Raw genomic sequence first — 141195 nt, forward strand, 5'->3', positions numbered from 1 at the left:
ACTTTTTTATGTTTTCTGTCACACGTCATTTTGAGTGTTTGGCCTACATTAACATCCGTGTACTATAATGGCTATCTTTTATACGTTTCTTAAAGCAATTTTTTCCTTCTGTAATCAGCCTTAAAAATGAGTATTTAACCTTCCAAGGGAAAGAATACTACAAAATCCATTTCAGCTGAGGTCGACGGACCCGAAGTGCTTCTCCATAAAGCTGGAAGTGCGAAAAAACCATCAAAAAGGTTGCTTTATTGTTTTGGCCACGACAAATACAATTTTAATGATAACGCTATCAATTTTAATGATAACGCTATCATTCGTTTGGAACAAAAGCTATGCTAGTCTTGACGAAATTTTCCAAATAATATTGCTATCATTCCTCATTTTTGGCTGGAAAGCCCATTTCTTTAATGCATATTCGATTTGGAAAAATCAGATACTTTACTTTTTTTTCAATTCTTTCGAACTTTTATCGTGAGAACGTAGCGTCGTGGAATTCCATGTCAGGTGTTCGAATCGTTTTCAGGCGATCCCCACATCGTGATATCAACTGGAGCAAAGCCAAACCCGCTGCAGCAGCAGCAGCCGCTGGTCTCATCAGCCACAAATCATGGCACACGGGAGGCAAAAGTACCGTTCCGAGGTACAAAAGCGTCTTAGAAAAGGCACAGAACAAAAGGTCCCGAGGAGTCGAAGTTCCGACATGTTCTTATGAACGACAACATATTGTCGAACAGGGAAGTATCGATCTTGCTTGCCAATGTCTTGTCCTTGTGTCCCCGGTGATCTTGTTTACATATGAGGATTTGTGGAGAGCGGTGGTTGTACCACGAGCGACAGGGGGAATATTTCGATCGCAATGAAATGACAATCACGGCACAAAAGTCGCAAACGGATGGCAGTGGCCGCCCGTAAAACACGTTACATCATTTACCCCTTCGATGGCGTTCGATGCAAATCGTGATCAATAAATAAAATCAAAGCTCACAATTTTTCCAGCCCGACGATCTATGGGCTCGAACGCCATCGGCATGCTAGAAACTTCTCGGATGATACCGCCAGAACACACACTCCGGCGATCTACGGGCATCGACCGACCGGGCCTGATGTCTCATGTCTCCAGTGCGCGATCGCCGGGGCCAAAGCGGTAACATCAACCGGGCCAGCCGGAGCCGGAGTACAAACTTTCTTCGTTTCGTGTAGATAAATCAATCACGGCAGGAAAGCATAGCATTACCGGGCCGAAACGGAAAGAACTCTGCGGCAACACACAGCTTGATGCCCGGCCCGTAATAATCCCAGCCATTTTCCGATGCCCTTGAGGAAAGCTGGCGCGTTGCGGTTCGTTGGTAATTTCCGTCATTTTTTAAACTCGCCCGCACGCTTATCAAAACTAGCTCATCGTGGCTCGTTGGCACCTTTGGGTTTGGGCGATCTCTCCCTCACTCTGGATGTCCCTCTCTCTAGGCGTCGTCAGGCTTCCTAGCGATCGCAAATTGCCGTTTTCCAATTCATCCACGCCAGCCACAGCTCAACATGTCCTTTGGGCACGTGGTGAACTTTGATATGGACGAAAATGTTGCAGGAGCATAAAACTACTCTGGCCTAGGCCAAAATAATCCACTTCGAACTCTGCCATTACCCGCGGGCCATGAGCATCCATTCCCGGCCAGTCTCGGCTCTTAGGCGGCCACACTTAGGCGCCATAAATTTTCGGATTATTTATTGACCGGTAGATGTTTGTCTATCGAGCGGCCCGGGTTAGGATTCGGTTGTGCATTTGCATTCGCTTCGTGGCCGTTTTGCTCGTTTTTTTTTCGGAAACTTCACCCAGCAGCAGGGGGTTGCATCGTGCCGGGAAAAGCAACCGCCCTATGGCACGAGCATAAAAGATGCCACCACAGAGAGTGTGGAGATTGCGTCCTTTCTGCTTTCTGTGCATGACAACTTCGTGGTGTTTTTCCCGACCCTCTCCGTTCCGTCTCCGAAACTAAACCGCCCCCGGGCTGGCAGACTCGAGGAGGTAGGCTTATTTATTTCATATTTCACATGTAAATATCATGTTTAAAATGTACTTAGAAGGTGTTACAAACTATAAAAATTACTCGCGATCATCCGATCGCCTATTTCTTCCTAGCCTGCACGGTTTCTCCTCCCTCGAGTCTTGAACGGGGTTCGCTAATAAGCGTTCCTAGCTCTGGAAAACGGACCGCGTTGTAAGGTAGAAACATCAAATAAAAAAGGGTACTCCCAAAACCACCGCGGGGCTGTGCTGTCTCAAGCAGCGACCGGGAGATGGTGTGGTTCAGATAGCGAATCCCACCCCTCATTACAAACCCGGTGAGCCGCCTCTCCGCTGCATCCGCAGAACGTTATCCTGGAGGATTCCACGTTGGCGCACCGTTTGAGAGGCTAAACCCATTCGCCCATAGACACCCCCGGGAATGGACTCGTTCGGTCGGTCGGTCGTCGAGTAAACGAGCCATAATTTTGATGATAACTGCGGTGCAGAACAAGAAATTTCACTTCGCCCGTTGGCGACACTCTCCGGTTGGTGCTCTCACTTCTCGCTCCTTCATCCTAGATGAAGGCACGCGTGGAGGGTTCGAAAAAAAAAACCCCCGCCGCTCCACGGTACTTTAAAGCGCCACTTAGGCTGCAAATTTCGAGCAGCCAGAAATAATGTACGCCCGGTCCACCCAGTCGGGGTTCGCTGTTGCACCTTTGTGTGCCCATTTTGTGCGGTAATTTACCCTTTTTTTTAGTTTTGTTTCAATGCAACCCAATAATTGATATTTATTACAGCACAGACTGCATGCGTTGCCCTGAAAAAAAACCGAACCGGGCTGGCCGATATGGTTGGAAGCGATACCCAATAACAGGAAAAGTACATACAGAAACTAGCCATTCGAATAATTTTGCCGGCGGGTTGGGATGCTTTGGCCAGAGTCGTGCCAAAACTTCGACGGGGAAAGATTACACCGAGAAGATTTATTTTCAAACGATGGACGATTGCACGAGAACGGGGACTCTTGCTCGGTGGAGGAAGCCTAAGTCGAAGTATTGCTTACTTATTTTTGTTCATCAGCTTATCGCATGTTTGTGAAAATTGTGAAACCGTTGTTTAAAAATTAACTACTAAATTCATTTGATAAAAAAGTTGTTTACTTTTCCCAACCTTCATTAAGTAAGAATTTCGCTAACATAGACTCATCTTGGCAACAAACAACTTGTTTTTAGAGATAAAACGAATTCGTTTTATAGCTTACGGTATTTTTCCGTGTATAGCGACCCCGTTTATAAAATATACAATGTTTATGGGAAAAATGTGTTTTTTTTATTTCAACAATTTTAAAAAAATTATTCCTGTTTTAATCTCCACTCTATGATCGTAGATTTGCTTGAAGCTGATCAAAATTTCTTCTTTGCCGCATGACTTTCATTCACTTTTGCGTATTTAATCACTTATAACTTGGAGGCATGTTGCTTAAATTACGCGGTTTTGAAGACGACTTAAAAACATTCTATAAAATAAATCAATCATTTGTCAACAAATATGTCATACTCCAAGTTCTCTAAATCGTCTTCCAACATGCAAGTTTAAATCGACGAGGATTTCCAAAAAGCTTGAATTGAAAAGTTACTACCCTTGTATAACGACTCCCTTGATTTGACTTTGGTCATTTTTGAAAAAAAGTCTCGTTATACACGGAAAAATACGGTATTAGTTCTCATTATCGAGTTGAGAATCACTTTGTTCGACAAATCCGACAACCATCACAGCGCTGTCGTGGATTAAAGCGACTATGATATGTCTGTAAAATCTGTAAAATCTATGATCGCATATAATTTTATTGGACGCGGTTGAAATTTAAAATGATCCACTTTTTAACACAAGAAAAATACAAAAGAACTTAAATGGTGTTCACATTCAAACATACTAAAATCCCATGATTACTCAAACAAAAATAGGTTATTCGTAATAAGTAACAAGTTTTGCTTCGAATCACTCACATATATAATTTACGATGTTGTTGCGTACCGAGTAAAAACCGACGGAAACAAAACAAACACATCCCTGTTTTAATTCCACCCCCGATCATTCATCCGAAACGGATCGTCCATAACCAACCTCAACGCAAAAGAACAAAAACAACCAACCGGTCACCCAATGATTCTAACTCATTAAAGGAACGACCCGGCCCAGTCTTTAGCAAAAACCGCTACCGCCAACAACTTGCCAGCTCGTCGATCGGGCGAACCTGCATCATACCCGGTTACCGCCTATTTTTTTCCTTTTCCTTTTCCGCAAGAACGAGAACACCTCGTGATAAAAAATAAAATGGTTTCGAAAGATTACACCCCGTTCGGATTACACTTCCTTCTACTCCCTGCCCGCCTCGCGATGCGTTCTGCACCACCGCTCCGAGAATGCACTACACGAAACGGACACGAAGCCGACGGACGGCCGCAGACGGAATACCCGTTTCCAGCGACAAACCACCCCTCCTCGCCACAGTTCATCATGTTTCCCCGAGCTGCCCTTGCGTTGCAACATACACCGAGTTCGTGTCCGACCGAGCTGGACTCCTTCACTTCTCTTTCTTCGAGTGGCACAAGACAACAAGGCGGGCGGGGAAAAGGTGGCACGGGTTGCAGCACTGAGGGATCCCGCTAGCAGGGTGTGGTCGTGGTCGTCGTCGTCGTCGAAGTTCGCCCGTCCGCCCGCCCGAGAGGTTGCGCTGCTCTTGTTTGCCGTGATGCCGTTTTTATTTCGCCTCATAACGGGATCCAAGGTTGTTCCAATCTTGCTCTATCTCCACCGAGGCCCTTTCCGTCACCCGTCCACAGCCCGTCCACCCTTTCTTCTCCACCGTCCTCACCCGGTGGAAGGCGGCAGACCTCAAGTGCGCAGTTCAAGTCGCGAGCGAACGTGCTCGGGCGCAATGCAAATGGAAATCGAACCGTAACGCGAGCGACGCGCGCGCGCGCGCTAAGACCAAGTGCAAACGTCCGCCCGGGTTCTATGTAGAGGTTTATCGTTAGTGCCGGCCCCTATTCGAGAGCGGCCGTTGTTTGAGGGGAAGCGAAAAATGCAACCGAAACATACATGATAGTGCACGGGTCGATGTGGATACGGGCCAGGCGCTCAAGTGGCCCGTCCTCTGGACCGTTTGACCGGCGGCCAGCAGGCGAGCTTGATGTGTGCGACCGGAGACAGGAAGGTGAAGTCATAACATTCAACACGTTATGTTGCGGCTTCGGTGCAGCAACAAAAACCACTGCGCCACTTATTCGACGGCTCGAGCGGGCGCTCAAGAAAGGAAAACGAAACACTACGCCAGATAAAAGTGGAGTAGGTGATACAGTTTCGCAACGGACTTGCGGTTATTTTGAGTGTACCCAATTATTTTTTGACCTGACATAGAATTTGCACAGATTGAAGAAAAAAACGAAACGCGTAAACGTGACGTTACCTAACCGAAATGAGAAAAAAAGATGCCATGATTAAAATGGTGTACTTAAGCACCCCGAAGACGCAACAAGCAGTTTCGTTAGCACTCATATACTTCCGCTTTTTATGACCTTTAACCAGCAAAGAGCTAGCGTTTTCAGGGCTTCAACTCGGTGCCTTTTTTTGTTGTCACAACGCACCGATAGCGCCAATGATGTTCCTTATGGTCCCGATAGTATGCCCCCCATACCGCACCGCACGGCCACCTCTCGCTCTTTATGTCGCTCATAAACTGGCCGACTTTATGCTGATTTCACGGAATGGCCACCCGGAGCATGGCCGTTACGCACCGCATTGTTGTAATGGTGCACACGCAAATCCCGACCGATGACGACCCAATCGACCCGGTCAGACCTTAATTGAGTTTGATGATCCACCGAAGCTAGCCCGAATGGAGCACCGCCGATGGAGAGGTCATCTTAATTGTCCCGCCATATTTAGGCACCAGCGCTGGAGCAGAGAGAGAAAAAACAGGCTCATTGCGAGGCCCTGAGGGAGGAAAAGTAAAAATAACCCAAGTGTGAGGGAACGCAACGCCACCGCAACAACTGATTAACATGATCTCGTTCGCCGCATTTTTGCCATCTTAATGTTGTTTGTTTATGTGCATGTAGCGCGTTGCGCCAGGCGACCATCCCACCCCTGCCAAAGGATCCATCCCCCAAGCACTATCAGCTCCAATTATGCACTTTCACTACCAATGCATCGTGTACCGCCGTGCCGAAAAACAGAAACAATCCGAAAAGGTTCGTCGCTTGACGCCACCGCACCGTGCACTAAGTCTTTCGTTAAGACTTTGATATAGGGAAGAATTTGCGCCAATCGCACAAAAACCGATAATTTGTGAGCCTATCGAGAGGTTTTGAGATGCAGTTAGTTAGTATTTTTTTAGCTTTTGACTGCATGTTGCTCTTGGGTTTTGATTTTGCTGTGAATCTTCGACGGCAAAAGTTTCTTTCGATTTCATCGACATTGGCGTCCCGTTGGATGAAATGTTGTCCCGAAATGTTGCAAATGATGCGTTCCGAAACTATGAGCGAGTAAGTGGGAAAACAAAAGGATAAAAATGAAAATAAACTGTTCAAGCGTGTTTGATAAAACAAGCGAAAATAAATGTCTTGAATGAAGATAATGTACGATCTGACACTATCTGGCGCGCACCAAACGAAACGGAAAGCCACTCGGTGAAAAGGGGCGACCGGCCGGACGGGAAGTCGGTCGCCAGAGAGCTTTAGAGCTGACAATCGCCTTAATCCCTTCGGTGCGACTTCCGGACGGACCGGCTTTGTACGCACATTGGCGCGGCACCTCTTTGACTTACGTAAGTTGGCACACGGACGTACCGGACGTCGAGCGATAGACGTTACGGCCCGCTCTGAAAAGTCCCCTTTGCACCGCTTACCTCTACCACTCGCCGGGGATGTTGCAGCCATCGATCAGTGAAGGAAAGGAGAGCGTCTAATGATCGTGTTCGATCGGGCCGAGATGAGAGCGGTCCGATACGGAGATCTACGGCCGCCCTGACCGGAACGCACCGCATGCGTCTCCCGTACGCAATTCATCTGCCTCACGAGCCGTCCAGCCGTCCAGACTCCTCGCACCGTTGCGCGGACATTCTTTCAATTTGGCGAATCGATAAATTATAATCTTCCTCCTCCATGTTCGACCCGACCCGACGCTGGCGCTGGAACGGCGAACGGGTCACGAGGACGCACTCCTCAATCAACCGATCCTCGATGGCTGATAGTCTGAAAGCTTCCTGGTCGACCCGGGGGAGAGAATTAGTAGCACCAGCTCTGCTCACGTGCGGCCTCCGCAAAGTCCAAGGTAAACAAATATCCGACTGTTCCACAGCCTTACACCGGGCGAATGTGTGGTCCCGGGCTAGCGACTCCCCCTTGGCGCGGAAAGTGGGCTGCGGCGATCATTATAAATCACTCAACGGATCACTCTCACTTTGCTTCCTCACTTTCCGACCCGGTGCAAGGCGTCCATGGCTGGCATCCCGAAACCACCGAAGATCATCCGGTTCTTAGAAAACGAGCCTGAGCTGGAAACGGTGGCTCGTGTGGTTCCGCAAATACGACGATGACGCAGTGCAGGTGAGGAATTCACCTAAAACGTAGCACCATGTGTGTGTGTGTGAGATGATTATGCGCTCCTCTGTTCCGAGCAGTCATCACCGAACTTTCGAACGCGTAATTGCCCCGAGAGCCATTAACTAAATTATCGCACCCCGGAGTAAATCCTTTCACTTTTCGATTCCCTTATCATTTCGCTTCCTCTGAAGCTTCCCTGCACTGCTCCGGTTTTCTGCTCCATGGTCGCTAAAGTGGTGCAGATTTGCAAGCATCAGAGGATCAAGGCCTGCTGCATTTGGCAAAAGAATGTTATTCCATCTCATGAAAAACGATATGTGTGTAGGTGAATTAAAGTTTTAAATTGATTCCTTAGATGTAAAAACATGTTGTTTATTTGGACGAAAGAAATAAATCATTCGCTAAAGAAAGTACTATTGGTTTTAACAATTTGAAACAATTTTATCTTTCACATACCAATCAAGGATACATTGAACACTAGTTTCAAGAAGCTTAACTGTTGTACAAAATGATAACCTGCAGATTTTCAATCGACCCTTCTTGTTTAACATTCATGTGAGGTCCTAGTCAATGTCATTTAGTTTTTCTGAACTGAAACTTCTTCGCTCCGAACGACCGAAGCATGTAATCTAGATGTATATGTTTATTCTCCAACAAACAAGCCACAATTATCCGACATAAAAAAAAACACGCTGCCCCATAGATGCCAACGGCTTCGAGGTCACTGGGTGTGATTTTAACACCATCTCCGGCTTAAGATTACTCGCCTCGCCCCCTCAACGATTTCTTTACAGCATCCAACCATTCCTTCGTGCCAGCTGCAGCGGCTCAAGTGGTGCTGATGCCCGTTGACGGAGCTGGCCAGTTAATCCATCGTGCGCGCGCACCTTCACAGCTCGCCTGACATTGATGAAGTGTCGGAGTGCGCGCCTAGCAAAAGCTCATCAAACTGTGCACGAGGGGAAGAAATGCAGCGACAAAAAATAAACAAACATTTCCAACCCGAGGGAGAAAATTGCACAACTGTCCAGGCGAAGGACTCGAGGAACTTGACCGCCCGGTTCCGTTGCACTCGTTGGTTTGGGTCCCTTTTTGTCGTGCTCATTGTTCCACGTCATGTTGATAAACTTCAAGGTGACCGGTCGAGGTCGAGTGAGTGTTGCGTACGGTCGGGAGAAAGAATTCTCCCTCTGCCACTTCCTGTAACGAACCCTTGCCTCGGGAATCCGTTTCGCGTCGTTGAAGCTGTCCATCGGTGAGGCTTGGCCTTGTTTTTTTATTTTGTGCTGCCGGAAAACTGGCGGAATCAACCGTCAACCAACTGCCATATTCAAATCACCCGGAGGTTCCGGGAGCCGGGAGTGGCACGGCGTTAAATCAACTTGCGAACGGCGTGCAAGCGAAATTCTCATTTCATATCTTCCCCGCCGGCGGGTTACACATCGCTCGCTCGGCCGAGTCGGACGCCGGAGCTATTTATTTTTCCATCTTTCCGCTGTCCGGGAAGCTGATACGCGGGTCGGGATGACTGGATGACAGCCACCACACGACATGACACGCGCACAATGGCCTCGACGGTGGAAAGTTTTGAGCGATATTCAAAATAGCTGCCTGCGCGCGACTGCAAGCGACCAATTTTTCCCGTCGCGTACACCAGTTGTTGACGCCGGGTTATGGAAATATCTTCCAAATGAGCCCATGCCATGGCCATGGCCCCGGCTGGAAATGTGATGGATGCACTTGCCCGTCTGTCAGCGTTATGAGGCGGAGACAGTAGAAAAGGAATGTGCTGCCCGGAACAGGTGATGATATAAATAAAAATGCTGCTGAAAGCCAGCACAGCACTCACCGAATTGAGAAGTACGCTAGTTTGCTTAAACAAAATTCGGGCGTGAATAATTTTTAACAAGTAATAGACAGAAAAAAGCTGTTGGGATTAGAATTAGTTATAATTATAATAATTAGACGAATTGGCGAAAAGGAAGGAGGATTGATAAAATCGATTCGATGCAACGAAATGTCGAATTCGAACGTATTTTAAAAAACTTTTAATCATTCGCAAGTTAGTTAGCAATTAAATTTGGACGAGCTATGGCCTACTAGAACTGAAATAATTCTGGCGTAAAGAAAAGATCCGGAAAATTAGATATATTGAAGTGAGAACGATGGAATGAGACAGTCTTGTGATTGATCTCAACCAGAGTGTATGGCGACAAGATGAAGAAAACGAAGCAAATTGAGGAAAAATAATACTTTTAATTTGGAAGTTGAGATAAACAAAGAAAAACTTCGTGGAGATTGAGGCACAAAATAAATAATAAAGTTAAACAATTGTAATGATCTTATCTATTTTAAATATGCTGCAATAAATTGTTTGTCAAAGTTTTCTTTTGACATTTTTGTTTCACTTATTTCTATGCCTTGCAATTTTGTGTGCGAGAAAATTTTTAAAATATATTTCCCTTTTTGATATGTTATGATATGTCTGAATATTTACAATCACGTCTTTCTTTACCAAATATTCTTTTAATTGAATCAAACGATGCAAAACATTCACAATGATCGTATCGTTGCTAATCTGGACCATTTTGAATCGACAGTCAGGAAGCTTAGCGAGATGAATTGACAAGCTTAAAATAATTTGCTTGTGCCGTGTGTGGCCCCCCGGAAAGCCTTGGCTCTCGTGCTCGGAACAGTTTTCGTTTCGCTGTACTTTCTTCAAATCCCGATCATGTCCTCTCTTCCGCGCGCGTCCCCGTCACCGGCGTGCGCCAACATGTTAGGCGGATTTATTTATTCCCCGCGCGCCGGCGTCGAGACGGCCGAATGTAAAAATCCACCAACGCCAAAACATGGCCACTTACCCAGGGCCCCGGCCCCGGCCCGGCCCAGGCACAACAGACAACCGGGGGCCGCTCGTCAAACGTCATCGTCTCCCGTCGATGAAACGTTGTAAATCAAAAAGCCTAACATCGAAAATATTTTAATCGTTTTTTGTTTCACCCACCTGTATGCGTTTGTGTGTGTCTCTATGTCTGTTCGGCCATTAAATCGTCCGTCGACGTGAAACCGTTTTGCAAAGAAAAAAAGAGGCGAAAAAGGCGAAAACACAATGCCACACGGCAGACCTTTCGACCGTCGAGGACTTCACGCGCGGACCGCCAACATCGAACACATTCGGGCTCCATATTTCACCCGCACCTGGCCCGGGTTGAATTCCTGCGTTAACTCGCCAAACCGTCGCCCCTCGACCCGTGACGCTCGCGGTTGGCGAACTTCCCGCCCGCGGCCTCGAGGTGGCCAAACTAAGGGAACGACCACGAACCACCTTCACCGAAAGGCGGGAAAGCCTTTTAAGCTTCGGCCTGTGATGGAAAGCGAAATGCAAAACTTGGCCGTCCGTCGTCGGCGTCTAATAATCTCTCCCTCGCCACCGGACCCACCTGAAACCGTAACACATTATCCGCCCGGGGGTGACGATCGATCGGCGCAAGATGCCGAAAAAAATAATAAGACAAACAATTTTCGAATTAAACATCGCTAATTCTAACGATAAATTATCCTTTCGCTCCTCCCACCCTGCATGCGGTGGATCTAGGAATTCGCTCGCCTTTAAGGACGTGATGAGGAGGGGTGTGGTGTTGGAGAGGGGGAGGGGGTAAAAAAGGGGAGCACGATTTTTCTATCAAACATTCAGACAGCCACGTTGACAGCAAGGCGGCGCTCGGGCGCCCCATTTGCTCGGGCGCAGGGTCATGGACAGGAAGCATGACACAGCACTGCACTACATGGAATCGGTTTGGTCGCCTTACCCCGCCGCTCCTACCCCACGCACCAAGCGATCCGATGGGCGAAGGCCGAGGGCGACTAATGGAAGTCGTGCAAAAACATAAACAGCCAAACGGAACGATATTGAACTGTGGTCGGTGGATTAATATCTGATTTTAAAGATCGTCAGCGAAGGGCATCTTGGAGGCTGCAGCTGTAATGACTCAAATATGCCCAAAGATATGTAAGCTTTGGCGAGCGGAATCATAATTTAAATATAAACAATAAAACATTGTTTGATTATTCAAATGATTGAAAGAAAACTTCTGATCATTTATCTTTTCTATTTAAAGGTTTAGTTTTTCGAGTTAAAAAATCTGTAAATTATTAAGTATAAATGGTGTTGGGATCCATTACACAAAATTTCACCTATACACCCCACGTCAGTGACCTCATTACACGATCATGATACAATCACTCTCAAGCCACGAACGGATTTATTTAAAATGCACCTCCGAACGAAGTCTTAAGAGTGGATAAAAACGAAACCAAAATCGCAACACCACCTCGTCCCTTCGCGGTACAAGAAAAAACCGCGTACAGATTGCACTAACGAGCGATCCTCGCAGCGAGAACATCCTCGAAAAGCCGCCCAGTTCCCACAATCGCCGGCGAGCCAAGGAGAAAAGTAAAAGTGAACCGGCACCGGCCGTCGACAGGATGATGCCAAGATCGGCAAGATCGTCCGCCCGGGAAGACACTACCCCGCTCCGATGCAAACTGAAAGTAAAATCCCCCAAAATGGGTAGTGCTCGATTGCTTACTTTTATTATTTCTGTTTTCCCGCGTCCCATGTCCCAGCGCTTGACATCGTCCGATTGACTGCACCGGACAGGATGTTTTCAGGTAGCTCTGCCTTTTTTGTTTTACTTTTCATGTTTTTATTTTATGGAATCTGAAGAGAATGCCCACACCCAATGCGAGCGATGGAAGCTGAAGGGGAGCTGAAGAAAAAAAATACAGATTTAATGAGGAGGGCATAACCCCCTCGCCCAAAATCTGGCCCAGACCTCCGAAGGCCCCACGAAACCATGTGAACCGTAACACGTACAGCAAATATTGAGCCACGCAGGCTACAATCACAACGGTTGGATAAAATAAATACGATAAGGTTTAAAAAAATCACTTTTTGCCGTACTCCTTGCGTCGCTGCGAACAAGATGGTCGCGAGGCTGCAAGCTCACATTCCGTTAATTTAATTAAAAAAAGGTGGTGTACACTTTTTATTTCGTCTTGTCCCATAACGGCGTACGTGCAGACGAACCATTCGTCGTAATTAAAACGATCCTCGGCCAAATACGCGAAACGAAACGATCGGCTGTAAAGAATACCTGACTACCGGCGCGACGATATGCTGATGTTGCAGCGTGCTGGTTTCGCTTCGAACACCCGGCAACACCATCCGAGCATCATCGCTTTATTATGCGAAGCTTGTATGGGTTTTAACAGATTCCAAAGGCATCCACGCATGCATGCTGTCGCTCACCAAATTCCTCTTTTCACTTGTAGCACGCATTGATAAGAAAGACGAATTTAAAAAATATCAGTAGTGTGTCTTATGGCACTACGGTTCGATTTTGAAGAATTTCTTTCCACATCTGCGCCGTTGGAAACCAGTATGTAACGTTTTCCAAAAGGAGATTCCTTATCGAACGATCGTTTTGATGATTTTTTCGCCTTGATTTGATTGATACTCGTTTTTGCTCGATAACTACACGGAACGGGGGACAGTAAAACTTTCTGCCAGGCCAATTAGGACGTTTTGGTCACTCCAATTTACAGCCGATCGTCCCCAGTTCGAAGCCAATTAGGGTACACAATAAAAAAGACACGAATTCTTTCGGTTGTTGTTATAATATGAAAAAGACAAGTTTTTCACAATTTTTATCACAATCCCTGCCCATGAATGCATGTAACATTTACAATTTTTTTAATTTTTATCATTTTAGAAACAAGAAGCATTTTTGAACGATTAGCCAATTCTACAGTTTATGCAATTTTAGAATGAGCTCTATAAATCCAAACACAAAATTGCAACAACCTTTCTTATATGTGCATATTTCTGCTCTTTTTTTCTTTATTTTTCAGCATTTCATGCAACAATGAATATATCCAACTGAACTCAGGTATGTTTCATGATAACATTGCATTAGCTATGAGTCAAACTGCATACCTTTTATACCATTCGTGTTTCTTTACGCCTTTTATCTTCACCTGACAGCTTTTCTTTTGGTGAAGTGCAAATTGCCCATCACTTGCCCTCGAAAAGTGCGACAGGAAATTATAGCTCAACAACAACACGGAAACTACGATCGCGCGAAACAAAACAAAACCGTTCAGATTCCACTGCAGCGAGGTGAAGAACAGTGTCAGGTACTCATCTCTTCCCCGTCGTAGACGTATCACACCTCAACCAGCGACTTTTGCGCACCTGATGATGAGGAAATCCAATACTCTCGTATCGCTCCAGAATCGCAATTCTTCACCAAACCTCGTGCCACCTCTGGCAGGGAAACCCAGCCGTCGCATGACAGTTATGTTGCTTTTGGGTCGTAAATTTTAATGAACACATACTGCGTCGGACCGCGCACCCTGCCGTGATCTTCTGCCACCCTTGCTCGCGAGGTGAAAACATTCGGCCAAGGGATGAACGGTAACCGTACCACTGGGTGTCAAGGAACTGAAGCGACGAACGCGATAATTCAGAGCGGAGCAAACCACGCGGTGACATCGGTCGGGATCGGGGCGATCTAACGGATGAAGATGTTAGGGTTTAATGTTTGCATTCATTTACGGGTTCCCTTATCTTCTGCGGGCAGCATTCCCCAACTGTTCTCTCTGAAAACATTTCACATGCTTTGATAAATGCTTGACAAACAAGTCTGAAGATGGTCAATTCCACGAAAGCTGATACTTTCCGATTGTTTATGTGATGGCAACATTGAGCGACGATTGCACTGAAGTGCGATTCCACGAATTCGTTATTTATAAATTGCTTTCCGTTTTTTAACCAATGATTTGAAATAAAATCTATCCAAAATATGAACAAAATTAAATGATTAAAGAAATATGTTTTTTTCTTGAATAAGGTTGCATCCAATAATCCAACACACTAAAGTTTAGGCTTTTTTTTGGAGTCTCATCTGAATCTCCTTGTGACAGTAAAAAGCTTTTTATTCTACTCAGTGAACCACACTGTACCAGCTGTTGCATATCGTCCGGTGGATCATTCATCTTCTTGTGTTATTGCATGTATTGTGTGCATGTTTTGCTTAACGAGATGGACAAGATGCGGCTCGCTTACAATTGCCAGATTGTGCATCTTGACAAATCCGAACGAAGATTGTCCCAAAAGTGAGCTCCAGCGCCGCTAAATTGAATTCGGATCAAGTTCATCCCCTTTCGGGGTCGAAAGAAGCAATGTATCTTTTCCGCAGCGCTTCACTGAACCAGTGGGTGTGAAACCGGAGGCGAGTAAATCGGTGTACGAGGAGGTGTGTGTTTTCAGCCAGTGAAGAGAGTAAGTAAAATCAAAACCTACCAACGATCCGCAGATTGAGGAACACATCAAAACTTTAATTGATTCTGACAGCTGAAGGTAATTGTATCGCTGGCATGGGAGTTTCGATGGCTGACCTTTGCGGGGAAGATTTTTATTTTGTCGTTTGGATCACCGCCGAACTGGCTCGGATTGACGTGCGACGCAATTACGAAATTTACGAAGTTGATTCAAGGTTTATGCTTTTATGCAGCGGCTCAAGAAGTACTTGGGTGTGTAACGAAGGATTATGATGATGTTCAATCGAAATAAGCAGAAGATTGCATCCCAAGCCTTACGGTAAGTCGGTACGCATGGAAAAAATATTAATTTTAGAAGGTAAACAATTTTGGAGACATTTTATTTCTTAGCACTAGGTCGATTATATTTTTAGAATTAAGTTGAATTAATTAAAAAAAACATCTAACCATAAGAAAACTCCCACATAAACTCAAAGTTCGGCCTGGTATAGGCAAATGGTAATTATTGAGATATCAACCGTAGCGGTTAATTTACTGATGCACTTCCCAGCTAACAACAACTTCGAAGAAAGCTTTTACTAGCGCTGAAAGTTATACCATTCCTTCGCGTATCGCACCACTTGAAGCAAGGTATGATTCACCTTCCAAGCCCTTTTGCTCTGCGCCTGAAAGCAGCCATTAAATGTTGACCCGCGCGGTCGAAGGCCACTCTTAAATTAGCATAAATATTCCCTGACTTTCGCCGCCCCAGCCCGGGGTGAGCCGTTTGTGTGAAGCGTAGTAAATCGGTTGCATTCCGCGGCCGTATTGCGGTTAAAACATCGTGGTCTTTAAAAATGAACCGACCCAACACCGAACCGATTCGATCTTTATTGATTGCAATTAAAGCTGAACTTGACTCCCGAAACGTAGACACGCACTCGTCATCGTGCACTCGCTCACTTGAGCGTGCGAAACGGTGCATCGGAGCCACGGTGGATCCTCCCAAAATAAATCGCACGGCAAGAACTGCGGGACCGTTCGTTTTGCGGCCGGTGGTCATTTGAAGTTAAGTACCGCAATCGATCAGACAGCGCTACGGTTTTTCGATCGGACATGTTTATGGCGCTCGGGATCGTAATCGGTCGCTCGATTGAAGGACCCTTTGCTTCACTGACAAGGATTGAGCGCTGCACGGTAGCATTTTAGTGGATTGCACCGAAAGGAGACACCTTAATGGCACCGGTAAGGATCTCTTTCGACTTGAGTGTTTAAAGGATCGGGACGAACAAAAGAACACACGTAGCATTAAGAAACGAGCAGTAACTTGCTTATCGGTGCTTCACAAGATTGATTGCACGGTGGCCGTCTTATTTTCGCTAATTATTTGGAGAAAGACTTCAACAGCGAAAAAAGCGACGAACGTTCTGCTCGGTTTTGGACGAACTTTCGACACTAAAATAATATCGCTTACACACTCCACCCTCCGGTAGGCGGTGCATTCGGGCGACGATATCGTTAATCTTATCGGGAAGTGAAAGAACGAATTGCCAAATAAGAGGCGGCCCGGTTGCCGATCGATCAATCGATCGGTGCAGCGAACGAGCGCACGTAGGAAGACGACTCTCTAACGGGATCGCCTAAAAGCTTTGACATTTCGCAACCATTCCGTCCGGTCGGGTCGGTTGCGGCTAGTTGTCGGTGTTGCAGCGAAAGCAAATAAAGTCCACCCGAGCCCCGCACGGCCCCGATTGCCCGCTCCATTTAGTGTCGGGGGGTTCATTTTTGCCTAAACCGATGCTGTGTCTAACTGATTGTTTATTTTCGTTCCCCACTTTTATTTGCCCCGTCTGATGCGATCTTTTATTTGCGCAGCCGACGCGAGTCGAGTTTTGCTGCATTTCATAGGCACTTTTGGGGGGGTTTTAGTTGTTGATTGCACTATCATAAACGGATGAAGTATTGGCCGATTGGGAAGGATTTAAGCACGACTTTGGACGTCCGTCAAACTGGGTCACCTTCTCGATGGAGGGCTGTTCTGCGCCTTGGTCTGAGAACGAAATTCAAATTGCCCCATGCACTAGAGCCAGAGAAGATTAGCATGGTCGGGCACGGAGGGTAGGCTGCGTCCTGACACGACAACGCTTTCGAGCGTGCCCGTCCGATTGTGGCAAGTTTTGGGCAAGATTGTTAATCCTCCGCGCCCCAGACGCTCCTCTTTTGGCGAATGACGAATTTGCAATCGCGAGTGAGCTCTTTTCTGGTAAGCGAACTGAAGATGATGCCGATGACGTTCTGATTGCCACCAGCAACGACACAGCGTTCGACGCTGTTTGGATGCAATCCCGCGATCGCATTAGCATAGTATAAACTTTACGATGGCCACTTTAGCCTACGCGGAACCGTGCGGATCTTTTTTGTTGCCACGCCGACCGAGAGATGGATGTTTCTGCATCGCAATCCATATCAGCCGATCGGTTTGATAGATTTGCCTTCATTTTTTTTTTGCTGCACCGAATGCAAACTGCAGCAATATAAATTTACGATACGCCATACAAATCCAAACAAACAACACAGCACCACGAAACAAAACGGTCGAGCCCCGAAGTGGATGCAGGATTGTTGCCCAGTTTATTTGTTTGATTTTTATAGCTTTCGTTCGACTTGTGATTTTAACTTTCCGTCCATGCTACTCCCGGTTTCGGTGCTGGTAGCATCCAAATCGGCCACAAACTGTTGCTATCCGACTGTTTTTATTCATTCGTGGTAGATATTTGGATCGATTTTAGTACGGCGAAATGCACCTAATCCTACCGATCTTTTCCGACGCGAAACCGCAGACAATCTCTAACTCGAGCAACTACCTTGCTGGTGCAGCAAGGTGCAGCCTACTGGCCGCCGGTCGGCCAATTTCATTTACATTTTTTATGCTTGCGCCGGGGTGGGCCCGAGGTCACCGCTAGCTGGCCGTGAACTCGCACGGTGTCATAAAGCGGCCACGGAACTGCACCGGAAAGGCTCATATGGCAAGCCGTTCCACTAATAGGATCGATTTAGCATATTTTAGGAATCGGCCAGCTCAGCTCGTCGATCAATAAAATGGAATCAAGCGCACGGGATTTGCGCAAATTTGGGAGACAAGATGAGCTAAACTTAGAATTTTGAATGTTGGTGCGTTCTATAACACAAGGTTCATTTTACAACATTCTGCTTCTTCTCGATACCAAAACGGAAGGTATTTCCAATGTTCAATATCAGAAGGCGTTTCAAATCCGACACTATGAGGGACATTTTTGCTGCTTACTAAACAATCGCCATCTCTACAAAAGCTACTTGAAACACCAAACAATATTTTGAAAATCTCACTTTTTGTTTTGGTAAATAATTAACGTTTACATTAAAACAAAAAAGACAAATTTTCATCGGCGATAAGAAAAAAGTTAACAAAGCTAATAGGATGAGGTAAATATTATTCTAAAGTGACATCTTTTTAATACTTTTATAAAATATTTCGAAGTCCCAGGCCGAAACTTTAGCCATAGCCGACAAAACCAGTCATGGAGGGATATTTTTCAGTTTTATTGAGGCGTTCAGAAATGCAACTCTGTTTGGGCTTTAAAATGTTGGAATAGGTCCTACTCCTTCCGGCTCAACTCCTTCGATGATCTTTGACCAAGATTTATTCTAAAGAGAGATCTTTATGATGTTTTTTTTGATAAAGTGGCTTAATTGGGGAAGGCACTGCACACTTCTAAATTAAGGGGAATTAAGGGATCTCAACGTATTTTAAATATACTGTTTGAAAATATAATTTAACGTAACTGGTTTAATGTTTTAGAAACGATGGATTCAATGTAAATGATACAGTTGTCAAACTTATTCTAAATTTGAACGAAATGCTTCTCTTTATTTTGCTTTCAACTGAAAGATGCTAGCGGTTTCGGTTTGCAAAGTCGTTAAAATTTGTCTATTTTTTTTTTAATGCAAACGTTATAACATCGAGATGTTTTTCAGAAGAATCTACAGTTTGACGGAAACCGATGCACCGTAGGTAAGAATCACTTTGTAATACTTCCCTGCTCACCTTTTCGGTTTCGTTTCGTAGGATGAAGGTCGGCTAGCAACAGACACCTCGTACATTCCAAGACCCTCACGAACAACGCCTCAACGCTAGAGCCTAAAGTTCGCTCGCGGATCATCGCCATTCGCCATCGAGGGTGCGAGCATGCGAGCAGTGGAATGAGTTCAGAGGGTAAACATAGTTATTTGGAGCGAATGACCATTGATGATAGGTATTCAAATGAACTGCTGCTCGGGCGACCCGGATCGGTAGCCGGATTGATGGTGAGGCTGCACAGTGGGGTTGTTTTTAGCAATCGCATGACCGCATGGCCACCTTCTTACGTGTGGATTGTTTCACGGGGTTCGGGATAGTGGAAAATGGTCACTTCGTCTACGTTTCCAGATCTCAGCCTCGTTGGATCCGACTCGAATTCGAAACACCGGACACAAAACTGCCATTCCTCGTGCGCTTCTCCAAGGTTCGCCACGATAAAGGATAGTGAAAACGGTCGTGCAGGTCGTTTGTCGCTGCAGAAGTCAATTCGCGACATGACCGACGACGTTCGTAACGCGCGTACTTTCACCTGGCAGAAACTGGAACGCGAGCTGATGAAAAGGGGAGGGGGGAAATAACAATTCTTCTGTTTTAAATTCGTCCAACACTGGACCGGTGTGGCGTAAGATGGACATGAAATTTCCGATCGGGCGGGATTATTTTACTAGCCGAAAGAAATTAGCTTTTTATTGAAACCTGTAAACCTAGTTAACGCTAAAATAGTTTATTATACTCTTAGGTAAAACATTAATCAATCAGCTTCATTCAACAAATAGTTTACGCTATATACCACCGTTTTCATGAAACAAACCGGCAGGTATGGAAAAAATACAAACAGCAAAATCCGATCTGCTTCTCGAGCCAGCTTTCCTGCCACCCAGCAAGCGCTGCTCGGGACGCGATCATTATCGAGCCTCCCACCCGCGGTGACAATATTAAATCGTTTTCAAGTGGGCTAAACCGGCGAACCAAACTGCCGAACCCAATTACGATAAAATCAATCCCGGAATCAAGGAAACGCGGCTGTAAGAAGAAAAAAATCTGCCAAGTGGGCTTCTTTTTCGGCAAATTTTCGTTTTCCTAATGGAAATAGTATCGTTCGAGGCAAAGGCATACAACAAAAGTAAGAGAAAAAGAAAGAAGGTTTATTTTTTTTTCACTTGTTTTCTCTTTTTCTCACTTTGTTATCTGTGGTGCAAGCAGGATGCTTGATTTGAAAGGAAATAAAATCCACCAAACACACCAAACAAACAAACATCAACAGTGATCGACATTAAAAGCAGCGCCATTTGCCATTCCATCGCAAACCCATCTTAAAGTTCGTGCCATCGGAAAGATGACCGGATCGGTGCCAAAATTGAGACACTTCGCATGATTCGCCAGCCGAGGTTAAGCCGAAAATCCTTACCGCTTTAGCCGCCTGCCCACGCCAGGCGGAGGAGATTTTATTCGCGTAAAGCCATCAAGCAGAAAGACAAAAAGGAATCACCATCCCTTCTATCGGCAGGTCATTCGCGTGGTGTGGCCCACCGAGCGAGCTCACCGCGTGGTATCGCTGCCCGGTTCGCGCTCATTTGGGGCGAAATTGAAGCATAAATGTCTCGCAATAGAGATAACACAATACGGTTGGACGCAGAATGAATCTGCCACAGTTCGCCCAAGGCGCCGCCCCGATACGAGGGAGTGCCCGAACGCACATTTTAAAAGTGGAGAGTTCATCCGAACCCCTAGGTCTAGGCGACCGTCCACAGGATTAAGTTACTTCCCCTAGCGCGCCGGTCACGGAACTAAGTCGATGGCACAAAACGCACCCCTAAAACTACCCTCCACATCGGTAGTTAGAGGGTGGTTGGAGCGGGATGGGGACAAGGCTTGCTAGATTTATGCGCACGGTGAAGGTTAATTACCTTACTTTAACAAATTTATTCACCACCGAAAAGAGTGACGCCGGGGTGGTAAACGTAAAACGAGGAAAAAAAACAACGAGCAAACACTCCGTTGCGTACGGCGTGTCGCACGAGCCAAAACGACTCCAGCTCGTGTGTGACACTCCGACGTCGGTGGTAAAACTGTTGGGTGCGGTAATCTTTCGCAATATCCACCTGACCAACGAACGAGCGCCTTAGATTTGTCTCCGACTCCAGTTGTATCGCTTTTTTTTTTCTTTCCTTCTTCCTCCTACAGGAAGGTAAATCTAAAGATTGTTTTTTTGTTTCCAACTCAATCTTATATGTTTAGATCATCCCTTGATTTTTGCATTAGCTCACCCCGCGGAACCATCATCTTTGGGATTAGCTTCGGACAGATTGGAGGCAGGGGAGAAAAAAAGCACTACCTCGCCTAAAACCTAGCCTCGTTCAACGAGCGTGCCATTTTGATAGAGTTATTATGAACCCGTAGCGTCGGTGTGTATGTGTGTATGGTTTTTTTAAACTCTCTATTCGGTTTAATGGGCTTTCAGAGCAGCCGCACTCGCCACGAAGGGACGAAACAAGAAGCTGGAATGGAAACGGGGTCGAATCGGTTGAAGAAGCTAAATAGACGAGCGCCGGTAAATATTGTCGAATGGCATGTTTTTGTCGCTCTATTACCGTGCACACAATCTCCTCGTTGGCGTATTGAGTGGCTCTTAAAGAAGATTTACTAGTCGCGGACGGGGGTGTTCGTTTACCTTTTTTTCGCTGCTTAACTTTACGGCAAACGACTGCCGGGCGAAATGGCATTCCAGGCGGTGCGGCTAAGTGTCGCATCTTTGCTCGGCGGTGGGTAAACTCCCCACCCATTTGCGATCCACCATAAGGGAAACCGTTTTGTCAAGGTGCTCCGTTAAACTGGGCCGTCAGCGTTTTACGTTAACGGTGACGGGAGACGTTTTGATTCGGAGCGCAAACTCGATCCACGCGCCCGAGTCGAACCAGGAGGGATGGGGGGCCTGGTTTGGTTAAGGGTGATTTGAATTTCGCTTAACCATGTTTGAAAGTATATTGGTCAGTTACGCTCGTATAATTTACTACAATAACCTCATCAGCTAAGGCTAATGGGGACGATTTAATTTTAGAGCCCCGTTTCCACGAGCTGCCCATGATGTAATAATCCTTCGACACCTGCGATCGCGATCGCTCGGCGTTCAGACGATCGGTTTCACGCCATCAGGACACGTGTACGTTTGTGGGTGTGTGCGTGGGTGCGTGACCGTACCTCTAGAACCCCGCGGTGGACATTTTGAGTTCGTTTAGGGCAACCGTAATGGGGAGGAAAAACCAAAAACGTAACGAGAAAAAAAGAAGGTTGGCTCCAAATCGACACGCCATCGATCGATCGAGAACGTAAAATATGCCACTTTAGCACGCTTCTGCTGTTCGTCTTCGACGCGACTGGTTCTGGCGCACGAAATGTCCTCCGCAGTTTCCCTTCCTCCCCCACCCCTAACCCCGCACACATATCATCACCGGGCAGGTACTAAACGAAATCAATGAGTTCGCCGGTCGTGTTGCGTGCCAACCTGCGACTCGATCGCGTCGTCATCGGATAGGTTCTGCTGCACGACCTGACGCTAACGATACCACCTCCACGTCCATCTCCCGCACCTCGCCGACGCACAGGCTCACCTTTGGCCACGAGGAAAACTTTACAACTGTACGTCGTCGACAAAAGGGGGGGATTCGATTTAATTAATTTCGACTCTAATTCAATCGGAATCAATTTTCCCTTCGATCGCTTTTTGCGGACCTGATTTATGGCGTCAAGTGTTTGATTGATGTCTTAATGGAATCTTGATCTTGATCGGGGCCGGTTGCTTCGCGCGCTCGTTTGTCCGCTCCGATCCCCGGCTCCACAGCAGAGTAGTTCGTAGGTCACATTTGGGTACGGTGAAGCTGGTTTAAATTACGCACGAGAAAATTCTTCTGCGTGCGTACTGGGAAGTCTGGAAGCTACAAAGGGTATCACTGTCAAGTGGGCGATCGAACATCGAGGGGTTCGTCGCTTGTTTTTGGGCAACGAATTCGATTGAGTCTTTTGATCGAGCTATCCTTGAAATGCAATGTTTCCGTATTTCCATCCATCGTGTGTAGAACATTATTGTTTAATCTACATTCGCTTATTCGTCGGGTATTAATAGCAATGGGGAAACCTTCGATCATCATCACGTCAATAATATCGTTTCCTTGAACTTTACCTAGACCCTCCATGCATAGGCTCTGAGCCGTGGAACCGGAGCCTTCGCTGGTCAGCTAATGAGTAAGTTTTACTGTACGCATCGATGTTTGAAGTTAACATTCCAGCCTGCTTGAAAGCGTCACAAACGATCGTGCACGCATTTTACCGCCGATAATCTGGAAATAACGAGCCGATAAGCCTCCAATAAAAAATAATCAACATTTATTGCACCTTGAGCGAAAGTTTATATGCGTGTGTGTGTGTGTGTGTGAGTGTGTGTATATGTGTCCTTTACGCAACGCCGCATTGTGGAGTGTGATTTGAATCACGTTTTGTGCTGGTAAAAGCAAAACAAAATCGATACGAAAAATATTCACTCGCGACCGGGCGAGCGGAAACCGGTGCACGATTTTCGATTATGAAGAACGAGCAAAGCTCCCCCCAAAGAGCCTGTACCGATCTATTGGCCGGTGATGGTTACTATTTCAAATTTTCTTAGCTTTCTCGCCGTCTTTTTCTGTCAAAACTACTTAAGAGCTCGTCGTCGGCACGGCACTGTCATAGTCACACGTTAACCCACGCGAAAACTGAACGCGTCAAGCGGCTTTCGATGCTTCATTCCACCGGCACCGTTTTCGGCTATTTTTCACCGTAGTTTTGCACCATTTTAGGAGACTCGTGCTTATCGTGATAGCACGTGCCAAAAACGAGTAAAACAAATGATTCCACCCAACCGCCGGACGACCGATCCGAAGTGAGTGGTGAACTTGTTTATTGCCTTTATATTTCGAAAAACCTTTCCAAACGATTTGTGACGCTCTGAGGACGAAGTATTTTGAGAGGTAGTGTGCGCGGGGAGACGCACGACTTCTTCTTCTGCTGAGGTTGATTTTTTCGTGACGCATTGATATATTTTCAAACGGACCCGGGTGATATTGCCATGGCACCTTTCCGGAACGAAGGCGTATAGACAGTTTAATGATCTGTTTTATTGAGAACTGGTCTCTGCACACCTTTCGCAGCCTAGAGATTCCTTAACTTTCAACGGAATCTATTTCAAGCGGCAGTTTTTAATGCCGTCGAGATGTTACTTTGAAAGTAAAAACTGAAGAAGACGAATTTATTACCCATCGTTCAGGTAAATAGACTTTTTGTGTTAAAAAAACATTTAAAAGATTCATCTTTCTTTCATTAGTTTTTTGTTGGAGTTCGTTGTTTTTTTTCTGTTTGAAATTTGACAATTGATTTTTGATGTTTTATTACATACTTAGTATTTTTTATAGTTCTTTTGATACTTTACAATACTGTATTGTATGTTTTAAATTTTTAAGAAAAAAAGGTTTCAGGACCTGTATAACTAAAACTAAAATCGCTAATAGTTTCTTTGCAAGTTTCAACCATACTGCTTAACGTAAACATCGAGGTCAATATTGAATTTTAGTGGCGTTACCTTTATCAAAGACGTCTTAACCTGGATCTAAAATTTCGATGAGAAAAGCTTATCAGATTAATTAGTTGTTTTTTTACTTTTAATTCTCTTTTCTTGTCATAAAAAAACTAATTGTCACACTTTACCAACCAAGCAATGTTACTGTATTTTACCGAATTTTTACTATTGGCAAAGATTATAATCTACTTTCCCATGCCACCTTTTGCGAGCGGGATTGGTTATCCTCCATCGGCCGTCACGTATCTCGTCCGGATCGCTTTCGCCATAAATCATGATAGCGGTGCGATTTCTCGATTGCCCATCATAATACATGCACGCACTACATTTCAAGCCTCTCCTCCGCCTTCACGTTGTGCGGATCATCAATATCATCATCGGTTCGGACCGTTGTCTTCGCTGTCATCGTCGTCGTCGTCGTCGTTGTTTCGATCGTCCTTGCCACGAAATATTACTGCCTCTGATTGCCTATCTCGCGCGTCGAATCCACATACTCATTACTCAAAATAAATATTTGCATAAACATTTATGGCCGTAATTCTTGCTCTCATTTCCTCTCCGCTTATGACACGGTGAAACGCAATCACCATCTAACTTTACGTTACTGCGTCCACCGTCGTCGTCCTCATCGTCGTCGCATCGGTACCAGAGGGGGATGCATTTTCCTAGGGTGTTATGAAACCTTTTGCGGGTACAGTGAGGAAATGTAGTAAAATTGAATGGACAAAAGTTGTTTTTTTCTCTTTAGACATCTTTTCCTATAGAAACTAACAAATTCTAAACCTGGTCTTCATAAAAAGTAGCTTTGTGGCTTAATTTATCCAAAAAAATTAAAAACATAAGGATTGTACGTCCTTGTATAAAAATCATTCATCATCAGCAATAATTTTCTAACATGGTCCTGGGCCAAAACTCCTTTAAAAACCAGGCTATATTGAGAAAAAAGAAAGAAGCATCTTTTTCACCTCTGTCTTTTAACCTTAGGGGTGTTTGCTTGCCCCGATTTCGATTCATGTCATGCGAATCGTGAAGTCTTTTTAATTCGAATATTTTTCCGTCCATTTCCAGTCAAGCCGAAGGGTCAAAACCCCGGGAAAATTTAACTGCTCGTGAATGGTAAATCACTCCCTCTGTTTGTTCATCTTCTGGGACGTAAAACATACCGAAAGTGGAGAACAGAAATCACTTGTTAAGATCCTGTACGGCTTCCAGCCATGCTTCCGGAGGATCACATTAAAATCGAATCGAACCGAAGAATCTTATCGGGTGCAACAGCTGCCCTCCACTGTCGGTAAATATCGTATGGCCACAGGGAACCATTAAACTGGACGAAGAAAGCACGTGATCGTTTGAGAAGTAATAAAAAGGATCAATTAAAAATCCTACCTGAACGTCTTCGCTCGGTCAAATGCAAACTCGTCCCTGGAGCATCCACTTTGGGTGTCTTAATTATCTTGTAACAACCCGTACTGAAATGGCCACACGTTCATTCCTACAGCTGGTACAGCGCACTCCGCGGGATAACTTAGCCAATACCAGCTCCGGAGAAAGCCCTCCGGTCAATTATTGCGTCAATAAATCACACATTTATTTACCAGCCACATTCATTTATCGCTGTAACAACCACAATATGCTTGATCTTTTTTTAAGATGACGTTCGTGCATTTACGGCCCGACCTGTGTCCGGTTCGTCACAGCAAGGGTCGCCAAAAGCTTCCTTTCAACTTCATCCATATGACTTCTTATTTCAGTCATGCCGAAGAATATCTTTGCAACATTGTCGTGATACGAAACATGACGCTCGAGAAAGAATTCCCATCATGGACCGATGATGATATATCTTAGTTCTGGCCCATTTTTTAGAATGTTTCAAGGGGGGTAAATCCTACTCCAACTTTATTGGCACATCCCTTTCTCTAGTAGAAACATCAACATCGACAAATGTAATGATCATTGACGACGATCGTTGACGTCCTGCGGCGATGTAATGAATACATGCACACATGGCATCGATTGCGAGATCCTAAACCTTGCGCGTCCGCGAACTCACGATGGGTGCCAATTAATCTCATATCGGTGTCCACCGTCACAGGCAATAAACTTGTCAGCTTGGAGCTAGCGATAGCGGTTGGCAAAACTCTGTCGCTTGCAGACTGATCGGCACGAGGGAAACCGCCAATGGAAAGCCGACGACGCGGTGTCTACGATCGATGCCGGGAGGAAAGCTCGGCAGGATTGAAACAATTAATATTCATCGGAATATAACCGTATCGAAACGGATGCGATGACCATTCAATTTTTTTTTGTCGTCAGTTCCAAAACGAGCATCGGGAGCGAACCGATGGGATCGTACAACCGAGCAGCATTCCAGCTTCGCTCGCAGGTTGAAGTATCCCACAGTCACACATTTGTCACCTTTTAATTACGACGAATCCGGTCGTAACTTACGCCGTTATTGTGGCGTCATTTTTGCTCCAGTTTTCTACCTTTCATTTGCAACAGCTAAAGTTGAAGCCGGTGGTGGTAATAGAAGAGCTTGGCCCGTTGTTTTCTTCACTTTGTTCAGCCTGTTTTTATCTCTCGCCGTATCGACGGTTCGATATTCTCGGGAACTGTTTAGTAGATCGACATTTTCCATGTTTTACGATCGAGGATGATTACTAGGTCTCTCGGTCGGGGTTGGCTTGTCCTCTCACTCTCTACCGTTCGATGTTTTCAATCCCTTTTTTTATTTATTCTCCCGCCTCTTCATCCGGTGTTATATTTTTCCGTGTTATATCACTTTTTTGTGTTTCACCAGTTTATTCTTGTCTGCGCCAGGAAACGGTGAAAGCTTATCAATGAAATCGTTCACCTGGAGCAACGCGACCATGTGGCGCGTAGATTTCGCACAGGCGACTTCAACGGCCGGGCGGGCGACGAAACCCGAAAGGCAGGACGACCGTTTTTCGATCGATCGCAGTAAGCCCTCGAGGTGCTGCTTACGAGACCAATTTGGTCAGCTATCATAACAATAATAATAAATTATTTCAACTTACCCTCCGCACCATTACCAAGAGGCCACTCTCCCCGCTTTCCCCGCTCGCCGTTGGACGTATGGAAGCTGAACGGCTCGTTCTTTTTCGCTGCTCGGATGGCCCTTCCCGACTGCCTGCTAACTTTGGACCATATTTTTAACCCCAAACGAAGCACGAAACCAAAGATGGGCAGGGATGAGTTTATCGTTTGCGGTCGCGACGCGTTTTCTGGGGGTTGACTTGCGACTTGCGGTGTGTGACTTCCACACGCGAGCGGCCTTTCTCTGGTCAGCCTGCGGGCACTCGGGCCCCGTTGGTTCCCATAACGGATGCGCAGCTTCGTAAATTATTTTAAGATGGACCGTTTTTTTTTTTTTTGGTTTCTCACTCCGGGCACTCCACTCCGTTCGCTGCATAGCACGTTTCATCATATTCGGGCGCTGTCATCGTCACCGTCGTCGCCGTTGTCGTCCGCCGTGGTCACATTACCATCATCGGGCCCATCATGAGCGAAAAACGATGACTGTCACCGTCACCGGCTGAACCGCTCAAAAATCGATCGAACCGAACCGTTTGGTGGCCCGAGCTAAACGTGCCCAAAATATGGCATCCGATAAGATCGAGATCAACAAACGGATGCTGCGTGAAGCACGCTGACTCCTGATGGGCCAACAAAACGGTCGAAAAAAGATGCTCGTCCGGTGGCAAGGCTTTGGTGGTGAGCGAAGCTCCATACTTGTCCTAGGGAAGAAATTTCGATCAGCGTGTTCACATTCGCGGGTCTTATTTTTTCCGACCGAATCCGAGGCGTCGCAGCCCGGTGACAGAGCGCGAAGCGCCCTGCGGCTCCACACGGCGGAAGGTTTTCGATATCAACCAGTAATTTGGCACAATTTATGATTATTAAAAATATATTCAATGGCCGTGTATTCATCTCAAGGCACCAAATGGACTTTGGAGGGCTTTTCTCTGGGGTTTTGGCCGAGAAGCAACAATGGCAGGGATGCGCCATCAGCGGGCCAAGGTCTTGCTGGACTTGTCCTACCGCAATAGTAGAGAGAACCGGGTGGACGTAGTCACCGGAACGGATATTTCCAATGACTATCGAACCAGCAGAAGCATAACAATCATCCGCCGGACACGATTTCTTCACCGCTCCGAAAAGGTACCGAAAACTAAAATGACGAACGAAATGATCATACTTTAAGCGTGTCTGATTATAATGTTTAATGTGCTGAAATTGGTAAACGATGCCATTTTGCGTCTTGTAAAATCAATTGTTACTTCATAATCTGTGCTTCATATGATCGTTGTTTTTCCATGAATGCTTTGTACTCTTGTCAACACTTTCTTAAATAATGTTGTTTGTTTAATTTTTAAAATCAGTTATTGAACCCAAAATACTGTAAGCTCAATTGTGACAGTTTTCTTAAATAAAACTCATACGTCGTATTCATATCATAAAGAAATCTACGTTCGCTCTATAGATTTCAAAATTTTCTCCAACTGACACATGCTGATAAGAAAGCGGCACATCTCAGGATAGCACTTTTCGCCAGCTTCATAGCAATTTCCCTATGCCAACGAAATTATCGGCACTCAACTGCTCATAAACAGATATCACACGATTTTTCAATTTGCATCATTGCGGGCCCGATCTCGCCTTGATAAGATGGAGGTCCAGAAGACCATGCAAACGCCTTATCGTGTCGCAAGCATAATAATGATGTTTCTGTATAATTTTCGAATTAAGTAAGCCATTGCCTCGGTCGCCACCGATCGATTACGATGTACATGGGTTGTGGTGTTCTTCCCTCAGGAGGTCGAGGAGGGAAGCAAGAGATTACCAATTCTTCCCTGTATATGGGGAGGCTTGCGGGCCCCACGAAGATACACGCCGAGTCAGAAAATAAAATTGAAACTTTATCGATTGAGTGTTCTGCCAAAAATAACGAGCCCAACCATTTCTCACTGTCTGTGGTTGCGAGGACGAAATTGATTTTTCCACCAGAAAATTGAAAGTAACTAAACATAACGACCTCTGCAATCCACTGGAACACGGAGGATATAAATGCACGGTTCCTTGCGAAAGCAGGAATACAAACAGTATATGCAGCTGTATCATGTGCAAAATATCCCCACCACGGTATCAGCATTCGCCACCGGACAGCGAAAGGGCGGACGTTGGCTAATGGCAGGCGGATTCGGGGTTGGAAAACGAAGCAGAAAGGAACGGTAAACGCACAGTTTTTCTTTCACCTCAAAAGCAGCCGCGACGGACAAGAATGAATTGTGGAACAAATTGTAGCTCCTGGGCATTGTTTTCAGTGATTTCCTCCTTCGTTCTTGGCCATATTTCCGAAACGAAAAGGCATCATACTTGCGGCAAACGCTTAAGGAACGGGTGATTGCTGATTGAAATAAAATAAATTTGATAAATTTATTTTGAACAACCGTTAAATTGATATGTTATTTTTTCCCATTTTTGAAGAACCTGTTTGGTGGCCGGCATGGCACGATGTAACGATAATGCTTGTGCAGGATACATTTCTAGTAATGTTTCACATGTTCAGCTTTTTGACAGCCCTTTTTACCTAATGGGGCTGAAACAGAGGATGCAAAACCCCGCGGATCGCCTGAAGGCAAGAGCGTAGCTAAAATGTAAAAATAATCTACATAATTCAGCTGTCCTGTCATCGTGTAAACATCTACATTAAAGAAAGCAAATGAAATTCGGCGCATCTGATCCACCATGAGCATATTCAGTTTGATGGAAGACATACAGATACACAGCTTGCTGGACAGCACGTTTCATTCGTGATGAGACCATCAACATAGCAAATATTAATTATACAACATCCGAATTTATTACATGTGTGATGAGTTCCATAAAAGAATATTGAATCCATGAAATTGAAATCACGACCCTTTCTTTAGGAAAACCAAAAAGAGCCATCGTCACTCGTAAACGGAGTGCCCAAAAATGGTCCCTTGGTTGACAATTTTGGAAAGACGTACCTCACGCAAAGCTGGCTGTAAACAGCATAACAGGATCGAAAAAATGAAAACTTCAATATAATCCCCCCGAGAGAAAAACGGTCCCTGGTGAATGCAACCGTGTTTGCACAAAATTACCCGGCGACGCGTATCTGGAGCGATTTATCAACCTTTATGTGCCGAATTAATCAACTCCTTGATTCACCTTCCCGGGCGACGCCTCGGTAGGGCAGATGGCAGGGCCTCCCTGGCCAACGGAATACTTTAATGGAGGCCCCGTTCATTCGGGGCCGTACGTTTTGTTCGATTTTTGGAAATTCTCCCCATGATGACCCTCGCCAATGGTGAATGTGCCCAGTGCAGCTCCAGGTTCGATCAATTCAAAAATGTGAAAATTATCATGTTTCCCAGGCGCCTCCCGAAAGCTCCGTCCGTTGTGTCTTCGTGCGGATTAATTGAATTTAATTTCTCAGAGAGATCCCTCTAATTAATTATGCTTCGCTTATCACCGCGTGCATTCCGCGCCCGGGTCCAGATGGTCGTCCCACAGTGCCGCAGTGACCCGAGGAAGATACCTTACGTGAGAGAAAAAGGCTGTAGTTCGGTCGAAAAATAAATCTCCATTTTCACATACCGTTTTTCGTACGCTACCAAAACCACCGCACTAATTAATATCCTGCAATGGGCAATGGGGAAAAACCGGGTGACACATCGACGGGTGGGCGGGCGGGGATCGTACACGCCGGGCAGTCGATGCCATCTTCAGCAAAACCGCTGGGAGTGTCGCCAATTTACGCCCTTGGAAGATTAATTACACCATCAAAACGGTTAACTGGAAACCTGCGACCGAACGAAGAACTCGAACTCGGTTACGCACGAAGGTTAATTAAAAAACGCACCGAAAGTAACTGAAAAAGAAAATGATAACGCCAAAAGTAGCGGGAAACTGGGACAAGCTCGTTAAAGAAAGAGCGAGCCGGCCCGAATCGCCTACCAAAAACCCGAAAATACACCCGGGTGCGCCCATTTTAATTCCTCCGCGCAAAAACTAATATCAATTACAATTAAAGCGTCGAAGGTACATCCCTTCCGAAGCGGGATCGCTCGGTAGCCCGTGGTGAGGTGAATGTGAGTGAGCCGGGTGAGAAATGGTAATTTCGAATTTATTTTTATAAAGTCTGCCTTCAGACCAGTTTACCACACGAATGTCCTCGTAGTAGAAACTTACCCCCATTCTGTTGTAAGATTGCCATTAATTTCGCCTCAAGGATACTGGCGTTTGATTCATTACGCTCCAATTGCAAGCTTGGGAATTTAATTTAGCTTGAACACAAAATGCTATTCGTCACAAGACTTTTAACAGCTGGTTTTGAAAACATCATCTACATAGCAAAAGTGTGACAATTTATTATAGCCTTATAAAACAAAGCAGGCTTCTCTTCAACGTATGCTTCTCTGTTGGTGATCGAAATTAAAGTAAAATTTCAGTCAAAATTATTATTAGCTATGCATAACCAACCTCCTTCCTCATTTCCACCCATGCAGCACCTGAATGCATCGCTCTGTGGTCCTTTCTTGGTTCCGAAAGTATCCTCCAATCAGAAGCCTCGGGCCCTCTCAGCCACAATGGCCAACCATTATGGCAGGCAATCAAATTAACAGCTTTCATCAATCAGCAAACGACTGTAAAACCACTTTTTGAGGTAACACTATTACAGCGGTGTGTGAAAAAAACAACCCTCCAGAAATGCCAATTTAAACGAGAAAAAAGATACGCCTTGTGAGGATGAGGACTACCGAAAGATAAAATAAAAACAGACACACACACACACACAAGGGTCGTTTGATGTGTCACCCAATTTGTCGCTGCAACCGAAAAATACCCGCTAGCAAAACCGTTCCTATCGAATCCGTTGTGATAAAGCGCTGATAAGAAAAGCAGCCCGACCGGACCGATCTCCAGCTGGGCTCCTTCCGAAAGCCGGCATTGGGTCGATTTTTAGTGTGTGGCAAAAATAAGGTTTCACAGCCGAGCCGAAAAGAAAAAATAAAAAGGGACGAAAATCGTCGCTTCCAGTGAAAACCCGTCACCCGCCTTGTTTTACACCCCGGAGACGTCATGGAGCGTGCGGGTTTTCGATATGCGGGTCTCCTAAGCTCTCGAAGCGGAGACGCCGAGGCAACAACAACCAAAGACAGCAACAACAAAAAAAATACACAAAAATCCCATCGCGACAACAAGGCCGCCCCAAAGCTGGACCATCCCATACCATCCGGAATGGGGCGGCCGAGATCGAGATGGTGGTTTGATGCAAAATTAATTGTTACTAATTAGCGGTTCCGCGCTTCGGTAGCATTAATGTTTGTGTCAGTTTTCCCCCCCTTTTTTTCTCCGGACGGATTTTATCTCGCTTTCTGGAGCAAAAGCGCCGGCCGATGGTAGCAAATTGAAATCGTTGGGACCCTGCTGGGACTTCAATCAGCTCGCTACTGCCTATGACATCCCGAACGAAAAAGTAGGGTTGGGGCAAGTAAAATCGAAGGTGAGAGTAATGCCATTATAATTCAATCAAATTTGGTAGCAAAAATTTAATTAATGTTCCTATACAAACAACACTTACAATAATATTTCTGTTTCGCAAAACTTTTCTTTGTTGTTTTGTTTTGATTGTAGAAATTAAATTGAAGTCTTAAAACACTTTCACTTAATTTGTATACAATCATTACATCCACAGGTAATTTTGAAAGCATTCCAGTTTAACGGAATCGTTTGATTATTTACCGTTATTTACCGTATTAACTCATTTAACGTAATTTTTTCGACTTTCCGTTGCATTTATCACCATATTTGCCTAATTCAATATCGGCTCCAATCGCTAAATCAGTCACCCCGGGGGATGCAATCGGCCTCCCGTGCACCCGACCGACATCTGATGCAAACTAGTTTTTGGGTTAGTTTTTTATCGAAAGGCACACCATTTTCGCAAAAAAGCGGTACCGTTTCAGAAAAAGAAAACTCACGTCAGCCATCGTTCATCGGGATCCCGATAATCACTGTCGAACGCTGGCGATCGCGAAGCGACGATAGCAGCCACCGGGTGTCCTTAAACTCGTCCGTTTTATGGATATTTTCACAAATTCGAACACCGATCGTAGCGATTCGATAAGTGCCTCCACCTGAGAATGCCGGACAGTATTGCCACCGTGGAACAAGGCGAATCTTCGATTCACACAAAAACACAGCCATTAAAATGAAGGGGACAATTTGGGAGTCGATTTAATTTGCTAAAACTGATATGGCCCGATAGGGATGCAGTTATCCAATAATTCAGTTAGCTGAATTAGATGTTTTGAGTTGATGAGAGTCATATCGAAAGCAGCAGGAATTATTTTGATAAGGAAATTAATTAAATTGAATGCAATTGGAACGAAATGAAGAGGTAACATTCAGAGCTTTCTCTGTATGACCTATATTTTTCAATACCTTGATTAAACTAGATTCATTTTAATTTTTCTCACATGTTTGATAGGAGCGATTTAACTCCCTCACTAAAATCCATCTGAGCACTGTGTTTAGCTTGACAACAACACACATTTCCATTCGGAACCAATAAGCCACAGCAACGATTCGCTTCGCCGTGCAAAATGGGCGTCCATAAATCTTATTTCAGGAGCCAGTTTTTCTCGCCATTTGACAACCATGGCGGCTGCTGTACCGGTCGTGTTCGGTGCGCAAGTTCGAAGCATCAGGGAACGGGAGGCAACAAAAAAACGTACTTGATCAAACGAGCGAAAAGCCAACCTAACCATGACATAAATCGAACGAATTAGCACCCAATTCCCCTTTCCCATCCCGTGCGGAACACAGCCCGGGTAGAACCGGACCGAACGGGCTGGGGCTATGTTTACATACCGGACGACCCATAAACACCCCGCTGGTGCCGAAGAACTTCGCCCCTGCCACTGACACGAAGGGTATGGATAAATGTTTACCATTGCGGTGTCCTCCGCTTGCCTGAATGTAAACACTTTTATTTCAGCTAATTAATCACGATTTTAGCTTTTATTGCTTTAACGCTTCGGCGCACCGAGCAGCAATAGGTACGTCGCCAGTTGCGAAACGATCTGGCCCTCTGCGAGTTCTACATGAGCGTTTAAGGGCCCTTGCGTGCTAGAAATGAAGACGAAGCGGGTTGCTCTCGGTGGCATCCGGGAGATGGCTTTGAGAGTACAGTACCGGACCGGGTAAAATCGGTCGGGATCAAACCGGATACAAGCTATCTGCCTGTACGGGACGAGTGTTTACCGAAACCGATGGGCTACCTGCACGTGAAAAACTTCGTCCAACATTATTTTGTTGGGATTTGCTGTTGACCGCACGAAAACGGCTCCACTGCACAAACAAATCTCATTCTTTCTCCAAATCAGCCTCGTTCGGGGTGGTGGTTCGTGTTTGACTTGCTTGAACTCTATCGTTCCGTGGCCGGACAAACCATGGAGATTCTTCGGCGAATGCCTTTCCTGTGCCACATGTTGGAAATGAAATCGTTTCCCCATTTCCTAACCCCAAAGACAGCTCCGACACCAGAGGTCCTGATCCGGATGGCTCTCCCCTTCGGGAACTTATTTCGGAGGAATCGACATAAAAATTAATTAGCACTACATCAAATACGTGATACGGCACGCGATTTGGGGAACAGGAATTGGCAGACCTGTCCGCTGGCTTTCCAAATGCTTCCGTTAGGGGTCAATCGTAGAGAAGAGGTACGGATTTTAATTGGCTATCGAATGAAGCTGTAGGTCCAATTGAAATTGTTTCGTTGGAAGGTAAACAAGTGGAGAAAAATAATGTTCACTCGAGTGGATGATTTCCGAGGCGTTAATTATTTTATTTTATTTATTTACAGAACAAAATCTTACGCGAGCTATAAAGAATAATTTACAGGCAAATAATATAAAGTAAGGAATGTACTTAACTTCGCAAGCCAGTAGCAGCGTACGATAAGAAAAAAAACCCGCTATTCAAACACGCCCATACGTCGTGCCATTAACAATTCATCCGATGTTACCATTTAATGATCGAACACATGCAGAAAGTTGCTTGCCACCTAATACGGCGAACGCCATTGACGCCACGACGTCAATGATAATTTGCTCGATTACATCCGTATCGCACGTGCCGCCAGCAAGCGCCAAGCGATGTGCAAAGTCGAAAAGAAAAGGTCTAAAACTAATTCCACACAATACAACCAGCTAATCCCGACTCTCGTGACGCGATTTCCATCCGTCGTGTCCAGCTCGTTCGCATGCGTCGAGTGTTTGCGTTTTTGCGGCCTGCCAGATCGGAGAAGCCTTGTCCTGTCCTGCCGGGCCCCAGGTGCACTGCAGCCCCGTCTCTTCCTGCTCCCTCCAAACCCACCCGCGGACGATCGTTCCGGGCCGATCGCATTACCGATAAGTCGGCGACTCGATGCCCCGCCGATGCCGTACCGTTGAAAAGTGAAAGGAGAAAAACAGGGCGTTGCACACGGCCGTTTTGCCGCGGTTGACAGAACCGGATCAACCTTTGACGGTGTTGCCAGGCGGGCCGGGCCTACCGTTGCAGCCCGTTCCAACCCCGTCGGAGGCGTTCAATAAATCCCGGCCTTGCAGTGCACTCTGCACGCCGCTGCGAAGAACCGGTTCGTTCAGGGAAATCGCGTTCTGCGGATCTTCATTAAACCCGAGCCCTTTGCTCAATGCATTGGTAGATGGATAAGGAACACAATAACCAACACTCGATCTATCAAAATTAGATTCCACAAGAGTTTTCTACATTTAATTTTTTATTGCAAAATAACTATTTTAATTTCTTTAAAACAAAAATCTTCAAACTACCCACTATTGCGACCTTCACCACTCAACTGGCAGGCGGATGAAGCATGTCTTCTTTTCGGGCTTAAGAATATTTTTTTCCACCAGTGACGGCATCCGATTCGAAAGTTGTAGACCATCGCCCATTGCCAGTCAACCATCGCGAACAACTGAACCTTAGGTAATAAGCCTCCGTGGAACCAGTCAGCTGGAAGCGAAGGACATTGTCTCAAGCGGGTTGAAGAATAACAACAACCACCACCAACAGATAGTCTCACGCACGCATCTCTTCGCATGTCTCCAATAGGCTTCTCCCGGTGGCAGAGTTTTTCGGATGATTTTATTTCATAATATTTTTTCAACACGCAACAAAGAACAAGACATTCTTCATCCTTTCTCTCGCCATGAGGCTAGGCGTGTGGCCATGCAAAAACCTGTATCCATGGGAGCGATTGCGGTACGGACATCCTAAGGTTACGGTATCCCATACGGGGAACCGGACAGGTACAATCAGCAGCCAGGAGTTAAATGATGATTGAAATGTGCACCGTTTAATTAGCGACCGTTAATTCGATTTTCTGGCATCGGCATTTTACGACAAATACGTCCAGCCTACCGATTTTGAGAGGGGCCATTTGTGGAAAGCTTTGATAAGACACATTAGCGGGTATCTGTTGCCTTCGTACTTCCTTTTGTTGCTTTTACAGTGAAATCACTTCTCCGCCCTCCTCGGGTTACACCGCTGAGGAATATCCGTCGAGCCGTAGAACCGCGCGATCGTCGATAATGCAATGTCGCACCCTTTTAATTGTGGCATTTTTTTTATGCAACCATCATTGAAACTACTATCAATCCCTGTCCACGATTTTATCAGCAAAGGTAGGGGGGAAGACTTCAATTTCATAAGTAATCAATCAAGGCGCCCCAAGAATGACCAGGAATGGAATATTTCGGCAGTTACTTTCCCGATCATTGAGGAAACTGATCCAAACCAACACATTTTGAGATGTGAATTTTAAATTCTTGAATTTAAAAATAAGGAATATTCATCTTTATCGGTGAAAGGATGACACTTTTTCTTGGAACGGTTTTCAAGGACATAAAATCACGAAGACTATAATGACGCATGCAGCCATCATCATTAACCTGCGGTAGCAAGAGAACAGTCTTCCGATATGCTGAACAGCGATAAAAAGTCGTTGTACTTGTAGCACATCTTATCGTCTTTGTCCACGCAACATTCTCATTCTCCTTGCTTATGGCTCTTCTACTCCCCTACGGCTTTCCCCCCAAGTACTGCTTCCCCAAGCTATCGGCTGCGCAAACGATGATTTATAAATCAATTTGTCATCTTTGTTTACCATTATTTTTAACAACGTTAAATTTTGTTATATTTTATACATCCTGCACAGCGCGCACCCGAGCGGAAAATTGCACTTGCATTAAGGTTATAATTATTATTAATGAACGATCGATTGATGTCAATCTCATTTTCAGCCAGCTTTTGCACGCCGCATCTTTCCGCGCCGTTTCTTTCCTCATCATTTTTTTTTTATTCTCTGTCTCCTCTCTTTTCGCTCCATTACGGGTTTTCCACAGGAAAACTTCCTCCAACTCCCAGCCGTTGCATTGTATGCATTTTATGGAAGCTCCCTGAGCGATTTAAACGATCGAAATGTGTGTACGCCTTTAACGTGGCTCCTTTTTTACGATTTATTTCGTGTCGTTACAAGCCACTACGACGACAAAAGTTTCTTGTAACTGCTTCTGGAAGCTTCAACCGATCGAGATGGGATCAGATCACGAAAAATGAGGCAGATCACCCTGCCGACGGAGTTTGGTGTGCTTCAATGTTCTTTAATGATTACCGAGAGCAGAAGTGGAAACACATAAAAATGATGTTTTGAGACAATGTTTTAAATATTTAAAGACACAACGATTAGAGTTTGTTTGTTAAATTTAGACGTTTTGTTTCGAGAAAAGTTAGTTTTAAGATCATATCTTTCAATGTTCTCCTTTTTTATCTTATACTGTCATATTTTATATAAGGAATTAAAACCGTTCTTGTTGTGAGTGTAGAATGAAGTCAATTTTATTAACCAATAATTCTTAAGTCAAATGCTAGGTAAAACTTGTTATCAAAGATGCATTAGTGGGCACTTATATGTTTTAAAATGTTTAATCGTTTTATTTCAACTTATGCATCCATTGCTAGCAGCAATGTGAAATGATAACACCGCGAAGCAACACCAGAATGAGGTAAACAAAACATTTAAAAAAAAAGCGCACGAAACTCATAAACATGGGGCTGTTTTTAAAGCAATAAATTTTTATTTTATTCCTCCTTTTCTCGATTTCATAAAGCCCATCGCAAGCACGTCCCGGGGTTTTGTTCCCGGTCGGTCTGATCCTGTTACTGCACTGGGCTTACCCCGGTTTTCGTTTGCTCCGTCAACCCTTCTCGGTCCGCACGAAACCTAGCGGCTACCATGGTTGCAAATGGAGCACGGATAATGGAAAATGATACACTTTGCATAATGAGCTATCGCGACGCGTCACTTTAAAGTGGAACAAAACAAAACCGAAAAACGGTAAAAAGGCTAGCCGGGCTCCATTCGCGGACGAAGGTGACTGTGCGGACCACGGGGGTATTGGAAAGGGGCACAATGACATCTTCGTAAGAAAATTTCGGATCGTGGTGCGAAAAAGGGTACTACCTCTCAAGGACACGGTCCATCAACACCCGCCCGGATACCCCGCGACCGTTGTTGGAGCCTTGTGCAAGAAATGTAATCTGTTCGGGTTCCCATTGTAAGTTCCCGCGCCAGAAATTGTGCTGCATATGATATTGTCTGTGTTTTTTTCTCCACCCTTCGATCTTGGTTTCCTTTATTTCTTGTTGAACGAAATTCTGGTTACATCCAATGCGTAGCCCGTTACTCGGCCAAATCCCGCCCGGGAGTATCCTTGATTGGGGCCATTTTATTTTAGTGCCAATCGAGTCGCCCCGTTGTGCAACTGGGGCTTCGGACGGTATTATTTCCATTTTCATCCCGTAGCGATCGCGATCCGTTTCACTTTCAAATAATCGCATCACTGCTGGAATCTCCTGGTGCCGCATCCCCTCGAGGGTGTTGGGATTTGGCCAAGCAGCGGCAATGAATTCCGCTCCGCCGGGGAAGCAAATAGTCGCCGTGCTGGTCCCTTAAAAATTTACGACCGCTCGCCCAAGAAATCACTCACGCAGGGAGGGCACATTCGATTCGCTTCGATTTCGCAATTATGCTACCAACGCGGATGCCATCGGGTTCCGACACTTCGCGAGTCGGGTGTGCGCAATTGCACACCGCGAAATGCAATTAATTCGACACCAATTCGCCCCGACCGGCGCAATGATGAGTTGTTACATGGTAGGAATTAAATTTTCCTCCGTCTCAAGCGAGCCGAGAAGCGCAGTGGGAAAAAAAGGAAACAAGTACGACCGGGGCAGTAAGAAAGCGAATCTTACCACCATCGATCCCGACCGACCGTATTATGCTCCCGAAGGTGGCTGAAGGTGTTGTCCGGGGATGGCACGCAATCGACCCCGAAAAAGAAACCAGACAGGAAAAGAAAAGTGATCATCATCCAACCGACAGTTCACCGCAATTCAATTTCTCCCGAAACTGCAACGCGCAATGATTAATGGCGCGCACCGGTGGGGTCGATTGCCATTGCCAAACCCCGATGTGCACTCCGAAAGGGTGAATATTTCCCCGCTCTCACCCATCCCACCCCCACAACGATCGCGACCGATTGCATGCGATGCGGCACTGAAGGCGCCGGGAGTGCAATCCGAAGCGATGCTGCGGTGGCTCAATCAGTGTGACCATTGTTGCGCGCGACCCTTCGCTCCATATCTCACGCGTCGGACACCGGGCGTATATTTCCCGCGCACGGAAAAACAACACCAAAACAAGAAACACACGTACGTCATGCGTGCGCACCCATTACAATGCACTTCGCACGGGCGTCACACAATGCAGCAGCAGCATCGGTCGGATTGCAACATCGCACCACGAATGGAGCAAATTATGAGCCACCCTGCCACCCCCGCAAACCGAGCCTTGCACCAACCGCACGATGTCCGATGTGTTCGACGCCCTCCGAAAGCCGAGCAAGGTGCCGATGATCGCAAACGGGGAGCGAAACAGATAAAAATCGCGACCACCGGCGCAAACGAACTTCTGCAGATTGGTGCAATCGTGCAACAAATCTTTTCCACCAGCACAAGCACACACACACATCGTATGCAGACACGTATGGTTTAGTTCCCAGATTATAATAAAATCGAAAAGAAGAATTACACTTGCCGTCGATCGCCCTTTTTCCTCGTTTTCGCATTCGGTTCGTAACTTTCGGCCCTACGAAGTGTGCGACGATGCTTCGCGTGCGTTTGTTTGTTTTTCGATCCACCCCTCATCGAGGAGGTCCTTCGAGGGGTAGACACTAACTGCGGCGACCTCCGTGCGCCCTCGTTTCCGAAGTCCCGAAGTGCTCGCGGCGGGCAACCGGCGAGGAAAATAATAATGATACACAAAATTGCATTTATCAATATTTCCGCACATCACGTGTGGGATGGCGGAGTACGATACGATGATTTTAATATTTTCTTTTATAGTTTTATTTCCTCGTTTGCCGTATTACACGGCTCGTTACCGTGTCGGTGATGCTGGTAAATTTGACCAATTTTTGTAATGTTCCTTGTACCGCAGCCCGATTTTTCTCGGAGGGCAAAATATTTCGTCGTCGTGTAAAAATGTAGCTCAATTTACTCGCTCTTGTGGTATCTCGCGGAACGGGAAACAACGGTGCGTTTATTCTTACACCAACGCAAGTACATATCTTACAATTTGGAAGTTTTGTACGCCACCTACGAACCCCCCACTGCAGCCACCCGAGGCGACACTTTCTTCGCGGTATTTAGTCGAAAAACAAAATGATCCCCAGGTTCGACCCGCGCTTACTTGGCCTCCCGAGCCCGAGCCCTACCGAGATCGTTATCTCGTGTGATCCAATTGTGGTTAATCGTTTTTCGTGACGAGGTAATTTGAATTCGAAGAAGCCATTAATCGACTCAAACCGCCGCCCCGGAAGGCCAGGGGGACAAGGCTGAATGTTGGACCGACCCGAACGCTCGACTTCTTGTGATTAATTACAGCAAGAAGCTAAATGATTTGCAATTCTACCACAGGCAAGGTTTGATGATCGATGAGAAAACTTTGTTTAATGAACCATTATTTGGAAAAACATTTATTCGAGCGAAGTATTGTTGCACTTGACCTTGATTCAAAAGAACAATCGATAAATGATATTGAAATCAAATTCTAGGATAACTTACAACGGAGCAACGATGTTTTAAATTATTTTAATTTTAAAATTATAAAGTTTTTATATCAAATATTTCATCCACCTATTTTTACACAAGTAGTTGAACGAAAAACCTCACGCAAAGGCCATAAACAAAATCTTTTCGCATCCCATTCACTTCGCCATAAATCAACAAACAGCACTTCTTTATCGTCTCGTTTTGTACGGACATCAACGCCACCTTTCTTCACTCCCCAACCTCCCAGGGGGCAGTACATTCGCTTCCCCCCGGCCTGCCTGTCAACCGGGCGAGCAAGAAGAAGAACGAATTAAAATGCCGAAAAAAACAACAAGGTTGCTAATTTGAAAATTTCGCTTTTACCTGGAACGATTAATAAATTTGATAAGCGTCCAAATTTATGAGTGTTTTATTGAAAATCTCTCACTATCGGCGACGGGCAGGGACGGTGGCCACGGATAGCACGGCCCGACACGGTCAATTGTGAACATGCGCCTACATAACGAACTGCCAATTGGTAAATTCACACGAAATGCATCCTTAAAAACGAGCCCCAAAACGCCCTGCAGGGCCCGAGGTCTCCGTGCGAGGGAGAGAGAGAGCTTCGGTGGAAAAAGGTGGAAAGCCATTCGAAAGTCGCATCTCCCGAGCCGAGTGTGGTATCCCGTGTGGTAACTCGTATGTCCCTCACACATTTTGAGCCCGTAAAGCCTGTGGGAGCTGATAAATAAATTATTTATTTCGACTACGATTTTTTCGTGTTTGATATGAGCAACATAAATATTCATATAATTGTCAACCAATAATTTATCATCTTGTTTTCGCTCGTCCAAGTGCGACGGGAGGGTGGTGCTGTACTCTACCGATGCATCTGCAAAACAAAAGTTGTGTTTTCTTAGACTGGAACATGGCCTTTTCGACTTTGACTTTCATTTGTTCAGAAAAAGCGTACGCAAGGGATGTTTTGTTAGTTTTGTTTCATTTGTGCACAATTAAGCTTGAAATTTCCTTCGATTCTAATGAATATATTTTATTATATAATTTATTGTCATGTTTTCTTATCAATGTAATAAAAGTTAAATAACTTACGAAATATGTTCTGCATCGATTATAGTTTATCAACCTCATTTGACTGATAAAACTTTCTCGGGTTAATTGTAGATCATATCCTGAAAAATGTGTTCTACAACGGGACGATAAGTGAAACTATGATAACTTTTTAATCGAACAGATACGGAATGCCCGGAGTGCTCCATCAAAATAAGTACTCTAGGGTTGCGATAAAACACAACAACGGATCTCCAATCTTTCCCCATGTACACGTCGTGTGTTCTCGAACCAACCCGGGCCAACGATTATCACCGAAATGACGCTCATGAATTTCGAAAATAGCCAATATTCTTCACTGTCAATTTCGTCGGGACTCAGTCAGTGACGCGGTGCGGTGCAAGTGGGACGCACATTTACATGTTCCCTTCGGCAGAACAGATAAGCCGAGCCGGCAGTTCCGCGTCGTGCGCCACCGAATGCTGGGTGGTTAAATTCTCGGACGTAAAGCAAGAGTTGGTCCTCTTTTGCCAATTTTGACGTGATTTTTTCGCCATTACTTTGCGTTTCGTTACGTCGGCGAGCAGCAGTACCACCATCGCAAGCCCAACCACCCGGACGTGACCGCGTGGCTCCCGTGGCCCTGTAATCGCCGGCACCACAGATAACGTGAGATGCAAATTGAATTCCACCGCAAAAACCCCAACACGGGGTACGTACTCGAAGGGAACGGAACGAAAATATTGTCGAAGGAAAAAACAAGAAACATCCCAAAATTAACACACAGTGTGCAGGAGCAAGTTTCGGGCAGGGTGGGGAAAGATGAGAGGCGGGGTAGGGAGGATGGCATCGAGGGCTCCGGGAAGTAGCATGTTTCGCGTTCGTGTTGGCAAATCGTTGGCTGTCGAATTCGCTTCAACCGAAATTAATAAAACCACACTTCATTTCGCCCTGACTCGTCGACGGCGTCGGGTGACTTGGTTTGGCTCCGGGAAGCCACGAACCCGTCGCCTCTGGGGGCGTCTGTCGTGCGACGGCACCGACCAGGGGGGGGGGGGGGGGGGGGATATGAAGGACCGCCACTGCGTCAGTGCATGTCAAACTTATTTGCGAGCACGCGGGATGCTTTGCTTTGCGTTTATTATGTTTATTTCTGAGTGGTCGAAAAAATTCTGGGCGGGCCACATTCATCACGCCTCGAAAAACTCTCCTCGGGTGCACTCGTGGTCTCCTCCGTTCCTCACCGCCCCGATACTCCACATGGCAATTGATATTAATATTGCAATTACACCCATTATTATCCCGCTACCGGTCCGTTATCTGGGAGGGCGAGGCCTTCCGGATCGCTCGATCACCCGACGGTCGAAAGCTCCGTTTAGTCCACTTCCCAGGGCACGACCGTGTCCGATCGGCTTGCAAAACCCCAAAACCGCACGTGATTGGCGCACATTAATACTGGCGCACATTGCGACAACGCGATCGCCGTACGTACGCCCGCAAATAATGGCACGCGGTGGGAAATGCACCAATGCAGTTCCACTCTTTTGTCTCCCTGCTGCTGGAACCGATTCCGCCGTCGGTGTGTGAACCACGTGTGAGAGCACGCTGCGTGCGTGTTTGACAAGCACTGCACACCGGTTTCCCTCCCGACCGTGGTGCACCATTTCCTAAACAAAGTGCTTCCCGTTCCACTGGCCGACCTTTCGACATCATCCGCTTGCATCAGCTCCGCTTGCATTAGGCCAAGTGCAGCCAAGGCCAAACCGTGGCGGCGTCCTGGGATTCTTTCGAAATTAAAACAAAAGAATCGTTGCTACCGATGCAACCGGCGCGGAAAGTGAAGCATAATCACGAAAGGGTTTCCCGCCCGGGTCTGGTGGAGCGAGGTGGAAAACGCTTGCCACCACCGCATTGGCAAACGACCCCGGGCCCGATAAAAGGGTGTACAACTCTTTTGGACAACAAACCATTACGATGCAAATTGTATCTGATCATGCACTGCCCGGGACCGTTTGGCCGACATTATCGCGTAGGATTGCATTTAAATGGACCAATCGTTGGACCGACACCGTTTCACCGGTCAAAAGCTCGTGCCAACCCCCTTGCGGCACGGGCAGCTACATTGTCGCGCGGTAAACAAATCATTGCGACGGGTGTGGTCCCCCGCAAGTTGACATTTATCCTTTAAATTACGAGACCAAACGTTGGAGGGTACGAAAGAAAAAAAACAGTCGAATCTTTTGATTGTCCAAAAAAACATAAACACGCCATTGCATAAGCAAAATCCTGCGGGTACAAATGGTGGCTCGCTTTTCGCTCTCTTTTCCAAGTGCATTCGATCATAAATTTGGCGGAGATCATTATGTTCTTCGATCAGTAATCGGTTGCGATTTCTCTTTTTCTTTCACAATAACTGTTTGAGTTAATCCCTCAGGTGAATTGAGAGTATTTCTCCTCAATGTCATTAATAATGATATAATTGATATCCTTTTTTAAAAGTATAGCATTGCATGTTGATCGATCCAAATATAATTAAAAGATTTTGTAGTCACTTAATTGTCTTGCTTCATGACAGTTTAACAGTTGTATCTTATTGTTCGCATCAAGCGAGGATTAAAGCATTATGTATTCATTGATCTATTTATTTTTAATACGCAGCTTTAATTTCTTGTTTCCAGCAAGCGCCAAATGCAACTCCTTGACAAAGACATAAAAGATCAATCCATTTACGAGTAGAAACAATAAAACAATGAAGCAACACAAAAAACATCGTCGTGAAAAACTCATCGTGTTCAGAGGACGATGTCACACTCTTGCGAAAAAGGTTGCAAACGATTTTGTGATCGTTAAGAAATGCGTTTTTTATTTTGCTGATTACAGAAAATATAAATGGTTACTGTTGTGTCCTTTTTGGGTCGATTATGTTTTGCAACCGAACGAGTGAGACTCGGAAAAGGGCGAACCCATCTTGCTAGCCATCTTGATCGATCGACGGGGTGGGAAGCGTGCACGAAGGTGCGCTATTGAATTTAAAAAAATTATTCGTCCAGGACCGCGTATTCCCCTTCACCGATAAAAACGCTGCCCAGCAACAGCTTGCAAAAGGCGATCTTCTACCGGGTGCGATATTACATCCCGGCCGAAAGGACAATCCGCTTTCAGCCACAAAGACAAAAACGACCATTATTACTCGAACTGGAATGAAATGAAGTCATCAACAGACGACGGGCGTCACCGGCACAGATGGACGCGTTTTATTTCACTTAACCGAGGTTCGTCGCTTAAATCTCATCATCGCGCGCAAATTGTTCGATTTGGTGTGCAGTGTCTCTTCTTTAGCTTTTTTCCTTCTTCCACTGAAATGTTTAACGCCAACGCACCAAAGTATTGCACCAGCAAGTGGGATAAGTTTACCGATCGTGAGAATACTGAAACCCGATCGGCTCGAGCGGATAACAACAAAATGCAAAACACCGTTTCCATCCGCATTTCTTAACAGCTGCTGCTCTAGTTTACGTTGTAACTTGTTTCCATTCAAACGCTTCACACACAATAGTTGTGCCTAATTTACTCAATCTTGTGCCCGATGCACCGTGCAGTTGCACACATGTGAAACACATTGTAGCTTTTAAACCGATTCCCATTGGTAAACGCCATACACGCAAGCAAAAGTCTGCAGTAGGATTTGATATTTATTGGAAGGAAACATGCAACTCAACCATTGACCCGGACGGATAAAGTGTGACGTTCTACAACTTATGTTAATGATTTCAAAGTGTTAATAAATATCGGTAAAAAACAGAACCAAACGTTGTATTGTAATTAATTTGTTCAAACATATTATTTACTATTGGAGCAAGATACTTTGGGCAATTTTCGGAATACAACATGTGACCCGGGGGTTGGAACGCGTCCCAAAAACCCCGAACACCAGTCGCCGTCCGGGTAAATCATTTCACATCATTAAACAGTACCTTTCATTAGCCAACATTGCACATAAAATTAATTCAACATAAAACAGTCACCTTCGCCAAACATTTTATGTGGGGACGTGTTATTTTTTGCGCTTTTTGTCAGCGTACGGTAGCGATAAAATTAAATGAGACCGCGCACTTGCATCCTTTGCGAGCCGGTCCTACCACATCCTGCCACATTTTTCCCGTGCCTTGAGACTCCACATTCTGGGCAATGTTTTTCGAGGGTTTCCCTTCGGATCGCGTTCGGTTTGCCTGTTACGAGATAGTTGTGATAGTGCATAAATTAAATTACAATTTAATCAGCTAAAACGACCCAACCAGGACGGGCGGATGGAAAATTGGAGAAGAAAACCGGGGAAAGTCACTGGCGGAGCCGATGCTACATACACTGCTACCCTTCCGATCTTGTCGAACTTCAAACCCCGCGCCATAGCTTAAGGTTGTACGAACTTTTATATTGTTTTTTCTTATCGTTTTTCTCCGCGTTCGTTGGTAAAAGTTGGCCAGTTGAAGGGTTGTAATGAAAAAGACACCACTTCAAATGAATAAAGACCGCCACACATCCCCTGTCAGCGGTGTGTCAAAGTAAAAGTGAATAATACGGGAAGGAGTTGAGATGTCGATGTGACGAAAGCCTTATGGTAACTATTTTGGAAAAAAATAATTAGTCGAAGAATATGTCCAGACTGAAGAAATTTATGATTGAAAAACACCTCACTCAATAATTTCAACTTTATGTAAAATGTTTTTTTATGGGTCAAATATTTCTCAAAAATCCCTTTCTCCAAAATCAAACACATTCTCACCACTCTTTTGGAAACAGAACCCCCGAGCGATGGTCTCATTTTTCATTTTTTTTTCGATCACACATGATGGATTATCGATGCCGCCAAATCTCCCAATACCTCTGCGGGCAATTAACCATGGCAAGAATCTTCCGATGACTGCCCTCGAGGCCGTTCTGAAAGATGTCTTGCTATCTTATTGATCGTTTCTCCCCGGTTCAGCTCGCGGGCTGTTTGCATACGTCGGAGGCGGACACCAAAGGCCGCACCGCAATGTCAACGAACGCTGTGAAATCGCATCCAGCAAACTGCCGGACGGCCTGTCAAGATTTACCCAATCACCATTGATTTTCATCTGCATGAAATATCCTCTTCAGCGGTACCTTTCTCCTTGGACTTCCAGCCTCGATCGCTATCGCACACTGCGAACGGTTAAAAACTTTAGCCAAAAAGCCAAATCAACCACAAACAACCCATCCCGAAACAACAAACTCCCCGACGTGCATCTTTTCGGAGATGATTTTAATGGAATCGCGATGAAATAATAACATTAAAGAAGATTAAATCTCCCTATCGTTGCTGGGAAGGGAACCCGGCAGAACATCATCACTCTTTCTGTTGTGCGCTGATGGTTCGCGAGGGAATGGAAGAACCCTGCGCGGCTTCGGAAGAGTTTTTGCATGACGATTGCTGATAATCGCAGCCAAGGGTGGCTCGCTGATGGCATGAGAAATGGTGCGCATTTTGGGAATCTTCCATTGCGACGCAAAGAGATTGTTGAAAAGAAGATGAATCGGCAGATTCACCCAAAAATATTGATCCCCTAATGGCATGATGAGATGAAAAATGATATCACTGAGGCAATCTTGAATGAGCTTGAAAAAAAATTCAAAAAAGGGAGAGCATAAAAAATATTATTGAGTAGTACTGAAAATAATTAACATGTTATTGAAACAATAAAAAATGTTTTAAATAAAACAAGCACACAACACACAAAATCAAAGACAAAAAGTTCTTTTTTAAAAAGCAATACATTCCTTCTTCGTAGTGATCATTGCTTCAACAATCGACAAACCAGTCATATTACCTTCAACTTTCCTCCTCTTGCCCTTCACACCTTTCAAGAGACAATCCTCCCCCCCCAGTCATCATCATTTTTTATTCTTGTCCAACAAATTGAACCACTCGGCGGCACCTTTCAATCAATCTTCAACCAACCAACGCCTACCCCGCCATAGTGACTGCACTTCATTAGGGTCGCCCGGGATCTCGATCTTGTGCCAAAGCCCCTCTCTCCCCTACTCCAAACTTCGCACGCCCTTGGCCACGGCGAAAATGTCCCCGGGGCTAATTATTTGGCGACAAAGTTTACCCACATCTTTTGCGATAACCATCACCATTGGTCTCGTAAGCCACCACCCGCTCGGGCAAGGTGGAGTAGCAGTGTGTGTGCGGTGGAAAGGGGAAAGAAAACCGCAACGGTAACAACATAAAAACACCCCAGGGGAGCAGCGGACATGGACGAGGGCTCCAGGAAGGCCCCCTCGAGTGTGATGTAACCGGAGCAAACTTCTTCGATGGCGTCGAGTTCCGACTGCTTCCCGCTCCAGCGGCGCTCTAGCGTTCCCGAATGCGCCTTCGATGCGGATCGATGCAAATTTGCATACACCTTCCAATAATCCAATTAAAATGCAATCGCAGCCGAGGGTTGTTCTGCTTGCGCCATCGCTTACGATTTCTGCGCTGTGATATATTTTTCGCGTTCGCATCGCGGAATGTTTTCCCGCCGCAATAAACTGCGATACACCCACACGCGGGCACGGCTGTGGAGTGGTGGGTGGGTTGGATGCGGTTCCATAGATCACATTATCCTACGCCTACGCAGCATAGGAAAAACATTGGTGTGATCATGCGGAGCAACATAATCGCGTCAGGAAGGAGAAGCGATGCGCGATTTGCGACACGTGAGCTTTTATTGTATTATTTCAATGTTCACTTGCCTAATCTTCGTATTCAGTTTCTTTTTCGTTCACGTTATTTTATTTTAGTTACTTGAAAGCAACCAGCGTCCTGCTCAAAGCATCCAAGCTACTACCAAACCATTACTCAATCTTTGTTCATCTCTTTAAGAGATATAAGTTATTTTCTTAGTAGTTGTCTTCCTGTTAAGAAAAATCTCTACGCATGTTAATATTGTTATCGAAATAAAGCTACAATTTCCTTTCAAAAAAATGTAAAAAACCTTCGTCTTGCTTTTACTTCATTACACATCACTTATACTATTTGATATCAAAATTATTATAAATTGCCTGATCATAGAGATTAGTTATTATATTTTGTTTGGTTTGGTATTGCCTCCAAACAGTTGCAAATTAGTGTTTTTCGAAGCATTTCAACCTTTAAAGACACATCTAAGCTACCGAATGGACATGAAAAAAGAAAATCCTTCTCTCACTTTACCAAGATAACCCATGCAGAAGACCCAACGAAACACTTTTCCCGCTTTCCTCCATTGTCTTCTATCACCAGGCTCGCACGATCAACTTGAAGGGCCTTGGGTTGGTGGTTTGCTTATCGCGGAAACAAAAACAACTGAGGTAAGAAATCAAAAATGCTGTTGGCATGCCGTGCCGTCGTGAACTGCCCTCGGACAATTGGATTGCACACGGAAGGTGGACATAACTGTTCTTCGGTTTCGCCGTTCCGGCTACTTCAGTGGCTGCAACAAAATGTAATGAAAGAAAATAAAATAAATAGTGCAAGTGGTGCACACCTGCAGTAAACGTGCTTCGGGGAGGACGGGAAAGTGAACATCGCGGATAACAAATGCAACTATTTGTTTAGCCCTGCGGATGTTGAATTTGCCTTCGTTTACGGGCCAACTTAAATGAGTCTTTCGTGAAGTTCCAATCAGCAGTACACTTGAACGCAATGTGGAGGGAAAGTGGAACAGTGATTACATATTTTTAGTGTGTTAAAGAGAAGTATTTTAGTTTTGACGAATTTAAGGATTGGCTTTGTTTCAAAATATTTCAAATTAACTTAGACGGCAGAGACGTATCCAGTTTATTCAACTAAGATACTAAATTTAGCATTAAATTGGATTGTATTGGAAGACCATCCCAACTGTTGTAAATGAATAATTGAATTAATATTTAAAAGATGTGACAAACATCCCTCACCATTATGAATGATCTTCTATTGTCAGTGTTGCATTACTTTTACGCTTCCATTTCCTGCATTTTCTATGCTTATCACTTTGAAATGATCTGCGAACCATTTCTATATTTCCGTCACTCCCGCAAGCTTTCTGTCACCATTAGTGTGGCTCTGTGTCAACCGTGTCCAGCTTCTTCCCGCCACCTTTGGCCTCCCAAATCGTCTCAATTTCCAACTTCGAACCAACCGCGATTTCGAATCCCTTCCCTCACGCGTATTTTGAACAATCCACTTACCGGCGTTTTAGTTTTAATGATGGATTAGATCCGGACGTGCACTATCAGAAGCGGTCTATCTTTCGCATTGCCTATGATTTATGGTTTCATTACGACACGATTCGCCACCGTTCGCGATTCCCGCACTCTCGTAGAGGACGACGAGGTGGCTGTGGTGGCTTTGATTGTTGGCTTTTTGGCAACGCTTCCGCCCTGCATAGGACATTTCGACGCTTTCGCGTTTGCACGTTGGAGTCTTTTCATTCTTCGTGCAATATTTTATCCACTCGTGGGTGGTCTTGCTCTTTCCCAAAAACTGCTTGTCTCTAATCGGAAGAGCAACAAAACCGAAAAAAATGAACACCCCGAAAAAGCAGTGAGGTGACATCAAATCGGATCCTTTCGACGTTCGGATCGTCCAAGGATCGGCTGCGGGCCGTGTGTCACCTTGGCAGACTGGGCTTCCTCGTCGGCCCATTGGGGGCGCACCGAAATAAAGGTGTGCTGCGGATTGTTTTGTGCCATGCTTCCGCCATCAATCCGCCGGCTGATGCGGGAGGATTAAGCTTAATCTTGTGCTTCTTGAATTGGCGATTGTTTGGGGTTGGTGGTGGTCGTAATTTCTGCGCCACAGACAGTGATCCATCATCTGGTAGCTTTTTTTTTTCTTTAAAGAAGCTGGTTTGAGGTTCGTTGCCCTGCATTGAAGCACCAATGGAGAGGTTATGATGGTTGTTGAATAGAAAACTCGTAAAGTGCAACAATATTTTTGTATGATTGCAATGCATTGATTTAACTTTTCAACGTCAAAAAGAACCAAAACATTGCTAACATCCATAAAAGTGTTTTTAATATGCGTTTTGGAATGCTTTCACATGCATGTACCATGTTTTAAAAGTATTTCAACATATTTCGACAAAAGTTTACAACAGTCTCGATCTTGGGGTATCCGCTACGAGGAGGTTGCATATCATTCAGGAGAGGCCAACAGGCAAATCGACCGAATCCATGATCGAGGTTTACTTTACGATGCAGTTTCCAGACATTCCTCCACACTCCTTTTTCTGCGCCTACCTCCTGGGCTATCTACCTTCACCCGACACACGGGAGTGTTTTTAAAAAGATCCCCGGCGCACATCACACGCTCGGTGCCGGCAATAATGCTGGCACAATAAAACATCCCCGGAAGGGATCAGATTCACCGCGGTCAGCGCCCAGGTTGGGCCCCGGCTTTTCGGGGTGCGTTGTTTGTTCACTTTTATTTTGCAACTTACAAGAACCACGGTGTTTGCGATCGGTGCGATCGTCTTCGTTCGTGGCGGACTCGATCGCTGGAGAGGCTGGTGGATGGAAGGTGTCATGTTAAACACATTTTCCCTTCCAAAGCGCACTGGGACTGGGTAGGCTGCATATGTGAACCATCTGAAATAAAAAAAGAGACAAAAAAGGTTGAGGGGCGAAAGGGAACGCGAGTTGTTTTCTGCCGACTGGGTCATTGGCTTAAGTATAGGTTTATGGGTTCGCTTTTAACACGCTCGGTTCGAAATTAAGTTATTTGGCCGACGTGCCAAAAGACATCCCAACGCTCCCGCCGGGGACAACCAGCAGAATTTTGACTCGGGCCTGCCGTCTTCGTGTCAGCTGGTTGGCCGCAACTCCAAACGAAAGCACCGTTGGAGTGCGCGGGGGGATGAGCATTAAAGGTCGCTGAGAGGGGGAGGGATATCGCGCCCTTTCCATGCCGGGGCTACAACAAACAACGGGGTATTGGAAGAACAGTTTGGTGGAGCTTCCGTTCAGGCATCGGTAATGACGATAATTGATTATTGTTGCGTTTATTTTCCAATTTACAATCGTGCCGCTCGCTTCACGAAACGATGCCGTTCGTTTCGCATGTTTGAACATGGGCCGCGGCGACGAACCCTTCCATACTGCAGGTCCTGTGACCTTTCGTTTCGAGGAAGGCACTCGCAGTGCGGTGTTATTTGGCCAAACCGCATGGCGTGGCGAAACATTTTGGAGAATCAGTTTTCCGGTGAAAAAGATGCACCCATTTATAACGTGACCGCCCTTGGGACGGAAGCTTCTGTTGTTTACCGGGGTCATTAATATTCCGACGGTAAGGAGTTTGTTTGTAATGCACCGCCCGAAATACGCCGTCGTTCGCGAACGAAAGAATGAACCCATTGGGATTTAAATCTGAGACCAATAAGCCTAGGTGCCGTTTATTTAACGTAATGTATATTTGAAGAAAGTGTTACAAGTATTTTCACGCAAAACCAATTTTACTATGACTTCAAACTAGTTCTTCTCAATTTTTCTTCCGTTTTGTAATCACCCCTTCACAACTGATTAATGGTTGCAGTTGTTTACACAAAAAGCCACATAACGACTTCATTAGCGCGCGTTAAAGAAAATCCATCCTCCGCACAATGCCGTACCCATTGGGTACGATCATTTTCATTTAAAATCATTTTCACCAGCCATATATACGATCGTTTACTGCCATATAAAGCAGACACCTCGCGATGTGTCGGGGTCTTCCGCGCGCCGGCCAGCATATTTTGACAGTCACCTTTATCCCCGCAGCGAACCCGGGAATGTAAACATCCCGAGCCCATTAATTTGAGTAATTACAGTACGTCACGGGCACATAATTCAAGGTGCACAAGTAGATATCCTTCCCGCTTCCGAGCGTGGCTGGGAAGAGGAAACTTGGTGATAAGGGATGCTAAGTGTAGCATACATACATATTCGTAATCATGCGATGATTTTCGCACACCCGGGCGAACACGTTCGATATGATAAATTCGGCGCAACTTCTTCAGCCACCGAGTGTGTTCCTCCGTGCGCTTTGCGTAACTAATCAGGCGTCGTCAGGAGAAAGTGCACGATCGATGGGATCGCTTAAACACTGCCACACCGAAGGACCCTCAAAGACCGGCTCGGCTCACAGACACCGTGCCGTTATTATTGAGTGCGTACTGTCGACTAGTTGGTTTTGGGTTTGAGGCTGACTTTTGACTTCTTTTTCCTCGAGCGGGTTCAACCAAAGGTAAAGTAAAATACAACCCAACATAGCGAAGGGCACATCCTCTATGTTGATTATGTACCGGTCGATGCACCCCGACCCCGATCGCACCCCAGGGATGACCGGTAATTTCTCGAACCGCGAAATTAAACACGCCCGTTGATTTTTCGTGAGACATTTTCGTGGTCGTGTCCGCAGAACCTCAGAAAAAAAAAACACCACTACGAGCGTGCGCACGCCTTGTTCCGCACGGCTTTAATCGTCCTGCGTTTAATAAAGTCATTATTTCGGACAGGCTCGGCCCTGGTGGAAAAATTGTACATCTTAATGCATTTTAAATGACGTATCACGCACCGCGATCGCACTCCGGCAATGCATCGATTGAGGATGCAACCGGAGCGGATGCACTACGCATCGCCGCTGCGCGATGAAACCAGGACACACACAATATGTGTTTATGTACAGGGCGAAAGGGCACGGGTGTGGCCATTGGGGAAAAGGTCACGGAAATGGACAGCAGCTCGCCGGGGAATCGTGCACGCAAATTCGATGTGATCTGTGAACGGAACAGGGCCGGTGGGAAGGTCTTTGCAGTTTCCATTCGATTGTGGATTGCCGTTCGTCATGATCTTTGCCAAAGGTGATGGAGAAAAAGGAGTCGTCCCGGACATTAATTAAACCAGTCAATTTAAGTGAACAAGATGTGCATTAAGCTCGAGGGTATGTCTGATGGTATGTCTGATTATATGGAAGATCGTAAAAAAAAAACTTCAAAAATGATATCATCCTTCTGCAAAACCTAAAAATGCTGTTTCTCTACAGGAAAGTTGCGGAGTCTCGTAATAAAAATGTTAAAAAATGTAGAAAAAATCAGTTTCTACTCAAACAAACAGCGGAAAACAATAAATTAATTATTTCTGGAGATAAACGCGTTGGATAACTGATTCTGTATCGACTTATCCTGTCTTGAAATTAGTTGGCAATTCATTTATTTAATTTACTTTTTTATAAAGCAAGTTGATCTTTCGAAAAAGAACAACCAAGTTGAGAATTGTTTCAATAATGAAACTTTGCTTCAATTCGCTTATGATAAAAGATCACCAAAGCTAAATGAAATTTTGATCCTCCCGCCACTCATCCAGATGATCTCAGAATTAATGTTCACCCCAACGATCGGCAGCCGATAGCAAAACGTCGCCGAAGCGATCATTCTTTGATTGACGCGTTAGCATCTCCGCGAATTCTCGCAATTTGATCGGAACGGAAAATCCTTTCTTTATACGCTTAATCCTGCAACACTGCTACCGGACGGTCGTACGGGGAATGAAACTGACCCGAAATGGTATGATATCAACAGCGCTTGCAGCGGTCGCCTGCAGTCCACGAAGGTCTTCTGTCGCGCCATCAGCAGGAGCTTTCAGGCGGGCCGTTAGCGTCTCGATGATCTCCAATGAATTAGAATACTTTACGGTGTCATCAATGGGCCAAGCTGGCAAAGGTGAAACACCGGAAAATGTTTTACAAGAGACAAAACAACAACCCCTCCCTTTTCTTTTATGGACGGAGTTCGCATACCGATGAGGAGACTTTCCCTTAATGTTGCAATATTTTACCGTTTCTGAATACCAGTTTGATTTCACTGCCATGTTTTTTTTTTAATTTTGTTTTTATTTTAAAAATTAAAATCATACATTTATTCTTTCACCTGCGATTCGGCACTTTAACGATGATACTCGGTTACCTGAGTTCGTCGCTTTCACTGCCGTTGAAGTCTTTTATTTGCTGGCAACAATTAAAGCTAATGATATGGTGCATTAATTGATTTAATGCCAATTGTTTTTGTTTTTCTTCGTGCATTTTCGATATAATTTTTTTTTTTCATTCTATGTCGTATGCTGAGTGCACATTTTATCAATCCAATTTGTTATTTTGAAATCTGCTATAAGTTGTTAAACTTATACGAAACATTTTTTTTTATATTACCGTCAATAGTAGTAATTTTTCCAAAATTGCGTTCAGTTACACAATAGCCACGTTTAAGTTGCATGAAATCATGATCATGAGTTCGAGGCAAACCCGATCAGGTTGCTTGACTAATAGCACCTAGTTTTTGTCCGATTTTGACTCGCTTCCACAACACATCACTGTCAACTAAAGACGCAGAAAACGTCGTGTGTGTTTTCGTGCCGATCGATGCCACTGCAGCGAAGCGATCGGGGACGGCAATTACTTCAGACGGTGCGAAAACCAGCCAATTATAAGTGCCTTTGCGAGTGCACAAATAAAGTAAAGCAAACCACCGGGTATCAGGTATCGCTGCCGCAAAACGAAAATTTTCCCAAAGCGAACGGTAGCTTCAAAAGCTTGCAGTTTCTTTCTGGCCGGCGTCGGTAGAGGATGAAGTGTTTACAAAAATATTTCACAGAACAGGGCTATTTTCAAGTTGAATTTTTCTGCTGCTCAAAAAAATATGAACTCAATTTTATATATAACGGGATTTTCGCTTTATTCAGATAGTTTATAGTGTTGTTTCATCGACTACAGTACCACTTCCCATCGGATTTTTGCATCATCGCTCATTGATCATAATGTTCCACGCTACTCGTTGTTTTTAATGAGAAAATGTCCAGTACTATCCCACTTTCCTACAGGTTTATTGATCCTCCTTAAAACAACTTTTTTAAGTAGTTGGTTGAAACGATTGCCTGCATTCTAGTTGATGGTTGTTTTCGTACAAGCCAGAAGAGTGAATGAAGCTTCCTGTCCCCCTGCCCTTACTTGTACAAATCACTAAAGTGCCTGAAATGTATTAGTCTTCGTTTTTTGTGTTCTAGTGTAAAATTTTTCATCTTGATTTTAATTATGTGTTAAGTTTGCGTGTTACTGAAGTGGGAAGTAAGAATGCTTTAAAAGAATTAAATTTATTATGTAACTTTTGTCTTCGATAGGAGATTTTTTTTATGCACTGGTTAAAGTTCGTTGCCTCTCGGCGTAACCAAGCTGAATTATTTTACATTATTAAAAACTAACTAACAATTTATCTTACTTAGTACTCGCTACGTTTGACCATTAGGTTATTCTTGGTAATTCATCTTTGTATCGGGATTGAAGAATTGTGCATTCTGAAGCGTCCTTCCAATTATGCATGATTTCGACTTGAATTTACAGCTTATCAAAAGAGTTGTAGTATTTTACATACTTGTTCAGTAACTTCCTTGCAAAACCAAGTCCAAATATCCTCTGTTCTCTTATTCAATCATACGAACGATGCGTTTAGCATTTAATTCAAATCATTTCAAAGGGTCATCTTACACATAATTTTTAGTTAGTAGCTCCTAGTTATCGCAAAAGGATATTCACATTAATATATTATTGTTTTAATTTGTTTCCATAAGCTCGCAACATAAGGTGACAATAAGTTACTAGAAAAGCGATTGCTCATTGACCAAAGTTTACTACAACTAAATATACTGTATCATACACACCAATTTCCTACCTGACCTGACTGATACTTGCGTGCCGCAATGGAGTTTCGTTTTGGTCCATTGTGTACCGCATTGAAATTGTCTAAGGTTTCAAAAAATAAAACGCGAAAAAAGATTAACTTAAACGCTTACTTCAAAGGCGACAAGTAGATACGCATTTAGCTAAACACAATTCTTATCCGCTGGAAAACCGAACTGTTCAACAAAGTATCGAATAGGGAAGCCTAGCCTAGGTAAAAGGGTTCTACTGTACTCCCGCTCATGTCTCGTCTCTCAGACCTTCGCATCTAATCGCTAGTGTTTGATTATATTGGGATAGGTTTAAAACTAAAGTGTTTTTTTGTTTTTGGTTTCGTGATAAAAAAATAATGGAACCGTTGAGCTTCCAATCATGCGCGTGAAGTGAAAAGCTGTTTGGAACATGTACATGCGATCCCGTTGACTCATGTTGTTTTTTCTAAGCAAGTTTTAATTCTGTACAGCTCTGCAAAGTTTGATGCATAATGCGTTTATGGTTTAAGTAAAGCATTTTTAAATCTTCCACTAGCGTTGCCCTTATCGTACGCCAGCGCCTTCAATCGTGTCATTATTGTTGACCGTATCCTTATCGGATTCGATGTTGATCAGGTCACTTTCCCCATCGCTGCTGACCGCGTCCTCCTCTTCTTCCTCGTCCTCCACCAGTTCACTCGCTTCACCAGCGTCCGCCTCCTCCTCGTCCGCCTTCTCCCCAACGGCTGTGTCCAACTCGCTTGGCTCGGCCAAACCATTGCCAGCCGTGGCAGCGAGCAAAGCCGCCGGCCCGGAGTACGTCACCTTGCCCATGAACGATCGAATTTCGTCGAAGAACACATCGTCACCTCGTTCGGCTTCATTCGACGAGGGTGAATCGCCCAATCCAAGCCCCAATCCGGACGCATCCGCATCGTGCTTCTTCAGGTGACGGTCGAGATTCGTCTGCTGGCCGAAGCATCGCTCGCACAGGTGACACTTGAACGGCCGCTCCTTGTTGTGGATGTTGCGCACGTGGCGCTGCAAGTTGCTCGAGATGCTGAAGGATCGCTCGCAGTACCGACACTTGTACGGCTGCTCGCCGGTGTGTGTCCGCAAGTGGCGCGTCAGGTTCGCCGACCGGGGGAACACCTTGCCGCAGTACTTGCACATGTAGCGGTCCTTCACCTTGCCGGCAAGGCCAGCACCGGGCACGCCCGGGGGGCCACCGTGCGCCCCCGGGGATCCTCCAGGGCCGGGAAAGCCCGCCGGCAGGTTGAATGCCTTCCCGGTCATGTTCGCGTAGTGGCGGTTACGTTTCAGCAGGTCCAGGTTCGACTCCAACGAGTCAAGGAAGTTGAATCCGGGACGCTGGAACGCACCCATCGCTCCGGGCCGAGGATACATCGCTTCCAGCAGCAGCGGATAGATTGGCCGTGGATAGGAGATGGGCTGATGTTGTGGTCCACCACCTCCCAGTCCCGTGTTTGCCACTCCCGGCGACGACGGGGACGGCGTAGGGCGGGGTGACAGCGACGGCGAAGGGCTTGGAAGTGTGAATACGTCCGCCGAAGGTGAGGTTACCTTTGCAGGTGACATCGAAACGCCTCCCAGTGCTCCCCCGCGGTTCCTTCCGCCACGTCCGCGAAGGGACGCATCGTGGTGTGTTTCCGAGGAGTTGGGAGTTGGAACGGACGGGGTTGGTGTGGAGGTCGGACTGGCCACCTCGATCGGTGTTGGACTACGGTTGCAGCTGCGATTTCCGTCGGTCTCTTCCTTTTCCTCCTCTCCGTCGTCTGAGTCATTTTTAGGCTTCTTGGAAACGCTCAAATCTAGAGGTTGCTCCGCCGTTGGACCGTCTTCCTCCTTTTTAACCTTTAAGAATAAACGAAAAAGACTTGATTAGTAGAACTCATCGTTTAAAGATGCATCGTTTTAGATATTCTAAAATATTTTAATCCGAGACTCATGAATCCCAAAGTTGAATGTTAAAAGAACAGAAAATTAAAGACCAAAAATCCCCTTGTTTTGTGGTCGCATGATCCTAGCCAATGGAAAAATCATTAAGATTCGTGAAAGATCCATACGAAATTCATGAAGCTTCATGAAAGATTCGTATGATTCATCAACGTTTGAAGATTCTAATCAAAAAAAAATTATGAATCAATCTGATTGAATCTTAGGTGAAAGATTCATATAAATAAATCTCACCTAAAGATTCATAAGGCACAACATTAATTTATGCTCCAAATAATAGGTGTTTAATTTAGTTTTCTTTTCCAATATTTACCTTCTTCGCTTTGTTTCCATCGAACTCCTCCGAGTCAGCGGATTCGTCGTCCTCGACCGTACGACTTCTGCGGCGGAGTGAGTTCTTCTCCGTGTCGGTGAGTGACGGAGAGCTCGCCGGTTTCGTTTTCGAGCCAGCCTCCTCCCGGTTGCTCTCGTTCGAACGCAGCGAAAAGTTCTTCACCCGAAGCGGCCCGGATACGTCCACCTCTTCCTCGTCCGCATCGGAACCATCCCGGACGGAACCGCTGCGGCTCGACGCCCGACCATAGGAACTGCTGCCGTTGTGATTGTTGTTCTCCTTGATGTGGTTATTGTTGTGACCCGTGGCGCTGCCATGGTGCTGGTGTTGCTCACCACTGCCACCGAGAAGTCCTGCAACGGAAGCGGCTGCCGCTGCTGCTGCCGCCGCCGCCGCCGCCGTGGAGTTGAAGTTTACCGGTATGGGACGGGCGGGGGAAGGTCGCAGTGGGTTGGTGGCCTCTTCGGCCGTCGGCGGTGATATCTTCAGCGACTGCTGGCCATAGGCTCCCTCGAACAGCCCGAGGTGGTCGCGCGACGGAGGCGATGGTGTTTTGCGCTCCGGTTCCAACGGCGGTTTCGGGAAGAAGGGTAGCGGGAATTGGGGCGCATGACCGGGCGTGGGCGGAAACATGCCCGGCATGCCCGGGTACGGCCGGAAGCCGGACGTGAAGAAGGCGTGCGCTCCCGGAAACATCACGAACGGGTTCGGTGGTGTCGCCATGCCGGGTACCAAAGGGTGAATACCTGGTACTCCTCCCGCTCCAGTCACTCCTGTTCCTCCTGTTCCTGCCCCTGCTACTGCTCCTCCTCCTCCTCCTGAGCCTGCTCCTGCACTAACGCCTCCTGCCTGACCACTCCCTGGCGGCTGCCGGTGCGAGTATAGCTCGTGACGCAGCTGCGACGAATGGTGGTGATGATGATGGTGGTGGTGATGCGGATGATGGTGCGCCGGATGGCCGGCACCGAGCGGAGGCCGTGCGATGGCCGTCGAGTCGCAGAAGCGCTTGTGCTTCGACAGCGACGTGGTGGTGCTGAAGCTGTCGCCGCACTTGTTGCACTTGATCTGCACCTGACAGTCGGCGTGCATGCGCCGATGGCGGCACAGGTTCGAGAACTGGGTGTACGATTTGAAGCACACCTCGCACTGGAACGGCTTCACCGACGAGTGGATGTGCGTGTGCTGCTTCAGCCCGGACGAGGTGGCGAACGTTTTGCCGCACTCCGGACACGCGTGGCTGCGTGCTCCCACGTGGTTCGTCCGGATGTGACGCTGAAGGTTCGACGGGTCGGTGAAAACCTGCAAACAAACGGGAAACAAGGTTAGGTACAAGGCTTTGAAGATCCGAACAATTAAGTAAAAGTTCTGTCCAAGTAATAACTATCGATTGCTACCGTCCACCAACACACGGACACCTGCCCATCCCTCTTCCAGGGTTCCCCAAGGACTACGACCCATTCCTCCATCCATCCCATCGAGACAAACACTTGATTCATCGGGAAGTAGCAACCATCAGCCCGCACCCTTTCTAAACTCCACCGCCGGACAACGCCCGCTCCACCTCACCCCGGTGGCCCTACAGCTCTACTTTACCCTTTTCGTTGGGTTTTGCCCTTCGCCACTCTTCCACCGCCGCGTCGCTAATCAAGATTGACAGTTCGTGACGATGGTTTTTCTCGATTGTGATCTTGAGCTTTCCGAGCCCGCCCCAACACAAGCGGGGAGGGGGCCAAAGTACCGCCCCGTAAGCTGCAGGCGAAGTGAGGCCTCCAACCTTGATACCCAAACCCTCCCCCCCCCCCCCCCCCTGGGTAAGGTAAATGGCATGAATGAAAGTCTCCATCGCGGCAGTGAAGGGCGGGGTCCATCGCCAGCACAAACGCACAATAATAATGCTCACCGAAGGTACTCGCACGTAGCCTGCAAAGGCGGCGCATTCCCCGATCGGATGCTGTATTTACCTTACGTTCGATCGGTCGGTTGATAGATGGATGCAGGGTGGTTTTAGTTTTTTTTTCCTTTTGATTAGAATCTCGTCTCGTGGCGATCGTGCGATCTCGCGACTTCGCCGCCAAGCATCATCATGATGTCATCCGCCGATCGATCCGACATTAGATCTAGTATCGGCGGAGGCATGAGGACCATTCGGGGGGACCTGCGTTCGACTGGATGAGCATTAGGACTGCGTTTGGTCGGTGAAGAAAGTGTTTCAAAATAACTCCAACAACCCGTCGTTGGATGTGGTTGTAGGGGAAACGAAGGTAAGTAGTGGCTACCAACTCCCCGGATTCCATTAGGCAATCGCGGGTGGACATATTTGAACGAGTCCATTTGACCCCCGCGGTGCGTGTGTGTGTGTCAGTGTGCCGGAGAATGGTAGTGTGTAGCGAATCAGCTCAAACAACCCCCGAAGGGGAATTTAAACAACCATCTGGTCTGGAACGGTTAGGACGGCCGCGTTTGTAGGAAGATATGTTGGAAAATAACATAAATCGGACACCCTCGCCGCGAAGTACAAAGGAGGAGAGAAAGGAATATCATGTTTTTGCCTCCTCCAGTCACTGGACACATTGGCTGCGGCCTCTTATTTAACTTCTCACTGCGCAGCGGGAGTGGACCTTCTTCTCCTTCACCCTCTCCCATGCCGACCGTCCTTCCCCCGGTGCTTCGGAGTGCTTTCAAATCAGCCGGCGAAGAATAAATGTGATTAGCAAAATCAGCTGTCAGATTTGGCAGTCCGAGGGGCTCCCCGAGTTGTCCGATGGCGGAGCGGTAGCGCTTTTTTGTCCGCGTAGTTGAGACATATTTAGGGGGTGGATTTTGATCCCCCCCCCCCCCTCCCCACAGGCCTTCTCCCCAGTGCGGGGCTCGAAACGGTCACTCTTTTGGTACGGGTCCCTCCCCGCCGTCGTATAGCCATACGGCTCCTTTGCGGCAACACTGCGTAACAGAAGAAACCGCCGCTAGTGGACGTATCCGCGCGGGAGAACTCGCGCTTGATGGAAATAAATCAAAATGATTAGATTGGAAATGTCTATTTAGTGAGTGACCCCGCGTGCGTTGTTGCGGTTGACGCGCGAGCATATCGAACACCGGCGCGAATCAATATATATCTGTTGCGAAATGGGAAGGAGTTTGTGGTTTGAGCCGAGTGTGAAGAGCAAAAAGTGTGTGTGTGTCTATGTCTCGGTGGACACAATGCAACACAACATACTACACACTAGGAAGCGATCGTACTCTGCGAGCTCGCGAGTGGTTTGTTCGTTTTGTTTTTTCTCTACCAGAGCAAGAGAGACCGCGGTGACTGACTGTGTCGGAAAGTCCTCCTCCGGTAAGTCATGTCCGTCCGTCAGCTCGCTGCTGTCCGGTGGCGAAGTTGTGAAACTGCCAACCGCGAAAAAAGTGAACAATCCAATCAGCGTCCGGCTGAAACTAGAAGTCGCGGTCGATTTCGATTGCCGTCCTCCGCAGCACGGTGCTGCTGTTGCTTCTGCACTTTTCCAGCTGTCACTTTCGGTTGGCCGTATATCAATCGGTGTGGAATCTTTCGAGGCGAGGAAGGCAACTCGCAGGGGAAGGTGGGAAGGTATACTAAACCGATTGCGCATGATCACACGCAAGTGGTAGCTCGAAACAACAACCGGCTCGACCGCAAAACCCCGGGGTTTGTATCTTAATCAATCGATAGATTCTCAACCCGGTGTGCTACACGACATTAGTGGTGGTTCGAGCATGATCACGCGGTTTATCCAACAACAAACGGGCTCACGCAAAAACAAAAATTAACCAGGAAGGAGTCGAGTAAGTTTATCTCCAGAATTGCGACCCACGAGTAACGCTTGAGTACTTCCGATGCAAAGCGTTGCAATCTCTTGCTTATTGATTCGATTATGCAGCACTTTCTTTCGAGGTTTCTTTTTTGCCCACCGGGCTTTGTTTATTTGTTTGTCAAACCCTTCCCTTACAAAGTACGACCGGAGCGGAGTTATAATGAGCTCCTAAAGGGGTGCCTCCCGTACCTGGTGCTTGAAGGTTGATTCATTTCCTTATTACATTCCTATCTGGCAAACCTCCCTCAGTTCTCGCTTCCTTCCACACCAAACTTGAATACGGAAATTGCGAAAATATAGTATATCCCACTAGCGGTGCACGACCAACCAAATTGAAGACCACAAATGGGGAGAGTATTTGTTTTTTTTTTTTGGTTTCTCCAATCTCCCAGTCGGTGACCATTGGATTGGATTTGCCACCGTAACGCTATTTGCGCAAACGTAAACAGGCTCCCGCTGGTTTTTTCGTTTTTGCCCTATTTTGCATACATTTCTCTCCACTAGCCTACGAGGGTCCGGCATGCAAAAAGGCAGGGCGGCCGGGCAAATCCCAGAAACACCCAGTGTGCACCCGCTCGTTTAGGGTTTTTCGATTATCGGCCCCGAACCGCTGGGCAATGGCTACCGTACAAGGAGATGCACCCTTTGGGCGATATCGGCCGCGGAAGAATCGTATCCCCAAAGCTGGATCAAACGACCACCACTCTCGATTAACCTCACTTGTTTGCTGTCTTTTTTTTCTCAATGAAGGTTTGTCCACCCCATGGGGGAGTGGTGACCGGTAATCGCTCGGGGGATTTACCTGTAGAAGGCGACTCCCTCTAATGAAAGCATGACTGCGATTATCCATATAAGAAAATAGATAAACTCGGGGAGAACTCGAACGGGGAACGGGAGCAACGAGGCGAACCCCCCTAGGGGTTCTCGAATGAATCGTTGTTCAAAGTCTTAGCTACCGGTCATTAGAAGTGAACTCTCGAGACCTCCTCACAGCCGACCGATGTGGAGTCCATTGTTTTACCGCAAGGCCCTGGGCCCAACTCCAAACTTCCATAGCTCCGGAATGGCACAAGAGCGGCAAAACCTCAATCTGCCATCGATCGATCTTCAGAGCGAGCGAACCAAAGGCGAACCCGGGCGAGCCGGGAGGATAAGGGGATTAGAATCATAATTTTATTCAACATCATGATTCACCCCGTAGTCATGCGGCCTACGATCGTCCGGTGAGGCAACAGAACTTGACCAGTAGGTGGTCAACTATTTTAGTAGATGGTACCGGTTCGGTCAGCCAAACTCCAGCAAAGCATCGCATTTCGATGTTTGAACAGCGGGGTCGAAAATCAGAGATCGTTTTTTTTGGCCGTTCCCCTCGGAACATGTTCGCTGACCACAACCAGCGTTGTACTTGGCGATGTCCTCCCACTCCATTTCAGCAAGCACCCACCTTGAGAGGGTCCGAAATAAATAGTTTACCCCCCAGGCTGGAACTTGTCGCTGGACTATTTCCTAGTGTTATCATCATCTTCACGTTGGACATCTTTTTTGTTTTAAAGCCACCACCACCACCGGACACCATCAGTTCCTGGTGGTTTGGTTAGCTCAATGTTCGGTTTCCGAAGTTCGTACCCCACCCGCTGACAGGGAAGGAGCTGATGCTCCCTGCGGGGGTAGCCGCTGCTACTTGCAATCATTAATTATAATTAATGAGACCCTCCCAAGAAGGTACTCTCGATGAAAAGAGCATTGACTTCTGCCGTTTCGGTTTCCACTCGATCCACAACACGATCCTTCTGACCTCACAAGCCTTCCCCCTGCGGGCGGTGTGAGGGGGTTTTCTAGGCAGGCGGAACATTTCACAACTCCCACCGAAACGAAATCCTGCTCCAAAAATCTCGTCTCGTCTTCTAGACCCCGGTGGTTTCCAAATCTTTCTGCTTTCGAGACCTGATCTCGATCCCGCGAAGTATTGCTAATAAGCCCGAACCGGTTGCATAATCCACTCGTCCACAACTGGCGTGGCAACTGTCAAATTCCGTCACGCCACTTGTACCATCATCCCCGCGCGCTTCGCTCCCTCCTTCTGGAGGACTCCTATTGCCCAAGCCGCGTGGAAAACTACAAACAAGACCACAATATTCCGCCCCAGAGCCGCAGGTCACGAGCTCTTATCTATCCAGTTCAATCGTCGTTTTCATTGAGAGTTCCATTTCTTTCCCAAGTTCCCGTCGAGTCTAGCGTCCCTCCCAGGCATCGGAGTTGGTACCATCCGTTCGAGTGAATCCGTGGCTCCCTTTCGCCCTTTCTCTCGGCCCCGCGCACACTGCCCCCCTGGTTGCTTTAGTGCTTCGATGATTGATTACCCCATCTTCGTCAACTGTATCGACGAGCGCGCGCGCGCGCGCACACCGCGAACCTACTCCAAAATATGGCCAGTGGAGAAAAACCGAAATCAACACAAGCGCAACACGAAATCTCGTCGCCTTCCGAATCCGATTTGGAGAGGGCACCCAAAAGCGCGAGCACGCGCGACCGCCAAGTGGCCTAGCCTCACCTTTCGTGGGGGTAGGGAGTGGGGCGTCTGGAGGAGTCTGGAGTAGCACGATCTACCGTTGCCAACCCCTTTTCCCTTTCGGTTCCTCCCTTTCGCTCGAGCTCGATCCCTTTTTCGATTGATCGATCTTTCAACCGGGCGCGGGCTGCCACTGCGGCCATATTTCGGGGGAGGCCATAATAATCGTTCGGCATCGAATCATCAACCCCGGGTCTCATTCGATTCCAATTCCGGACCACCATCGCACCCCTCCCCCTCGTGCTCGTCCATCATCAAGCTTTCGTTCGGGGCAAAGGTTTGTTTACTCAAGCGCAACGATCGGAGAGGTGCGCATTGAGATTACCCGACGCTTATTTGCCTTTCCCCGCCCCCCGCGCCAGACATTCAATCAAGGCACAAACCTGACCTGAGGTGCACTGTTTTCCAAATATCCTTCCAGCAGCATTCCCGAAGAAGGTCCAAATCGTGGCCGACACTGCAACAATCGATTATTTAATCCACCACCAAGATCGGCGCTGCTTATCGGGGCACGCCGTTTGCCAGACGGTACGGTACCGTGCGGAGTCGAGTTTTGTGGACCACTTCAATTGCCTCACAATTGGGCCACAAATATCACGTTCAGGATCACGCGATCGCGCGGCTCCCGGACTGTACGAAACGGCAACGGTCGCCGTCGTCGTCGTCATCGTTTGCAAATATGTCAAAATCGAACTCAAACCGCAACGACCACGTCCATCCGAGATGCCGATGGATCGCAAAATGGTAGAAATAAGACATGACATTCCCTCCTTTCCCCCGAAAGACCCACGAACTCCCTGGCGAAGCGGACAATTTTAGTTTTGATTGCTTACCCTATTATCATGAGCTTGCAGAAGGTAACTGAATAGTTCGCTGGACGGGGAAGTGTTGGGGTTGGCTGTGCTCACATCGGTTTCTTCGGTCTATAAGAAAAATAATTTACAACAATTGGTTTTTTGGTGTATCCAAGTGACAAGCCACAGCGCAGCACAGAGAGAGAGTGTTAGAGAGAGAGTAAGAAGTACAGAAAGCGAAAAAGGGAGGTTCAGGATAAGAGATAGACTAAGGGGTAGAAAAAAGTGAGCTACTTAGTACAAAAAGGGGGATTAATTCAGCAGCTATTGTCACATCGAACGGCTTCAGTTACCTTCATGCGCAACCTCGAATCATGGTGGGTTAAATAAGGTAAAAATGTAGGACGCGAAAAGTTTCGTGTTTATTCAAAGGAAATATGGAAAAATTAAATGATTGAAATAAAGAAAAATCAAGTTGGAGAAAAAACCCATAAAAAACATCACTCAAACCTACCTTGGGGCAATTTTCACAGGGAAAGCGCCGAAGCTCGCCGTGTACGATCGCTCGATGCCGCAGCAACGATGGCCTGTAGCTGTACGCCCGAGGACAAAGCTCGCACCTGTAGGCGTCCTTCGGGTAGTGGTGTGAGATCACGAGATGATCGTCAAGCCTGGAAGGTAAAACCGAGGGGGAAAAAGGGTGAAAATTAGTACCAACATACATTTATTACGATGACGCTCAATCAAACCCCGAGCCCGGGCGGCTTGAAGATTGGTACAACGTGTCAGTTCGATTGCGACATCGAAAATTAGGCAAAAAAAAGGCGAAGGAAACGGAGAGTGTGTCGGGTGTCTTAGAAGCGATTATGAATATTCAAGCCGCCGCCAGGAACCGGATGGCCACGAACAAAGGCTCTCCTCCCGCCGCCCGAGTGGGAGGATAGAATAATGGCGAGTGGTAGCATAAATCACCATTACCACGAAACCGGAGAGCCCACCGACCCCGGAGTCGGCCGGAAAGCGTACGGAAAGCGCCATGCTTCACGCCACGTTTTGAGGTTCGATCTAGAATAGACCCAGGCCTGACTGACTGACTGACTCCCTGTTGCCTGGGGAGGCTCGAGTAATTCATGAATAATCCAAGGCACGATTTCTCAGTCTCATCATCATCAACGTCGCGCGGTTCGGTTGGCAACGTCATCCTTGGGGACGAGAAGGAGGATAAAACATAAGAGAGGCGGTCCCACCAGTCGGGAAGGAAACATTCAAACAAATTTCAACGCGTTATGCTCGACACCACCCATTGTCCATCACCCACTCAGGTCCTCGAGGAAGCGGCGACTATTTTTCGGGTGGGTAGAGATCGCACTAACCAAATGTCGCCCGGACGCCCCAGCAGAACAGAACCGAAATGCCAGCCTTCATCTAGGAGTCATGGAGTTTCCTGATTTTCATTCATCAACCTCGCTCGGGTGCGCTGTCTAAATGGACGTAATATGTAAATTTCATAATACCAACATTCGATTGGGCCTCCCTGAGGCTGGCTTCGTCCTGCCTGGGACTCACCCTCGAACCGATCGAACTGTACAAAATTGAATGTTCATCATTGAAGGTACCATTATCTGACCGCTCGGAATCCAACACCTTCGTAAACACGTCAAATCAATTCCAACCCCCATCACCACCACGTAGCTTCTTCCTTTCCACTCTGCTGTAGGACTCTCTTAGGCGGTAAGGATTTTCCCCCAAACGCCGGGTGCTTCATTACGCCGGAAGTTTGTTAATTATTCACTAAACGAACCCGGTAATTGCGGTGGCCCTCATCAGTAAAACAACTCCCACATTCAAGCGCAAACGGAATGACCATCATTTGTGGCGTTTCGAGGGTGTCCTGTGTTTTTCAGGTGAATATGAGTAGAGTTCTAGCGTCATAGGGAAAGTTATTGATGGAATTGCAGGGGAAGCAAAGTGTTTTCCATTTACCAGTCCTGTCCTCCATAGGCTAACCCCATAAAGAACATCCGGAGGCTTCCGAGCGGAGTAAGGAAACCATTGTTGAGCTTTGTCACCTACGAGCTGGATAGGAGCTCGTTCGGCCCAAGTGGAGAATCCTTGATGTTACTCGATTTTTAAAAACAGAACATACTCACTAACATACTTGAGTGCGGCTCCCAAGCTGTTCTGGTTCCCACCATTAAAAAGGATTACCTCAGATTGAATGTCCACACGGCATTCGTGCCTTTAGCGTGTTCGGAAGCCGGGAGAAAGACGGCCGTCAGTGACAGGTAACAACGGGAAAATACCATCATTATTGAAGTATTGTTGATTGAAAGGGTGATTTGACCACAGTTAGCGATTACCACACATCCAGGCCACCGTGGCCCCTCCCTCCGTGGCCGACTGAAGGGTGATGATTTTTACGATTTTTATCACTCCCTTCAAATCATCCTGCAACATGCTTCATGAATGTTTAACCGGTAGCAAATAATGCACCTGAAATTTGAAAACATTTTGAAATATTTTTCCCATGCTGTTGATCATTAGTTCAATAAGTAGTATTATGGAGAAAACTCTTCAGTCCTTATACCATAAAAGTGGTGTTCTTTCCGATAACAACTTTCGTTGTGTCCGGTCGATCGATTCCGTCGTTTGCCGGACGCCGGAAAAGCGAAAGGCGATCGATCGGGGCAGATAAGCCGAAGGGATCGATCGAATTGGCGGCGAGCGAAAAGAGTCTCTTCATCGCCATAAATCCATCCGACTTCAACGGATATTTCGAAGGTGAAAGTGATAGACCACTCGGCAAGCCAGCTCGATGTCATGTAGTGCCCGAGCGTTGGTACTCCGGTCAACGGAATACTCCCGGAACGTCCCGGGCAGCGATCAGGACGCGGCAACATCGTCACCAGGGTACGGCTACCCTGTCGGTGTTCGGCTACGGGAAGAGCGGTACAGAGAGCCCAAGCTAGTAGATTAGAAATCGGTGTACAGCGGAACGAAAATGAAGAACAAGATCAACGCGATTCGATCGAAACCGCCAAGTCGGTACGCCTCGCCGGCCGTTCCGGCCCGCGAACAGCCCGATGCAGGACCGCGATGATTGATCGCCATGGTGAATTTTTCTGACGTTCGCAAAACTTCACCCGGTGTGTTACGCCTCCACAAAATCCGCCCTGATCCGACACTCTCCGTCGGTCGAGCAGCGACCGAAGGGAGGAAAGTACCGGTGGAAGGCACGGCACGGAGCGAGGGGAAATACATGAACCTCCTGAACACAAACCCAGGGAGAGCGGAGGAGAACAAAATCTCCCAGCAACACATTTTTCGTCTAGGTTGTGGCCGGGAGTTCTTCCCCGTGGACTAACGAAACATCTACACAAACAACACTCCGGTGAAAACCTAGCGAAACTCTGCAGATCTGTTCCCATCGGGCCGGACGATCTTCTGTTGGCGGTGACGAAACACAACGCCGTCCCGCGGATACAGGAAATTGATCGTCTTCCTGATTCCCGGGCCCCGGCTTTGCATGTCAATGACTCTCCGTCACCGGGCCCTCACTGTCATCCGGTTGTTGTTCCTTTATTTGGATCTTTTTTGTTTAGCTCTTGCGCGAAAACATGCTGATCTTATCGCTGTCACCATGGAACAAGCAACTTTGGAGCTCGAATCGCCAGCGAAATTGTTTCCACTGAAAGCAGGCAATCAACATTATCCGTGGATCCCTTAATCTGGAGTGTTTTGTAAGGTTCCCTCTTCCCTAGACAAACCCAGAATGGAGCAAACGAATTTCAAAGGCGTTGTCAAAGAAACGTTTAAAAAACACTTACAATTTTGCTGAGCAGAAAATTGTCACAGAAGCCTGTCATAGGACTGAATGTTCGCAAGCAAAACATGAAGGCCCTTGACTGCTGCCCACCACAACAGCATTCTTCACCGGGACCACATAATTTGTTTAGGCGAAGGGAATTTGAAAAGTATCATGTACTAACTACACAGCAGACACACACACACGTTATTGTGTCACAGGGCGGGTACAACGAAAAAAAAGAAGTTATGATCGGATCGATGCCGAACACGCGACAAATAGACAAGAGAGAGAGACCGGGCCTCGCATGAGCTAGCCTAGGTTAGGGCAGCATGATCTAGCGCGCCCCGTGATCATCTCGTGCTCGTGGTCCACCTACACGCGACTGTGGTCACATCCATTCCAGGCATGGATCGGACCTCGGCCGCCCCGTGGAACGTGCGCGACGGTCGCATTTAATGAAAATGTCACATAACTCATCACGACCACGAGCATGGCGCGACGAAGACCCTACGCCCCGTCCCGGAGAGCCTGCGTCCCGTCATCAGTTCATCCGTATCAAACAGACCCACACACACACACGTGATTGTGTATGCCATTTCGACCACCTTTCGGAGGTAGAGGACTAAAGGCTCCCCCCCTGAGGATTCATCGCCCCCCCGGGTGTACAAGAGAGATCTCCCGAAGAATGGGCCCATTGCGCTTAGAGCTCGAAGCTGAAGCACCAAAAGCCAACCGACATAGCGACGCAACACCAACCGCACGGCGAACAATTAGAGGCGTGAATAATTTGCGCCAAACCTCGCCACCCTGCTGGCGCGACGGAGTTCTACGACAAGAGGCTGACCTAAGTCTGGCTGGCGACGATGATCTTGCCTTTGCAAGCGGGGAGGTGAACTAAGAAACCTTCAACCGCATCGAATTCGGTCTACCCGGACTCTTTGCAGAAGGCCGGAGTGCAAAACAAAAAAAAAGAAGAAACGCCAGCCAAACAATAGGGTGGCCTTTAGAATGCACATCCGGCGCAATTCAATGTACCACGATGGGGGCGCCAGGGTTAGCCGAGTTTGCAGAGGACGACACACCGCCAACCGTTGTGTCCTAGTTGCACGCGGAAGAGATCGCGAGACACTGGGACGATCGGTTCTCCTCCGTTAATTGATCGCGGGCCAGATTCGCCGAGCTTCGATCACTAAAAAGCTGCCGAAGCGTACCGTTCGACACATTTTTAATCAACCAACAACGAAACCTGCGCTGCGTTTCGATCTCTCGCGTCACGAAAGCGGGTCACCAAAGTCCATCAGCGAACCTGGTAGAAGATTCATCAGCTGCTCAACGTAATCTTCCAACCCTGCGAAGTATAGTCCACCGAAGTCCGAGATAAAGTAGCCTAGATAAGGCTACGGTGGAGAAACGGGCACGCAACCGTGCACGGTAACTTCCTTACGGCACGCGCACGAACCATGCTCGTGATGTTCCTGCCCGGTCCTCGGCTCCCAAAAGGTCCTACGGAGGAGGAAACGGTGAATGAGTGATCAACGCGGCACGCAGACAGATTAAGGCTGTGTGTGAGATCGCACGCGTCCAGCCACAATCACCACCTTCCTGGATGAACTAACACCACACTCGCAGCAGGAGTTGGCACGATCCTCGAAAATCATAATAATAATAATGTTCAACACGGACCCTTACAACAGAACGCGCCACGGCTTTGACGCTGCGTTTTCTCCAACCCCGGGAGCCCCCTCGAAGGCACCGATCACGCGGATAAGGGTGGTTTTCTCCTCGCGCCACCTTCATCCAACAAAGACGTTCGGGTCAATCGGAAACCAGCACCTGGGATCGGGGGGAGAAGACATGTTGAGAAGGGTCTTGATTGTAATTAGCGATGGACGACCCCCTGAACGACGACGACACTGACCGATCGAGAGTGGCTGGAACTGAACTCAACTGTGAGCAGCACAGGGGGAGAAGAAAAGGACCGAAGTCCTGGTAACCTCTCCAACTGGCCCGAGCGTACGATCGAGATCGAAAGTGACATGCTCGTAATTACAGTGTCTAGACCCCAAGTGGCGTTTGGAGGTTCGGATTAAAAGCACGCGGGCCGGCGTGTTGATTGATTTCTTCGATTCATTCCGGTCACTTCCGTTTGCGGGTCGACCATCGATCACGCGTGAAACCGTAAACAAACATGGCGTTGCAGGAGGAGGGCACCAGTGAAACACGCGTGAGATGCCAAATGCGAGCCGAATGAAGACATTTTTCTCTGTCACGGGACCTAAGGGGGCTTGGTGTTGGCATTGGTGGCAAGAGTTGGTAGGAAAAATGTAACTCTAAAAGAGCCATTACCAACACAAAAGTATCATAACTCTATGAACAATCTTTCCGCAACAGAAGGACACATAAAAAAATGGATTTAAATTATGCATCGACGAATGTGCTCCCATTTATATCTTCGTGAGTTCACCAAACCCGCAGCTCGGCCACATTCAACACATACATAAATGAAAGTGTCCGCCTTTCGCCACCGAATAAAAGCGCGTCACAGTAATTAAAATGCAATCTCGGTGAAGTACTGCTGCAATATTAATAAACTCGGTCGTTTCATCAACGTTGTCATCGAACGCATAACGCCTACCGGCCGACGGTATGATGACACGCGGTGGACACGGTGTCGACACACACACACACACCCGAAACCCGCCGACTAAAACACGTTCCCATCAACACGCGCCATACTGTCGATGGTGACGCAGACAATGTCGTCCTCCGCTTGAGTGCAGCTTTTACCTCTCCCGTGATGTACAAAGGCTACTGGAAGCGGACAGCATGACAAAGTCGAAGTCCTGCCATCAGAGGCCGGCCAGTCAATTATTCATACACCAAATCAGTCACTTATTATTGCGTGCCGTGAATCTGTTACAAACCAAATAAATTATTACTTTCTGCATCGGGGTTCCTTGATGCGGAGGAGGGGGAGGGGATATGAATGGATCGAAGTGTACTACGGATGTCCAAGCAATTCATTGCCACCAACTACGGACTGGCAGGTGAATATACATGCTCACGCCTTTGCACCACTGTGGGCTACAAGTTGACAAACAGCCCGAGCGCTTCTCTGAAGGCTACAGTGGCTTCCAACCGGAGTAAAAGGAACCACGGGAAGCGAGCTGGGGATGTCCTAAACACAACATCGCTCCTCCGTCCACACCAGCTTGTTTGATGGCAAACACGAACGGAACGAACAGGCAAGACAACATTTCGTGTAAACATCATCCACCTTCGGTTGACATAAAAATTTTCTCACAAACATTCAATTTTACCTCTGATGAGAAAAGAAATGGAACGACACAACGGTCGGTGGATGGCTATTAAAGCGCGGCAAAAGGGTGATAACTGGAGCATGTTTGCGCTGACAGATGACACTCCACGTCCGGGGAGTGCGAGCCCAACGCTCACCACAATCCGACCGGTTAAAAGAACTGGTCATGAAACACCGAAATGGTCATATCAAAATTAAACTGGTTGGGCAGCCTGTTAAGTAATGGCCGCACCGCCAAACCGCTAGGACGAACGAACCACAAGAGGCGCCCGAAAACCGGCGCTTGTCTTTTGGAAGGGTCAGTAAATTTATATGTCACTTTGAACCGCCCGAAAAATTAACTTCAAATCGAATCACTTACCATTAGTGCAAGAGTGAGTGAAACGTAGTCTGGTGGGTTTGTTTTATTTTTGGAAGTTCATCTGAACTGGAGAGACTGTCCTCCCGAAAGGGTGTGGGTGCAACCGCTTGCTACCATATAGCACAACTATAGGTTGCGTATGCGTATACCTGGGCTGTATACCTTTTTCTCGTATTCCCCTGGTGTTTCCCACCGGTGGAACACCGTTGGGAACATATGGTGGAACAGCTCCATCAAATCGCCGACATTTCGACGAGGTCGTAAAGGTCTCGCCCCCCCCCCCCCCCCCCCCCCCCCCCCCCCCCATCGGGTGTCCTTCACATCCCGCCGGATACGAACGCGGAACGGGTAAATTTAATCCATTTAGAGCTAATAGCACTGATTAAACGTCGACCGAATGAAGAAATTAATTCTAGCCGAAACATCAACCCGCAGCGACGTCCGTCACCGAAGCGACACTGAAATATAATCTCTCCGACTGCGTCCTTCGCGGGACACGTAGACGGCGTTGGAGTATTATCCTGATTACTGTACGAAACTTTCATTTTCTTCACCACATACACACAGTCCCATTCATTCAAATGTTGTTTCTCATTCGCAGCGTGGAGCAGGCTCGAACGCAGATCTTCTTGGGACGTTATGCGTCCTCAGTGAAGTCCATCGGTGCAGGCCAAACCGAGAGAACGTGGTCATAAATTGAAATCCCGGTAAATTAAATTCCCGGCTCCGTTTTTCAGGTCTCTTTCTACGACTTCTTCTGAGCTGTGGCGCCAAGTGATCACGCAAACTCACCGTTCAGTTCACTCCAGGTGTCTCCATGATGGTTGTCTTTAAGAAATGCCGCCATAGTTTCAATTTGTTTTCTTTTTCCCTAACAGAGACGTACTCAGTGGTGCGATTGCTTCCCTGTTTATTGAATCGGTGGTCGATCGAGTAGGGAATATGTATATCCACACTGCTGCACCTGAACAACAGAATTATTTGCATCGGTAAGGCACCACCATTTTGGCGTAGGATTTACGTTGGCAAAGCGTTCATCACCCTTGGGGCAAAAGTGTGCACGCTTTGACGGGCATCAAAATTCCTCCCGAAGGAAGAAAAACATCCTGGAGATTGGAGAAGAAGACGAAAACAGACAACCACATTTCCAGGTGGCTTGATATTGTTTCCCCTATGGAAACCTGTAGAGATCTTCAGCATTTAATACCCTTTTTCTGCAACGCTTTCAGCTTTGTTTCACTTCTACGACCGATCGACGACGAGTGTAAGGTATGAAACAAATTGAGTCGTAGGTGGACTCAAATTTATTGTGTTCGTTCGCGGTATGCGGCCCGTCTGGCGGTACGGCCTTTCGTACCCGAGCCTGGGGTAATCTCCGCACCAATCTGATGACCCCAGCGGGCGCCACCGCACACAAAACGGGTCCCTTTAAACGTCGGTAATAGAAGGAGTCAAAGCCAGCGAACTGGCGGGAAGTCAAATGACAGCCGGTTGAAGATTAATTACTCCCTCAGCGTACTCACCCACCCGGGTTCCTGGGACAGGAGTCTTTGGCTAACGTTGGAAGTTGTTTGGGGTGAAATAGGTGAAGGAGTAGGGAAATTGATTTCCTACCGAACAAATATTTGCCTCTGAGTTCGATCGATCTTCTCCTACACGCGTGGAGTGCTCTCGAGGAGTCGGGACCTGAAGAGACGATCATTAGCAAACTGCCACCGTTCTGTGGACATAGCGCACACCCACAGGAAGCGGGTAGGCAAACAGACCACTATGACGACAGCACACTACTCCGAGTGTCGAAAATAAATCAATCGTCGACGCATAAAACATTACAACCCCGCGCTCTGGAAGGGTTTTTCCTTTTAGCCAACAAGTAAGAAAAAAGAAGGTATTACATTAAACACCCATACTGCTACTCACTGATCAATATCGTGACACTGCCGATCACAGACGACGCAACGCGCATCGATTCCCTGCTCGTCTTCGTCCTCCTCCTTGACGTCCGAAGAGTTCTGTTGCTGCTGGTGCTGCTGTAGATCGCTGTTGCCACCGTCGGTCGTCCCGTTCGCCTTGCTGGCTCCGCGCGTTCGGTGGTGATGGCGATGTTCCGCCGCTCCACCGGTGCTGCTGCCTCCGGAGCTGCTGCTGCTGCTGTTGCTGCTACTGTTGTGCAGATGGTGCTGGAGGTGGTTGTGGTGGTGGTGATGGTTCGACTGCTCCTTGCTGCCAAGGCTGGTGTCGAGCTCGGCCGAGGTATTGTACTCGTCCTCGTAGTTTTCGCTGTGCTGGGAACCGCCTGCGGGGTGAACGGTGATAAGATGGTGGAAACAACCGTCAGACATCATTAACATATTACGCGCGCCCGTGTGTGTTGCGACACACGTAATGGAACAATTAAAACACTCGAACTATAAGCCCAAACCATTGATGCTCGATGCTGCAATAATGATAAATGTACAACCGAGTTTGCCATTTGTTCGCACCCGGTCGATCGCGGACAGTTCGATCCTGAGAAAAAGACTTTCCCAAGTGAAGTTACTCTCCATTCATGCCGCTTAAAAGGTGCAGAACAAAAAAAACCAGGCGGCTCTCATATCTTCATATCGATCGCAACTCTCCGACGACGACGAGGACTTCCACTGGAAGGTGTCCGTCCGGCAACAAATCCGTACAATGCAATGAAAGGTAAAAAAAACGGTGGAAAAAAGCGCACACAAACGTTCGTCGAGGGATAGATTTTTCCGCCCCCCAATCCCCCTCACAACCCTACCCAAGCGTCCCAATAGTTGGAAAGGTAGCTCGTCGCGAGTTGCTTGCGCGCGTCGTTTGAAATGGAAGCTAGTTTTCGGGAGGCCAAAAGATCGCCGGACAGATAATCGATCAACCACGGGGGGATGTGAAGCAATGATACACATGCCCCGTTTTTCCCAACGCCCTCCCTCCTCCTCCCGTTCATCGAATCGCCGGGGCCGAAAAGCTCGCGGTCCTAATGTACACTTTTGGGGCACCCTTCTTCGTACGGGCTCCTTCGTTCTTCGTTCCCCCGGTTCCTCGCCCCCACCCTCCCCCGGGACACAAAACGCGGGCAAAAAGCAGTAGTTTTGTTGATACAAACCGGTGACTGAATCGCATCAATCACTTTGTACCCCCGGTATTTTTTCGAAGGAAATCATGCGGAGGTTATGTAGATGTGCGTGGACTCCTCCGTACGACGGAGTGGAGGGAGACAGATGGGGGGCGAAGGAGCTGACCGTCAGCGAGTCTTCGGTGAATGATCAGTCGGAGCTGCCCCGATGGAATCCCTCGGCCGCGCAATGGACAGACAGAAGCAACCCCCAACGGCAACGGCAGCCGCATCCTACGGCCCCTAACGGTACAGCCTTTGGGGCCATTTGAAACAGATATTCATAACGCCCGAACGCGCAGGATTAGGCCACATTGCGTTTCGGTTCGGATGCCCCGACCCGACGCCGAAAAAGAAAACCAAAATCGAAAAACTAATCTATGCCACACATTCCTTCGAGCCGTCGAGGTCATCATCTTCCACCGGGTGTGTGTGTGTGTGGCAGCACAGGTTCGTCTGGTTTGAAGAGAGGACAGACAACGAAAGAGGAATGGGAGTTGGGGGGGAGACTTAGATAACTCCCCGCATCTTCGGACCCAGCGGAGAGGCTGAAGGCCTTAACCATCGACAAGGCAAGAAAACAAAGATTGGCCGCGCGAGGCCAGGTCAGGTTCGGGACCGTCGACTGAGCAATCAATCATTTTCCGATTCCAAAACGCCGTGCGGACGCCGCCGAAACGGACACTCCATTTTGGAGGAGCGCATTTGCCATCGGAGCGGCATCATCTTTTGGGATCGTCGTCGTGGTCGCGGATCGATTTTTTCAACTAATTGTTTTTTTTATGGAAACCCATTGAGGCACACACAGGCACATACACGTCACCTCGACCCGTGAGGAGATACGAAAGCGATGGGCATTGTGCGACTTTCAGCGTGAGCGTTAATATGCTGAAAGTGTGCAAAATGTAAAGTTTACACGAAATGACTAAATTAAAATAAATGAGACTGGCTCGCAGGAATTCGGCACGCAATCTGTTAAGCAACACGTTCTGTTAGCAATTTTGATGTGCGTTCGCTTTGTTTACTCACTTTAGATATTGAAGCATTCACTTGATTTTCACCAAAAATTCCTATTAATGTTCGTTTGTTAAATTACTTTCAAGCACGGATTAAATCAAACAGTTTCAACATTGATTCAAACAAACTTTTCCTGGCAATCTTTGATTTAAATTTAACTAAACAAATGATCACACTCGCACACTATATCTACTTCTATGAAGATGCTCCGATCTTTCCTGCTAGAACTCTCTGTGTAGGGAGGATCCTTTAACTTCCGGAGGAACATCCGAACACGTCTTCACCCGAGAACCGATTGCCGGACTGTCCGGATTCAACGTCGCATCAAAGCGAGCTGGCTCGGTCGCTTCCTGGTATCGCGCCTGTCACCCCGCCCTCGTGGAATCCTTTCGTGGCTTCAGGTGAGTGAGCCGCTCATATGCATACGATATATGCACCAACACACACCTACAATGGACGAGGACCCATAAACCACACACGGTAAAACACCCCATCGTCAATGTCGGTGATGAGGACGGTGTTGTGTCGGGTCGCTTCGTCGCTCGGAAGGACCTGCACGCAGTCCTTCGTAACGCGGACACATAAGTCACGCAGGGGATCGCCAACGACCGGGCAACGCTTCTATCGTATGAGTGGGGAAGAGACGGTAGACAAAACGGATGCACACGCAGACACACTCGTAAGGAACCCCCAACCAGGGCTCGAAGGACATGCATGGATGAGAAAGGAGTACACCCCGCAACCAAATGGGGAAGGATGTTTTGGGTCAATGAAGTAGGAAATAAAAACCTGTGCTCATATATGAGCCCTTCCCTGTCACTCCCTGCCACGCATCCATAAGCCACCGCACCGCAATGATAAAGGATAATAACATACAGTACCACCGTAACGCTAGGTAACGTTACCGTAAGCAACCTCAGCGTGACCCTCTATCCCTGCCACATAAACGAACGTAAAGTCCTGCATCGTTTGACCACCTGTGCGAACGGTAATCTGGTGAGCTTTAAGGGTGAGGGTAATTGAAGGGAAAAAATACGTTCGAATGGTTTAGCGGAACGATCAGTTGACCTCCTACCGGACCCAGAAAAGGGATCCTTTGTAGTTGTGCGGTGAAATGAATGCAAATTAGATTAATAGAAACGGAAAAGGAAACGATTAAATCTTCTCTTCGTAATGAATATTAATCCTGGTGGAGAGAAATTAAATCAAAATGAAAGAACATAACAACGTTAGTGTAACATGCCCGAGCGAAAGTATGGAAAGCTTTAAGACGAAATTGACCCGTCATTTTGGTTTTTCAAAAGTATTCTAACTAATGATGAACTGTCTAAATTAATGAAGGAAAATTACTTTCACTCTCTCTCTCTCGAAGAAATACATGTAAATGGATCAAAGCGGTGGTGGTTCAACAATAGGTCATAGAACTAACTATCGTTCCCTGTCCCACGCGGACGGTAACAAAAAAGCCGCCCGACACATTACGAAGACAATGCTATCATTTGCATCTATTTAGACCGCATAAAAAACATCAAAGTGTAGATCAGCGAATCGCCAATCGCTAGGTGATTCCCATACCGCAAAAACACACACAACACAACACAAAAGGTAGTTTGAATTTCCCACGCAATCCATCCGTGAATGAATCCCCCGTCGTACCCCCGTCGGTCCTGACGAAAGACCATATTGCACCGAAAAATGCGGTGCTCACGGGACGAACTTAGAAGTAGCTCAACCGAAGACGTCGCTACGTCGGAACAGATGGGTCAATTTCTTCCCCTTTCGGAAGGAGCCCGCGGAAGCCTTAGCGTGGTCTTAATCGGGGGGACCCTTTCGTGTTCGCGTCAGATGGCGGCTGTTTCTTGCTCCTGAAGGTGATATCGCTGCTACTGCAGGGTGAAGTGGTCACCGGTGACTTATGGGAAAATAGAATGAATTTTCCCACGGCCAAAGGAAGCATCGAATGAAAAATGTGAGAACTTTTTCCTTATCAAAGAATAAGCCATATGGTGTATTTACGTGTTCTTTAAAACACACTTTTGTTCACGTTGTTAAAAAAAAACAAGCCGTTCTTACTTGACATGAGATAGACGTATTCAAAACTTAACGCCATACTTAACATGAGATATACATTTTAAAAATTGTAATTTGCAAGATTTTTCATTCTTTCTTTCCGTTACAAATATTAGAACATTTGCTGTATTTTTAAAATTGTTGTACCAAAAATTGTAACGGCTTTTCTTTGCCTGCACGTGCTCTCGTGCCTCAACGGTTCAGAGATTCTGACAGGTGTGCATTGCGTATGCACCCTTAGACTCCAGTCACCATCCAGTATGCTTCTACTCGGCATCCGGCACAGGATCCGGTAAGGCCACAACCTACCCTCAACCCCATTAACCTTGATGTGCATTTGCATTTTCACTGCCATTCGAAAAGTGTCAGTTAAGTGGAATCAACGCTTGCTTTTGTGATTATTTCAGCTTTCTTTTTATCAGCTGCTTCGCGACCACATAAACCACAAATTAGTTTCAAGCAGCTAAATTTCTTTAGAGTTCGGTAGGAGGAATCATTCAGAGAAGAGTCAGGACTCGCAACATACCTTAGAGACCTCCGTTTTGTGGTTAGATTTGATGATGCTTCAAAAAGGACGATTCGTTTCCTTTTTAAATGAGGACAATCATACATTTACAAACCCCGGAAGGGCTATGTATGGGTCCAGGAATAAATCAAACGATGACAGATAAGGTCAGTTGAGTTCGTCACAGGACCCATGGCCCTTGGCAGGAAGCGAGAGTCAAGCTCGACACGCCACTGGCGCGTGCTTCGTTGATTTCTTCGTTCAAGTCACCCTCAGTTTTGGTTATGTTTTTTGAAACTCATTGCTTTTCCAGCGGAACAAAACATTAAATCCTGCCACAACCCTACTCAGGTGCGTTGATAACTAAGACACGAGCGTCAACGGTCGAAAACACAGACCACAAAGCCCGCAAGGGAAACTATTCCGCTCAACGGACTTTGCATTCCCGTTCCAAGTGGGTGACTTTTGGATTACGAATATATTCACCACGCTTTTCCCGGGCCAAAGGTCCTTCCGCCAAGGACTCCGTCCTAGGGAAATGGAACTTGCCAACGGTCAACAGCCGGTTTTAATTGATCCATCGAGAGTGCTCTGCTTCATTTTATCCCTTTGAAAAGCTGGGATTGTTTTGACATTTAAACAAACCGTCCTCCCGTAGCGTCCCCCTTTGCACCATGGGGTCACAGGACACACGTTTGCACAGGATGTGTAAACCTCTCGGTGCGGAACAGGCACGAGTGGAGCACGATCAGCACTATAAGTCACCATTTATTGGGTAGTTTCGAACGGCAGCTCCCTTCGGGCGGATCGAGTGCCGGGGAAAAGTTAACAGCAGATAAGCAATCACTCCCGCCACGTGACAACGACGACGACGACGTCGGTTTGCGTGCAATCAGAAATGTTAACATGCCTCAACGACGATCGAAAACGAAACGCCGGGAGTGTGTGTTTTAACATGTGAAGAAATAACTTTTCCGTCACAAGGGACACGTTGAAAATCGTTTTTGCGTAAGGTCCGAACGATATGCGTAATGTTTTCTCCTGGCCGGATTTTCGAACGGGTTTGTCTTTTGCGCTCTCAATTATTCCGCTATCGATCCCACATATTTAATTTCAGTCACTTCCTCACGCCGCTCTGCAAGACAGAAATGAGGGGGCCGAAAAAGCTGTGAACATAAATAATACCGAGGAAAGAAGGATACAAAGATCGGCGAAGCACGCAACTGCGTCCTCGGTGGCGTGTGGATCGTGAGAAAAATGCGCTTGCCCGTGCCGTACCGTGTTGTCGTTGGTGAAGGAAACGAAATTACGTGCACTCCGAAGAAAGTCCTCGAAAATGGGGGTAAATAACGTAACAAAAAATAAAACCTACCCGAAACTCGGGAAAAGAAATGTTAAAAAGTATCAGCAATTGGAGTATCGGAATGAGCTATCATTTTCGTTTTCAATTTAAGAGATACACTTTTAAGCTGTTGAAATTTCTAGCACACTTTAGTCAAATAAAAACTTTAGTCTAAAGCAGATGTCATTAGATAAAAATAAAATATCTTCAACTGTTTCAAAACAGGCTCGTTTCTTTAAAAGAAAAATAACTATAACCCTTAGTCCGTCTGTTACACCATATGGCATGGCGTTCAAATAACGGTCAGCTTGAGAGTCATAAGGAAATAAATGGAAATACGGTAAGATGTTCATCCAACCGCGAAGTGAGGAAAATTTCAAAACAGGGTAAACAAAATAGTTTATGATTTTTAACGTGAAATTTTAAACAATCGCAACGAAGAAGAAAACATGAAAACAATTCCTATCAAGCTCATCAATAGTGTTGTCACAAATTGCGCTTACATAGACCGCACCAACTGGGCAGATTTTCTCGCGTGGCCTACTGTGAGAGCCATCGTTTCGCCACCACTACTTGCCTATTTGCCATTAGGCATGAGCACTGGAAAATTGCCTGACCCAACAAAACAGATGCGGGTTTTCCCACTTTACAATATCTTACGGCCATCGGGCACAACACCCTCAACCACATGATGAGGGCCGTATGGGAACACACACCGCCACGTTCGCTCTTAACCTATGACCAACAGGATCACATGTCAATAAGTGTCCTTCCTGCCAACACCCTCGCGGACCGGGAAAGGCGACCGAGAATTAGTTCGAGTTTGTCATTAACGGTGGGTAAACCCTCAACGGTGCACGAGCCGAACGAATGTGTGTGTGTGTGTGTGTGTGTGGGGAAAAATTATAATTTATGACCAAATCTCTATCGCCATTAGGAAATCACGAAATCGAGATGTAACGGCGCTGATAGCGCCTCGGACGACTCGTGACCCCCATCGATTCGTTTGCTACCGTTTGATTCGGACCCTTCCCGGTGCGGTCTCCGGGTGAATGTTTTCGAGAGCGGCTCACAATCACATTGCAACAATCAGAACAGGAAAGTGTGCGACAATGTGCGCAATTCACTAGGATCGTGTTGCAGTTGATGACCATTTGTGGCATAAGTTTATTTTTTCCTTCTTTTCCACTCGAACCAGCATGAAGAAAGTTTAGATGAAATCGACCAAAAAATGAGATATCATTAGTCCGAAACTTTCACTTTCATATTAATGCCACAACGCACAAGAAGATTTATGTTTAAAACTCCTCCAAACCAATAATTCATCCAACGTTCCCTCACACGAGGCTAGAACGTGGACAAGAACGACAGACAACAGCTTCATCCACCTTCCATCCAGTACGATCCGGGCCAGTTACCCTCATCTCCGTGCGTGGAGGGAACGAAAAGGGTAGAGGAGGGGAGTGTGAAAAGGGATGAACATGATTCCTGTTGCGCTCCGTGTACGCTTTTGTGACATCAGAATCAGAAATCATGTTGTTAATGATCGGTTATGGATCCGGCGGTGCACGCGCCCAATCTAACACCGTAATCGTCTGCTTTCTTTCCTCGTCCTTTACTATCTACGTTTTTCGTCCTTTCCTCTCCTCCTGCTCCTCACATTTGGAAGCGTTTTGGGATGACATAATTTATCAATTTACACCCCGCAGCCAGCGAGAGACAGAGAAACGGGGAGGATAGAAAAAAAGGGCAGGAATAAAGATGCATTCGACCTTCCGTCCGGGATGGTTCGGTCCTAAATCCTGCACACGGCGTACCCTCGCCGCTCTCTCCGCGCGGCACGCGATTGGCAACCGTTTCGGTAACGTTGTGTGAAATTATGATTTGCCTCCTGCGACCCTCGGCTCGGATGAAATCGATCCGCTCTTGTCCTCCAGAGCTCCCGCGTCCTGCATTTGTAACCATTTGTTTGCCTCCGCCACTGAACCATGTTGTACACATGTAGCTCACAAGAGCAAGAACTTCGAACGACGGCACCAGAGGGTGTGTGTTGAGGTAATGGCAATCGAAAGATAAATAAAATGCACACCGTTTGAACTCATTGGAGGCGAATTAAGAACACGCACAACAACGCGCTCGTCGAACCCCGCCGGACGAACCGGATGATCCGGATTTCGCTTCGTTCCCTTCGCGAGCGCGAAAATGGTCGATGTCCTTTTTGCCCGGCCCTGCACAAACACACGGTGGTGCGATAAAAACTGCCAATCATAATCCACCCCTATGCGCATCCCGGCACGCACGCAGGGTGGCGGATGGGTGATGTAACTGTCACTCGCGTATCGGATGATTCAACACCTTTTTCTCGACGGATTGGAGGATGGGGGATGTAGAATTATCCGGGTGCAACGATTCGGTCCTTGGCACCGGAGGGAAAACAACAAAAAGTGCACCCCACTTCGGCACCGGCGAAATGGACATTAATCCTTTACGTCAACTAATAAACCGTCAGCTTCCGTTCCGGCTAGGGTGTCGTCCGGTGCGTCATCCTGTGGGATTCTTAATCACCAGCAAATGGAAGGAGGAGGACTGTGTGTGATCCGCTCCCAGGACAGCCGGCACGAAGGGACAGTTGTGACCAAATGTGGCAAAATCAATTAACCGAAAATTGTCCCTTGTTTCTGTGCGAGGGGTCAGAATCGATTTCAAGGTCGCGCGACTGAAGGAAGGATTACAGTAAGGACGGCAGTATCGTACCTATCTAACCCTTTTCTGCAAACAAAGTCCTTCGCACCGAGTGAATCCCGGCATGGCGATGAAAGGATACGATCGGCGGTCGACGATCGATTACTGTTGATGTGGGAAGGATGATTAATTGACTTGGCAACATCAGCTCCCCCGAAAGGATATCGATCGATGGGTGAAAAATGAATGCCGAGTCGATGTCGTAACGATGCAAGGATGTTTTTTGGAGTTGATAGGGGACAGCTGTTGTGAAGTTGAATCAAATCAACGCTCTGTAGAATGAAGAATGCGCTGTAGAATGTTCCAAGCGTTTGACTTCAATGTAACGTTGTATGAAGTTGTAAAGCATCCGCGCACAATTCTTTTTTATATTAAAGCATAGACAATCATTTGAAATCCATGAAAGACCGACGAATGAAAAATTCTAAAAAGACAAGAACTACAAAAAAGTTGTTAGGGTCTTTCAAGCTATTTTGTCATAAAAAAGTTTGTTTGTATTTAAAAAAAATGTCACCCCACCAATTCCATTAACAGCTTCATCAAATCCTCCCATCCATTTAAATTTGTACGAAAAAAAAAAACAAACATAAAAAGCATAACAAACATGTATCACGGTATCATATCAAATCAAGACACGTGGATTTTATAAAAATGGAACAGGAAAATAAAAAATCACACCCATGAACCAGTTTGAACCACGGTAAAAAAAAACTGTGTATCAAGAGAGATGTAAAAACGTACATATCAGACTAACTGCACCACGAGTTAATCGTGTATTGAAGCGAATTTCGTTGACTCGTAACGAGAAATCTATTCTGCATATCCTTTCACGGATATTTCTAACTTTTAAAAGAGGAACCGTTTGCATTTTACCGACACGCGATAATCATCTAATCGTGGGGATTAAAATGATTTCCCTTTCCAGTGCGGAATAAGATCATTCGCCGAGCAACCGGAGTTTCTAATTTAATTGAGTTCACTGCTTCCGGACGGTAATTTGATTCAAACCAAAGCATCGACAAACAATCATGCCAAACCAGAAGGCACGCGCCATTTGCTGTGCAGAGTCCTGTTGCTTAATCCTTTGATCGTCTAAATTTTAATTCCACCCAAATCACGGGCGCGTGGAAAATGAATAGTGGAGAGTTTATTATTTACATTATTTGCATTTGCATCGGAGCTGAGGGTTGGGCATGATCGTTAACTAATCTTATTGTTGAGTTATTAGCCGCTTGGCACTAGCTGATCGTTTCAACGCAACGATACACTTCGAGCGAGGGGAGAAGTTAATCCTTTCAGCACTTTGTTCGCACACATCTGCGATGAAATCGGTTTGATAACGACCTTACTGCAGCTCGATGACGATGAAGAAGAAACAACACACGAAGTAGCGTGTTCACTCACCCGATCCACGTTCGCTGCTCCGCTCGTCTTGGCCGTCCCGGGGATGCAGAGGAACCTTCGGACCGAGCAGCAGTTCCCTTCCGGGACTGATATCACATATCACTTCGTACCACAGCTGGAAATAGAATTGACAGCAGAAAAAAGGGAACGGGGAGGAGGAGAAGACGAAAGCGCGTAATGTTAGAAATTTGTATCGAGTTTGAGGAACGGATCCAACAATTTCACCAATCGCTAAGACTCACATGACCATCTTTGAGAAAATGTTGCACATTCACCTCTTCCGTGCTGGAAGCAGTGCTGCGAATGTGTTTCATCCAGTTTGTCGGCTCCGGTGTTGCGTCTAGCCAGCCTCGGACATCAAGGTCAACCACCTGAAATGAAGAATGATGGAAAAATTAAAAAGATGAATTTTATAATTTTTTATTAAAGAAAGAAGATTTTAAACAAATCAAATTTAAACAAATCAAATCTTCATTGATTAGAAGCGTCCGAACCCTGGTGGCAGGTTATGGAACCAGTGAACCGTTTAGCCAAGACACACAGGTTGAACCGGTTATGCTAGGAACCGTACGCCACAATATATGCAATCGGTTGAAACGGTTAAATAATGTTTAAAATTATTTTCCGTCTCACGATTTTCAACTTTTAAACCAATAAACGTATTAATTTTAGGCTATTGGAAAATTGGTAAAGGTCCAAATGGTACATTTCATTACAACTCTTTCTCACCATATGAGTATAACAACAAAAAGCAAGCTAAATGTCATAGAATATCTCCAACTTACAAGTATTTTAATGTAGATTTAGATTTCCATTCCTTCAGCTTCTCAGTTACAAATATCCCTTTTGCGAATGGCCATCATATTTTATCGCACACGTTTCATATTTTATCCCATCGCTGTTGCGTATTCTGTACATAGACATGAATCCCTTTTCTTGGACGTCGCATGCGTAAAAGAAAACCGACGGCTATTGTCCAATCACGAACAAGGATGACCCCTCCCGGAGCATACAGGATATAGCAGGACACCATTGATTCTGTCCTTGCCCGTCAAAGGTGATTCTATCTCCTTTTTACGGTTCATTTTCCGACCAATCGGCCGATGGCACCGATTGACACGTACGGTTTTGCTTTCTTCAATTCAACCGGCCTTATTCACTCGCTTTATCCTTCCGATCGCTGTTCGGGCCATCGGTCACCATGGAGAGCAAATTAAAAATTAATTTCGTTGAAAAACGGGATTAACACAAACCATCTTAGCACCGTTTCCCAAAAATCGTTCTAGTTGAGAGAGGCAAGACCAAGTGTGAAATTGTCAAAAGGACGTCGGAATACATTTCGCATGCAGCCCATCGATCCCGGACTGACCAGAGACAAAATGCTTTAAAAAAGGGAACGAGAAACGTAAAAGACAGAATCGATAATCCGCAAGTGTGAACGAAACGGATCCTTTAGCCTCCATAATGGAACTATGCTTGTATGCAATCGAAAAATCTTGAGCAGATTAAAGATCGGTAGCGCTGCTAGAGGCTTCATTGTCCGGCTAGCATGTCCGACGTGAAAAGTCGAGAAGACGAGAACAAGGTTTCGGGAAAAATTAGACATACTAGGAGGAAGGGAGATTAACAAAATTCATTCCGACCATGATCCCAAAAGAAGGGCAGCAGAAACGCAACGCCGAGAGGACAGTACAAATTCATCTAATTTTGAGGAACAATCAGAACAACGTCCTAAGTCGTCAAAATCAAAGTTCCGCAGCAAAGAAACCTACAGAAGAGGAAGAAAATGAAATTTCTTACAGGACATTAACACGTAGCAAAAAGAAGATTCGGTATGCATTCATTTTTTTTAACGTGAAGACATGATGTCACCCAGATACAAGACCATTTCCATGAACCTTTTGTTCGGGAGCCGGAGAGCAAGATTTTCAACAAACCGATCTACTTTCTATCTTTCCATCAATGTTTCGGCACGTTCGGCGAGCAAACGCTCATCTCTCATTCGTTTTTCCAAACACATGCAACACGCAGAGGGCCGGCATGTGGAAAATATAATTAAAATTTGAGGTTTCGAAAGATAGCGGCGTAGATTTCCGGACACACAACATGTTACCACGGAGCGGCTATGATCTGCGAGTGAAAGAGACGGCAGTGGAACGAATCTTTCGTTTCCCGGGCAGACGGTAGGCAACTTGCCGGGAAGCAGTTAGTGACCGCTTCCCAGAGACCAGAGAAAGATGATCTTTGTACGTGATATTGTACAATATACAAGTAACCCATCACCGCTGGGACTCCACGTTCCGCCCCCGGCTCCCGGCGGTTGGTCCTTCCATCGGTCACCTACTTCCTTGTAAGACGCGCACCCTGCGCTGATCTCAATACTGCCGCCGTACGTGAGCTATCATCTTCGAACGCACAACTCACGCATTTTACGATCGGGACACGATCGGGAAGACATTGTGCTATTAGGCGAATGGACGTGCGTCAAAGAAGGAACCTCATTATTCGTCCGGACAACGCTCGGCGACGTGGGGTCGCCTTAGCCAAGTTGCCTGGAAATGGGTCGATTCTTGGGGGTTTTATTTTTTCCATTTCCTGCCTTTCTAAGGCAGTGTGGGCCTTATAGCTGCTGCCGACCGGTGGCGACACCCGTAATAGCCGTGACGGAGTGCAAAAGTCGTTTTGTGAATTCGTTAGCACATAGTCTAGTCTGGTCCGACGGAAGGTTTGATGATTGCTAGAAATGGTTCATCGAATATATATTCGCTTCAGTTTTATCTTATTCTATTTCGAGACACTCTAGCGCAGACGAGCCGCTTAAAGAGTTTTTATTTTCCACGTCTTTGTAGACATAAAAGATATCGCTAAGCGACACCGATGATTCATGTGATAAGCTTCGCAAAAGAGAAACACAAAATAACAACTAAAAGGGAAAGGGTGCGATGAACTTGGAAGTCACGCCGTACCGCAGGCACCCCTAGGAGACCACACCGTCGAGGACTTCAAGTATATGTTTGCTTAGGCATCTGCTTGAGCGGATAATGGAAAAGAGCGTGCGCTTCTACGACGGGAGTCTCAGAGATACCGAAACCGTCTTCCGAGACTGTCACCCTTGTGTGTCACTTGCCCGGGACCTGAAAGATACTGAAGACCTCTTTCAAGTACGATACAAATGCAGTCGACTTTCTATCCCTGCAAGGGAAGCGAACGCTGGAAAGCCACAGAAGGCAACCGAATTTCACGCTTAATTATAAAGTTATTAAAAATCTATCCTCATCTGTTTGGTGCTTAAGATGAAACCAAGCTGTTGGACTGATACTTACGCACGAGAGTAACTGGATAGAGGAGACGAAGTATGAAACACCGGACCAAGTAGTTAAAACTGATAATTTATGGGCATTCAAAATATTTGATGTTGCGACACACAGTTGAGCAACTTATGCCACAGCTGGTCTTGAACTAATTCCTGTAATTGAACGTGCATGAAATCAGACAGTTTGTGACAAACGGTATCTGTACAGCATCGTTCTAATATGTTGGAAAAGCAGAAGACATTGACTCGGATAGTTCTGATTCTCAGTCTAAAGTAAATGAGTAATCGCCTCCAATTAATAGCTGTCCGGCACAAGCTGGACACAACGATGGCTTCGATCAGATCCACGTCAACTCATATATCACCAAAGAGAAGGTACATCGGTTGGCTTGATAATATTCAAGCTATGTTATACATACACTCTGAGAAACATTTTCCCACATACACTGTCGATATACCGCAATTCCATTATCTCGGAATCGATAGGTCACATTTGCATACCAATCGATGTAACCGCGCGCGCCGGTAATGAGTGTTCCATTGTGTCGCGCGTTAGAGCGGACACTCGAAAACGTCAACCAGACACACCGACCCGTCAATCAATCAGTTGTCAATTTCCGATGACGATTCCGGTCATCTGCCCAGGACCCAATTTACATCCATAATCGGTGGGTTTTGTTCCTCTGTGGTTTTGCTCCTTTGGGACCGCACTTGGGCTTCCGAAACGGGCGTGCGACACATTACCAATTCATAGACGAGGCCGTATCGGAAAACCTCCGTTCAATTAACAATCGATTGCGGGTAAGGAAAAGAAAAATTTCATATCCTTAAATAAAAAGTCAGAGTACGGTAAAGAAGTACAAGAGGATTGGAGATTATGAATATCTATTTCAAGTGGTGGTACATGATTTTGGTTCGGAAATGGCAAGGGAAAAACCCAACCGGGCAAAGGGCACATCGGAGTGATGTTTTCAAGGGTGCGCGATGGAAGGAAAATATGCTAATTTCCATTAGCGCCGAAACAAAACTACAACAACCGGCATCGAAAAGTCAACCACGGTTTGGTCATTTCGTCCCTCTCGGATTGACTTCTTCGCAGCCGAACTTGTCTATCTGGCCGTACAAAGTGGTTCCACACCGAAGCAGACAGCAACCGACCCTCCTAACGGGAGGAAAAACAATATACAAAACCCATCACTTATTCACCAAACGTCGTCCCGTTCACCCCCATTTGGAAAATCGGCTCGGCACGAAACGGACCGCCCTCCGCTTGCCTGCTGCTTGCTGTAAACCGCTGGTAAACACATCGCAAATCAACAACCTCCGGCCGGAGGGGAAAAAAACGTAGGAAAAATCAAGGCTCGAACGGAAAATCGAGGTTTTCGTGGGGGAAGGGAGAAAACATATTTAAAAACACTCCAAGCGGTGGTAATTTAATCAAAATTGAGCAACAATCCACGTTGGTGGCTTTTCAAGCACACTTTTGGGCCGGGAGTTCACCCGGATGGGGCCGGGTAGACAAAAACCACCCTCCTTTTTGCTACCCCCTCCCCCTTCGGAAACCGGAAGGATGCCTCGAGGGCGTACCGAGAATTGATGATGAAAAGGGAGTATACTTCGACTTGTTTTTATTTCGCCGTTTCTCCACGCATTTACCGTATTTCCAAGGACGAGCAGAAAACGGGGCCGAAGCGAGTGAATGATATTCCCGGCGCGGCAAGTGGGAAGATGTGTTGAATATTCCAACACAAGGCGAGGAAGACGCCGGAGCGGAGCCGATTGAAACATATTTCCCACATTAGTCTCTCGGTTGTTGTGTCAAGTCACCCCCTTTTCCGACCGAAACGGACGTCCCTGGCGGGATGGTTTACGTCCTTGTGATAAGGGCAATTGATTTTCCCACATTTCAAGCGGAAAGTGCCAATTGGGATTCGGTTGCGGTGGAGGTGGGGAAGTGATCTCATGAAGATTTACTGTCCTTGGTAAGTGAATAGCAATAATGTGTTGAAAATCATGATAACACCATAAAATGCCAAGGAAATTGGAAAAGGCACAAACCAGGCAACACTAGATAGAAAATGGTGAAAATCGAATTTTAATAACCTCACCGTGACTGGCTTCTACAAATCGGGGTAAAAAGTGGCTTTATCGCACGTCTTCACAGTTCTGAATGAAACAAATTCATTACAATTTTCTGCCTCGTTAAATATTTCGCAGAAAAAAAAGATAAAAGAGATAAATTTTCACCTCCCTTCTCTGGGGAAAATCTTTGTCATCTTTCGTTGGTGGCAAATATGCACACCTCAATGCACGATGAGGCTCTTCAATGTGAAAAAGATACAAGATTTCAAATAAAGACAAGGATCAAACAAGTGATCCCGCTTCTCTTGAAAACGCTTTTCAGGCTCGGCAGAGAGGTGTCAATAATCAGATGCTATTATTCTACAGCTTTCCGACCCAAAAGCACGGTGCTTTTCACACTCCTAATCCTTCGCTTTCGAACACTGCGGGTGCAGCGGGTGAATGCAGCAGAATGCAGGCAGAAAAAAGAATAATATGACATGCAGATGAACGGACACGAAGCAAAAAGAATGCAGGTAGCATTTAAAATCCTTTCTTTACATCGTTTCTTCTGGCCGGCAAGTGACCAAAAAACGCATTCCATTGACAATACAAAATTTCTACAAGATTTGAAATGGAAACTCAAAACAATAGCATCACCGAAACGTTCAAAAAAGAACTTGATTTAAGATTAATATATATGAAGTCTGATTTATTTAAAATTTTAATAAAAGACTACATAAGATATATTCTTTTAACATTAGCTATGAGAATGGCACATTGCCTTTGCCTAATGCATCCTAACTCTATCGCGCTCTTTTTTCCACAGCCTAATCCTCACACATGCATGCTCCTAATACGCTAACCCCTTTTTTCGTATCTCATGTCCAAGTGTCAATCATCAAATTCACACCATTCGCCCTTTCCCGAACAGGACTCCTGAACAAAAATCCCGTTGCAACCGAGGAATCTAAAATTGTTATTTACTGCATCGGCTCTCTCTTTCTCACACCCATTCATAGTCCCGTGAGGGTAGGTTGAAGGGATGGGAAGATATGATCTACTTTTCCATCACCAGTTGGTGTGGTTTCACGGATTTTCCTTTCCAACGATCAACCGAGCATTTTAAGGGCGAGACAGCAAGGCTCTCCGATTTTATTACCAAAGTCGTCCCCGACAGATGAATATTTTCAACTCTCTGATGTGCGCAGATCTTCTTCAGAGAGACCACTAATTTACACCTGGAAAAGGGCTTCTTCCGCGGGGAAGACGCAGAAGCGAACGGAACGGAAAGGAGGATCACTTGCTTCACAAAAAAAAACATGTGAAAAAAGGCAAAATAAAAAGGTAGATATGAAATCCGAACAAACGACCTCGAAACCACCACGGCTAATTCGATCATCAGCTGTACGCCGTGTCAATTTCTGACGACTCTATTCTTCCTGCCGAGTTTGCGGAAGCAGATTGAGCTACCATGCTACCTACCTCGAGGTTCATGGGAGACACCTTGATATCTCAATCAAAGATGCGGCACAGCCAGGAAAGCGGAAAAGGTTCCGATAGGATTAGGATCCTTCTGATCAGTCGACGCACACGGATCCCGTAAAGGGATTAGCTCTTCACTGTTTTTTTATTTCTCCTCCAAAAAAAATCCTTCTTTGATATCTTCTGAATGAAACGTAATTCGTCAAATTTTGGGATGAATCCATCCAGTTGACACAAATTGCCCATACTTTGGTGGCGTGATGGCGCCAAACATTTATTGAGAAATAAAATGCCGTTGGGACGCGCTTCTTCTTTTACCGATCATTTCAAGCCTTCTCCGAACCTGATGCCGATGTACTCAATTTATCGGGTAGCGCATTCGCCATTCTTTCCCGTAATAAATATGTTTTGGTTTCAATTTGCAGGATTATATCGCAGACTTCCAAGGAAAGATTTAAGTCCCCGAAACCGTTACCGAATAGATTTAACGAATAACGCAGAATAACTGAAGTATATTTGATCAACATCTATAAACAGAAATAAATGTTCGTAAATTTATACCAGATTGGTTTCTAAATCGAGCTAACTGATTTATGCGAGCTGTTCTAAGGTTAGACGTTACCATTACCGCCATTTTCCCCTAAGGCCAGCACGCTGTCAATCATTTTAGGCCTTTGAAAGCGTTTCTCTGGTACGATAGAATACCTGTGTAAGATAGTCTCCCTGGAAGAGAATTTAATTAGCATAAGAAAAAGAGTTAAAGGCAAAACCAGCAGCAACTGGATTATGCCTCATCTAACCCTAGCATCTACAGTACAAATAGTAGCATACATCAGCTTGACCAACGTCCACAAAATGGCGCAAAAAAACTAACATGTTCTAAACACATCGATTGATTGAATAATGGGACCTAATCGCCGTTACTTGTGACCTGAGTTTGCCTCAAAGCTTAATCCTTTCGTGAACTCGAACTCGACGTATATTGTCGCTAACGAATTCCTTCGAAAGTATCAAGTTGCTGAAGTCGGTAGCAATTACCGCTAACAGTAAGTCATAACGTTCATCTGTCAATCAAAATACTTTCTTCAACCCCGAAGTAAAAGAGACAGCTGATGCGAGATTCCTTTTTGAAGAGTTTGTGAAACCTACTTTATAATTTGTGTGGCTTCACGAAAAATTTATGGGATTCTGTCAGAAAAGAATTAAGAAATTATATTTGTTGATAATAAATTTAAACATAAGGTACAAACATTGTAAGTAGTAAATTAACACGCAAGAGATTGAATTCAATTCATAGTGCTTTTGTAAAAGATCCTCCAGAAGCACTTTACATCTAGAACCACAGCACGAACCATTTGCACATAAAACAGTGAATGCATGCTGATTACAGCATAACGCAACTCAATTTTCACCCTTGTTCATCCACCCTCCTATCCTCGGACCTATCGGGTCGGGGTCGAGTGAAATGATGATAATAAATGGCGTCACATTTTGAGGCAATTAACGCATAAAAGCGCCAGTAAGGATCGGCCAACCGTACACATAATCGTGCGTCATGTTGCCTCCACCGAGGCGCTGTCGATTTATCGGGGCGTAAATTATTATTTTTCATCCCTATCACCCATCATCATCCAGCACATCAGGGGCCCACCGCTCGTCCTGTTGGAACCGAAGGGACAGAAGAAGGTGGTGGGAACTCATTAAAATTTTAGCACTGTGACAAAACTACATCCCCCGAACACACGGTTCGCTGGCGTAGATGTGTGTTCGAGTGTATGCTCACTCCTCGCTCCTCACAAACCCCCAAAGCGGGATGTTATTTTTGCTGAAATGTAATTAATGTTTCACACAATTTCACGTCCCGACGACCCCGTAGTCACCGGCGATTGTCCACCGGTAGCGCTGGCAGTGGACTAGAAAATCGGAAACTTTTCCCCTTTGATGTGTGCGAGCCAGCGCCGAGCTTCCCGGAGGGCGAACATCAACTGCTGATGGCTTCAATTCATCGCGAACTTTTTTGTCCAATCTCAACGCTCACGCGAAAACTGCGTACCGCTGTGCTATGAATACTTTCACAAATTTGTGCTGCAAAACACCGCAAACGAACTACAACAATACCACATCAAACTTGTTCAAACGGAGAGGATAAGAGAGGAAAAGTGTGTGCGAGGAAAAATGTAAAATACAATAAATACCCTTCTTCGCAAAACGAGTCGGTTGGATGCCCATAACATATTAAGCATAAAATTTTAATTATAATTTTATTGCAACTTTTTAGTATTAATTTACACTCTCTTCGCCTCCATTTGCACCTCCGCCACTTTCTCCTCTTTCTATCCGACACAATATTCAGCTCCCGGGTCCGTGCACCATTATGGACCAGTTCGGGATGAAAATGAATTCTACCATTTTTCCATTTCATGTCACTCATTTATCAACTCGTGGGTTTGGATAAACAAGCTTTTTGGATTTTATAGTAGTGTTTTTCTACCACAAATGAGCTGGAGATCTGAAAGTAACATAAAACTTAAGAAAAATTCGATAAACCATTTCATGAGAAATATTTCTTCATTACTTGTTTCGATGAATAAAACGTTTTCATAAAAATTGAATTTTTAAGGCTAACAGTTGCTAGCAACAAAAACAATTGCTGTACTGTTTTTCCTTTAATTTTCCAAAACGCTTAAGAATGTGATACCACGCAAGACAACTCAACCGTGGACAAAACTAACCCCATTGAACAAAATTTACAACGGCAATAACAGTGTCCCCACGCTTTCTCCAGGATTTTCCGCAACCAAAGCACCACCGCGGCGATATATCCGGCCAGTCACGACAAGACAAACGACACTTCCTGCCAGCAGCAGCCACCACTGTCCATTCTGTCCGGTTCCGGTGCCGGTGCTAAAATACGGAAGGAGTATCCTTTTTCCAAAAAAGATTGAAGAAAAAAAACCACCTAAACCGCTTACCAGCAGACAATGGCGTCGGCTGTACTTCATGGCACTGGCCACCCGTATGTGCCCAAGGTTTAGCATGCGAGAGGTGGAAGCAAGACGATGGCTTACTTACAAAACCTCTAAATATTACCCATCCATTTTCCCGCCGGCCTCGTTTCGGCTCGAGAGAAGTTTTTGCAAGAAGTCCAGCTCACGGGTGCCACCTTTCGGGAACGACATGAAAGGACCCTCTCCCTGTGTCCCGAAAAGTTCCCACCCCAGCGAGAGCGCGGACTGAACGCGGGGGTATATCTTAACAAATGTGTTTGTGTCATGTTGCGGTGATAGTGCAGGTTGCTGTCTTGATGTTCTATCCTTCCGCTGACCAAAACATGGACGACACGTTCCACGCTGCCCGTTAGGGACCTCCTAAGGGGACCAACGAACTGTTCACCTACGAAACCACCCTCCTAAGCTAAGCTGAAGCATACTTTCTTCCGTGTCCAGGGGGAAAACATTTATTACATTATTACACAATTCATTCTTGACGAAATTTTTCCCCCTTCGGGAAAGCGAAAAGACGGTCAGTCGGAAGGCACCCTTTTCGAACGGACGGTCGCTGCTTGCTCAAATCGTTGCGAATTACTATCAGTACACTGCCACTGAACAAACCCTGCCGAAAGCGAAGATATGATGGCTTCATTCGTGCTGCGGAACACGAAAGGAACTTTCCTCCTATCTATTAGTAACGTAGCAAAGTGGTAAGAAATCTTATCCGAAACGCACCCGCTCGCTTCGCACGCCAACTAATCCGATGGTTCGGACCGGCACCGGGATGACCTCAACGACTTGTTACAGCGGGCTGTTGGCCACACACGCACACGCTCCTCGGGTTGAGATTATTAGGCTCGCTTTGCGTGAGCGGAATGGGGAGGTCAAGTGCGTGCGACTGACTGACTTGATATTGCTTTATGATTTATCGTTTATTACTTTTTATGAGCGTACGACTTTGGCAGGGAACTGCATGCGGAGTTGTTTTCCCTGTTTTATAGGACAATTAGAAACAAGACGCCTTACGTACAACTAACGTCGATTGGTTTAAAACTACTTGAATCCAAGGTTAAACTTAGAAAATTTCTATAATTGTGTCATTCTTTGTTGCTATATTTCTTGTTTCATTTAGTTTCATTTTATGGTACATGTCAAAGAACTTCTTGAAACATTGTAGTATTTAAAACTGAGAGGATAAAGAAACAAATCTAAGCAAAAACAACAATTCTCTTACCCAAAATGATTGGATAAGTTTAGTAAAAATACAGCGGTATCAAGTAACTGATTTTGTAGCAAACAGAACCTTATCTCTAATCCAATCGATGGCCGATATCTTTGCAATTCCTTTGCTGTTCTTTTTTTCCAATAGTAGATCCACAACTGACGCAATCGCCACTCAAGCGGCACCGGGACACACCGGCTCGAGAACATAAATCATAAATCTCGTACACGGGCAATCAAAAACAGCACACACTCTCCGCCGCACACCCCACACCGCAAGTCACTACAGGACGCGGGCTGCGGAAAATGATTAAGCAACACTAATAACAATTGTAATCGCATCGTGGGGCAAAAGTTGAGCCAGAAACTAACGAATAATCCCTGTAAGCTTGCAGGCGGCTCTCGCAGACGATGATGGTTGATTTATCAGGGTCTTATGCGCACATTTTACGCACGATTACGCCGCAAATCCATTGCGAACAGTCGTCGTATCATTGGGCTGCTGAGAGGATTCAGATGCGCCACCGCCGAACAAATATTGGAAAATGGTTACGAATCAATGATCAACCAATCGATGGTCGAATCTCGTTTATCAACGGTGTGTTATTTTGCTATCATTAATCCAAGTGTAGATTGTTAATATTCCAAAAAAGGCAAATGGTAACAATAACACAATAAGTCAAGTCATTTAATCTCTTTCTGGTAACTTCCCTTGGGACAATCCTGGACCTTAAAAATCCCAGAAACATCTTATCATTTAGACCTCAAGCCTGTCAATCAACTATCATTGAAATACACTCCATGCCTTCCGAAATCGATCTTCCTGTTTAACGCCATCGATAAATGACCATTCAACAACCCCTTCTCCCTTCGGATGCCATCCTAAATCACCCGCCATTCGCTATCTTTCGAGCTCTATCTTATCCTGCCAAGGCGCTCCCGCTGTCTTAAAGACTATCCAAACGAAAGTGATACATTTAAAAAAAAAACATTTAATCACCGTGAAGTCAACCGAGACAATAAGTAGAGCACACACGCACATCGAGCGTCCTCACTCTACACCGAAAGAACCTCAATTGTTTGTTATGACACAGTCGTTTATCTCGACTGTCACCTTCGCCGTCCTCTCGGTCGATGGATCGACCCGACCGATGGGGATAGGCAAAACCGGTGACACAATGTCCATCATCATGATCGCGATACCGGGGACAATCATGCCGAATGTCCGGAGGAAATCCAGACCATCCAGGGGACCCACCGCATCGGTTTGGGCCGGGAATCCCTGGAGAGACCCACGCAACCGTGCGCCAAACGGAGGTGCGCTTAAGCGGAATTAAATGAAGATCGATAGCAATCTCCGCCAGCAGAGCCGTTGTCCGTTCAGCTATCATCAATCAACAAGTCATCACCTGGGTGTGGAGTTTACGGTGCGCTCAGACGCCACGTTTCATGCTGCTACCTGCGAGTGTCGAACATCGAATGAATCTTCCTGGACACGTCAAGTGCTGGACAATAGCCAATGGATAATGGACACACATACGCCAGTGACATACTGTCAGCGCGTGCCATTCCCTAAAATTGCATTCTTATCAAAACCTGGTGATCCATTTCTGACGACTGGGTTCGGGTTTTCTAAACGCAATAGTTTCATCAAGCTACTTCCGGCGTTCTATGTATTATGCTTCAGAAAAAAAGAACAGATTAAAGCGAAGGAAAATATGTCAGCATTGCGAAAATGTATTGGCATGGTAAAATAACAAAAATTGTAGCCTTGAGGAAATAGAGTTCTAAACAAATGTCTTCATACTTCAAAAATCTACAGAATAACAAACAGCCTAAACGCTTCCTGATTCAACATTACCTGCACGTTGTTGAGAAGATAACAACATGACAACCCTCCACAATTAACAAAGAAATGCTTCAAATTGGTATCTTCTTCTAAGCAACTCGTTTAATTGAAAAGAATGCTGAATTTCACACAAAAATGCCATTTGACAAGGGGATTATTAATGATGTTCAGTAAGTGAGGTATTTTTTCCCCAAATGACAATGCACTTTTCAGTTGTTAGAGCAAAACTCAGCCGTTACAAAATATCATTGATCAGAAGCATCAATTTGCTCAATTAGATCGTCTTAAAAAAAGAAGAGGGATAATTCTTGACAAGATAATCAATCATGTTTGCAAATTGACTAACAAAAATTGAGAAGGCAAATTGACTGATTGAACACTTCAAGGGCCTCTGCTGTTGATAATGTAACTAGTTACGCAATTATAAACAAGATTGAAAAAAATTGATTGTTTGAAATAAATTTAATTATTGTCTGACAAGCCAGTTTGCTAGTTTTCAACTTATAGATTTCGAAATAAGACTAAAAAGTCTCAGCTCAGACAGAAGCTGTAAGCTCTCTAATTGACATTAGCCAATTTCAAGAATGAAACGCCAGTGCTTGTAATCCCTAAAATAAGCACCTTCCGAAGAAGGCCCAAAAAGGAAGGTCCGAGTAAAAAATTGATACTTTGCGAATTATTGCTGTAAAAACAGATTTAACTTTGATTCCAAAATAATTGCGGTTCTGAAAAAGGTTCGTTCTGGTTCCGCTTCACGTACCACAACCACATCAGGTGGTCTGCAAAAGTGAAGCAATTATCGCCTGCCGCTCGATGGGGGACCAACCACCACAACAGCACCGAGCACCCACTTGAGCCTCTTGAAGCGACTGTAATCCTGCGCTATCTTAATGATGCGTTAACGCACCCCCTCTACAACCGGGACGTGGAAAGTAGAAAATTGAAGTCTGATACACATCAACGAGAAACCCAATCCTAACGATCCGGAAAGGAAAAATCGGTGGCATATGCTCTTTTCCTTTTCCCTTTGTACATTGAAGGAGGTTATCTTTGAGCACGTGCCAGTGCGTTGTGGAATATAATTCTCGCACTTCTGCTCCTGAGGTGCCAATAAGATGGTTGGTGGAAAACATGTTTGATCTTTCGTAACGTTCGCTTACCTCCCAGGCGTACCGCCGATCCATCGGTTCCCGCAGCAGCTTCCCCACGAACGGGCCATACTGGGTGCCTTTCGGGATGATTTTGAGCGCCACAACGGATCCGGTCTGCACGTCCAAATCCGGTGGCGGTCGCTGAAGTCGGGCCATTTGTTGAAGGAACTGTTGCGCGCTCTGAAGCTGCCGTATAATAGAAACAATGCAGTTTAGGGTTCTATCTCGTTTTCAAAATGCGCGCACTACACACCTTTAATTGTTCCCGAACACCGTCCATTATCGGCAGGACGGGATGGTGAAGCATCGTTGGCAGTCCTGGAGGCACTTCTAGGTTAACCGGCAGTCCACGAGATGCGTCCGATTCGTCGCCACCGATGCCTGTAGATAAACGAAAATGATTTGAATAATTCATCTCCCTTTGTCAAATTTGCTAAGATTTTTTTTTTTTTTTGTTTTTCAAGAGCCCTACAGCGTCGTTATACTATCGAAAGCACTGATTTTGTACTACTTTGAAACAAAAAATAAACACGAAATATATTTTCCAAACGCAAGAAAGAAAACACTGGAACTGCCAAATAAGTTGACAGCGCATGACTTGCTTTGCTACTAATAATTAATACAATATCTTTTTTCAAGCCAGAAGTCCTTGCGCAACCAAGGTTTACACAACACTTATTTTCAAATTTTAAATCTTTTTTATTACAAATGTCAAAACCTTACAAATAAAATTATCAGTTTTGGATCACGAAGACTCTTGAAACCCTTCATTCGCAGAATAGAGTTGAATCTCCTATCTGTTTGTGTTTTTTATTTCTAACATCCAGACACTTTTTTAAACGCAGTAAAACAATGATGCCACATCCAGCGATCAACCGCCGATTGCTTCACAACATCACACTTTCCATGGGACACTGTTGTGTAAACACATTAACGCAAATGTTCCAACTTGTCACTCTCGAGGAATATTTTATGACCACCGTATATTAACAGAGCCGGGTCCCCGGGCGAGATGTGACTCAGCATTCCAACTTGGTACGCACTGGAAGACGCACTGCCCGCTTTTTATTTAAACCATCGATGGGCCTGTCGTGAGCTCGAGATAATTAGAACAGCGTAATTCAAGCATCGGCGTCTGTTTTCGGGAAAACTCGAAGACAGAGGAAATCATTGCGATATTCCCTTCGCGCTCCCATATGGTCCCGTTGGCCGGATGGTTCTGGTGTCATAATTGATTTTTTCCATTTTCTAGCCGAGATTGTCGTCTCAGCGCACTCGGTCGCACTTGACGCCGAGGATGAGTGTTAATCCGTCGCGAGGTTCCAGATCAATGGAAATTGATCATTCTCGGCTCTATCTTTTGCTCTATCTGCTTTCCCTTACTTCTGCCGAGTGCTGCCAAGTGCTGCGGTCGTAAAAATATACGTGACTGACCTATTTTACTCTGTATCAGTGTTACTCAATCGCTGAAACGCATTTGAAATAAAGGGTTTCGCTCATAAAGTCATGGGATGGGAAGTTCCAAACTGCCGAGTTCATCGCATCGTCAAGAAAGTTGCTAGAAAATACCCAAATCTGAAACCCTTTCATCAATTATGCTTAAGCAACTGTTAGCATCGAGCATCAAAGAGAGGAAGAAAAACCCCAAGTGTTGGGCTCGTGGCACGAGCCATCGCATCAACCCCGTGTAACTTATCCGATTTAAATACACACGATTAAAATAAACTAATTTTATTCTAATTTGCCGACAATCGGCCACTCAGATCGCACACCAACCGAAACAAACACTCGAGCTGCATTTAAATATCATTTTCAGCACAGACCGAGAGAGGCAGAGAGAAAGAGAGTCCCGATTTCGGAAGGAAATTTAATACCAAGCCGGTCGTGTCACGGCAGAAGCCAACGATCCGGAGGGCTGGAGCAGGATTTTCTTGGGAAATCGTTTAATCCTGCGTGAAATCCGAACCCGGTGGCGTTGATCTCTAGCGTAAAGATTTCAGCAAAAACAGGATCCAAGAAAAACAAAACAGGGGACCAATAAGAAAAAAAGGTGCACAAGATACCAGGACAAATCGTCACAACCAAACTGTCACCGTTTCAGTTGCGGAAAACAGAGTGAGAGTTTAAGGAAACGAACACGCTAGAAGTGTTTAATTTAAAACCGAAAAAAATGGAAACAGCACACCTCGAAACTAGAATTCCGGAAGGATTCGACTAGTTCCTGAAGAACCCTTCAGAAATTGTCACCCAAAAGAGTGGGCCAAACAGAGGTAAACAACGATTTACCTGAAAGGTGATTGGGATTCAACCACGGTTACATTGAAGAAATTGATTTAAAAGGATCACTTGGCATATACCTTTCTCTTTCCCTTACCCTCTACCAGCTCTCAGCTCACCGTGCCCCGATGTCTTCTAATCTACTGCAAATTGTTTGTTTAGCCCTTGTCAGGAACAAGCACTGCGGCGGTTCGAGGTGCGCAAAATAACACTCCCAGTCTCCGAAGGCACGCTAGAGTAGCTGCTACTGATCTATTGATCCTTTTTTCGGGGAAAGAAAAAGCCAATTACGAGCGTGTCCCGGAAGGACATCATCGGAAAACCGACTGATACGGCACCTGGTCGGGTGAACAGACTCTTCGACCTCCTTTCGGTGACACTTCGACCGACCTCATTCGATTGAAGATTAAAATTCGCTTTTATGAGCGATCCACAGTTCAATATTACTTCCCGATTTTTTCTTTGTTGAATACTTCCATTGAAAGAGTGTGACTAATACTAGAACTGTAAAACAGTTTTAAATATATTTCCAACAGTTTACAACTGTTTATTACCGAAAGCATCCATCCATTCAAATGGTAAAAGAAAATATAAACCATGCCATCATTGGATCATATTTTACATATTAAAACTCTCGCAGATTTGGTCAGATTCTGCGAACTTAAAAACATAATACCATACCCCAATATCCATGAATGAACCGATCATTCGAGGCATACAAAATTGCTTTTGTTTATGGTAGCAGCATATATCTGCATGTAGCGAACCGAACGTGCCTTGTCACCGAAAACCTCAAACTAAAACAACGTGTTTTAGCAACGGCGGCACTTTACCGAACGGCGGAGATTTTTGGCTAAGGCAGATTCCAACTACGAATAAACAAGACGATACAAACAATTTGAAGCCGAAATCTTAGATGATGCTCTTCTCGGTTTTCTGCGCTGGCATTCCCGTGCCAACACAATGTATCGGACGCGCTTAGAGCGATATTAGATCTAACGCACGATGGGAATGGGGAGCAAGCATAACCGTGAGGGAAGATGGGGAGGATGGGGGAGTAAACAACACAGCGTTATGGTGCGGTCTCTTCCGCTGAAAGCTGATAATGTCCCACTTGTGATGATCACACCAGTGCGCCTCAGCCACCGAAGCCGTGGTCAGTGCACATACATTGTGTCGTCATTGCGAGAATGGAAGAAACAGAAAGACTCTTGAAATAGTTGTACCAAAATAAATGTGATGATAAATGTAAACCGTGTCAAAAACTATGGTCTTGGCGCAGAATGCTGCGTTGCAGATAATTTGGATGGGTTGGAACTCTGCAAGAATGGATGAATTGTCACGTAGAATAAATCTTACATATCCGATGCCCTCTGTGTAACGGAATGGTTTTCCCATCTGCCCGATTTCTGATCATCTCAGCTCCATTTCATTCATTCAAACGCAAACATATCTAGTTACATCTGATCATTCGAACACAAAAACAGACACCAGAAACCAAGAATCGGAAGTAGTCTGTCCCGCAAGGCACAGACAACGACGGCCAACGCTTCTGTTTTTCCTTTATCCGCCTGAAGGCCCTTTCCTATCTGGTCGAATCTCTCAAGTGCACAAAGCGGTCTCACATGATCACATGAACACAGCAGCATCCCCGGCACCTCCTCCGCTTGGCTCACACGCCTTCCTCGTGCCGGAGGGGCGGCGAAAGGAAACCGCATCGCAAACCGCTGCCCTGTGGTGGATGGTCCCGGGAACAGGTTTTATCATCGGACCGGGCAGATTCAATCATTCTTTTTATCTATGCTCGACTCGCGTTGCTCCTGAAGGTACTAAGGCCGGCGAAGGCCACCGTTGGGACAGGAAGCAGTTTGCTTCCCTTGTTTGATCCAATGGCGTTGCTTCCTTTAGCTCCATTGTGTCTGTCCGGGAGTGCATGTCGGCTGATGTCCAGAATTCGCCCCGAAACGAGTTGAGAGAGAGGAAAATTATCATAATTGCTCGACAAGATAATATTTCCATGCTACGTTTTGTCCACCCTCTTTTATTACGTTTGTCTATTAGTTCATCTTCAGCCAGGCTCTTTTAAACGTTCTTGATCGTTCTGTTTATCCAACGAACAGGTACGCTTATAAAGGACACGGTTTTTTTTTTACTTCCCTTATTTATCGCATGCAGGATTGAATGTCCTGTGGTGGCAGTAAACTACGTTTGAAAGGAACACAAACGTTTCGGTACATCCTGTGCATATATGCCTTTTTTTCCTCTTACCGACCCACGCCTTTGCACTAAACCGGAAACGATGCGGTTCGGCGACGGTGAATGATAACGAGAAAATAAACAAATCTTCCTAGCGAATTCTTTCATGCCAGAATCACTCGTTTATTTGATGTAGATTTATCTTGGCCTTTATGCTGTTGTTGTGTCTTTTTATGAGGTGCAATTTTCAGTTTTCCGTGTATATTACGTCGTCCTGAGCATTCTTTTAAGACCTTTAAGAGCTTTGTGTAACTTTCTATGGTCAAAAACAGGTCAAACAAAATAAACAGGTTCCATTTGTTTGTCATCGTGTTTATTTATAGGGCCCTTAATTTATGCAATTTGTATACCAGAGAGTAATCATGTTATGATTTATTTAAAGAGTCACTAGAATCCTTAAGAAAACACTTGTTAAAAAAGCTCTGCCATGCTTGTAGCACTTGCGTTCGGTAACTAAATATTCAATGAGTCGTTCCTTTGGTAACATTTCCCTAATCTCAGTAGATTTGCAAATAAGTTGCTTAACAGCCGATTTGTAGTGATAAAACTGGAATAAAGTTGCGGCGATCAGAAACATGGCTAATCAGGTTTGTATGTTTCTTTATGTATGCAACCAACCATAAATAAACGCACAACCATGATTGAGCATGTTTCTCATCGTATCGGATCATTAAAAAAATATTGACCACTAAATTTTGGTTACAACCACCGAACACAGTTTAGCATACTTTTAGCAATCTTTCGCGAACGAGGGCATTAAATAGACCCCTGAATAAAAAGATGAAGGGAAAAACCACAGAAATCATATCGGTAGCCCCAAGCTCATCCACTACACCCTCTCTAAGACAAGGTCGCTGTAAATAGTGGCGACTAAAGCAACAGTTACTTGGGGTACGTGAACGTTCCGAGGGAGAGCCCAAAACCATCCGCGATAATATTTTGGCAGTAAATTTCATATTCATGCTCACGATAGTGTTACACATTCCCCTCTAATCTGCCACGATATAGACGATCCTTTTTTTTCGACGCTCGCCATTAAATAACCACTGAGAAATAAACGATCGACAACGGAAAACATGAAACGATGCCGAAGAAATGTATGAAAAGGAAATCTGTCACGAACTGAATGGATAGGGAGATCAGGGAGGTTCTGTAGCCAAACCGGCGAGCGAGTGTTTCTTTTAATATCGCACTTAGTTTTGCCTGTTGTATGTAGCACATTTGCCTCGTGAAATAAAACTATACAAACACAGGGCCAACGTTGGCAATTAATCGTCCACACCCGTGGTTTAGTCATCGAAGCATTTAAATACGGACCCAGATGGACGTAGGGCTCCTAGGGGTCCTATAACTCTATTACGGTAATTCAGTGTTTAATATTTAACAAGCACGCGCATATAAATACATAAAATCCCCCGCTCGTTTGATCCGTGGGTCCACAATTTTTTTATCCCTTCGCGGTAAGCAGACCGAACCTTGCAAGCTCGCGAAAAGTTACAATTATTCAATCATAAAACCAACGACAAAATAACTTTACACCCTCGCTCGTTCTTTTTTTTTGCAAGCAATCGGTATTCCTTAACGACCAGTACATCATTTGCAACGTCCTTTTTTTGCCAGGTTTCCCAAGCGTGAGAGGTAATTCGGGAATGCCTGATTCCATCAGGCCAAAGGAATGGACGATAAAATTTATGCAAATCAGATAACGTGCAGGCCATTGTTTCGCGATTAACCAGACCGTAAGGGCCGGGAGTAGATTCGGGTGGGCGAGTTCTATCCGTTTTGCCAAAACACCCCGACACTTTATTGGTTAACTAGATGAAATTGATGGAAGGGAAATGGTTTGCCTTTCTTGTGTTTCGAGTGTTTGGGTCTTTCACGTGGCGAAGAGCTAGCCGCTTGAGTGTTAACTCATAATTAATTAACGTCCATTATCAGCAATCAGAGGATCGGCGATGGAAAAATGTGAAAAAGAAACTCGTACACCTGAAGTCCAGCAGATATATTCTCTTTACACACGCAAAATAGCAGAAAGGAAACATGCTCGTGCTTGAAAACACATATTATTCCAATCAGCATAAATGGTTAGTTGTATGCTGAGATGAATAAAAACTACCACACATCAATAGAACCGTGTCCAACGGTGGCACTGATTGATTAACTTTTTTTCCAAACAATATTCCCATACCTGGCATCATCAGTTCGATATCAACCATAGCATGGAAGAACTGATAAACGCTCCGCTCACGCAAAACACATGCAGATCTACGTCACAGCAATTAATTATCGCTTTTTCGTTTAACAGAAGAATGAACGAAAACTAAACAACACACTTGTATATAGCACCAACACTTCCAACTTATTTGAACACTACTTGTTTTGCGATTGACAGCAAATAAACGATGGAGAAATTGTTGTTTCACTTAGCTAACGCCCAAGCACACATCAGTTCTTTCTGCGTCACACTTGTGCCTATTTGTTTACTTCTTATCTGTGTGTGTTTTTTTTTCAGTATTGTACCGTTTCACAAACTTGTCATTGCATTTCCCACGTTTTTCTATAATTTCCTATGAAAATCAAGTAGATTATCTACTCACTCTGGATGGAATAACTTTGGTAAAACGTGTCACAAAACCATGCAAATTGTTCACTCGTTTACATATTCCTATTTGACGGTACGAATTCCCACAATTAAAAATTCGTGAAATCTACTACACACCACAACACTCGCTGGAAACGCTTTTCCCGACGTATTTTCACGCAATTCGCGTATCGATCGCCGTAAGGATCACGGTCCGACCCGCGAAAACCCGTGCACCGTACCGGAAGGGAGCGAAAGCAATGATCGGTTGTCTGTCTGAGGGAGATGCTAAGAATAGACTAACAAAGTTCTTCCCAACATGCAACGGCCACTGACAGTCGTCGTCACATCGTCACATCTTCATCATCCGGGATCCGCATCGTTCTGTCGTCGGTCCTGCTCGCACTAGGCACATCACGCCTCTCGGGCCTTCCCTCGGGTCGGGTTCTCTCCGTGCTCGGCACGTCTCACTTTTGCCCGCGGGCAAACAACAACACCATCGACAACAACGGCCACCGATCCATCCATTTGTGTGTTCATTCGTGTCGCACAAACGCAAACATATTCGCTTTCCTACTTACACGCTAGAAAACTTTTGTCGCCCAGCGAACCTTCGTTCTCGATTCTTTCAATCGCCTTTCCCACTCAGGCTGATTTCCGTTGTCCGTAGCGCTCTTTTCCTCCCAGGGCTCAGATCGCGCAAGGGGTCCGGGAAAACAACCCCCTCTCGGTACGCATATATAAACGCTATGCTTCTTGCGGCCGAGCATAAAAGTGGCACCGATGAATTGAGCACGGCCAGAATGAATCACGGTTACATGGAACCGCTCGTGAGCTCTCCGAGCGGGATGAAGGATACACCGACGCCCGGGGGTAGGCGAGAGAACAAATCGGAGCATGAATGAATGCCCACGGGGTTCGCTACAGTTGTATCCAGAACGGACGAATGATTCGGTGACAAAAATAGTCTAACTTCAGCTCCGTGAGGGTAAGGGTCGCGGACGAACGGTGCAGAGGAATAAATCCTTTCCGCACACTTGCACGAAGAACGCGAGGGTGAAACCACGACCGCGCACACATCGCTTGGGGAACCGATGGAGACCGCCCGTGACAGTCGACATTATATGGCCCCGGGAATGCAGCCGGCACACATGCGCATGCATCCTTCCGCCACTGACAACGGTCCTTGATTATCTGTCCTGTTGGTTCACTCTCTCCAACGATCGGTGGTATCTTACTTTGTCCCTCGCTCTCTCTCTCTCTCCCTTCCCGTGGAACATCCCCATTTATTTTTTCCCCACACTGACGACGCAAATGCCCTTTGGGTACACATGAGCATGATCTCCTATGTAGCCTCGACAGATGAATGAGCACAAGGACGATTTGGAAAAAAAGGGAGATAAATTTTTCATCGTTTCATCCTGGTTGTGTTTTGTGTGTACGTGTGTGTAGGTGAGTTCCTCTAGCCGCACACAAGAGATGTAAAGGATGTCCGGTTCATCCAACAAGGATGCGGATCAAAGCACGAAGAGGAAATTCAGGAAAAAAAGAGAACTTCACCATCCGTCATTGCGCTGAGATTTCCCCCGAAAAACAAGAATGATGACGATCGAGAGCGAACGAGATGCAGCGAAAAAGAACATTAAAAAAAAAAGATGGCAGATAATCGATACCTTAGGAACAATGAAAATATTGATTGATTGTGAAAGATAGTAGCCCGTTGGTGTTGGTTCGATAAAGGCTCCTTTGATCGGTTTGAATAGGATGAAAGTAAGGCTGCTCAAATGTACCCCGGTAATGTTTCTTGGAACATAATGTCGATTTTATTGTTACCAATGTTACCATGCTTATGTACCACAAAGTGTCTCTATGTATCTTTCATTCTTTCCTATGTATCTCAAAGGTTCTAGGAATGGCACCATCAAACGCACCGTTGACATACAACGTTCATCGCATTCATCCGAGAACGATGATTCCCGCAAATCTAACCAACGACAACGCGTTGTCTCTTTCGATGTCCACCCCGGGGTGGAATAATAATAGCAGCGGCAGCATCATCATCACACCGTTTACAACGCTTAGCTCCTCCTCTCCGATTACGCTGTGCACAGTGTTCGTACCGCGCGCCAACCAGTCACGCTGCGGCGCGGCGGCACGACGTCACGCAAGGAGGGAAACGCACAGAAGGGTGCACGCACACACAGAGATAAGCGGAGACACGGCTCAGACAACCCCCACAACACCGGAGGACAACCGCCAGCGAAAACCGATGGAGCATTCGGGCAAAACCGACGTGCAGATAAGGAGGCTGCACGTGGCGGTGCGATAGGCGGTGGGCTGTGATGCTGTTGTTTGTGTAGAGGCAGAGCAAGAGAGATAGCGTTCCATAGAGAGAGTGTCCTGCGGATAACCACGACGAGGACATTCGTACTCGAAGAGATGGCGAAGATCTCGTTGTATCTCTTTTCTGTCGCACCGAACAGCACACAGTTGGATGCGCTCCCTACACCGAACACATACACAAACACAGCTTCTGAGCTTCAGCCCGAGCGAATGGCGAATGAACGAGCGTACCTCATTATCTCTGCCCTCGTGGAGGGCGGGCTTTACAAGAGGATGATGCTGCAATTCTATAGGATGCATTGCAACCTCTCGTCGTTATCAGCGCATCAGCGCCTCGGTCGGTCGGTGTGCCGATTCTCCAACTGTTCCAGGCCCCAACACACACCGCACAGAGTATGCGCACAAAGTGTTCGCCCCCAAAAACACACGGAACGATAAGGAGTGAATCGTGCCTCTCACTTCGCCACGCTACCGATGCTCCCCACCTACACACGGAAGGATGCGTTCTGACTACCGGGGTTCTGACACGGATGCCATGATGGACAACCTACCGACGACATCGCCATGGTTACCGACCGAAACCCGGAGAGTGCGATAAAAAGCGGACAGCAGACGACTACTACCTTCGCCGAGAGATACTACCACTGACAAACAGCTTAGAGGACATCCTTCGGATGTAGCTCTAACAACTGATAATGGTGCCATTGCAACAAAAATGAGTGTGTTCGTGATGGAATTTGCTGGATTTTGACAAAGCCAAGGTTTCATTGCAAGGAGAATGTATCTATCTTAAAATATCTCTTTTTCTCTCATAATCAGATTTCAATTCCACCTTCCAGTGCTCCAAGCAAACATAAGAAAGAGATACATTTTCGAACTTCCTGTTCGGGTACGATTTGGGTGCTCTTCTAATTTCAAATATATCCATCTTTTATTGAAAGAAAATATGATTTTTTGTTAAATCGGTGGATTAGATTTCGCGAAGAAGTCCCATAAAAAACATCAAACATTGGTATCAGAACATATTTATATCCCAGCACTTGCGGCATGTGGGGCACATGCGTCCATCCACTTGTCGAGGTTTATCTTTATTTATCTGACACAGTTCTAAATAAACGCAAAAGATGTGTGAGAGGCATCGAGCACCGCTTCTTGGGGGTGGATGAAAAAGAGAACAATATAATGCTCCACGGACGGCCGAACCACTATGATGTCCCAGCGAAAGCCGAAACGAATGAACGAAATCAAACGAAAAAGATGGAGAATCTCAAGAAAAAAATGAAACATCCTGCAGGCAGCTCAATAAAGCCAGTGAAGGAGGATGGCTGCCATTTTGGTTATCTTTGTGTGGGACACAACTGGCCTGAGGGCAACCTTCATCAGTTTGAGAAAAAAAGGTAGCAGAAGTAGCCAAGTGGCCTTACGTAATCGAGCAGGGCAGTTGAAGAAGAAATGAGGCAGACAAAAAAAAATCAGCCATGATGTTACGACACATTTTTGGTGATAAAAGCTGGATGGCATGGACCACGAAGGGATGAGGAACGTAGATCTGGTATTTTTAGACACTTGCATCATATTTTAACTCGTCCAGTCGGAAAATATAGGCAATGTTGGATGTTTTGCTTTTCTAAGATTCGGATTAAAACGTTTCTTTCAATTTGCTGATTTTGTATGATAATTTAGGTTCAATTATTTACTTCTTTTATATCTAGCAAATCAAGCTAAAGACCTCCAACTAAAATCACTTTGATCATGAACGAGTGTATAAAAACAAAAGCGGACAGTTGTTCCAAAAAACAGCACTGCTACCGATACCGCCAGATAATCCCGTTGCCACCGTTAAAGCTAGGTTATGCTCAATTTACCACCACCCCTATGGTACTGGAAATCGGTACAGACCACACTACCCTTATCCCACCATTTCCGATGAACCCCTCTCCGTGCCTTTGACAGTGCGCCTGAAGATTGTTCCCGTTCAAATGCCCTCTTTTTAACCGATATTTTCCCTCACGGGATAGCGTTCCGGCATATCCCATAATGACATAATAAAGTTGTTCGCACATTAATGCGGATTTTCCCCTGATCTTTTTCCTTGAACATTCTCTGCACAGTTGGACCACGCTGTCTTTTTTTTGCGCTTACCAAACATTTTTTGTTTGCTACGGTAGACAAATAATAGCTCAGGGTATTATTGTTTCAATGGTTGGATGCGTGGGTATCGAATAGAATTGTACAAGTAATTTGTGCTCTGTTTACAGATCTGTCGATAACTGCTAAATGCTAACGCTGCGCAGTAATAGTCACCAGACCGTTTAGCACACCGCTATTAGAATTATTCTAGGAAAATCTCTCGCGTTTGCTGTCGTTAGTCATTTTTGCAATCAGCGTTAGGGGAGGCATATGTTGCTTGCACATAACAGCTTGCACCAATAAATGTTAATCCGCTTTTGTTTACACAAAGGTATCATTGTCGATTCGTGTTATTTAATTACCGTCAAATAATCTATTTTATCTTGTATACACTTATAATAAAGGAAATGCAATCTTTCCCGAGAAAAAGTGAAGCCAATTTAGAACTTTTTGAGATATGTGGGATCAATTGAAATCACTTGTATCTGAATTAGTGTCATTATGAACGAGGAAAGCTTTAAATTGCCATTTCATTATCCTTTTAAGAGAATCTCATTTTTCTAACTCTTGATGATTTAAAAAAAAAAAGATTTCCTTTTCACCAAGAGCGTAATAAAAAGACTCCCAGAAGGAGATTGCAGAAGATGCGTGCCTGGACTATCAATCGAACACGAACAATCGGCCAACGAAGAGAACGGGTTTGCCATTCCATTTCGAAGGAAAATAGCCCTCCCACAAAGACACACACTCTGTCCCTCCGGTTCCTTTGCTGTAGCTTCAAGAAGGACACAAAATTGCCATCATTTGAACAAAGCATTCCGAGAGCACCCGGGACGTGCAGGAATCGGGCAGCATTTATATTTTATTTGTGTTTGCACAAAGAATGTGCAATAACCGGGCGATTTTCCACCATTTTCCCAAATGGACTATCAAAAAACACGCTCTCGGGCACTGCGGATTACGTTCGCTATAAAACGGACGCAGCGAAACGGGGACACCGTTCGGGATTCGTCCTTCGCAGCGTTACAACTCGGCGCGATTGGGATCCTTGCACATTCTGAAAGAAGAACGTAACGTCCGCCTGCGAAAACCGATTCGATTTTTCTTCTCTTATCTCGCACAGCTTTCGTGGAGAAATAAATGTTTTAAAGTGGAAAACTATTTCCAACCGAACGACTTCCCCTTTCTTCATGCCCCCTTTGCTTGGATAAAGGTTGAATTGAATCCTTCTTTCTTGCATGCCGTCTGCTTCTGCTGATACCATTATTTGCAGAAGAAAAACGGGCACATTCGGAGAATCACCAGCGACGAGAGAAAAGGATAAAAATGTAATCTTTCCTAAATGGACGCGACATGGCAATTCCCTTGGGTTATGGACTGATTCAACCAGCAAACTCTCAAAGACACACTCACGGTAGAGCGTTGGAAAAGAGGTGGGAAAACGTAAAATGGATGTGATAAGTTACGTTTTGAGAGAATTAAATTTCTGCTCGTATATCTTGGAGTACACGGTAGCTATTCTTCTTTGTGTGTGTCTTTGATTGTGTCAGTGGCTTGATATTCCTAGCAGGAGAGTACGCTTCTAGACTTTCTAAAAACTTAGTCCAGCTTTTCTCTTCCGTTTCCTCCTAGAGCGATAAATGCAAGAAGCGTACACTTGTGCACCTGATGTGCAAAATGTTCACTTTTCCTGTTTCCGTGATAAAACACATTCCGTGGGAGGAAAGTCACGGGCAGACATTACTTCTCCGTCAAGCAGGGTCTGACAGAAGCGTTCGCATTTATTTCCCGCATCCGATGGGAACAACCCATTTCTCTTCGGACAACAGTATTTTTCTCTGCAGACCAAAGAATCACCGACAGACTGGCGCAGTATTATCATTTTCGTTTTGAATCTGCAGCCGATCCTTTCTTAAATTTCCTTCAAATAAAGCCGAAAAAATTGAAGAATTTTTTTTCTGGCCCGTTTTTCTCTTTTCGAATGTGTTATCTTATCATGTTTGAAATCAAATGTCAGTTTAACGAAAAGGGGTTGCAAATAAATGCACTTTAGGGAGCAGTCACAACACTGATAACATGATCTAAAATGAAATCATCATTCATCAAGTTGATATTAAAATAGTATTTTCCAATGCTTAAATAGAAATTCAAATGGGCACCGTTACGAAGAATACCCCTTCGACTATCACAGCTACAATTGTTTTTACCCTTTGTGAAAACAATATTTCAATACCTACTCAAACAAATGAATCCAGAACATTGAAAATGGAATGCATGATGCTATTTCTTGAGGTCTAGTTTGAATATCTTCCTAAGGCTCGAGGCTATTTCATCACAAGCGGTAAACTTAAATGTTAAAAGAAACCTCTACTAGGAACACATCTCAATGGACATGATCAATAGAAACATGTTACATCCCATCATTATTACTGGGCATTATTCATATCGGCGCGCTGAAACGAGTGAATTCCACCACAGGTGTTCTCTGTTCTCGCAGCGGTAGCTGGAGGTCCTGCTGGGTGCAAAAACATAACGAATTGAGACCCCTGTCTAACAAACAGTACATCTACATTCAGCGACGATGACAGAACTGTGGTCCTGAACCTGGAGCAAGGCTGGAAACATTGCCGTCCACTCGAGGGCTGCATCGAATCACTCTCTCGTCGTTTCTCTGGCGGCCACCTGGGGTGAGGTGGTGATGTCGCTGACGGTACATACCGTTGGACAGGGTGTCCTATCGATCCGAGAGCTTCCAAGGCTACATGGGAAAAGATAAAGCTACTCGAATCACATCAATGCTACGGGAAGTTCGTGCTGGGTTCCGTTAGATATCTTGAATTTCATTTTTTTTCACGATGAAACTGTTTTGTTCTATTCGTAACCATAAGAATGTGTTTAAAAATATTAGTTTTGAATCTGGATGGTATCAACACATTTCAAAATAAAAACGACACAAATCAATTAATTTTTGGCACAAATGTAAGGAAATTGAGTACAACTAACCACTAATTGACTAACTAAACATACCAAGGAAGACATGCGCAGTGTAGAACACAAAAAAAGTGTATACACATTGTCTGTACGTTCCACTACTTCCTTCCGTGTCCCTACCAGACACGATTAAACGCGTTAATTTAACATAATCGCATGCCGTTGCTTCAGCTCACTCACTTACAAGACGGCAGGCAAAAAGGCTACTGTGGAACACAAGAAGATAATCCTCTCATTTGAATGCAAACAGACACAACATCGTTTTCGGTTTCACGCTCATTTACGCACCGATGGCGAATGAAGTGAAACGAAGGGCTGCAGCGAGGTGTTTGCGTTTTCTAACCCGATACACCTCGGTTTGGATGGGTGAAGGGTATATAATCCTCCTGGCATTCACCTGAGCAGTGACCGAAGAAGGTAGAAGAAAATAGCCTTGCTTCACGCACGCGGAACGGGTTCAATTTAGTCAAATCTTTATGTTCTTACAAACGCGTACAACCAGAACGACAAGGGACCGCATCATGCAACACGCATCGAACGCATTCAAAGTGATCCGCGTTCCTGAGGGAGTGGATGGTTCCCAGCGCTGGGGTGAAAAACCCTGGTGGAAGAAGGTGAGGAAAATAGATAATCCTTTCTGCTACCCTTGTCTTCTATGCGTGCATCCATGATCATCATACACACATATCATAAACACAATTGAATTATAATGTAGAGCGTTAAATCGGACACGTTCGTCCCGTGTCGGGTCGAACCGAACCGATGCAACCCCTATCACAAGAAAGCAAAAGTATGAATCGATATGCTATGAATATTTCTACGGCACAGTTATGCAAACCAGCGTCCCCTCGGTTGGAAAATATGGAAAGGATGAAGATATTATTATGAAAATTCTTCCCTCCAATGCGATACGAGCAAGACACCAAATAAGTTATCTATTTCAGATTATCACCTCAACGACACAACGAGACCGATGTTTGCTTCCTTCAGTCAGTATGGGGGCTACGGATGGATCTTCCCTGCCCCTATTCACGAAGTTAAATGATTTATTGTACGGTACTTAGAGACCCTAAACATATTCTTACATTGTTCATACGTGCCAGAACTCAAGTTTGCGAGTTGCATCGCCGTTAAACAAGTTGAGATGATCGGTGATTTTAGAAGGGATTGCATTTAAACCGATCTTTGACGCTAATAGAGTGTATAATTTATTTATTGACTTATGCAATCCCCCAGTTTTACAAGAAAACTGTTTCGGTATCTTTACTTTCGCACTTTTTGCATACCGTTTCCATTCAAAGTAAACGTTTTTCTAGAGTAATAAAAATGATTTAATGATCGGCAAAATGTTCGTTCACAATTTTACATCCAACTAAATTCTGCGAGTCCAACATTTTAGTTCATTCCACATATTCATATTCAGGGCAAGTTTACACGATGACGTGTTATCGAATTTATGCCCTCCGATAAAGGCAACGACCATGTTCACTTTTTCATTAATTTTACGGGTCGTTGAGTTAAAAAGTATGAACGAACAAATTAACTCACCAGCCTATTTACCAACTGCCCATTCAGATTGTACTCTTTGCCTAGGGCAGACACGAGACACAAAAGGATCAGCAGGCAAGATTCACAGACGGATGCTCTTTTCCTGGGAAACCCGAGCAAACAGATTGCCATACCGAGCGAAATAATGCAAACGTTCTCGCTCGAGTGGATGATAAAACATCATTTAAAATTCAATCATATCCACCAGCGTCGTACTTGTGAGCTTTGTTGACCTTCGTACTGACTCTTGCCGTAAGGAGCTGGAAGGAACCCGTGTTGACAGGTGGCTGATCTTTTGAATGAACCAAGCTGCTGGAACATCGCCGAGGTAACCATATCTCGAGTTTCACACTGAGTGGCCATATTTGTTTATTTCACTCTGAAGGGCATTTTTTAACATGAACAATAGTAAGGCAAAAATAATCTTGCACACAAAATTAAAACGTTAAACATATTGAGATCAGTTTAAATTCAAGTTGAAATCATCAAATTGGAACATTTCCAAAATCATTCCGAAAAGATTATGCAAACGAAAAAATCGTTACGTTACAACGTTAACTATATCGATGCTGACTTTCGTACTTTGCAATTTCTGGTTCGTTTTGAGTTGAGCTTATCGCTTTTGAGACACATAAACTAACTCTGCTCAATTTTGTACATTAGAAATGGTATGTTCAACAATACACAATCGTATCATACGTTTCGCTATGTATCACTATCTACAATTTGTTCTGCATTAAGCGATAACTCTGCAATAACCAATATTCCCACATGCAACATTTAGTCACAGCGTCTACGATACATTCTCTTATCTGAAACACTGGCAATTCGTTCCGCCTGTTGTAAGCTAAGAGGTACAGTCGATGAAGCCAGTATCGATATTCAGTTAATTGTATAATTTTTTTCACCTTTAAGATAAAGACAACCCAACCATGACTAACACCCAACAGCGGCCGCTGATGACGGTTCGCTAATCATGCATGCAATAAGCAAACTATTTTACAAGGTTCAACTTGTTACCAAGTACAAAAACATAATGATAAGGAATAATTGTGTATAAACATATCTTTTTATTTCATCAGACTCCTTATCATTCGATGAAGTAAGTTTCCACATTTCCGATAGCAAAAGCATGTTCTACGAATGTTTCAAAAGAATAATGAAACGAACGAAATGTAGCCAATGGAAAGCGACGTGGAAGATATACTACCCAGCTGGAAAGACAACCAAATCCTGACCTGGCTTGGCATACGGGCAGGGCGTCCAATTAAAAATTAATGCAATTTTGGCCATAGCAAACAAACCTTCGGCAAACGGCTAATAACCCTTCCCTTCCACCTTTTGCAATGCGCATGACATGATATGCGGCTGCCGAATGTAAATAGCTCGCGGCGGAAGAGTTGTTTGTCGAGTATGATATCCTTTTCACTGCCCGGGATGGAGAAGGCAAACATATAAGATTCAAACGTGCGAGAAGTAAGGCTAAATCGGAGGTAAAATGTGAGAAATGTTATCTCAACGTATGTGGAAACTAAATAACAAATAAGATAACATCCAAACAAAGTTGCATAAACTATTCAAGCATAGTTGATCAACATGAAAGCTGAAAATATTCAGACTATGAAAATACTACTAAGGTACGGGTATTACTTTTTCACTTTCAGTATACTCCAGTAAGTCGCCAACTTCCATTAAGTACAAGAAAACATCAATTACAACAATCGAAAACAAAACCAAAAACACAACATGCTGACAAACAACATGGAAAATTATGCCCACCCTTCTCGCAAACTCCCTTGAAGTACATGACAGCAGCATTGCCTACACGTAGGAGAGGAACTGACCCGTTTCCTTTATGGAAAAACACTCCTTACTCGTCTACCAGCCTATTCGCCTTCAGTCTGCGCGCGCTTCTGTGATGATTTATAACGTGATAAATTATGTTATTATTTCCTCGTAAAATGGTTTTGTCACCGACAGACATGGTAGCAACCAGATTTCTCGACCAAAATTGAAATAATCCTGAAAGGCAACACCATGAATTCGCATTTAAATCAACTTCCGACACACGTTCCGGTGCCTCTTACCCAACCCTGTTGTATCACCATGGAGCAGAAGATAAAGTCTTGAGCCTGGCGCAAGGTGGAGAAGCGTAACTTCCTCGTCAAAACACGAGCAGGAATACCATAACCTCTTCTTCTTCTGCAAACTTATCTCAAACACCAAGCCAACCAACCGGGAAGCCGTAAAGCGTCCCTTTTCACAGCGATGTCATGGCAGTTGGTTAACTGTTTCGAACGTTGTGAAGAATTAGAAGGAAGGAAATTAGAAGAGTGAAAACAATTACATCGTTTCCTTCGGCGTACTATTCCCCCTGCCACCGGTTTCCAGGCAGCAATCCTCAATTAACCAACTTGTGATCCCCGGGATCACAACCGCAATCCATTACAATAACTTTCTGCTCCTTCGCTCTCATCCTTGGCTCTTGCTTCCTTTTGTAGCACGCAGATCTACCTTGACAGTTTTCTAGCGTCACCCACACCATCCCGGAACTTTTCGCCCGTCAATGTCTTTTCGGTTCGGACGCGGACGGACGGAAGGTTTACCGCCACGGGTGAGTGGCCGTACTGGAAAAGGAAAACCCCCAAGCGCTCGCTGGTCATAGAATGGGGGTTTTCGAACGCTTCCCTTACAAATTCACTACGAAGGAAACCCCGTACAATTATGACAATTTCCGCGTTGTTTGTCATCCCGGAGGTTTTTCACCATTGTTAATCATTAATTGAGTTTCACTCGCCGGTCGGAAAATGGGCAAGGGTGGGCTTGGTATGGAACCATGTCTAGCCTGGCCAGGGATTCCAAGAATTTATGTTGTAATGCTAAGAAGTCGTAGAATTTCCATAATGCAGACTAGTGGTTACGTACGCCAAAGAAAAGATATGAATACGCGCATAATAGTAGATGAATTGATGAGATAACGAAATGGTTTTAATATTGGCTTGAAATTTGAGCAAAACATCTGCAAAATCTTGCTCAACGGCAGTTTCAATAAATTTGCCATATAAAAAAACAGCAACGAATTTCATCCCCAACAGGATCCACTGACGGAAAGGTTGAAAAATGGAAAATGAGAAATAAATTATGAAAAATTTATGTCCTACCCATCCATCTTCCAAGCCCTCCCGTGTTCTACCATAAACGGCGTCTGACTCCATTTCATCCCACGGAGATTGCTCCAACAGTTCAGTCGTTTTTTCAACCGCTTAATCCGGCCGGCAGGCGGAAAAAGGATCTTTTCACCATCGTCGCTCAACCCCGGATATGATTCGAAAAATGGTCCCTCCGAAGACGGGAAGTTCCTTTTTTTATCTGGTGGATAGCTGTTTTTGGGGGCGTCTGTGCAAGACTGTTTCTGACAGCTCGACAGGTCGTCCTGCTCTTCCCGCGACTTCCCACCAGCGAAGTGATTCGAAAGTGAAAATTTTCCACCTCCGAGTCTACCAACCAGAGGAATCTTCCTACCAAACATTTTCCTCTTCATAAGGGCAAGATAATCTATTTGATGAGGAGTTTTTAATAACACCTTTCACCGTCTCGAACGTCAGAGGAGGATAACCGAAGGGATGTTGTTCCTCAACACGATAATGAATTTGACTCAACACGTTGTTTCTATCCCTACGTAGCCTTGCTGTTTTTAAATATGAAACACTTGCTTCTGGTTGATGAAGGAATTGTGGAATAAGGTGGGGAAATCTCTCCAAGGAGAAAAATGAAACGACATAACCGACGCCAAAACAACGCTAATCGGTGTCGGGTAGGATGACTTATGGCATTTTTTCTCGAACTCAAGGGCGCTAAACCGGTTCTGATGATGGCACCTCTCAATAGAGCAGAATTTATCAGTCGGGTGGCGGAAACTTTGCGAAGCTGTGTCTGATGTCTGCTCGTAAAGGTCGTATGCTAGAAAAGACTTCATGCTGGGAAAATTAATTATCACTTGTTTCATATCCCAAGCAAACACATCAGGGAAAAATGGCCGGTAATATACAAGTAAAAGTTCCTTTTACGGGGAGCAAAGGTTTTTCCGAGGTGTGAATTAGTACTTGATAGGTTCTAAACACCCCGTAGGTGAAGCGATTCAGAGTGGATTTCCTATTGAACAAATGTCAAGTGGGCCTATTGAATGGCGAATAGTCATCTTCTCCACCATTGCAGATTTATTGAAGGGAAATCAATCGCAAGTAGTTCAATCATCCGATTGCCTGAACACACTTCAAAGAATGGCGTGTCAATGAAAAAAGGAAGAAATAAAAATACCATCAACGCACCATTACACCATCCGAAAAGGAATCTCTACCACTCATATGCGATCCTTTTACCACATGGGTGGTCAAATATGATTTTTATGCCACACGAAGCGGATGTATTTGTCGCTATCTGGACCATCGATGTGTATATCCAATCAGGAATTTATAATCAAATATGTCACATCAGCACATAGAGATGAGGGGGAAATTTTTGGAGTCCGTATCAAAACCAACCTCCAACATGTTGAATCCACAGTATCCCGCGTATGGGCAGCCAACGCTTAAAACGAATAATCAATCAAACACGGAAGCACAAACCTCAACATTACGACAGTTGAACGCGTCTGGTGACCACCTTCATCAAAATGTCACGGTGCTCGGCGGGTTGCTTCCGATCCACTCACCCGTACCTTTCCACTTCTCACCCGAGCGTGAACTATCTGGCACCTTTCCAGCAGCGAAAATTAGCACACTTCAAACGGACCCGAGTGTCCCTTTGAAGATAAAAGACCGCATCAAACGGTTGGCCCTTTTGCCTGCTGTGTTCAGGTGCATAAGTGTGTTTGTGAGCCCGGAGAAATCGATTGGATTTTCCATCGATAGTGACATCAACACTTCACCTAATTTTTCGCACGTCGCCGGCAGAAGGATATCACCCCAGGTTGGAGATATTCGATTGGTGGCTCTTTGCAACGTCATTTTCATCCATGCTACATCATACCGATTGATTGTTTGAACTATGGATCCGAATATATTATCCTGCTCCTAAATCCAGTAGCTTTACCTGAAATGGAAAATAAAAGATAACAAAAAAAATTATTAAAGTATTGAACAGCGACAAATTTAAAAGGTGTTTTTGGGTCTTTAAATAAATCTCAATTTTGAAAATGAAATTATGTTTGTCATTACCTAAAACTATGAAACATTCCAAACTAAACAAGTTTCTTCATTCTTACTGATTGTTCTATTTCTCTTTCAGTATGTGCATATTGTATATATGAATAACTTATGTTACACTCCTTTCACAGCACCAAAACTCTTCTCACTAGCCAGCATCCTTTGAAATCACAAATCCATGATTACTTCGACCCACACGGGAAACTTTATGTTCAGTTTCTGAACATCAAATTCTATGCCCTCGTTTACTTCCAATGACTAAATATTTTCTCATCGATCCCAATACGCTGAATCCTTTGATCCCGCAGCCTTCAGCCCATAATGGTAACCTACAATTAACACTATCTCAATGCATCCGTTCGGGATAGGCCATCGGTACGGTTCGATCAACTATAAATTGAGGGGTGCGCTTCTACAAAATCAACATGACATGACACAACAATCATTTGACATCGGGGACCTTCCGAGGCGCAGCGAGGTTGCTTCGTCTCTCATCTGCTTAACCCTGTTCCTCGGCAAGGGTTAACGAAGGAATTGCACGACGTTCACACCGTTAGGGGAAATAAATCGAACCGTGGTTCATTAAACGTGTCTCTTCACTGCATTGTACCAATTTTGAGAAATTTTGAAAAAAAAAATACTGCATCAACCGATTTATTCCAAAACGGATTAGATACCCTTCGGCTCGTTTTGGAAAACGGTTCTTCTTAAAAAAAAACATCTAGATTAAATTATTAAAAGCTGAACAAAATCCCAAGTGCTTGGGACCATAAGACATAAAATAACGGTTTTCAAAATACTTTGAGTTGAAAAATATTACCAGCTTAGTCATTTTATGGTTTTTCCATCTCATTAGCTTATCAGGAAACAAACTGTTATAGTAATCGTACAAACATTTACGGGGTTTGAACACAAGAAAAGTTTTTACTTGCATTTGTATTTAGTTCAAAACTTGTGTTTGAAAGACTAGGCTTTCAATTAATCAAAGCAACACAAACTCTCTAAATACTATAATCCTGATTCGTCACGCACTTCCGATACCACCTATACCAGCGTGACCCAGTTGTCTTTCCACACATCCTCCATCGTTGCTGGTTGTCGCAAAACTCAATCCCAAGGATCAACCAAACACATTTCCGTGTCTGTCACCCCACAAGAAAATTCACTTTGCGGGCAGGAAAAGAAAAGATCCCTCTCGGTCGCAAAAACCCGAAAACCATAACAATGCCACGATAAATTGGTTTTAAATTAGTGGCTTGTTCCGTGCCGTGTGTGATCTACCAATCGAAGATACTTGTAACGAAAAGGATGGTTCGCAAAGGGTGAACCAGCAGATAAGAAATAAGGCACATCTTCTTGGAGAATTTTGTTTCCCAAAAAATGTTGCACTTCTTGTTATTGATTATTGATTGATTTCATGAAGTTTCAACTGATTGAACGAAATTCGTTAAAGGAAGGCATGAAAATTTATCATTTTACCTACGAGGCGATTCTTTTTTTCAAGGGAATAAAAATCTTTATCAAAAGAAATAAAAAAAATGTTGATTGATTTGTAGGTTATGTTTTAAGTAAACTTACTAGAAAAGAGAAACTCTCTCCGAAAGCGAGAGCGAAAGATATTGAAAAACCTCATCAATGGAATAACTGTCAATGAAGAGAACAATGGTAATAACTGTCGACCCACGATTGATAGGTTTAACTTCACTCGGCCGATTAAAAGCCTCCCGTTTATATTAACAAGCAAAAATACAATAAGACGCCCTCCTCCTCTCTTTAATCGGCCTACGAGGACCCGCGCAGCACACACGAGGAAAATCTGTACAAAAGATGGTAATGTAAGGGAAGAATGAACTGTCGTTTTGCGCGCATCAGAGTCTTACTTCCGGTTGCGTCCGGCTGCGAGCGACCGTTGCAAAGGTGGCTCGTGATCATCATCTCGCATGCCGAGCTCAGAAACGGTGCCGGTAGACCGTCGAGGTTCCCTCGTACTATGTTCAACTTCTTCATATCTTTTTTTCTTGACTTCGGACGGAGTCTATTATTTGCCGATTATAATTACTCTACAAGGCCTTGTGTTCCGAACGTCCTTGCGTGTACATTCTCGTGGATGGTTCTCTGGGGAAGCTGAAAGCAATCGCATCAGAGGGAATAAAGGATTGGATGAAGAATGCGAAAAGTTCGTCGAACTACTCTGAAACCACTTAAAACAAAGACCGGAGAAAACCTTCTGCGACTTTATCAGTCGTGTATCCTCTCAGACAGGCGTTTCAAGAAGATGTTGACTGTGCACGCAATTTTCCCTATGTGTGGTTTCAGGATAAGCTACGTAAAACGAAGGAAGAACTTCTTCAAGATGAAGGAAACAGCTATCCTCAACCGAGGCCAACATCTCAACACAACCACCGACAGGCACTTCCGCTCACCTTTGCTCAAGGGGAAACAGAAGAACAGAAAACGAGAGAACCAAGCCTGCAGACTCCTTCCGCCGAGTCTCAACTGCATAGCGCAGCGTCCTCCTGTGCTACATCTACATACACCTTTCTTCCGGACAGACGATCGAAGTCTCGGGCACTTTGAGTCGACTTCAACCGACGACGGGTTTCCCTCCGAGGAAGTGCTGCCGGAGCGATGATCGCCTCCGCCTCTCTTGCGCAACACAAAAGTTTCCTACCGGCTGGCGGAACGCCCCAACGAAAGTATCAAATGCACCATGTTTTTTCACCCGGCAGTTCGTAAGCGTCAAGGACTTCAAGGACATGCCGAGTGCGTTATGCTGCCTTCACCTTGAAGATTTAACGCGTGAAGGTGCGGTTCCTGCAGGAAATTTAAGGTTCGTCTGCGGAAAGTTGATCTTGCTTGGATTGAAGGAGAAAAAACAATCTTCACGAAAAACCATTCCTCAGTCAATCAGTCACGGATAGACCCGCTTCACCTACTATCACGATCGACGCCACGGATAGTTCTACTTCCGTTTTTGCACTCTCCCACTTTCTCGCCCTTGGCCCAACCGAAACAAAGATCACACAAGACGACACACACAAACAACAACAATGCCAAGCAAGACCCTTACCGTTCGTCGAGGGGCGGTGCAAGACTTCCTCCCGAGGGTTTGTTTTTTTCTGGCGCAAGTTCCAAATCGGTGACATCTGGCCGCATCTCAACTCATCGAACGGAACGAATGTGTACATATGTTTCCTACGTACGCCCTCCAAATAGTCGGGGAACTCTCCGCCGCCGAAGAAATATTTACGGAGTTTCAATTTGTTTGTAGGTTAAGTACTACACCGGATTGTTGCTACCCACAAACAAGAACCGGTAACAATCGCTAGTCCAGTGCAGTGGACAATACGAACCTATTTTCCATTATCGCCCGTCCCGGGAGGCCGGATCGGAACGATTGTTCGGCGTAGAAGAATTCAACGGTGGCAAAGTTGTTGAAACTGTAACAGAAGAATTGCAGAATGCGCTGTTTACCGGAATTTCATCAACATCTCCCTGTTTAATCTTCGTCAGCGTGCACTTTTGCACCGCACTCCTCTGGGAGAGTCATTCGAAGGTCAAGGGGACCGTACCCCGTAGAACAATGACACGGCAAGCAGTTCCTCCAACCCCAGAAACATGGAAAGAGGTCTGTAAGGTTTCTCGTCTCGAGCGAGCGGAAGTTTTGCAAAACCGCCTCCAGAAACATGGGATTCGCGGGTATGCAAAAAAGGAAACAGTGGATGTCGACACACTGTGGTTCGATAGTTGTTCTTATTCCCATTATAATTTATCGGTGTTTTGAAGTGGACCAGCTGAAACACGCCAAATGGGAAACAATAGATTGTTCGCATAGGAGAACAATCTACTTTGAAGAAGTTTTAAGATTTTCACAAATCAGACAGACCCTTTTTCTCACGATTTCTGTTTACTTTTCCAGCGCGTGGAAAAGTTTTGCTTTACGATATCGACATTGTAGTTCGACAATAGTAAATTGGAAATAATATTACAAGCATTTGATTACAAAATATGAGAAAAACATTTAAAATATCATCAACTTCCGAAATCATTGGTTGGTGAAGGAACTTTTTTGAAAAAATACTGTTTTACACCTAGCAACATTAAAAAGGTATGCAAGGTAGCTTACAATGACTCAAATTGACAGAAAGGCACAAACGATAGAAAATAAGTTTATAAGAACGTGAAAATTATAGAACATTAGCAAATTTGTTTAATCTCAAGAAACTTTCTTAAGCTGCCCAAAGATTTCATCATCTAAATGAATTTCTTTTTACAATTCAGACTATCACCCTTTGTCTATTAACGAAAAGCCTATTATCTGAGCGGTTCGTTCAACTTTTTCTTCTGCTATTGGTCACTAGTGGGAGAAGTAAGCAGTCAGGATACAACAGATTAAAACCTTTCGTCAAATCGCCTCACCTCCAGGACTAAACGCCTTTCCTCGTTCCCAGCGCTCCCAGCACCATGGTGTTCGCAAAGAAAAAAAAAGACATCCCACGCCAGTGGAGTGGGGAATGGGGAAAAGTGCTATCCGTGATACCGGTCACGTGACCATACGCAGTTTAACAGAGTAATTTATTTTTCCTTTCTTAATTTCCTGCCCCTTCCTCCATTCGCTTTCCGTCCCGCAAAGTAACGCCCTCGCTTTCCTGCCCGCACACTTCATGATTCGCTTTTTGGCAGCTCGATTTCTAAACCGTCGGAAAATTGTAAAATTTCTTCCATCCTGCCGCAACGGTCGGTGCGGCTCGGGGAAAGTCAGACCGCGCGGTACACGGACCGGGGACCACATTATCATATCTGACGGAACGAAAGCGAGACCGTTTTCCACTTTAAAAAGGCTGAGCAAGTCGCCCGCCTGCGGAATCCATTAGCGCACTTGACGCGGACGGTGATGGCAGCCCATTCGTTACGGTTTCACCACGGTGTTCGCCCGGCCTGGATTGCGGTCTGGCACGAGCTACAGAGAGATCGATGGTCGATGTGTGCTTCGGCCAGCAAACCGTTTCGCGTGACAGCGAAAGTGATGGGTCAGAGGATGGATGCCGCGATGCCGGAAGGAGGCGATGATGATCCTTTCGGGCGCGAACCGTACCATTTCGGGTGGGGAAAATACATTTTCTCTTCCTGTGAAAGGGAACTACTGCCAACAATAGACTTCAAATTGAAAGGAGATGTTGCAAAGTGTCAAAATTGTCATTATCATTAATGTTTTCCAATGGTTTGCTTCCTTTGACTCTAAATCAATCGCAAAAAAGAAAAATTTTAAGCATATTTGAAAGAAAAATTAAGCAAGGAGTGATAGGACAATGAATAATTCCACCAACATAACAAATAACCAACCTACACGACTAAGCATATTCACTGGAAGAAATTAAATAAAAATGGCCGATCATAAATAATATCAATTTTAATGCTTTTACGATGTCCAAGCAACGGTAAAGTATCCTGATAACGATGTTCTACATTTCCTTTTCATATTTGCTGTTCGCGTAATTACTAATGTTTACACACCACACCGGCATAACAATGAAAATCTATTTACATCATAAATAACTCGGACCTTTTCGTCCGTTTCTATCACCATCCCACGACATCGGGCCGAAACCATTAATGACATCGGAATAAAATAAATCCCAACCAGTCACCTGATTTCACCCGGCTCGAAGCACCGAAAGTGTGGTATGCTAATATTTCTTGCATATTTTCGGGAGCAAAGTTCCACGCCCGGCGAGAAATGGCAATCACCACGCGATCGGGCTCCAATGGGCTGTCAAGAGTGAAACGCATAAAAGTCATAAAGCTTTTTATTTTACTGCTTTCGCGCGTACTGGCACAGGCACGATTATGGGAAGCTTTTTGCATTCGAACTCGCTCAATGTCATCGAAGGCCGATGGGATGGTGGGAGAGATATTTCGCTCAGGGGGGAGGGGGGGGGGGGAAAGAAAAGAAATAGCTCCACTCACGAGCTATCTCCGCTCCATCATGTAAAAAGGATCATTTTCCTTTGATTTGTGTACATTATACAAACAGTAGAATATGAAACCGGACGTTACTAATAATAATAACATGCGATGTATAGCGCTTGGTGCCGGCTCCCCAACGCTAAAACCTGATCAAATCCTCCTACCCACACCGAACGTCAAATGTTTTATGGCATTTGGAAGCGGTTGAGGCCGTAGCATAACGAGGGTGGTGGCCTAATAAGCTCGTTGTCGAAAGTCCCACTGTGTCTTAATTATCGCTAAGGAAAACGAAGTCCCTTCCCCTATCAACGCCGCACTCGACGCCACCCCTATTGCAAACCCCACCAGCTAAATTCCGGCCATTTCTCATCTCAAACTCTACACCTTTATAGCCCCCCATTTCTACACCTTCGCTCATTGGAAGTGGTTTCTAAATTCGGTTAGTCAAGGATCGCAACCAGCCAACGCCCTACGTCCCGGACGCCAGCAAACAAACACTACCACAAGTTCGCGATACGATCAGCGTGATTTGCTGGAACGAGGACTCATTTTTATTCGCCCAAAACAACCCACCGACGCAGAATGGCTTGAAGAGTGCCTCCGCTAGGGCTTCTTTTCGTGTTTGCTCGTTAGGTTCTAATGATCTGCGCGAGTTGTAAATTTCTGGTTTCACTTATCCATCATCCCACCACCGAGTGCCGGCCACGTTGTGGGCAAGAGCAAGTTTGTTATTGATAAATTGTGTTATTCTCAAGGTGCTATTGTTGTTCGTTATTTATTTTTCCTCATCATTTTGTTTCCAATTACTCTGTTTCATTATAATTCACTTAGTGTTGGTTTTTATAAAAATATATATAATTTTTAATTATTATGGTGTTACAGGCATTGCCGTATTGTTAGAGCCAATATACTCTTACTGACATTTTTGTTCTCAGGGCTTTTCCTCCCTGCTATTCAGGCTTATTCCGGGTTTTGACGGTTAAATAAAACCATATACTTAGGAAGAAATAATAAAAAAAATAATAGTCTTGGAACTTAACTAAAATCCTAGTTTTCTATAGAATTTCATCACAATGGTGAAAAAGCACAAACAAATTAATAAATAAGGATATTTTAAACTAGTTTAATTAAAATGGTCAAAGCCGATACAAATATGTTTCAATATTGCATACAAATATATATAGAGAACAAAAGAACATAACAAAATTATGGGAGGAATAAATACCTATCAAAAAAACATATGCAATGCCAATATAGAACAATATAAGCCGGAAAATTCAGAAAACAAAACTACAAAAAAAAACAATTTGAAATTACCCTTAATCCAGTACATCTGTTTATCTCACGTTACAATCCTCCCCGAACCGTTCACCAGCTTCCGGTGACAAATTGACTTCCATCCAAAAAAACATGTCTTTGTCCGCCAAAACTTCAATCAAACTTCTTTTATTTTGTAACCCTCGAATCAAAGACACGACCCACGAGAATTGCGCGAATACAACATCTCACACATTTACATGACCCTGCACAGAAAGGGATTCAACCGAGCGTGTATCTCTCCCTCGTTTGCTGCGCAATGAAAACTGGGGCACTTCGATGTAAGTATCGAAAACGACTCTGACTTCGGCTGGACCCCTAACGGAGTTAATTATAGTGTTTAAGCGACATCGCCAAAGAAACGGAGGGAATTCTCACCGAACTTCTTGAGAACGTCAGTGTAAGCGTGATTGGTTGGGAGGTCGAAATGAAGTCTGTGTACAAAGCCATACCCGTTTGACGGAAGAAAGACGTAGGAACACTTCCGCAACCTTTCAACTTACTCCGTACCAGTTTTTCAACCAATTTTATGTATTCTCCTACCAGTACCACGCTGTTATGAGAATGCACAAAAGGGGGTAACACAATCATTAGATTGCGAAGCCTTCCGTCCGGGTTCAGTCGATGAACAGAAACAGCCGAAACTACAATTATAAAGGTCGTCTCAACATTGATGAAAGCATCCGTTTTCCCCCGACCGTCTGTTTGCATTGCCGAGGATGAGCTTTCGCGCCAAAAATGTCCCCTCGAATGAGCTAACGCCCGTTATAGCCCGAGCCCCTTCTGAAACAATAAACTCGACCAGCTGATCTGAATACTGCATCGTGCGAAGTGCGCATGGAACAGATTTGTTAAGTTGCGATTCTCTTTTCGTTTCTGCAGCGAAGGATGCGACACGGACCCTTGAGAGCACTCCTTCCTTGCACTCACTCGAACCGATGGGGCTCTGGGACCAACTGCGGTTGCTGTTGAATCAATAGAAACCGCAGCCATGTTCCACTTAGGGCCGCAACCGGTCTCGCCTCCCTCCTGAAGTCCTTATGCATTCTTTTCGTCTAATGGGTTTATATATTTTAAACACGCGAAATATGTTCCGTGTAATAATCCCTCGCGTCATACAGCAGCACCCACTTAACAATCAACTGCACAGATGGGGACTGAAGGACTGATTCAATAAACATCTTATTATCACATAAACTAGCTTATATCAGCTGTTAAAACGATTTAGATTTGTTATCGAGTTTTCTTGCTCTTGTTTCGACTTTGATATTCTGAGGAATTTAAATATTTATCGTTTTGAAAAAAAAATCGTAGTAATATCTCTAGAAAGTAAGAACAAGTGTTAAATGATCAAATGTTTGAGATGGTATATAAATTTGGAAAAATAGATTTAACTATTCGTCGGGTTGTTTATTCATTCAGAGCTCTCCACCGAATAGCAACCTCATAATTTGCTTTCCATTGATCTTCACATTTTAAACAGATTGCATTGAAATGATAATTGCTATGTTACCCTATCGTGTGCAATCTCCCAGGACCTACCTTCCGTTACTCAACCGCAATACAACCCACTTTACACTCCCGGTCCGTAGCTGCTCCTTGATGCTAAATTGCTGCGTACTCTTCACGGGAAACTCCACACAATCCTTACACTGTTCACCGCCCCGACCTCTAGCTGCCCCCTCCGTCCAGTAACAATCTCGTCGACCGTTTGCGTTGAGTGTTGTTATGCGATTGTGGTCGGGTACAAGCGTACTCACGATGAACCCACCGAATTTACATCCCAATTCCTGGCTACGGATATTCGTGAGGTACGATAAAAAAAAAATCCAGCACAACACAGTTTCGAACGGGGGACAGAACCGTAATGAGTACCACGTTCCGCTTCCGCTGGCCCGCCCGACGGCAATGACTATGATCGTATTTTCCGCCTCAAGTATCACCGCAATTATGATTTCGCATATCACTGCTCTTCAGCCGCACAATTGCTCCGAGCTCGTTGGTAATTTTCCAACGTTCGGTTTGTTGGATAAAACTGTTTTGATCTTTGATCTGCTCGAGCTCAAGCTGTCATTGAACTTTTCCCGGGATTCATGCAAACGGATTATTCCTCGACTAAGCACAATCTTTGTGGCTTTAGGAAGGACGAAATAAACCAAACCGGTGGTCTATGCTACGGTGAGCATGGTTTACCTCTTCAGTATTCCTCTGGAAATCCACATCGTTATTTAAACAATTGTTTTAGAATAAAAAAACGGTCACACGTGCTCGCTTTGCTGCTTGTTAAACATTTTACAATCACCAAATGTGATCCACACACAATTAGTTCGCTGAACCGATAAAACCGTTGAGTGTCGCGATACACAAATTAATAATATCGAACACTGCACTCGACCGCTCAAAGCCTCTTCAGCCGAAACGAAACGAGCCGTGCGTGCGTCAACCGTCACCGGTTCGACATAGACTGCGGGGCAGTATCGACAAGGGTGTAGCGCTACTGGTCGGCCACCAGGAAAAGGCGGTACCATGGGGGTCCCGGGTCTTCTACGCGGAATTCCCTGGGCGTCGTCTTCAGCCTACCGATGTCTTCAGTTGATTTGACGTTGAATTAAATGATAGTAACACCACCCAATCTGTTTTCCCCACCCCCTGGCCCTGGTGTCTGATAATAGAAACATCGATAGACATAATCGTTATGATCGTTCCTTCATTCTGTCACCTATCGGGAAGCCGAAGGAAGCCGAGAAGCTCCCTTTCGTATGCTTATCTTTTATCGCTACCGGATCTGGCCAGCAGGACGAAGCAGGCGGGTAGGGGCTTCATTGGCTTATCATTTCGTACCCATACACGGATGTTTGACGGGAGAGAAAGAGAGAGAGAGAGAGAGTGAGTGAACAGAACTGCTAATATTTACCCCTAAAAGTGACGGCACGCACGGGGAACATTTTAATGATGAGTAGCGTACAACAACACGAGACACGTGTGATCATGACACATCGGCGGCGCGAACGTTTGAAGGATCCTCGGTAGCCGGAACATCGACAAACAACCATCTAATGATGCCCAGTACGTGATATCTTTCAGCTTTCTTATCTCCCCCGTGATAATATTAATATTACAGAGATCATCCTTTACCTATTTGCAGACAACGAACCTCGATAAAATTATGTGAAAATCTACCCAAAAGAAGGAAAAAAAATTTTATTAGCCCAAACATCCCCATCCCGTTTTTCCACCGAAATGATAACGGTAGCGTGTTTATTGACCCACGGCTGCGATGAGCCGCAAATGAGTCCGCACGAAGGTACCGGGACGTGGGGATTTTTAAATATATATTTTATTGCATGCCCTCGGCCCGGGCTTAATGAAATAACTGATGCGACAATAAATCTTGTCGTTCCGCAGGTCAGGCGCGTCAGATAAAGCTTACGCCGATCGAGAACGGCGGCAGCGAGTGATATTTGTTGATGGCAGTGGGCCTCGGGGAGCGAATTCGAGAATATTATTTAAGCAACACAAATCTGAAAATGTAAATACATCACGACTTAGTATTGTTGTTAGTATTTGAGTTTAAAGGAAAATTTTACATTTCGTCAATAATTTTTGATTGATTAGCCATCTTTCCCTCGTTTTCGAAGTGACTCATAAAACAAGCTGCCCTAGTGACATACAGCAGACTGTTGCATAATCCATACCAATCGAAAAACAATTAACTCCCTTCGTGTTTGGAAAAAAAACCCCAGTGACAATCAACACTCGAACAATCGCATCGAGTGCGCCCTTTGCACCGAAATCCGCGCTCCAAACGGTAGCTACTTGCAGACTACTACCTTAATCTGCAGAAGCAACCCCCATCCTATCATCCACACTTTACAACCCATTATTAGCGAATCACCAATCTAGTATCGGGCGAACGGCTCTACGGCATCGTTGCCATCGGAGAACCGATCGTCGACGTCTTCACCGTTTGCAGAAACCCGCGAATCGTTATGCAGAAATTGCGTAAATCGACGTACGTACGTAGCGCTATCTTTGGATCTTCCTCGAAATCGATATCGAAGCACATGGACCGCGGGTTGGTCTGGGGCCAATAAAACTCCGAACCGAATTGCGACAGTGACAACGCAAATGACAGTAGCGCATCGCAGACCCACCGGGCCGGGAGTCATAAAGTCATCAAAAATTGACTGATTCGGGGTAGGGGGAATACCAGCATAATCTCGCGTCATATTCGGCGGCTTCTTGTTCGTTATCTTTTCCAGCAGCAAAAAAATAAGAGAACACTGTTTGATGATCGATGGCGAACAATTTTTTTTTTTTATGATGACACTGGTGACGTCCGAAAGGCAAAAGAAGTTGCTCCCCAACGGTAGTATCATCGTCGGACTAGATAAACATGCGTCTATAGGAAGCGCTATAAAACTGTTAACTATCGCGATAGCGTTGGCCTATATTGACCAAACGGTATGCGTCATAAAAAGGAGTTCACAAAAAGTCAACACATCGAAAGTTCTTCGAAAAACGGGAAAAGGGGTTTCCGTTTCTAATAAAACGAATTATTTTTACCCTTAGTAAAACCTTAGTAAGCATACCCTTTTCCTGAGGTATTATCTGAGTATTTCCGATTTTGATATAAAAGAACACAGAATTTCGATGGCTCCAGTCGACTTGTTTCCAGCGCAAAACTGTGCCAAAGTCGTGCCAAACAAGATCAAGGTCAGATCGCAGACACCCCGACATCGATGATCCCTCCAGCGACAACCCAGTCGGCACGGACGCCGTATGCGACTCCGCATTAATCACTGCCAGGACACGCGTCCACGCGACTCCCTACGAATAAATGCAACCCAACGGAATCGCTGCCGGTCCGACCCCAGTGGCCAGGTGCTGCTGAAAGATAAAAATCTCTTCTTCCCCGCCACGCATTCGTCCGGCTCGTTCGACAACCGAGAACCTTCCGGCCCACAACCCGACGGCCTCGGCTCCGGTGTCATATGATTAACAACTTTATTCCGCCCGTCGCTGGCGGCTTCAATTCACTCGACCCCCGGGTTCAATTGTTTCGCGCCCCTGTCTTCAGCGGAGACAGCAGAAGACGGGAAGAAAAGTATAACGTGTTCTAGCGGATGCATTTGTGCTCACACTCGTCTTACCTTGAGGGCTATTATGCAGCATGGCAGAGTAGACAGAAGGAAAAAATTACCAGATCGCATAAGGAGGAGTTTATTGTATTTTGTGTGAGGTGAAGAAGAAACGTTCGCTGGCGCCTTGGCGGAAGAAGTCAGACTCTGCACGGCAATAGAATCAAACCCGACAGCTGGTGTGTCGAGCAGCACACAAGGAGGAACTCCTGATGCTACCGCTTAGCTTCACTTTATATTTCATTCTCCCTGGTAAATGATGGCGTCTTCTGAATAAAGAGCTTTCAGATGCAAATTTGTGCACGCGCTCACCATAATTCTACGGCAAATTTGTTTGAGAACAGGAGGCATGATTAAACCACATTTGATCCCATGCTAATTATTTCTATTCCATTAGTTTATCTCAGATTAAACTTTTATTCATTGGTATAATTGTTGTCTAATTTGTCTACAAATATTACTAGAAGACTGAGATCAGAATTCGTTTCAAATTACTTCCATAATTCCTCGCTAAACTATTGACATAAATCATTGCCATATGATGGTTACATGTCTCTAAAACTAATATCCCCGCACAGACAAATTGTAGTCATCCCAACGAACCACGAGGTCGTAATGAACCACCCCTTATCCTCGAGTCAACTCTAAAACACCGTAGACTATCACACTCCCACCCCTAAAGGCCGTAAAAACGCCTCCGAAGCGGCCTCGCGTTTCCATAATTGACTCAATTCCGCCGCTCACCGAGGGAGCGTCCCCGGAAAATTGGTTGTACACAATTTAACTTTCAATTATCTACCGACAGCTCATCGCCATCGGCCATCCCACGGTTCGTGCACGTTGGCGGGAGGGAATAAAATCGACATCCATTACCAGACCGTTCAACACTTGTTCCCCGATCCCTCGGGGGAGGGTGGGATCCGATGGGAAAGTGTTGATATCCGGAGACAAACAGACAACGGCGTGCGGACCACCACGCAATTCACCCCTTCAACGATGTTTTCGAAAGTTTGCTTCCATGGGAGAACTAGAATACTTTTTGAAGGGGTGGATTGGACGGAAGAGAAAAAAAAATGGTTACACCAGGTTGGTATTAGTTTCTTTTCCATTTCACCATACTTTTGATTCACTTTTGGTCGAGTTTCCAAAGCAATCATTTTTCTTTTGCAACCCCTACAATTATTCTCCTTCATTTTGTGACGTTATCATAATTTTGCAAATTTAGCAATGTATATTCTTTCTAGACAAATATTTTTTACAAATCATACAGAAAAACTTTCCATAGAATCAAGTAAACCGACCGTCTTCATTTGCGTTGAAATTGTCCGATCGCGCAGCAAACTCTCACTAGACGCGCCCTCGAGTATGCATTAAATCATCGTTCCAAAAGAAATTCATCAACGAAAGTATTGAACGTCATCAGTCAATACCGCGTAGTGTGTTAGTGATGAATTTCCTCCGACCGTTCGTCATACTACTCTCAAAGTTCTGCCTAGCTGAAAAAACAATTCCTCTTTCTCCCCTCTTCACTTCAAACGCAATTGAATAATTATCAGTCGAATCAGGCCGGGGTCCACTCGGCAAGCAACCAAAACTGAAATTAGGAACGCAAATTGTTATGTCCAACCGTGTACCCTTGGTACACATTACCGAGAGTTCCGTGCTCAAGTACTGTCCGGTGTACTTGAAGTGTTCCAACCCGATTCTGATCGCAGTACACTGATAAGGATAAGCCATTTTATCGGTCCGACTTTTGTCCTGAGTTATGAATATACATACTCTCATTACTCGAATACGTTCGAAGTGGCTCGCTCGTGCGTGAATTATGCTGATAAAATCCGAAAAATACTTTGCATGCAAAATACATTTTCTTAATTGTTTTCTTACTTTCTTCAGTTCAGATGACGAAGAAAAACAAACCACTTAAATCGTATATTTTCAGCGTTGACAAGCCTACCTTCAATTGGTTCACTCAAAAATTGCTATATTTCAACCCAAATGTTACTGCCATTTAAAGATTTCTTTTAAAATTTTACATTCCAAAGAAGGACTGTCGCATCTTCTTGCTCTATTGCCTTCTTGAATGTGATCGATTGCAATTACTCGTATGAAGTTGATTTTCCGATAACAACACGCATACCCATGACGGTACACCCAACCCCTCCAGCAACAGCGAACGACAACACCTACAGATAAGGAAGATCAACTTTTTCGGGGCCGATGATGGGATTACGATAAGCGATAGCGCGTCACCGCAAACCAGAAGAATGACAGTTTAATTGCCCGCTAATTGATTGGTGCGCTTTTTTCGGTCGCTTCTGCAACTGCCACTGCGCTACCGGGCGCTACCGTTATTGCGTTATTGATACGCACCGTGCCGTGCGATGGGCGGAAAAACTGTGGCCCCGCGGGCAATAGTGACGCGATCGAAAAACATCGCAAATCACGCGGAACCAACGTAATCCTATCTGTGTGTCGGTTGGTTTTTGGGGCAGCCAGTTTGTTTTTTTTTTTTGTTTTTCTTTCTTTTAATCTTCCGTAAGAAATCTGAAAGCCACTCTAAGGGAAGGCTCGATGCCCAGCTTTATCGGTTGGGTTTGATAAACTCATCGCATTAGCGAACAACTGAACAATCGACTGAGTGGTCGTTTCTGTGGAACGTTTCCCAGCACGGGCGCGGTAATCGGTTTGCAGAAGCCGGCCAAAGTTATCTGGTAAACGGTTATCGCCTAATCTCCACGTGCGCAGCACTTAACCCGGGAAAATCACGTTTGTTTTCACGAAATAGAAATTGAATAGCGTAATCGGTGCAATTTGAAAATTAATAATTGCAGATGTTTTGTAACTTATTAAAAAAATGATCATTTGGTCAAAATTGCTTCCAAAAATACAGCTTTTGAAAGGTAAAATGTAAGTGGTACACGCAAGGTTCATAAAATACTTTAAAGAATACATCCGATGGCCAAAAACCACCTCTATTGGTAACCTAAAATCAGGCGCGATGACACGATACCCATTGCGTAGAGTGCCCCCGAAGTGGCATATTTATGGTGACAAATGACATAATCCCACTCTCCTCCGTACAGCAACCCTTTACCCCTCCGCAAAACGTCCGAGGTCTCGAGCGATCGAAGGTCTTCTAAGGCACGCAGCCCCTTAGCCTATAGCTTCACTGAGTTGGAGCGGGGTTGGGCACCGGAGAGGTACCGAAGCACCACTGAGGCCAAGCCGTCCATCAATCGATCAGTGCGACCAGGGACAAATCGAACCGAGTGGGGATTAGCATTATCTACTGCCATTACGACAGGTTTTGGGTTTTCCGCAGGAGTGGAGCTATTTTCGAGTTGCCGTTGCCTTTCCCCTTTCGGGCGCACGATAACAGATTGATGCTTCGGACGGTAGGTGACATGAGACACGAACATCGAAACGACGATGGGACCGGCTTACGGCACAGCTGGACATTGATTGAGAACGAGGATTAGAAATTAACAATCGGAGATAAGGCTAATTTCTAAAGCTCACAATGACGGTCCAAAAGGAGCGGAAAAGGATGGCTTACACGCGGTCCAATCATAACAACGTTTTTATCACAAGGAGAGCGTTTACGACCTGGTCCCGAGGAAGTAGTCCAAATTTAAAGGTTACAATGTTTTACACGAAACAAAACCACTCGCGATTCAGCGAGTTGAATGGTGCAGACAATATAAGTACCGGAAATTGTTTACCGTGGTGCTGCGTGGTGCTCATGACCATGACGCACTTCGGTCAGAACATACAACATTTGCCGAAAACGGCTCACTAAACTTTCCAAATTTCCTTCCAAAACGAACAAATGACAGTCAAGCCTTCACCGGTATTCCGCTGAGCTTAAAGCATACGTACCCAATTTTGAAGGTTTCAACATCATCAGCACTGAGTTCATCATAGCGATCGGGGGCACAATTCTTGAAAGACAGCTAAATTAGATGCTTTTCCGATTGGATTCCATTTTTGGAATCCCATTTGCTATTGATTATACAGGATCGCGTTTTTTTACTGTCGACACGATTGATCGCTTTCCCGGTTCACAAAAGATCGCTATGCCACACAAACAGTTTGAGACATGCGGAAAACTGTTATTGACGGATCTAGTTTCATATCGAAAATTTCGTGTGATAAAAAGCCTAGAATTTGTGAAAAGAAACCGTCATAAGTGACTATTTGGTGAGAAAGTAAGCATCATATGAAACGTAGGCAAATTTTTGTGACGGCCTGGGAAAATCGCTACCCACCTCATAATATTTTCTTCAGTTCATTGTAAGTCATTGTGGAAAAAACTTCTTCACAAATTTGGCAAATTGTATGGCGTTCGATTTGATTTTTCGCAACACACTTTATTCAGTTTCGTATTTGCTTCTGATTGATAGTTCCGAAAATGGGCACCAATTTTCACACAGCCTAGGCGTTCTTTTCTACATTTTTTTTCACCGAATCGTACCATCGTTCTCGTGAATCTATTCAAGAAAAATCCCACACGCGAGCAAGCCAGAATCAGACAACCGTCCCTGCCACCAACGCACGTAACAGGAAAAGTTTTTCCTCCAAAAGTTTCGGCCCCAAAATAAAGTAACTGCACACGAACGGACGGCGGTCTGACACCTCGGTGACAGCGAGCGAAGCACCCGCACAGGCCCGAAAAATGTTTGCCCTCGGCCCGCTTTGCTGGCTGCCAAAAAATTTCCCAAAAAAGCATGTTTTTTTATTATTATTTCAATTGGCTTGCTTTCCACCGCAAATGGATAGGCCTTTCGGACGCGTTGCGAAAGGCGTTCGGTTTTTTATACCCCTTTTCTCGAATTTGTGTGAACATTCACACATCGCCTCACGTTCTACCGCAAACCGCAGAAAGTTTTCCACTTTCTTCGCGTCGCGGGGAAAACTGTCAGGAGCCACCGAAAGTAAGAGAAAATAATTACCAACCGGAAACATTGGCCACCGGTCGGTTGGGGTGGAGGGTAATTAAATTTACACACCAATCCAGTATGGAAAGTTACTGAACAGATTCGTGTGGTCTGTTGAGCCATAATTAATATTTTACAACAACTAAAGTATGATTCGGATGGACTTTTATAAAGTTGTTTTTTTTTAAAAAGGCTAGTGTAAGATCAATTTTAAGTTATTTTCTTGTACGATATCAAGTGAAATTTTATTTTTTGACTATCCACAGATTTTCCATTCTCTCATTACCCATATTACTTCATTAGTTAACGACAATTATCCATCTACCCCTTTTCCAACCATACTTTTAATTCACTTTATACACATGGTGAGGAATATGGATTCGAATTTATGAAATCATGAAGCACTTATCATGTACACCTGCACCCTTTGAACTCGCCCGGATTTACAACGCCCTTATTGTCCACGAGTGACAAAGAATGACCCGGTCGGGCAGTGTCATGAATATATATTGGTCAGCAAGCGATGTTGGAAAAAAGACGAAGCAAAATAAGTACCTAAAAGAAAACGAACGAAACGAAACGAGCCCGTATTAGAATTGCTAATTAGTGGGCGCTGGGTAAATGGTGAGCACGGAAAGACAACCGCCTCCGAGCGGAAACGAGCCTTCCGTCAAGGAAGGCCGCCGAAGGGTGAGGGTCTTTTTCGAGGATCATGCAGCAAGCACGTACCCGAAAGCATGCCCTTAATCACGCCAAAGTAGTTGGCGGTACAGGAAAACTTTCAACCGAAAAAAAACGAGCAAATAGTAATGGAAGTGAAACCACTAACACCAATTTCTTTATTCCTCGGGATTAAAAGGACATTGGGCGTATCGGTCCATTATCAGTAGCAGAAAAAAAATGTGTTATGATAGCCGGCTATTGTTGGTCTTTAGTCGCCTTCCATATCTTATCTTGAGACGCTGGTACAACCATTGCGGTTGATTGACGTCTCGTGACAGATTTTCCCAAACCAATTCCGACATTTTCTTTCAGATAGTAATCATGAGTAGCCAGTTGCTCGAATAAGATATTGTAAAACAAAAAGAAACTTTTTACAAAACTTTTGCCTTACAAACGGGATGTCCGAAAGAACAAAACAGCTGAAAACGCCTTTCTTTCGGAAGATAAACGCCCCGGAGCAGTCAGATCCCATCAACGACGAGATAAGGCGACGAAACCCTCTCGCATCTTCCTATTGTTTGGCAAAACGCCGCAGGGGACAAACGTGTGGCGCTGGCAGCAAAAACGGAAAACATTTGTTTTCCACACCCAAACATGAAGGAAGACGATTTCACTGCCACGAAGAATGCTCGGCGAAACAGCTCTCGTCCCGGCGTGGCGCACGTGTTTCCGGTAATTGAAAAATCACGAATAAAACACACCGTTCACCCGGGCGGAGCGCAAAGCGAAGGATCGCTTTGGCCACGTGTCGTCGCTCTTGGGCTGCGTTGGGTCGAATGTTTTTCTTTCCTTCGATCTTTACGCTCGGCTCCTCCCAGATGCCAACCGCACCTGGTGAAACGGAACGGTACATCCTCGCGCTGGCGC

General features: G+C 45.4%; 1 protein-coding gene across 1 annotated transcript; it reads right to left on the reverse strand.

Annotated features, from left to right (window-relative positions):
- Window positions 1-58208: 58208 nt before the first annotated feature.
- On the reverse strand, window positions 58209-104370 carry LOC131293455 (transcription factor hamlet-like). The gene is made up of 10 exons (XM_058321533.1): window positions 104358-104370; window positions 101164-101291; window positions 100920-101096; window positions 87083-87211; window positions 86841-86955; window positions 76557-76932; window positions 67663-67819; window positions 67188-67277; window positions 59935-61254; window positions 58209-59519 (listed from the first exon to the last, which is right to left on the reverse strand). Exons 1-10 carry the CDS (start codon window positions 104368-104370, stop codon window positions 58209-58211), a joined length of 3816 nt encoding a protein of 1271 aa, XP_058177516.1.
- Window positions 104371-141195: the final 36825 nt, after the last annotated feature.

Source organism: Anopheles ziemanni, chromosome 2 (genome assembly GCF_943734765.1).
Source record: "Anopheles ziemanni chromosome 2, idAnoZiCoDA_A2_x.2, whole genome shotgun sequence".
In the NCBI taxonomy this organism is placed as follows: domain Eukaryota; kingdom Metazoa; phylum Arthropoda; class Insecta; order Diptera; family Culicidae; genus Anopheles; species Anopheles ziemanni.

Excerpts from the sequence above, each read along its gene's own strand:
- LOC131293455 (XM_058321533.1), bottom strand. Across the intron at positions 86,956-87,082 it reads ATTTTCTCAAAGATGGTCAT|CTGTGGTACGAAGTGATATG; the intron begins GTGAGTCTTAGC and ends TTCTATTTCCAG. Across the intron at positions 59,520-59,934 it reads ATGGAAACAAAGCGAAGAAG|GTTAAAAAGGAGGAAGACGG; the intron begins GTAAATATTGGA and ends TTATTCTTAAAG.